This window comes from Monodelphis domestica, chromosome 3 (genome assembly GCF_027887165.1).
Source record: "Monodelphis domestica isolate mMonDom1 chromosome 3, mMonDom1.pri, whole genome shotgun sequence".
NCBI lineage: Eukaryota > Metazoa > Chordata > Mammalia > Didelphimorphia > Didelphidae > Monodelphis > Monodelphis domestica.
The window spans coordinates 312,282,459-312,406,478 of NC_077229.1; the positions used below are offsets into that span (position 1 = coordinate 312,282,459).

The 124,020-nt window shown below is 36.0% G+C and overlaps 1 protein-coding gene across 3 annotated transcripts; it reads left to right on the forward strand.

Annotated features, from left to right (window-relative positions):
- Positions 1-47,905: 47,905 nt before the first annotated feature.
- Positions 47,906-100,338, forward strand: YTHDF3 (YTH N6-methyladenosine RNA binding protein F3). Of its 3 annotated transcripts, none has more exons than XM_001368193.5 (5): positions 47,906-48,343; positions 48,832-48,856; positions 54,827-54,912; positions 59,979-61,580; positions 97,087-100,338. In XM_001368193.5, exons 1-5 carry the CDS (start codon positions 48,320-48,322, stop codon positions 97,108-97,110), a joined length of 1,761 nt encoding a protein of 586 aa, XP_001368230.3. In that variant the 5' UTR covers positions 47,906-48,319; the 3' UTR covers positions 97,111-100,338. The 3 variants fall into 3 exon arrangements, with proteins under 3 accessions (XP_001368230.3, XP_016286995.1, XP_056679955.1); XM_056823977.1 differs by lacking the exons at positions 47,906-48,343; positions 48,832-48,856 and adding exons at positions 50,887-50,973; positions 52,653-52,800; XM_016431509.2 differs by lacking the exon at positions 48,832-48,856 and having other exon boundaries at positions 47,991-48,343.
- The last annotated feature ends 23,682 nt before the right edge of the window (positions 100,339-124,020 follow it).

Sequence of the window (124,020 nt, forward strand, 5' to 3'; positions counted from 1 at the left end):
AAATGAATTACTAACGTCAGAATGGATCTTATGGTAGTTTATTTTACAATAAAGAGGGAAAATATTAAGGAAGAAAGAAAGAAGAAAATGAGAGAGATCCTCTTGAGCCAGGCAGAAGTTCAGAGGTACCTGCCAAGGGAGAGGTGTCTCAAGATGGTGGGTCTTTCCGGAGGTTGGTGCCTCCAGAAAGGTCAAGGGAAAGGGAGTCAGCCTTTTTACTCACCACATATCAGTCCAGTCAGCAGATCCTTCTGTCCCTCTTCACCAGTCTCAATTCAAAAGCATGAAGAATTGAATTCTCACAGGAAGTTCCATTCTAAGACTCCCATCTCCACTTCCAAAAACAAAGAACTCCCAGAAGAACTGAGTTCAGGCCCTTGTCTCTTTCTTTTAAAGACATTTTTTTCTTGAATCACTTCTCCTAATTCCATGTCTACCAATCACAGCTGATGCTCTGCTCTAGGACTGCCCAGAAGGCAGTTAGTCAATTTTGATTCATTACATAACACATGTGGGTCACAAACCTCCCATTTCATGATGAATTGGAATATTTGCACTTTTGGTGATTAGATCTGAATGTGCAAATCTTCATACTTAACTTTTAAGTAACGTGTTTGCACTTTTTGTGATTGAATCTAAAAATAGGCAGGTCTCTATACTTAACTTTTAAGTAGGGTGTTTAAAAATAGACATGAGTTATAATTTAAATCCTCACAATCAGGGAAGAGCTAAGTACCTTCATTGTTACAATCAGAGGAGAGCCAAATCCAATCTTCACAATCACCCCTGATGATCATTGGGAGACTAGTCTCTCCATTGATCATTTAACATAATCATCTTGTATCCCTAAACATTTTCTAACTACAGGTATATACAATATTTCACATTCTATGAGGAATCTACAATAGTTAGAGATAAGAGGGAAATAGAAAAGAGAGAAAGAAAAAGCAAAACCAATCTTTGCTAGGCACATTGACAAAAAGCCAGTTAGGCAGCAATCCCCTTTGGCATAAAAGTGTACATTTACAATGAATATTCAACCCCCATTAGTTCAATAAATTACACACAAAAGTTCATTCTGCATCTTCTTGATGCAGTGTAGGCTTCTGCAGGCATCTTTTCTTCAAACAGTTCATTCTCTGGATTCAAGGAGTTAGAAAGCTTCTTTTCTGAAAATGTTCTCAAACAAAATTTTAAATCTTGGATTTTTATGAAAATACAATACAATCCTCCCTGAAAAGGGTGTTCGCCAACACCTGGATCAACTCAATACATGGTTGAGTTATGGGGTGTATGAGTCAATTGTCAAAAGAAAACCCAAAACATAGAAAGAAAAATTAATAGAACAAAAATTAAACTTTTGGAGAACTAAAAAGTTCAAATTCAGAATCAAAATATCAAAAACTATGTATATAAAATTTTCTAAATAAAACAAGAATAAATTCATAACAGGCCCTTGTATTAGGATCCAATTAAAGTAAATTTCTGTGCTACAAATCTGTAGGGAAAAAATGCAGTAATATTTTATTTACCCATTATAAGCCAGGGCTACAGGAAGTCGCCATACTATAAGAGAGAAAAAAGGACTAGATTTTTGTGGAAAAGGGAAGTGTCATTCCTTGGTCTGATCTTTCGTCATTTCTCAAGGATAGGGGAGCCAGAACAGCCAATTGTTAGTTACTATGTTAGAAAGTAGTTCACAAGGAGTATGGTTCAAGGAGTCCTTCATCTTAATATATGTCAAGCACCACAACCTTGAGTCTCACACTAAGTTCAAGTCCTTTCATATTGGTGTAGAAGTTCATCAATCCCATGTGGATTGGTTTCTTTTTTGACCTGTGTGCTCTTTTTGGCCCTATTCAGGTTAAATTTGTGTTTTTATGGCACTGTGTATGTGAAGTCTGTGCTCCTTTTTTATCCCTTTCCTAGAATCAGACACAAACATTAATCATTGTTCCATAACATTTATCAATAAATGGCAGGTTTCCAAAGTCTAAAGGTCTTGGGTATGCATTTATATGCTAAGCTAATGGATATCTTAGCTTAAAAAATCAAAATTTGTTAAAAGAAAATCTCAGTACTGGTGACATATGCTTCAAATGCAAAAAATGAGAGAAAAAAATCAAATACTGTATGGCACAAATAAAATTCAACAAAATAGTACTGATCTATCAATAGGAAAGTCTTACAATCAATAGTTAAATATAATCAATATAATAAATTATTCATTATTAACAGAGGGTACTCATTTTACATGACTACAATGAATCCATGAGTCCCTCTCCCCAATTTTAATAGCTGTCAGTGTAGCTAATAGGACTTGGAATATGCCATCATAAGCAGGTTCAGTCAATCCAGTACATTTGAAATTCTTTATATAAACATTATCACTGGGGTTTAAATCATGAAGCAATAAGTTTATGGGGCCTGCTTGAACAGCAGATCCAGGGTTGTGGAGTTCTTGCAATTTAGTTTGTAATTGTCTGATATATGTAGCAATGGTTGTATCCCCTCCTAACAGTGAGGTATAGGCAGGGGTAAATGGTTGTGCCTCAATAGGTGGATGTCCAAATAGCATCTCAAATGGTGAGATGTGTAAATCACCTCTGGGTCTGCTTCTGAGATAAAATAGGGCCAGAGGTAGAATTTCAGGCCATTTCAAATGAGTCTCCATGCACAATTTTCCAATCATAGTTTTAAGTTCTTTATTCATTGAACTCTGGGGATGATATTATGGCGTATGAAATTTAGGAGTTATCCCCAAACATGAATAAATTTGTGATATGACTGAATTGATAAAATGAGTTCTTCTATCCGCCTCAATATATACTGGCAGTCCAAAACGGGGAATATTTCTTTTAAAAGGACTTTGGCAACAAAAGCAGATGTGGCCCCAGCAGTAGGGAATGCTTCAGTACACCTGGTCAGTACACATATGACCAGACAAAATTTATACTGTCCAGCTTTTGGCATAGAGATAAAATTGATTTGTAAATGTTCAAATGATGAGTAAGCGAGAGGACGTCCACCAAAGGCTTTGCTACGAAAGGCATGTTTATTAAAGGCCTGGCAGGTATGGCAGGCTGTACATACTTTAGAGGCTATAGTAGTTATACCACGGGCTATCCATACTCTTTTAACAGAGTCCATGATTCCCTGGGTGCCAAAGTGACCATTTTTATGAATAGATTGGCAAATTTGTTGATAAAAACTTCCAGGGAGCAGGGGCTTTCCTTCAGATGACACCCATACTCCATTAATCTGTTTTGTTTTAAAATTTTGCTTCCATTTTCCCACTTCCTTGTCATTATAGGAAAGGGATAGATCCAAATCATCAGTAATTGTTAGTGGCAAAATTAAATTCAAATTCAAATTCAAAATTAATTCAATGTACCTAGCAATCATTGGTTTTGTTCTTTTCCCTTTTATCCCCAAATTACTGTAATTTAAAAGTTGATTATGTTAAGTGATCAAATTGGGGAGATTAGCCCCCCCCAATTAATCACCGGGGGGGGGAATGTATAATTGAAAATCTGTTACCCTAAAAAAGAACTACATTTCCCAGGAGCCCTCTGACTTCCTGTCATTGCGTACTTCTTGCAGACAGGGAATAAATATTCAGTGGTCAGTCCTGCTCAGCCTTTTTTTTTTGGCATGATGCAGCGAACATGATGGCAGTGGTAAGCTAAGTGTGGGGATTTTGAAATGGCTAATCAGCCATGGCCACATGATCTTTATTTTGTATCTTCTTTATTCCTTGATTTCTAATGATCATTTAATAAATTTCCTAAAATATAACATTTTTATCATTGACATTCCTGCTGGTTCTATTTCTGAATCTGGTGAGCACTGACTTCTCTTGTCTCCTCCTTTTCCCATGGGAATGATATTCACAAATTCACAATGGCGGCTGATAGAGTCCCTGTGATGTGGGTGAGCCATTAGGTGCTAGGAGGCATTCTGTTATCTCGTGTCTATAGAGGGGGGTAGGGGAAAGGAAGTGACCAGATATCGTAATAACTAATGCAAAGCCTTCCATTATTTATGAAACAAAGAAGCCTTTATGTTCTTGCTGACTACCTGGCAGGGGAGTACTGTTGATCAGCATTCCTCCATTCCTAGCTGCTTGTAATACATACTATACACTCTACAGGCCAGGGACTTATCCTTTGAGATTCTGTCCATGCCATAGTCTAAGATCTTCCCCATTGAAATCCTAGCTGCTCTCCCAGAGCTGCTTCCTTCTTTGTGATGTGGATAGGCTGGTCTGTAATCTACTACAGAGAACAACAAACAGAAGAAAAATAGGAAAGATTTGTAAAAATCTTCATAACAAAGTTTTCTCCATGGAGGGTCACTGAAATAGTAAACAGTAATATTGCATTTGAAAATGTGTTTATAGAAGAGGAAGAGAGAGATACACAAAGAGAGACAGAGACAGAGATAGACCCACAGAGAGAGACAGCAGGCATTTATTAAATACCTACTATGTACTGGTGCCAGGTGCTGTGCTAAGTACTTTACAAATATCTGAGATAAAACTGAAAAGAACCAAGAAAATTAGCCAGACTGACCTGTGTATATATAGCAGAGTTAGATCTAGAGACAAAACAATTGTGAAGGCCTAAGTGACTGATATATAAGATAATCTGAAAGTGTGAAGACAGTGAAGGGTGGGAACAACAAACCAAAACACCGATATTAATGATCGAGGCAACAAAATTACACCAGCTATTAACTGCTGACCACTATGTGATAGATGACATCCAACACAGATGTTTTTGTGTACACATGAACACCACTGGGCATCACTACAGATGGCAGAGATGCTTTTGTTTGTTTGTTCCCTTCTGAAGCCCTACAGGATGGAAGCTTAGCTGAATCCTTTATAGGACTTTCTCATTTTTTTTAAATGAGGGGGGATGATAAGGGTGATTTAGGATGTGAGCTTGCCTCTTGTTAGTGCCCTCACTTCTCTATCCCCTGTTCTGATTAAAGTTCGCTGGAGACTGATCTTAATTTATGATCAGTAATTAAATGATAAAAAGTGGGCCAGAGAAAGGGCACCAGCCCACATGTGGCTGGCTGTTTCGTTAGCAGCCTTCTCCCCAAGCTGTCTATACCAGCTCCACCGCCAGACCCAGGGCACCCTGGTGCTCCCTTAGCCAGAGAACCTGACTGTTGTAAAGATCAAATTTTTGGGGAGCCTGAGGCAGGTAGAAATTAGTTTCTCTCTGCAAGGAGTATTATATTTTTATGAGGTTTATTAAAGGTTAAGGATTAAAGAAAATACAGAATAAGAAAGCACATGCCTAGGCCAGAGAGGCCTAGACAAGATAACCTCACATCACGAAAGGGATGCATCTGCTCCAAAATGGAAGTCCAAAAGAGGCCGAGCCTATTCACAACCAGGTTTAAATACCTCATCTCGCTCTTGGCCCAGGTGAGAATTCATTGAGATTAGAGGGCTTTTTGGGGAAGTGGAGCAAGGATTTCTGGAGATTGGAGTCCTGGATTCGAGTCTATTTTTACACTGTGTGTGGGGGCCAGTGCTTCCCCGGCTAGCTCCCCAGTGCTGGCACCCTTCTAGGCACCCCTCTTCCCCTGGCCTGCTGTACAGTCCCACCATGGGCAGGCTAATGCTCTCCTTAGCCACCTCCTCTGTCCCAGGTTCTGAGGCAAGAAGCCCTACTTCAATTTATGCTCCATGTGATCCCCCTATCCTAAGCCCCTCTGATCTGGCAGACTCCAACCTCAGCCTGGATAAGACCCCAAGAGTCACTCAGCACTGGTACTGGTGCCATGTCTCATTGCCTCAGAGAGATATGATTCAGAGGTTGGGAAGTAAGAGCCTTTGCTTTAAAATGCAATGGTTGTGTTGGAGTGCCAAAAAAGGCATACACGATAGTGTTAAATTTCCACACCTTTCTCGCTAGATATTTAGTCACTTAGACCCTATCAACAATTAGCTTACTTTTTACCAACATAACGATGGCAGGTCCACATCAACTCTTTTCTCTATTTCCTGGACTTTCTATCAAACAAAAAGTTATTAATACAATGACAGCAGTTCAGATGCTCCAGTTTGGAAAAATCCAACAGAGATTTGGTTCTCTGCCATAATTTAAATTTATGCATGTTTTTAGGTTACCCCTAATTAATTCCTTTTGTTTAGTGCAAAAATCAGGGTATGGGAAATAGAGAAAGGAAGGGAGCAGAATACTACACTGTCTTATTGGACAAGTATGAGGAGGTGAATTTGGGGATAAAGTAGAACTTTTGGGTGAACTTCTCTCAATTTTTGAATAGATGAGTGAATCTTCTATTCTGAAACACTAGAGGGCCTAACGGCTCACCTCAGTCTTTCCTTTGCCTGCCACAGTCCAGACTTCAGTTTCTCCTTTGGTTGACTGTCCTGTGCTACTAACTCCACACTTCTGCCCTTCATCTCTTTTTGCCTCCCCACTTCTTCCTCTCACTCTGTCTTATATGTACTGTGTGTCCCTTTAAGAATTCTTTGGCATGAATCAAGTCTGGCTCAAAGACCACACTGTTCCAAATCATTCTGGGGGCCGAGAAGAAATGTTTGTCCTTATGAACTACAAATCGCAGGATGCCAGCCAGTTCTCAAAATCCTATGACATTCATTCACACATAAACACATAATTTTGTTAAATCACAAATATACTCACATTCAAGAAACATGTACATAAAAAAAAGTTATGATGTAAATGTTAAAAAAGTGGTAGTTCCTGAATATTTTACTAATCTGATTTTTATCTCCTCATTATGGTTTGGGAAGTTTAACTGATAGTACTGCAATCCCTGCTCAGACGTGCCAATCTGCCTCTTAAGTACTTAGGAAACTTTATAGAGGACCTTCTTTTTAATCAACAAATCTAACATGTTAATGCAAATCCTTCTAACAGCATCTAGTTTTGTAATTCTTAAATGGTGTTGACATTATGAATTAAGAAACAGAAAGAACCACCCATATGGTCAGGAACCACATATACAGCCAGTTGATTTGTTAATTTTTAATTTTACATAGTCTCCTTACTGTGTGAGTTTCTGGATACTGGGTAGAATTATAGAATGTCAGAAGTAGAGGAGACCTTAGAAACCATATTTTTTTACAAGTGAGAGAACTAAGACACAAATCAAATGATTTGCTTAAGATCACACAACAAATTCATATGATCCAGAACTAAAACTACTAGTTTGGTGCCTTTTCTACTGGACAAGCTGACATGAACAAGGAAGAGAAGGAACAGACAAAAATGCTGGCAATATTTAAAGGGAAGACAATTTTATCTCCTAAAAGAGAAGATGATGGGCTCCAAGAATATCTCTTTAAGTTACCAAGAGAAAACGAAATGTTTCTTTCAAAGTAAAGACACAAAGAAGAAAGCAAGAAGAAAGGGCTACTGTATGTATTCATGGAACTAGGCAACAGGTATAGTGCTTTTCCTATAAAGAAAGGAGCAAGCCCCTCTGAGAAGGAAGTATGTGTCAGAAAGAACAATAATGTTATCCTGATAGACATCACGTAGTAATGGTGAGAGGAAGAAAGGTGATGTGGTGCTTGTGGTGGAAAGCATGAAGGCAACCATTTGTTGATCTGGCAATAACCGAACCGTCTGTCTTCTCAGAGTATGTATCCAAGACATAATGGAAAACCTCACAAAACTGGTCAAACCTGATGACTAGCAGCCACTTTCAGAGATTTATGTGAGGCACAAATGATACTACCAGGAGGAATAAACAAAAAAATTGCCAAGGATTATGAAGTTTTGCACAAGAAACTGAGTATCTTGTGTGTGTGGGAGTGTTTTTAACGTTTATGTTGATCAAGGCAGGGCTCCAGAAGAGAAAGGTGGATTTGAAAAGTGAATAATTTGTTAAAAAGAATGGGATTTGTAACTCTATTATGCCTTAACAAACCGAAATAGGCACAGATAAGTGGTTCAATGGATAAAGAGCCAGACTTGGAGACAGGAGATTGTGGGTCCAAATCTGGCCTCTTGATATTTTCAAGCTGTGTGGTCCTGGGCTAGTCACTTAATCTCAATTGCCTAGTCCTTATCTTTTCTGCCTTATCAATTCTAAAACAGAAGGTAATAGTTAAAAAGGAAAAAAAGAAACTAGAACTATTAATGCTGGGAAAAGGCAATGCAGGAGTATTACTTAATTCTTAACCTTAGGAGGAACTGTGTGGGCAATGGTCAGCAGCTGGTTCCCATGTCTTTTTTTTTTTTTAAATCCTTACCTTCCATCTTGGAATTAATACTGTGAATTGGTTCCAAGGCAGAAGAGTGGAAAGGGCTAGGCAATGGGGGTTAAGTGACTTGCTCAGGGTCACACAGTTGGGAAGTATCTGAGACCACATTTGAACCCAGGACCTCCTGTTTCCATGCCTGGCTCTCAATCTACTGAGCTACCCAGCTGCCCCCTGGTTCCCATATCTTGAAGATGGATATGAAATTTGTTTCAAATTGTAGTGATGAACATTTAATTGTAGTAATATTGGCTTATATATATATATAAATACACATAAAATATATGCTTATATATGTATATATGAATATTGTTTCTAAGTCAGAACAAGGCTTTTTTTAGGACAGAAATTTGTCATAGATGGAGTGAAACTAACATTTAATAAATTATTAAGCATCAAGTATGTGCCAGGCATTGTCCTAGGTTCTGGAGATCCAAAGCAAAAATGAAAGTCTTCGTGAGAGCACATATTCTATTAGGAATATAATCTACAGAAAATAAATACGGGGCAGCTCAGTGGCACAGTGGGTAGAATGTCCAACTTGGAGTTGAGAAGTCTTGGTAAGTCAAGCCCTTACTGCTTTTCTGCCTTGGAACCAATACACAGTATTGATTCTAGGATGGAAGGTAAGAGTCAAAATTGAAAAATAAAATGGAAGCAGGAAGGGGAAAGACTAGCTAAATTTATCTTTGATACTAGATTCTGTGGAGAGAAACTACAAATAGCAGTAAAGCCATTTGATGATTTACAGGATATAATAAAGGAGGCAGCAATAAAAATACAATAAAGGAGGCTGCAATAAAACACCGCTTCAGATGTCTACACAAATTCACTAAGTATAGATAACAAGCAAGATGAACTAGAAATCCTAACAGAAGGAGACAAGCTTGGGGAAGACTTCAAGGTTACCTAGTCCAATGCCCTCATTTTATATATAAGTAATTGATGCCCAAGAAGGTTAAGTGATTTGTCCAAGGTTGCAGGGTCAGGATTTGAATCCAGGCAGGATATCTCTAGAGCTATTCTTCTTTCTGTTTTAGTTCAAGCTGCCTCCTTGGAGGAAAAGGGCACTGGAAAGTGATAGAAATAACCCAGGCCATCAGACACTTCCTAGCCATGTGACTCTGGGCAAGTCTCTTAATCCACCATTACCTAGCCCTTACCAGTCTTCTGTCTGGGAATCAATTCATAATATTGCTTTAACATAGAAGGTAAAAATTTTAAAAGAAATGTCTAGATTCATTTAGATGGCTATCTTCCCTTCTGTTATTAAAATCTTCCTTGTATAATCTTAAAAAAAATAACCCAGGCTTTGTAGCTATTTCCCCAACTCTGACTCACATTGACAGGTTGGGTCCCCTCGGTTTGAAGGATTGTTGGGGTTTTCAAATAATAGGACTCATGAACCTCCACATGGTATGTCCCTCTATATCATTTAACCAGTTAATTGATCTTAGTATCAATTAACCAATTAACATCAATGAGCTTCTATGAAGGGATATTTATTTATTTTAAATCCTTACCTTCTGTCTTAGTAATAATTCTAAGACAAAAGGGCAAGGGATGGGCAAACAGGATTAAGTGACTTACCTAGGCTCACACAGCTAGAAAATGTCTGAGGACAGATTTGAACGCTGGTCCTCCTGACTCTAGGTTTAGTGCTCTGTCTACTTGCCAACTGGCTGCCCCAAAGGGATATTTATTTCCTAAAAACGTGTAACCAAGATTGAAGTACAAAAACATCTCCTCAAACTTAGGACACTTCCCTCCATCTACATACTGACTCATTCTATTTAACTTTATTTATTTATTTTTTGCTAGGAATTTATTTTTTTTTCTGGGTTATAGATTATCACACAAAACTCTACTTAACTTTAAATGATTGCTGTAAAACATTCCCACTTCTAGCCCTGGAAGTACATTTCTCCCTTCCCAGAGTCCTCTCCAAGCTCTGCCAATGGACTAGTTGTTTTCTGGCTGGGCTGAGTCAAGCAGGTCACTTAACTGCTTGGTCTCCTCAACAGACTGAGCTGCTCTGGCTATAAACAGACTTTTGTTACTAACTCTAGTTGCTTTACCTCTTCAACCTCTCAAAGCTTTTAGTCATTACCTACATTCACCTAGAATTAGGAGCGAATAAACAGAAAGAGACAAAATAGGGAATAGTGCCAAGGGTTCCTGGCCATTTGGCAATTAGGTGATGTGATGCTCCTCTCCCGCACACAGTCCCACAGTCCCACAGCAATTATTGCCTCATTTGCCATGGGGAAGGGATTGAGAGTTTACTGCTTCTTTTGCATGCACCTTCATTTCTTTTTGTTTTTAGTTTTTAGGTTTTTAAATTCCAAATTTGACAAAACCAAATAAAACAAGCATTTCCTTATTAAATGGAAATTTCAATATTTCCATCATGGAAATAAAGATTGTAATTTTTTACAACATACAAAGTATAACAATATTTACAAAACTGAAATCACAAGTTTCTTATGTGTTTGGCTTGCTTTACTTAATCAATCCCACATGGAACTTTCCTGCTTACCTGGGTTTCCTTCTAGATATCCAATTCTCTTCTCTTTTTTAAAAGAACAATTAAATTGTTCATGGAATTTAACCATAAGTATCCCAGTTCCTTCCCATCTTTTCTGCATCACAGAAGGGGGGATCATACATGGCACCTTTATTTCCAGTAGCCAAAAAAAATGTCACCTCCAAAAAAAAGCCAACAGTAGTGATGGGAAAGGAAATAGGAAGGGAAAGGGACCTCCATAATATTAACAGATATCTTTAAGTAAATCTCACAAAGACTCCACATAGGTAGATACATTGGCTTTAATGACTGAGCTCTCATTATTCAATTATACCATGGCATAGGGATAGGCTTAGAACTGTGATTTCATTGTGTAAGGGGTAGAAATGTAAGGGGTTAATACAAAAGGTTGGACTGGATTACTTAGGAATAGGGTTGCTAGGAATTTGGTCAAATTCCAAAGAGATTTATTTTAACAATTTATCTATAAAATAGAGAAAGAGTGAAGGAAAATTAGAGAGAGGATAGGGTACGATATCTAGCCTAAGCACTAAGTATTTTGCTTCAGCCCCTGGCTCAACCCAGGCAGGGCTAATTAGCCCTTAGCTGGAGGGGCTTCTGCCTTAAGCAGAGGACATGGGGATGCAGGAAGCCTCTCTCAAGAGGATAGGTCTCTCCTGAGGCTAGTCCCTCTAGAAAATACAGGAAACAAGTCAGCCTTTTTCACTCGCCTCATGTGGTAGTTTTAAGGAAATCAGAAGCAGTCTGAGGTCCTTAGTCAGAGCTCCTCCAAAGTCAAGACCTCCAAAAAACCTCTTCACAGGAAGCTCTTGGCATTTTTAAAGACAACCCCTTTTTGTCACTTCCTGTGACTTCCTTCCATTTTACGTGTACCAATTATAGCTAAAGATTTGCTTAGGACTGTCCAGGGGGAAGTCAATTGATTATGATTTGTCACCCACTATCGTATACATGGGTCACAAACCTCCCCCACTCAAGTGTGAGTGGGGTGTATGTACTTTTGGTGATTAAATCTAAAAAATGGGCAGAGGAGAGTTAATTTAATCTTCATAATTGATATCAAGAATTCTAATTTAATTTAATGTTTTATTTTCCCCCCAGTTACATGTAAAAACAATTTTTAATATAGTTCCAAATTCTCTTTCTCCTCCCCTCTCCTTGAGAAGGCAAGCAATTTGGGTATCATAACTTCTAAGTGAAGGAACTTCCTTTGCCAATATTGGTAAGCAGTTCTGGAAAGTGAGACTTTATTGGAAGAAATATTTTTACAATATTCTGTATCATAATGATATATTCATATATAGAAATCCAGTAATCATTAGGGGAAAAACAGAAATGGAAGCAATTTTTGTCAAGACCACCTGAATATAAAAAGGAAAGAGATGAGGAATTTAGAAAGCAAATAATGAACATGGTACAGAGGTATAATGAAGTAATAATGGGGGACTTTGATAATCAAGATATCTGCTGGAACTTTCTAGTAAAAAAAGAGTAGATAATCCTTTCTTGAGTTACCTGAATAGCAATTATATCCTCCAGAAATTATAGGGAATTCCATGCTGAACTGGATTCTTACCAACAAGAAAGAACTGGTTGCTGAGGTGGAAATGATGGGTACTTTAGAAGCAAGTGATCACTCTGTCCTACTTTGTGGCAGAGAAAAGAAAATGTCAGGACATGTAACATAAATTTGAAAGAGTATATTTCAAAGGGTTTAGAGTAAGGACAGGCAAGATCCTGTGGCCTAAAATTCTATGGCCCCATGTGTACAAACATTATATCTGTACATTTTGTTGTGGCAAGAACTGATCATATGATGATATGGTTCCTTCCTTTCAACTGATGATCTTTAGAACTGCTGGCTACAGGTCTCTTACTCTATTGCCAGGCACCAAAGTTGATGATTGTGGGGGGGGGGAAAAAAGAAAGAAAAAACCTCTTAATCCCCTCCAGCAGAAGTCTTTTCCACAAAGTGGTCCAAAACACGGATTTCCTCAGATTTCCAATGAAATGCCACCACTAGGGCTGTAAAGGTGTGTGGAATTTTTTGCTTTCTTGTGATAACCTTCCCTACTTCTAAATCTATGATTTTATTATTCATTCAAATACCACCATTGAAAAGTATGCCCACCCCATCAAGGGATCAAGATACAAAGACATCTTTAGAACTAGTTTAACACCTTGTTAACATTTTGTAATTGCATTCTGGGTTTTCTGGACTAAATGATTGGAACAATTTCACTACAGCTATAAATAATTCAATAAAACATTTGGCAAAGTCTTTTATACTATTTTTGTGTACCAAATAGTCTAGTGTGGGCTAAGGTTATGTGAATTTGGAACTCAATAAATGACTGAATTCAAAGAATTAAATGAAAGAATGTGCTATGTGTACATGTTATTGATGACTGATAAAGACACAGAGGACATGCTTTGGATGTCGTAATGATGAGAGGGATAGTTAACTGAGTTAGAAACTAAAAAGTACATTCAATAAGATGAACTATAACAAGGATAACTATGAAATCTTCTACTTGGGCTAAAAAAAATCAGCATCATCAAAATAGGATGCAGGAAGCCTGGCTAGATAGTTCAGTCTCCAAAAGATCCCAGTGTACTAGAAGCTCAATTAGATCTATCAGTATGAAATACCAGCCAAAAATGCTAATGTGATTTGGGGTTATATTAAGAGAGGCAAAACGTTTAGGAATAGGGAGGTGATAGTTCCACTTCAGGCTATATCTGGAGTATTATGTTCAATTTGTGGTGCTGATAATCTGGAGAGTTTTTAGGGCAATTAAGATGGTGAAAGATCTCAAATTCATGTTACTTGAGGATAAAGAGAAGAAACTGAGGGTGTTTAGATCAGGGAAAAAATTTTGGAGGAATGGAGGATTATAGCTGTTTTTGAGTGTCTGAAGGCCTGTAATATGGTAGAACAATCGTTCCTAATGTTTTTGTTCTGCAAACTCCTTTCAAAAACAAAAAAAATATATTGTGAACCCTCCTGGGTAATTTAATATACTACTCATAATATTCCTTAAATTTATTTATTATGTGCTTTTAATGATTATAATGATAACTTCTGCCCTAAAAACTTTCAAACTAAATTTTACATTATATAATAATATTGAAAAACATAAAATCTTATTCTAAAAATAATTTTAAAAACAATATAAAACTACAAACTTTAATTACAACATAATTATGAATATTTTATATAAGACATTCTAAAAGAATTTAAAGAACTAATCCAACAAGATCTCACATGAGTACTATTCTCTTCAAGACTTCATATATTTCTTTATTTTACAAATTTTGTTGAATATAAATAACATTTAATGAAATAAATGACAACTTGGAAGATATTTAACATCATGTAGTAATCATATAAACTCAATTTTTATGTTGGACTTTTTGAATAAAGGTTTGAAATATTTGATTCAACATCAGACAGTCTTACATCTGGTTCTGCATTGAGTTTATTTCTACATTTTGATTTAAAACAAGAATAAAGTGAAAATACTTGTTCCACACAAATATATGGTAGAAAAACAGTGAAAGAATTTTACAAGCTCTCTTGCTAAGACAATATATATACACATATGCATGTATGTATATACATATATGTGTTTTTGAAACCCTTACCACTTGGTTCTAAGGCAGAAGAGGCATAAGGGTTAGGCAGTCGGGACTGAGTGACTTGCTCAGGGTCAACAGCTAGGAAGTGTATGAGGCCAGATATGAACCCAGGACCTTCCATTACTAGATTTGGCTCTCTATCTACTAAATCACCTAGCTACCCCCTAGAATACATATTTTTAAAACTTTTAGTCACCTTTCCAACTGATAAAAATGAATAGCTATTTACAATATTAAATATACTTTTTTACTGGCTAATGACAAGTGCCACATTAAATTATATATGCACTTAGAATTCATTGCCTTGTTCTTAGCAATGTTTACTATAAACTAGCTTTTCTAAAGAAAAAAGAATCTTTCTTCTCTTCTACTACTGACACATTGGCTATACTTTGACAGAAACTCTGCTGAATGGCTGACCGGTATTGCCAAACAGTTTACTTGAAAATCTGCCAAATAAAAGAATAACAGCATAAGCAAAACAACTTGAAATCAGCATTAATACTGCAACAAGAGGCAAAAATGGCTTTGTTTCTGTAGAATATTTGTGATGGTTTCAAGATGGTTTACAATTCATATAACTAGGGTTCACAGTTTTCAAATAGTCTAAAATTTGCCCTACAATGAAGCAAACATCTTGGTCCCATGTTCACACAGCTGATGAGGTCCAATTATACAGTGCCTTGCTACTTCAAGGAAACCAAAGTTGTGTGAATTTTAGATTTCCTACACCCTGATTAGTCTTTAAAATCCTAGCAACCAGGAATGTATACACTCCTACTTAAGAATTAAGTGTTGAGAGGGATGGCCTATGACAGACATGTGCTAGCAAGTGACAAATAAGAAACAACTGACAGACCACCTGGGCAGTCCTAAGTCAAGCTTAAGCTACCACTGGTACATGTGAGATGCAGGAAGTGATGTATAGAACGTTCTATATATTTCACGTCACTTCCTCTCTCTGGGCTCTCTCACAGAGACGTGGCTCTCTTTCTGGCTCATGTGGCTCTTGGCAGCATGCTGGGCATCTTGGCAGTTTAGGGGTTGCAGCTTGCCAATGAGATGACTGGAGAAGCTCTGTAGCATGGGTTAGGTGAGGTATCTTTCCTAAGCGACCTGGGTGAGTGGTTAGGCTGAATCCTCCTTCCTTTACCAATGAGCACTATCCTCTTAGGATATCCTCATCTCAGAGTAGACCTTGTGGCTGGAAGCTGAGCTAGTTTTAATCTTCTGAGGAGGCCTCATGGCTGAGTTCTCTGAACTTCCCTTGGCTTAGGCTAGGCTGGAGAAATCTTATACCCTTTGCTCTCTCTCTTCTTAATTTCTTTCCTCTATTGTAATTAAACCACCATAAAAATCCCAAAATGACTTGACTATTTTATTGGGATTGAATTAATCCCTGGAGACCACTAGTATAATATATTCAGTCAATAGCCCCTAATTTTACCCCTTATAGTTGTGTATATGATTATAACTGCTTCAACTTGCTGCAGAAACACATTTATGGTGCTTCAAACACGAACATACTGTCAGAGGAGAAAAATGTATTTGTAACATGATTGGGCACCACTAACACATTTTTGAACCATTATCATGAACTTTGTAACATTAATAAATGGGATACATTATGGTAGGGAGATTATATTGCTCTGTCTGTCCCCTGTGGGCAAAACTAGGCATGGTGCATGGACTATGCAGAGGGGCAGATTTAGTTTTGGTAAAAAGAAAAATTCCCTAATAATTAGAGTTATTCCCTCCTGCCCCCCTCAAAAAAATTATTGGGTTGCTTTGGGAGGTATTGAGCTCACACTCAGTGGAGGTTTTTCAAGCAAAATGGATCTTTTTATTAGGTATATTGTAGAGAATATTGTTTTTAGATACGAATTGGGCCTTTCCAGTTCTGAAATTACATGATTCTGTGATTGATTGCAAGACAGAGATCTGTGAAGCCAAAATCAACTCAGCTCTTTCCTTCTATGCCTCCTACATGCATATTTGAAGGGGAGTATTACTACACAGAAACTAAACAAATTATTTATCTTAGAAAATTATTACCTGTATAGATGTGTTATACTCAGAACTATAAAGGGCCATTTTCAGGAAAAATGGCTTATTTTATACAAGAATGTTTTTAATGAGATTTTATCTATATCTGTGAGCAGAGAGGGGAAGAAGTGAGATGGAACAGAATTGCTAAGGAAATAAAAAAAGGGTAATGTTCGCTAAGTTTCAAAGGAGATCTTTAGTGGTCATCATTCACACACAAATAGTGAAAGCAATTAGAATTTTATAATCCTTGCTTCTTTCTTCCTTATTAATACTCCAATATCTTTTAAAGGGTCCATTAATCATTTTCTATTTATATTTTTATGTTAATTAAGTCAAATTGAAGTGATATTGTCATATCTAAAAAAGCAATGACCCAGAAAAGAAACTGCACTAGACCATAGGCCATTTTCCCAGGGATATTTCTCAGGGATAAGATTCCTTAAAGGCCTGGTCAAATAGGTCTTGTGGCCAGGGATTCATCTACTGTTATATAAACCTCATTATTCTCTTTACCCTTGCTTTATTACTGAGCTACAAAATATACTTCCATTTCCTCTCATAATTTGTGACACACACAAATTCACAGCTTTTATGGCCTGACCACCTGGCCAATTAGTCTGCTATTTAGATTAAGCATTCTGCTATGCCATTTTCCCAATTACTTGGTTCCTGTCTTCTCAGAAGAGAGAACTAGTCCATGTGGATATAATAGTTCAGCAGTTCACTTGAGTGGGTATTTATGAGTTCAACCAAATAGTCTCTGGTTGTCATATTTAACAACGCAAGTCTTTGAAATGAAATTTTTACCAATCATTAACTTGTGCTTTCATTAATGTGCTTTCCTTCCTCCCAATTAAGGGAAAGAAATGCATCATCTAGGTTAAGAGTTGTAACAATGGCCTTACCATAATTCCCCATAATTAACATGAAAAAAGCATAGAGAAATTGCATTCTTCATATGCAGAAGCAGAAAACATCCAAGGATCCTGAGAGCACCAAAACCAAAAATAAGTAAATATAACAAAGTGCAGAAAGAAGAAAAGAATGCAAAAGCAAGTATGACCTGGATTTGAAGCCAAGCCTGGAACCTCTTTCATGAGATTCTCCTAATTGCTGATGTGATGCTATGAGAAAGAAGAGTGAGCATCAGAGCTCTAGAGAAGGGAAACATCCTTCCTTATTTCTTTGTGTGACACGTGCACATTTCTAGCCTCTTTGGGGAGAGATAGTGAAAAGGGACAGATTCTGAAAATGGTCAGACATGTAGGGGAAGATGTCTCTGCAATATGGCTCTGATTTCTGGCTTGCCTCCCTAAAGACTTCAGGGAATTTCCCTACAGGTGAGATCACTCAGTTCGAGCTATAATATATTACTTCTAGGGTCAGCTGGGTGGCACAGTGGATAGAGTGATGACTTGACATGAAGACTTTTCTTGAATTAAAATCTGGTCTCAGACATGTGACCCTGGGCAATTTGCTTAACCTTATTAGTCTCAGTTTCTTCATCTGTAAAATAAGCTCTGGAGAAGGAAATGGCAAACTACTCCAGTATCTCTGCTGAGAAAACACCAAATGAAGTCACAAAGAGTTGGACACAAATGAAAACAACAATAATGTGCTACTTCTAGCAGAAGAGCTCATTAATCCTGTATAATTTCTGGTATATTCTAATACACAAAATTTTTTCCAAATTCTCTTGGCTATTATCTTGGACAAATGAGTTTACTTGATATAAACTATTTGTGAAGATCTTTTAAATAATTTAACACTTGGTAGGAAGGAATTAAATCTAAGAATTTAAACATTGTATAATCTCTATTATCTTCTCTTCTTTCCCTTCCAGTAGAATCATCAAGAAAGTGGTTTTGTTTTGAGCCTACTGTATCCCTAGACCAGCAATATTAATGAGGTAGAAAGATGTATGATTCATTCTCCTACTGTCATCAAAGTAATCACAATTTCACTTGGAGAAGAGTGGACAAGAATCTAGATGCCTCCTATAAGACATCTTTATATAGTATCTCTCTCTCTTTCTACAGAGAGAGAAAATCTATATCTATCTATCTATAGATATCTTACATGAACATCACACCTTTACATAAGAAAAAGTTGGAAGGTCGAAAAAAGAAAGGGAATCATTCAAATGTTGAATGCAGTTATCACAAGGGGCTACCTGACTTTGAACCTATGTATGGTTGGAGTAGGTTCAAAGCAGTTGGAGCTAGTGTGGTGAATTCTCCCTAAAATCCCCATTACTGTACCTGGAGCCCACTATTCTGTGTTGTGCAAGGAAGACTGTGACTTCCATGAAACTCTCTCCCACTGTAGCTGTTGTATATCTAAACCTTACCCTTTCTAGCCTTCCTGGAAACTCCACTATTTCAGTGCTGTGCAATTTCCTTGCCTTAATTAAAGACCCTTGTGGTTGCTACTTTGGTAGTCGTCTTTATTTCAAGTTGACGTTTCTGGTATCAGAAGTGTGATTTGAAGAATGCTGCCCAGCCTGTTACTGTTTTTGACCTTGGGTGCTTGGTACCAACACAATATTGTTGTCCAGTCTAGATTCAACTTGGCTATCTGGTTTGGGTAAATGATCTTTCAAATTTCCTGAACTCCTGTCTATAGGTTGATCCTGGCTCTTTAATCAAAGGTTTGTTAAGAGACCCATGGGCAATTTTAGGTCCATTCCAACAGGTCCCCCTAAGAGGACAGCTGCTGGGTACATGTTTATAATTATAGATTGCATATTTGCAAGTACTTGGATAAATAGCAAAATTTAACCCAGAATCCTAACACGACTGGCCACAATGAGGCTTGACAATACTATTGGCCATAGTGGGGCTTCTTCAGCTGCTAAATTAATTTTTGGGGGGCAGCTGGGTGGCTCGGTGGATTGAGAAGCCAAGCCTAAAGATGGGAGATCCTAGGTTCAAATCTGGCCTCAGACACTTCCTAGCTGTGTGACTCTGGGCAAGTCACTTAACCCCCATTGCCTAGCCCTTACCACTCTTCTGTCTTAGAACCAATACACAGTAATGATTCTAAGACAGAAAGTAAGGATTTAAAAAAAATAGTTTTTTGCAATTTGCTTTTGATTCCAATGGCCTCAAGATTGAGGGTCCTCAGTAGGTCACTTTTCCCAATGACTCCTTGAAACGATCAAGTGAAAACTCAAATCTACACTCTCCTCCCTTCAAAAGAATATCCCAACAATTGAATTAAAAAAAAAAAAGGCTGAGAATAAAGTCTGTTTCCTTCAGAAAGAGGTCTCCAAATGAAAAAACAAAGAACAAACCAAAAGTCAGGTTTTACACAAAGATGTAGAAGACCTTAAAGAGGCATTTAAAGATACTCTTAAAAAACAAACCTCTTGAAAAGGTCTCCTTTATTCTCCTCTTGGACATCTAGTCCCATTTTCCCTTCAAAGTTAAGGGAATAGGAAATCACAACTGGACTATTTTTCTTTAAAACTGATTTATTTGTTTGTTGCATTAAAGTTTCCAGGTACTTCTCTCCTTTCCCTCCCTGCACTAGTAGAGGCATCATTTGACAAAAAGATATAGGTACATATAAAACTACATCTCTCTTGTTTCTAATTATCAGGTGAACACATTATTCTTTAAACAGTATTTCTGTTGCTGTATATAATGTTCTTGGTTCTGCTTGTTTCACTTCATAATTTCATGTAGGTCTTTTCATTTTTTTAAAAAGAAATTAACCTGCTCATCATTTCTTAGGGTACAACAGTATTCCATCACAATCATATGCCATAAATCTGTTTGGCCATTTCTCAACTGATGGGCATCACCTCAATTTCCAGTTCATTGCCAACAGAAAAACAGAGCTGCTCTAAATGTTTTAGGCTATTTTTCTTTTTCCCTGATCATCTTAGGAAAGCACTCTGTAAACCTGATCTATTTTGTAGAGCAGTCTGGAATTATGTCCAAAGAGTAATAAAACTGTGTATACCCTTTGGCTCAACAATATCACTATTAGGTTTGTTTTCTAAAGTGATCAGGGAGCAACACCTAGACTACTGTAATAGTTTCCTGGTTGGTCGGCCTGTCCAGATCCTCAGGCCACTATAGTCTATGTACCACTCAGCTGTCAGAGTTCTTCTCTGAAAGAGCCTCTCTTCCCCCCAAACACACACACAGTGGGTCCCTTTCAAAAAAGATTAAATATAAAATCTTCTGTTTAGTATTCAAAGCTCTTCTTGATCTGTATCCCCTGTCCCTCACCTTCCCAGGTTTCTTATACACCTTTATAGCCCACATATTCTTTTACCCAGTGCCATTGGCCTTTCTGTTATTCCTTGAACAAGACATTCAATCTTCTGGTTCGGGCACCTTTACTAATTATGCCCTATGCACTGAATAGTCTCTCTTTCCTTATATTTCTTCTGTTTCTCTGGCTTTCCTTTAGTGCCAGCTAAACTCCTACCTTCTATAGGATGCCCTTCCTGATTGCTCTTAATTCTATTCTCTTCCCTCTGTTGATGATGTTCAATTATTTTCATCTATACCTTGCTTGTACAAAGTTATTGGCATACTGTCTCCCTTGTTTGACTGTGTGCTCCTCAAGATCAGGGACAGTCTTTAGTGGTTCTTTTTATCATCAGTGCTTAACATAGTGCCTGGCACATAGTAGGCACTTAATAAATGTTCGCTGACAGCAAATCCTTACTGGTTACTGTGAATCCCTTTATGTGTGAGCATGGGAGTTGTGCCAGAAATAATTGGATGCTGAAAGGATATTGCAAGTGAGTAGGATTAATTAAGTTATAGATAAGAAACAATTTTTTCTCCTCTTTTTGGGCACTTCTTTAAGTGACCATGCTTTCTTTTGGTCTTCCAGATTTCTCTATCCTTTCCTTTTGTAGCACCTCCCTCCCCAATATTAATGGTGGTTACAAATAGTTCCAACCACTTTTATCTGGCTCCTTCCTTAACATAAGTTATTAGTGATCCTGAGACATGGATATATCCAGCCTTGGCAACTAATTCATGGGTTGAATTACTGTGTTTTGAGATTTGGGTATCATACCACTCAGGGACAGGAGAGTTCCTAGGATGAGAAAATGGGTCTCACCAGAATTATCCTCTAGGAACTACTGAGTCTTAAGAAAGCCCAAGTTACCTTCTAGCCAGCCAGGAAGCCTGTAAGTTTCACACATAGTATATAGATCTGAATTTAAAATATCTGTTCCACAGATTCACAAAATTGTCTCTACCTCTGAGGAGAGTATAATGAACTATTCTGAGCGGTTTTGTTTTCCTATTTATTGTTCACATCATTGAATCCTTTCTTTTATGTATGTCCTAAGTATTTCTTTAATGGGAGAAATATTCTATGCTTGATATCTGGTACATAACTTATAGAGGGGATATTACTCACAGACGCTAGGCATCACATCTAAATTTTATTTTAGGAATTTCCTATACATATTACTCCAAGATCAGAACAACAAGGGAGAGAGAGATGAACCTGACCTGTCATCTTTTCCACCAAAGGGGGAAAGGCCTCTCAGGGATAAATCTTAGGTGTCTGAGTCTAAAACTATAGCCCCTTCTGGAAAGGAGCTTTCCCCCTTTCCCTGGGCTGTAGATCACATCTTGGATGTGAGAAGCTAATACTAACCAAATCCAAGTGTTTCATTCCTTTTTGGAAGCTTTACAGAAATTCAGGTCTCATCTAAGCTTGACTTTTCTTGAGTTAGCCTGTTGTCCTGGCATGGATGAATAGGAGAAACCAGACTTCCATTTGCATGACCCTATACACTGGTAAAGATCCTTTTGAGAAATTTGCAGTGTACTTTGAACTTTAACTTGAATTGCCCCAGGTATTGCAAAAATCCATTAGAAAAGAAGTTCTCAAACTTTTCCATAGTGGTAGAATCTTTCAATCCAAACAAAATTTTGAACCCTTGTAATAAAATACTCTTTGTTATTTTGTCTGTTAACAAACATAAGATTCATTTAAAAGAAAACAAATAAACCCTGCAAATTTAGGGTGTGTGAGTTCCCTGTAGTACACTTTGAGAAGTTAGAGAAATATATGAATATTTTCTAATGTACTGAAAGGATTAATTGGAGAAATTTTCATCTAGGACAGTTTGGTCTCACTTGCAGTGAGAAGCTGTGATTTCCTGTTCATTCCAGGTCTCCAATTCCATTTGGAAGAGGCCTATATGCTCTGGGAGTTAATTTAGAAATGTTATTCTGAGGAAAAGTTAATTTTCTTTTTTATTCTTTCATCATGTTAATTTGCTTTATTTTAGTTTTATTAATTCCTAATTGTTTTAGTTTGGAGCTGGATCTGGCATCCAGTAAGGTAAAATGGTAACCTATTAGAATTTATAAAACATTTTGCGTTTATTGAATTTGTAGATTTTTAAATTTGGGGGTAAATATCTAAGCTTAACAGCTTTGGTAGGTCCAGGTCCCCTCACATTAAAAAAAATGAAACAAATACCCCCCCTCCCCAAAACAGTATTAACTTAGATTGCCTATGGGTAGTGCTAAATGGGTTCTTGCCAGGATTCTTTGTATGGCCTCAGAAGGTCATTCAAAACTAAGCAACGTGGATTTTATGGATGTGAGACTTCAATTCAAGGCACTTGAGGGAGACAGAGTGTGGGAATAAGGAGCACTCAAACATACAAGTAGACAACGTTTGAGACCTCTCAACTTTCTGGAGAACCATTCAGATAGGGCGAGAGATTAATATAGTGGAAGCAAATCAGTCAATTTGTTTGCAACAACACATATTCAATTGGGAAGTACTGATTTGTTTGCCAGGAGCCCCTCCTATGTAGTTGTATAAATGCTGAGACACCTCAACAAGGCTAGGCTAACAGCCACCCAGTATGGTCCTCAATCCCTGCAATTGGCTGTATGGTAGATGATTGGTTAGAGTCAAAGAGATGGACTCCAGCTAAAAAACCTATACAAACCTCTCTTCTCTTTCTCTTTTTTGGGCCTTTTTCTTGGTGTATATATATATATATATATATATACACACACACACACACACACACATATATATATAGATGTCTTCTCTCTTGGATTTTCAGCAAGTGAGAGAGAATTTCTGTTCCAGTTCTCACTGCCAACTCTGGCTCATTGTATTAGAAAAATGTTCTTGGCTAGCAGCCAAACTTAGTAACTTTTGTATTCATGAACTGTTTGTCAGGGCTAGAGAAGTTGTAAGAAGGCTGGAAAGGTGGGAAAAAGCTGGGTTATAAAGGGCTTTAAAAGTCAAACAAAGAATTTTATATTTGATTATGGCAGTGATAAGGTCCCACTTGGGTTTATTGAGTAGGGGAGTGATGAGATAAGTCTTTTGCTTTAGGAAGATCACTTTGACAGCAGAGTGAAGGAGGGACTGAAGTGAGGAGAGAGTCCTTCCAGCTTTGAATCTGTGAGATAGCTTGAATTACAGGAAAGAAAAAAGGTTGAAAACTATTTTATACATAAAAGACAATAAACAATAGTTTCACTGTAGCACCACCTAGTGGTTCTGAAGAATGAAAACAAGCTTGTTTTTACATCTGTCATAGAAATAACCCTCAAACTCCTGAAAACTCTGAAAAATGACATATTCTGAATAAAAATTCATTTAAATTCAACTTTAATTTTATAGGCAAGTAAGTATCAATAGTAAGCATTTATTTGGTGCTTTAGGGTTTGACTTTATACAGGTTACCTCACATAATCTGAGGCAGAATCTGAATTCAAGTCTTCCGGACTCCAAGTTCAGCCTTCTATCCACTTCTATATCTAGCTGTCTTTGAATGAGAAAGCATTTATTGTGTACTTATGTGCTAGGTGCTGCTGATAAAATAATCAACAGTTGATACTATATTTTTCTCAATATAGGTAAAAAAGTCTATACTTTGAGGACACTCAGAACTCACATTTATATTAATAAAAACTTTGAGTGTCCAAATTCTTTCATCATATACCTTTCATTTGCTGTTCTTTTATTCAGCATTCTATCTCCCATTTCCATGTCTTTGCATATACTGTCTCCTTCCAACCCCCCAATTCCTGGAACTAGAACCGATTTCCCTTTTTATTTCCTACCTCTTACAAACTTTAGCTTTCTTCAAAGGTCAGCTCATATGCTACATCTTATGAGGCCTGTAATGATCTCTCCCAGTGTTATCCTTTTCACTCACAGGTTACTTTGCATATATTTGTACTGACTTATCTCGGTATATATTGCCTCTGATCTCTCACTTCTCAAGTTTCTTGAGGATAGAAACAACATCATTTTACCTTTCAGGACCCAGGTCGGTGGGTACTTGATTCTAATAAAAAAGAAAAATATAATCCTACTATACTAATGTTGCTAGAAACAAATGAATTATCAGCGTAGTTATGGCCTTCGGTTCTCTCACAATCCTGGATATCCCACTCTGAGTTGTTTGGATGAAAAGAAAAAGTATGTGAAAGTACTTTAATAGTGGTGAGAATTAATTGAATTAGTGAATCACTATCCCACATCAAGTAACTAAGTAGAACAGCTCAACTAAATCAATCAGAGGTAGGAAATAAATGTAAACAATGCCCATATATCTCCACTGAATCAATCAATCAATCAAAAGTATTTAAATTGGTAGAACAGGAATTGTGCTCATATTTGCTAGAGATTTGGTGAAGAACTGTAGATCTTCCAAAGACTAACAAGCCAGTACAGAACCTAGTTGAATGTAAGCAATCAGGAATGAATAGTTCCAGACAAATCCCTAAGAGTGAATTACTTGAGGGAGGGGCAGATCCCCACCATACCTTGATCAGGGATGCTTCTATGAACTCAAGAGTGTCAGAAGATTTGGACTTTCATCTGTTTTTCAGGACTATCCCCAGTACAGAGTTGGAAGCAATGTTTGTATAAGTCAACGACAAACTAAGGGAACTAAACTAAGCTTCAGGACTCTAAAAGAAACCCACAAAATGGAATCATAACAAAGGGGGAACATATTGAAGGTTCTAGAGAGAAGACTTCTAGGAATTTTGATTTATTCCCTACACTATATATATATATGGGAGAGTGTGTCATTGACCTTAAGGGGGTGGTTTTGTGCCAACTATTCTTATTCTATATAAATACCTCTTTCTAAAATCTAATTACTAGTAGTGGTAGTCTCTCGGTGACCGAGAATGATGATTGTCTTTGTGCATTATCATCTATTGATGTACCCTCATGTGGCTTTGGAGTCCAAAGGCTGAGGCGCAGAGTCTGTGGCACATGGGACATGGGATGCCAGTTGTTACGGGAGGTGCAGTTGTGGTCTGGTGTCGGCATTCACATACAGCGGCAAGACGTCGACGTCGCTCATCTTCAAAGGTGGTGGCGGCATGGTGAATGTGGGTTTGCCAGCTGCTTCTGTCAGAGGCAGCGAGTTCTAGCTGCTTTGGTGTCATGCCAGCCCACTTCAAGTTTGACTTTAGCTGATCCTTGAATCTTTTCTTTGGTCGGCCTTGTTTCCTGAGTCCAGCTGACAGTTCACCATAGAATGCCTGTCTTGGTATTCGCTGTGGGTCCATGCGGATGACGTGTCCAGACCATCGTAGCTGGGTTTTGAGGACCAGGACTTCGATGCTGGTGGAGTTGGCTCTGTCAAGGACTTCCTGATTGGTGATTTGGTCCTGCCGTCGGATCCTCATGATTGACCGGAGGGAGTGTTGGTGGAATTGCTCCAGCTGTTTCATGTGCTTCTGGTACAGTGTCCATGTCTCACAACCGTACAGGAGCGAGCTGAGGACCACTGCATTGTACACTTTGAGCTTCGTCGCAGTGCTTACACCGCTGTGTTGGAGGACTTTGGAGCGCAGCCGCCCGAGTGCCTGGCTGGCCTTTTGGATCCTGGCATTGATCTCATGGTCTAGGGACCCGTCGTTGGCGATGGTGCTGCCCAGGTACTTGAAAGTGTTGACATTGGAAAGCTGTGTGCCATCGATAGTTATGCACGGCTGGTTCGTTGGCCTCCCTGGTGCAGGTTGGAACAGCACCTCTGTTTTGCTGAGGCTGATAGTCAGGCCAAACAGTTTGTTGCAGTGGAGAACCTGTCCACAATGGTTTGGATATGATTTTCTTGGTGGTCCATGAGAGCACAGTCATCTGCGAAGAGAGCTTCCAGGATGAGTCTCTCTGTTGTCTTTGTTTTTGCAGTCAGGCAGTGAAGGTCGATTAATCTAATAATCAATGCGGGAAGAATAGTAATGTAGGATTTCTAGTCTTTTAAGATTCTCCAATAACCCTTAGAAGAGATATAGCAGTTATTCTCTGGGACCCCAACTTGCCATTGCCAATCTGTTTACACTTCAAAAAGGGCAAAGTATTATCTAAGTATAAGCTATTATTTTATTTTAATGGCCCTTTGGGAAATAAATTTTAGATAAGGAAGTGTAACTGTACAAAGAACATTAGTTTTAGAGTCTGGAGACATGGGATGAACTCTAACTCGAGTATTATGATTACTAGCAATTCATTTAAAGTTTAAGTCTCTCACTTTTCACATCTGAAAATGAATATAATATTTATACTCATCTCAGAGCCTTACTCTGAAGTATATTGTAAACCTTGAAACATTATACTAATGTAAAGGTTTTTAATAATATAATTGATAAACATCTAATGTCCTTTCTTTCAAGTTAACAGAATTGGCCTGAAATTGATTGATTCACTGTTCCCTGGAATAGCTTCCTAGACACCAAAGGGCATAAAAAGTCCAGGCTACATGGAGTCTATGCTACTTAGACTTACAGGAGAGAAAAAGGAGGGCCTGGGCCTACCCCAAGCTGAGGGGGAGGGGAGGAACTATGCTAGGGAGAAACAAGAAAATATTAATCCTCTTACTGGAAATTAGGACTAGAGATATAGATTTGAGACTTATCTACATAGAACTTATAGTTGACTCATTGTGTTCTTTAGTATTCTTGCATTTAAAAAAAAAAATTATATTTATCCTCCATTTGCGAACCTCCAGATATAGAGAGTGAAATAACCTTATTCTGCTAGCCACTACACATCTAATGATATTAAAACAAAGCCTAGGGTAAGTAGTAATGAGTACAAAATTTGAAAGTATGCAACAACCTGGGGGTGGGGGGCTAATTACTTATATTTATTTCCAGTAGGAGGCTATCCAGTGGTAAGAGAGGTGAATTCAATGGACATTTATTTCGATGGCTACTAGATATAAGACAGTATGATAGGTGTTGGGAAAACAAATGTATGATACCTATCCTGCCCCTCTAGCTCTAATTTACTCTTTTAATCACTTCAGAACTTTAATTAAGGAATCATTCCCTCTCTGTCATTCATCTTTGATGAACTCATCCTCAAACTCCTCAAACCATTTTAAAGCAAATTTCAAGGTTTTAAGTGTCCACCTTCTTTCAAAGGTTACCAATGATCCACTAGTCATAAAATCCAATAGGGTTTTCCCAATCCCTGCACTAATTTATTACCAACTTGGACCTGACACAGCATTCAATTTTACACCTTTCTAACAAGTTATCATGTTTTATTGCCTATTTTAGTTATCTGAATGATGTATCTTATCTTCTTACTATACCATAAACTCCATTAAGGTTGGGAAAATAGTACTGTAAATTTTTTCTTCTATGCCTGCAAAAGTATATGCTTGGAGTAGGCATTTAATAAATACCTAGTTCAAAATTGAAATTTAAAATCTTGTAGAGGAGACTAGTAGTTGGATAATAGCCAGCTTTAATCTGTGGAAGCAAACTAGAGCAGATCAATCCATGCAGAATTTGGGGAATAGTTGAATCAGCTTACAAGGATTTGGGGGCTTCCTGGATTCTAATTCTATTATATAAGTTCTTATAGATCTTTGGGGTTCATTTTGCTTATCATAATCAAGCAAATGGGTGTTGCGTGTTTGTATCTCTCTGAGTGGGATGAAAAGTTCCACTAGTTTTGTCTCTCTTGAGCTGTAGAAGCAGCAGAGAAAGGATATTCTATGTATCTCTGGAAAAAGTCAGTGAAGAACAAGGAAAGTTGCCCTCCAGGACAAACTATTTGCACAATACCCAAAAGGGTCCTGAGGCCTTTCCTTTACCTTGTGTTAGCAAATATAATAAAGGACAAATGTCAGAGTAGATAGTCAGTTTCTATTTCTAGAAGACCTTTCTGGAGCTCTTAGTTATCCATTTAGATATACTTATCCTACCATCCTCAGATGAAAAGCAGCTGGCTGGTGTAGTAGAGTGCTGGGTCTTAGATTCAGAAGACATGAGTTCAAATATGTCTTTAAAAAAAAGCCAAACAACCCTTACCTTCGGCATCAGAACCAATACTGTGTTCAAGGCAAGGGTTGGGCAATGGGGGTTAAGTGACTTGCCCAGGGTCACACAGCTAGGAAGCATCTGAGGTCAGATTTGAACCCAGGACCCTCTGTCTCTAGGCCTGGCTCTCAATCCACAGAGCTATCCAGCTGCTCCCTCCAAGTTCAAATCTGGCCCCAAACCCTAGCTGTGTGACATTGGACAAAGTTACTTTGCCTATCTACCTCCATTCCCTCACCTGTAAAATGGAGATAATAATAGCATCTACCTCTCAGGCTTTTTGTGAGGACTGAATGAGAGAATATTTTTCAGGTGCTTAGCATGGTGTATGGCACATAGGAGGTGATTATAAATTCTCCTATGATGATGATGATGATGATGATGACAAAGCAATCATAAGAAGTAACTCAGATGCTCCTTTGAGTACTAAAAGGATGAGCAGTTTTCTATCCAGGATGTTGATTCTATCAATGCCCTTCATGCCTTTTCCTTTGACATTTCTGGTTCCTCTAACCATGACTTTCTGCACTTAGGTCACTGCTGTATGTCTTCAATAGTTTCCTGCCACTGCCAAGGAGAGTGACAGAACTGGACAAAATGCTCAAAACTCTTATCTGATAGATCAGGAAGTGTGTACACAAGATGGAAAATTTTGACAAGAAATAGTGAAGGAGATGGCTAAGGAGAGGTAATGAGGCAAAAAGAAGAGAGAGATAAATGTGGGAAGAAGTACAAGGAGTGGGGATTTTCATTTCAGCAATGGCCAACTCTGAATTAAAGGGTTTGAGGGGTCAGGAAGTGGGAATTTGCTAGTTATTGTATTCATCTGATCACAGGAGAGAGCAGACAGACACAAAGTAATGGTTATAAGGAAGGTCATGTGGAAAAGGTTAAGTATGATCCTGGGGAAGCCACTTCATTTCTCACTCCAGACTTCCACTACCACTCTTCAGCTCTTCATTATGAAGCTCACTCCAACCTTCAAATCCACACAGTATATTTCCCCTGCCTCCCTATACCTTACCCTCATATTGGATGGTTCTCCCCAGAACCCCAACTTGTGGAGGATGTCTTAGGTCAGTTACATCTCATTCCTCTGCAGGCTCTACTCTGGGCTTCTGGACATGGTAGATTTTCATTTGCACCCACCCCAGCTTCCCATCTTTCAGTTTCCTTCTGCTGTATCCCCCTATGAGAATTAAGCTCCTTGAGGTCAAGGATTATATTTCTCCATGTATTTTTATTCCTGGCAATTAATAAAGTGCCTTGCACACAAGTGCTTAATACATGCTAGCTGATTTGTTTTCTTTCCTTTGTGCCCCTCCATTAACATCTCTCAGAGGTTGGTGTCAGGAAAGGGTAACATTGATGATGATGGACTAAAGGGTTGTGTGGTGAAGATTTCTGTTCAGCTAATACTTAAGTCATTTGATTTCACTCTAATTCTCTACAAATTCCCAGAGAGAGGTGGGTGCTGTAACCATGGCTAAAACTTTGGTGGGATTAAATGCCTCCTTGATCTTTGATAATGGTTGCCTTCACTGCAACTTTGATGAAAAATGAAAAGGTGTTCTTTTTATTAATAGCAGCTAGCATATGGTGACAGGATTCAGTGCATGTACTGTGTGAAAGGGAATTCTTTGTTCTCTTTTCTGAGTTTTACACTTGTAAAAGGGAATTCTTTATTCCCTGTGTCTATTTTAAGTTAACACTTTAGTTAACACTAACTTAAGTACCCCTACTTAAGATTGTAAATTCAGGATTAGCTCTCCATTGTCTACTTTTAAATTGAATCAACAAAAGACTGAACACCCTACTTAGTACTAGGTGAGAAGCTAGCAAGGTACTTAGAGAACTCTACCCTTTTAACTCAGTCCCAAACTTGTGAATCCTATGATCAGAGTTTACACCCTCAGAAACTCAATCAGCCAGGAATCTGTGAATCCTTTTGATGAGTATTCACCTCTCCAGAAGGTGAGAACTGGTTCCCACAAGCACTGCCTGGGCAGTGCTGGACAATTTGGAAACTGTGCTTGGCCCCTGTGAAGAAGGGAGGGTTCAAAAAGTCACCTTAAAAGCAATGAATCCTCGGGCTTGAGTCCATCTTGTGGAGATAGTCTCCTGATTGGAGAGAGTCTTCGAGGGATCTTTGCTGGCGACTGCAGTTTGGATTGTGGGCTTGGAGTTCAGCTTTAACTTGGACTCTTGACTACTGAAATACTTCGTGTGGTGAGTGAAAGGCTGACTCCTTTCCTAGTTTCTAGACAGACTAGCTTCCATCTCGGAGGAGGCCACATGGTTACTCACTACCAGCCTTCCTGGTTGAGAGCTAATTAATCTCTACCTGGATTAAGTTAAAATAGATAACTTTTCTAACCCCCTCACATTTCTCTTCTTTATTGTTTCTTCTCTTTTCGTAAATAAATTTCTGACTCAAGGTATAATATTGGTGACCACATAATTTCATAAAATTATTGTCCAACCATTAAAATTAACCCTTACAACTGATTTCATAGATGGGGCCAAGAGATTCATTCAAGGAGTATCTAATTCTAGTCTCTGGAATGAATCTGAGTGCAATTTCCACATTTTATAGTTGGGGAAAGTGACCCTGAGAGTTTAATTGTTTTTTTCTAAGGTATACAGGTAGTAAGTAGCACAGTTGGTATTCAAGTGAAGAACGAGAAGCTAGAGTTCCGGAGGGCATTAGGATGGTGAATATTTTGGAGATCATGCCTCATGAGAAATGGAGATGTTGAGGCTGGAGAACTGTTTTCAAGTACTAAAGGCTGCCAAATGGAAATGAGATTAGATTTGTTCTTCTTGGCCTCTGGCCAATTTAGCTGATGTAAAGATAAGTTTCATCAGCAGAATTATTCCATAATGGAATGGGTTGCCTCAGGAGCCAGTTGGTTCACTATCATTAGAGGTCTTAAAAAAATACATATTGTATGATAAATTGTCAAATATGTTGAAGATATGAATTGGACCACTAGTTGAAGTTCCTTTCTACTTTGATTCTAACTCCAAGACTAATGTTCTTTCATTATAATAAACAATTCTTATTCCTGATACAGTGCAGTCTCTTGGGATCATGAAATCAACATCTTATCAAATTACTACCAAGAAATTACAACCTTAGTATTTTTTGACTCCTCAGATTAATCCATAGTGGGCCATTTGCAGAATAGGGGTTGCTACAGCCCTTTGGCAGTGCTCAAAACTGATCTCATAACTCAGAATCCTTGATGTCATCAGGCAGCACAATGATATAGTGGATTGTGGGTCAAAGGACTTGGGTTCAAATCTCATTTGTAACACCTAATATATATATGACTTTGGGAAAGTCACTTAATCATCCTAGGCTTGTTTTCTAATCTGTAAAATGAGATTGGTCTTCTGAAATCTCTTCAAGGCCTTTATGATCCTATTCCTAACATACAGGCTTTTAAGATAAGTTGCCCAGAGACTTTGGCCTTAAGTAATAGGAAAAATGAAATTTTATGGATAGGCTCACTCTCCTTGTAAGTTATCAGTTAATCATTAGTAGGCAGCTAAATGTTTAGTGGAGAGAGTGCCAGACAGAGGCAGAAAGAGTTGAATCTGAATCCTACTTTTGACATTCATTGACTATGTGATCATGGGCAAATCACTGAGTTTATTTTCTTATCTGTAAAATGGAGATAATAATAGCACCTATTTCAGACCTGTTGTGAGGATAAAAATAAGATTAATATGTGTTAAGGGCTTTTCAGAACTATTCAAGTGCTATATAAATATTATATATTATTATTATATTGAGTGCCATGCATGTTTTTTCAGGTTTCTATATAGGGATTATTGGCTAAGAAAGTGAGAAAAGTGCATCTAGGCCCTTCTCTTTTTTGCCATGAATAAGTCTCTGCTCCTCCTCCTCCTCTTCCTCCTCTCTACAGAAGGTAAAGTATTTTCAGCATTCTCTTTTTACCAAATGATAGGTAACCAGCAACCACTGTGGCTGTTTTCTTGTTGGACTTTGTTGCCACAATATTCTCTAACACATTTCCCCGACAGAAACATTTTCTAAATGGTGTTTAAATTCCACAACTGACTCTAACTCTCAACTTAGCAAAAATTCTAAAAAGTGAGGAAAAGCAGGAGGATAACAAAGTTCCCAAAGTGATATGAAAAGGAGAAATACAAAGGTATTTTACCTGAGTCAAATTTGCTTTTACTGATATGTAAGTCTTATTTACCAGTATAAAAACTTAAAAAAAAAATAGAATCCCAATGGAGATGGTTTTAAAAATGTAACCTTTTTATACCTATAAAACGTTGTAAACTATAGTGACATGATTATGAAAGTCTTGAAAGCCTTAAAAATCAGCAAATATTTTTAGAAATAGGAACAATGTGAGAAGATTAGTAATTTTTATTTTTCAAGTATTAGTCATAGCAAGCTAATTTGGAACTTGATTCAGTTGGAATTCTTTCAATTAATAGGCAAGTCTATTTTCTATAAAATATTAAACATAAAAGATATGCTTCACTATACCTATATTCTAACACTCTCTAACCAGTTTACTAACAGTCTTACCTACTAAGACACTAACATTTTTAAGAGAGGGATTGCCTCAGATGGAATTGTTAAGGCAAAAGCTTAGGTAGCATTCTGAATTCCTGTCAAAAGCAAATTACCACTGTGATCTGTCAAGTGCTTTTCTTCTGCTATCCATGGACAGAAACCAGTGGAATCTATCCTCTGAGACCTCTACTTTGCCAGAGACACAATTGAACTAATTTATTGTCATTTAAATGAAAATGAACTAGTAAGCCACAAAATTCATAAAAGAGAAAGAAGAAAAAAAAGAATGGGAATTTGAAACCACAGTGTCTGGGAGAGCTACCCCAAGTCTTCAGCCCGAGTCTGAAACTTAGATAAATCTCCAGCAATATTGCAAAGTACTTTGTTTCTTCTAGAGCAATCTTTCATAGCTTTCAAAAACCACCCAAGGTTGTAATTAAAGAAAGTTGTTTTTTAAATTTCTGACAGCAACAGATACTATGGAGTTTAGTGGGGAGAGACTGGTACCCTGGCTCATCACTCCTGTTTTGAGAAGTATACTTCCACTTACCTAGTAAAAATAGCATGAAAAAAAAATTTCTGATATGTCATAAATATGTGACTTAAGGGGAAAATGTTAAGAGTCATTTGAATATATAGAGTAACAAATTTCTGCAAATTTTATCACACTTTAAGTCTGTTTTGAACAAAACTGAAGAATCAGGTTAGCTTCCTACAGCTGAGTTCATAAGAAATCTTTTTCAAATAAAGCCTCACAATTAACCAGTGTTACAGAGAATTCTGTAATCTATTCTTAGTATCCTCCAACAAAGTATTTTTATACTCATGATCTTTAATAAAATACTTTAATACATTAAGAATGAGGAGGGGACATTCTTGGAAAACTCTTCACAAGCCCACATGCAGCACAAACAACAGGTCTACTTTCTGTGTGTGTGGTAGGGAGAATTTAGGCTGTATGGGAGTGTTTATAGGATCCCTGGTAGAAGGGTAGGTGTGAATTCTCATCAGAAAGAGAGGATATGGAAGGTTCAAGCAAAGAAGTAGAAAACAAAGTGGATATAGAGCCAGGAAGATGCCTTGAAGCTGTAGTTAGCTCTTATTATTTCCTCCCTTTCACTTGGCAACTAGAGGTAGATGCTGTCTTAGCTTTGGTTCCCATTCTGAACAGATGTATGTGTTAAGCCTTTGGAACTTCATAGATCTGAGACCAATAGATAACGCTTTTCAAAAACAAATGCTTCCTGTTGTACTAATTTGCAGAGCCAGGATCTAATAAGGTGGTATAGGAAGCTTGTTTGACAATCCTGTTTATGAAACCCAGACAAGTAATTGAATAGCTAGTACACCGATTTTTATACAGTAGGCACCTAATATATAATAAATGAACATTTACTACATTTTGTAATTATTTTTTGGAAAAATAATATCACCCAGGATATCCAGATGGTCAGTGAGCCTGTGAGTTAATTCTATTAATGTTAACACTAATAGTACTTCTTGAATATAAATTCAACTTGTGGAAGAAAGATCTCTTTTATTTTTTTCTGGTGAGGGTATATACAGGAAAGTGAATAGCGAGATGGAATCTATGTAAACAATAGTTTTGTATTTTGAAACTGATGTGAAAAGTGAAAGCAATAATAGTATCTAATAGGGTTGTGAGACAGAGCTACATGTTAGGTATTATTATGAATTTAGTGAACAGAAAACAAAAACAGAGGGCTGAGGACAAAGTTAATAATAACAATAACAGCAACAGTAGTAACACCTAGCATTTGTAAGAGTTAAAATGGTTGAAGGCCTTAACTGTAGTGATTAAAATAGCGGGAGATTTAAATTGTGATAGATATAAGAGTGGGAGAGTAAATTGTGACTGCAGAAAATATGTTTTTACTACAGTGTCTTGTTTTAAATCAAATATAAGGTGGTCGCCAGGGAAATATTCTCAATTATGAATATACCAAGTCAACTGGGTTTTATAGAGACTTTAATTAATAATACAATGAGGAATTAAAGAAAGAGAGAAAGAGTAAGAAAAGAATAAGTATGAAGGGCCTTAAGCCAACATGGCCTAGACCTGAGTCTTAATAGAGAGATCAGTCAGTCTTTAATCACTCACCACAAGATCTGCAAAGCAAGGATTCTAGTGACACCAGGCCAGCATCATCTCAGCTGCTTTCACCAGCTCAATCTTCAATCTGAATGTTTCAGACTGTGTCCAATGTCCCCGAGAGAGTCCAGAGAGAGAGACCCTTCAAGGCAGCCTTGGCCAGCTGCCTCCTTCAATTCAGCCTTTCCCAGCTGACTGTTTCTTACTCAGATTTCTCATCTCCTTATATAGGGCATTTTCTCCTTTGTCACCTCCCCTAAATTCTTACATCCATCAATCACAGTAGACGTTTTCCAAAGGACTGGCCATTCTTAATTCACATTTTGTTATCACCTTATTAATTCACATCTTGCTCTCACCTTTTCTGAGTAGACTAAAACTTCTGAGTAATTCACATCAGGAAAGCTCTGAGTAAGTTTTCACCTCTTTGCTCCTTGCAAGTTTACAAGTTGCCTGACCTTTATAGGTACTTAGCACCCTATTGTATAAATTCTAAAAATAGGCATGGCTTAAAGAACTTTTTGCCTCATTATAAGTATGGGTTTAAGTACTTTCATTGTTTAGCAAGGAGTTTTCTCCCCTAAAGCAGTCTTAAGTATGGATTTCCCATTTCTGATCTAGGTAGAGTTCTCACTTTCCAAATGGAGAATGTTCCCAGTAGGGAATTGTTTCAATGGAGAATTCCCCAATGGGGAAATTTTTAACATTCACAAGTCTGAGAAATTTCAAGATTTACACATTTATACAGTACACATTAAGATTTGCAAAGATGTTCAACTCATTTAATTCTAGTAACACTGAGGTAGGTACTAATATTATTATCATTTTACAGATCAGGCAACTGAGGCTGAAAGTGGCTTCATAATGACTTCATCAGGAACACATAACTAGTTAAATATTTTTTTGTCTTTTTTTTAAATAATATTTTATTTGATCATTTCCAAGCATTATTCATTAAAGACAAAGATCATTTTCTTTTCCTCCCCCCCACCCCCCATAGCCGACATTCCACTGGGTGTTACATGTGTTCTTGATTCAAACCCATTTCTATGTTGTCAATATTTGCATTAGAGTTTCATTTAGAGTCTCTCCTCTGTCATGTCCCTTCAACCGCTGTAGTCAGGCAGTTGCTTTTCCTCGGTGTTTCCACTCCCATAGTTTATCCTTTGCTTATGCATAGTGTTTTTAGTTAAATATTTAAGGTAGGATTTGAAATCAGTTCTTCCTGACTCCAGGCCTAGTACTGTTTCCACTATTACACCTAGCTTAATCATTTATCAAATATGGAAAAGAAGGATGGCATGAATTTTCCCAGGCATATTATAGCTTCTCTCACCACCACTTTAATGTCCTCCCAATCAAGTCAGGAGTAATAAATTCCTCAGTTCCCCCAAACAGCTAATGTTAAGCAACAGAATTCACTCAGGAAGTAAGTCTAATGTACTAAAATGCCTATGAAAAGCACCAAAATGGAGAGACATTAGAGAAATAAGTGGAAGAGCAAGGAGGCTATCAAAGTAATCCAGGCAGCAAATGATAAAGTTATAAAATGGAAGGAAATAGTAGAATAAGAGGACCAAACAGGGAGAATGAGAAAGCTGATTATATATTAAATTAGGGTGGGAGAATGAAGGAGAGAAGAAAGTAAAAAAATAATCTTAGATTTAAGTTTTGAAAACCAAAGGGGTGAGACTTTGAAAAGGAAAATGAAGACAATTAGTCAGTAAATTTGACTTAGATGCCTCCAGTGTACAAAGGACTAATGCAGTTGCTGAGGAAGATAGAAAGATAAAGACCTAATGTTACTGACCTCAAGAAGCTTACAATTCAATAGGTAAAGGCCACAATACATAAATAACCATGATAAAAAACCAAAGAAAGTAAATGCATAAAAGTACAAAGTACTATTATAATTCTATCAAAGGAAATTCATTTGCAAAGGGAATGGAATGGAAGGGGTAGAGAATCAAGGAAGTTCTCATGGAGGTGGGTTTTGAAAGAAATCTACCTGGCTGCTTATTCTTTGTCTCCTTTGCTGGCTCATCTATGGTACCATCTCCCAAATGTTGGCCTTTCCCAAGGTTGTATCCAAGGTCCTCTTCCTTACACTCTCATCTCTTGGTGATTTCCTTACTTCCTTACTTCCCAGAGGTTTATCAACTCTATGCAGATGATTCACAAGAGTTCTCTTTCAAGTTGTGGTCTCTATAAGTCTTCTGGACATTTTAAACTGCATGCCCTGGAGGAATCTCAAACACAATATGTTTAAAACAGAACCCATTTTTTTTTCCTCCAATATACTCTACTTTCAAACTTTCCCATTCTGTCAAATGTCACCATTCTTCAAGGCATTCAAGTTTTTAACCCTGATATAATTCTTGATTCCTCACTCTCCTTCATCCCATCATTCTAACCCTTTGCAAACCTTTCAGTATCTACTTCTATAACACCATTTGTCTATCCCTTGCTTTCTACTCACTTGGGGCAAAACCTAAATTCAGGCCCTCATCATCTCTTATTTAGGATACTTTAATAGCTTCCAATTGACTCCTTGCCTCAATTCTTCCCATTCCAGCCTATTCTCCACATATATGCCTGCCCAAGTCATTTAACTATATTGCATATCTGAACATGTTACTTTTACTCAGTAAACTTTAGGGGCATCCTATTGTCTCTAGGAACAAATAAAAAATTTCCTGTTTATCTTTTAAAGCCCTTTTCCACAAATCAGTCCCAACTTCTCTTTCCATTCTTGTTACATATACGTTACGTTCCAGTCAAACTGGTCTTCTTACGATTGCTCACATGATAACTCTCTCCTATCTCTGTGCCATTCTTTATATCAGTCATTACTTATTCCTTCTGCCTAGAATGCAATCCTTCCAAGTAATACCTAATTTCTTTCAAGATATAGCTCAAGCTCTAATGTCTACATGAAGTCTTTCTTAATCCTAACTACTATAGTTTGTTCATTCTCTCTCTCCTTCATATTTATTTTTTATTTATTCTCCATATACTTATATAGTTATGCATTGTCTCCTCTAACATGTATTTCAAAATAGAGACTGTTACACTTTTTTCTTTGTATCTCCAGTGCTTAATATAATGCCAGGCACTTAGTGCCATAGTAGTACATAATTCATAAATGCTTGTTGATTTCAATGGGTAGAAACAGAACCAGGAACATGAGCCAAACAATAAACATTTATTAAGTACCTATTTTATTCCAGGCACTATGCTATGTGCTGGGGACACAAGGAAAAAAAAGACAAAAAGATAAATCCAGCCCTCAAGGAGGGCTACAATCTAATATGAGAGACCACATGCAAACACGTACATATACTAAAAATCAAGCCATATACAATATAAATAGGAAATAATCAACAGGGATGAAGACACTGGAATTAAGAGAGATTGAGGAAGGCTTTCTCTAGAAGGTAGGATTTTAGTTGGGACTTAAAGAAAAGTAGGAAAATTGGTAGTTACAGAGAAGGGAGAGCATTTTAGGAATGGGGGGACAGCAAGAAAAAAATGCCCAGAGCCAAGAGATGAAACAGGAAAGTAACAATAACACTATTAGGCCCTTCAGAGTTTACAAGGTCTTTACTCTTCATTTATTAAAGTATATTAAACACTTACTATGTTCTAGACCCTGGGAGTATAGAGGAAAAAGTGAAAATCTCTATTTTTTAAGAAGTTTATATTCTATTTAAGGAAAAAAATATATAAGATTAAATATATGAAAAGTAAATATAAAATTTTGGGGGGGAGGAGGGTGAGGAAGGTACTAGCAATGGAGGTCAGGAAAGATCTTGTGTAGGAGATGGCACTTAAGCTAAGATCTGAAGGAAGCCATGTATTCTAAGAATAGGACGCAAGGAGAAGCAAACTGGGCTTGGATACACATACAACCAATCCTGTGGCACCAGCCTGTAGAAATATCAGAAAAGCCTAGCAGGGCTGAGAAAAGAGTAACAGATTTGCCAGGGAGCTAAATAGGAGTTAAGTTTCTTAGAGGTGGAGAATGAGAACTGTGATGATAAGCACTTTAGAAATACTCTTTTAGGAATTACAAGCACAGTAGGTAGTCTTATAAGGCAAGGCAGAGTTAAGTCACCCAGAAGTGGAGTTAAATCAGGAAGTATTCTATCCATCTGCTATCTTCAAAAGAGTTACTAGGATATACTTCTACTCTGTCAAATATTACCCCTACAGCTAGCAAATGCCTATTATCTCCTATTCTCCCACATCTTTGTAATATTCAGTCTCTAGTTACCTAAGGTCTCTCTCCTACCCATCTGCCTCAGTACTACCTGAGTCTTCTAATATTCTCTCTTGAATTCTGGCTTCATAATTAACAAATTTCCCTTAATTTTAATTCTTTTTTTCTTACACTCCTATCTTCTGGTACTTACAGAAAGTTGTCTCTCTTCTTCTACCATTATAACATACTATTCCTGGCCATCTCTTGCAATAGTAGTTTATTGTGTTTTTTATAACTAAACCTCATTGTCATATCCAGACTCAATCATGCAATACAAAACTTGGAAGCAGTTACCTGCCAGCTTCCAGATCTTTCTCTTCTCTTCACAAGAGTCTATTATCAGGCTCAGAATTTCTTCTCCATCCAAACTCCTATCCCTATGCTAGCGTGATTCAATGTACATGTTGATATTCAGAAACCTTGGCCTCTCAGTTCCTCAACTCTTAAAATGTTAATGCACCACACTTCACCTATCACGTACCAAGATGGTCACATTTCTGATTTTAACATTTCCCACAAGTGTTCCACATCTGTGACCAAGACCCAACAAACATCTTTGTAAATTATAATTCTAACCTCTTATTATTCCAGCTGTTTTATATACTTTACCTCTTCCTACATCTTTTCCCAATCCCATGACCATTAATCCTTACACCTTGTTTTTTTTTATTCCCAAACTCCCAACCCTGTTCTTGTTTTATTTTCTTCATATCCTAACCAGTTCACTTTTAGACTGTTCTGGCTCCCTTGTCCTATCACTGCTCATGCCTTGCTACATCTCAACCTTGAATTACTCTATTACTTCTTCCCTTCCTATTCATATTCTGCTGAATGAATTGAGAAAAAAAATCACAATTATGGCAACAGAGTCCACCATGTATTTAGGTTATCTATCTTACTGGCAACAACACAATTCTTTTAATCTTCTAATTCTCTGTCCCATTCTCCACAACTCCTCTTCTAAGCCTCTTCTCACACTACTCCCAACTCTCATCACTGAAATGCTCACTTTATCCCTTACTAAGAAAACTGAGGCCATTTACTGAGTTCCTTCTCTCCTTTGCTCCATTTCAAATCCTTTCACAAATACTTGATTTTCTTGTCTATTCAAAACTTTGATGAACAGGATATTAAAATTATTATTTACTATTCAGTAGCATTTGATACTATTGACCAAATTCTCTTCTCAGACACCCTTTACTCTGTGGGTTCTCCTTCCTTGTCTAACCTTTCTTCTTAGGCTCCTTTGCTTGCTTATCAATCATATATGCTCCCTAACAATAGGAGTACCCCAAGGCTCTAAATGGGGCCCCATCTCTTCTCTCTCTCTAGCACACTCAGGGAACTCACCAACTCTTATTGTTTCAAATGTCATCTATATGCTGATGACTCCCAAATATATGTAGTCAGTCCTAGTATCTTATTACCAATTAATTACCTTTTGGACACATTAAATGGAATATTCTGGAAATATCTCAAACTCAGCTTGGAATTTATTATCCTTTCCCAAAAACCTGGGGGAGAAAGGTTAGGAGTTTTTTTTTTTTAATCTGAGTTCGCCACTGTTTTAGTTACTAGTGTTTTCAATCTTGGGATAAACCTCAACTCCAAACCCTCCCTAATCCCAACTATCCAATCAAAAGGCAGATCTTTTTGGTTCTTCCTTCATAGATATCTCTCTACCTAGTTTTGGCCTTCATCACCTATTATACTAGTGAAGTACCCTCCTAATTGGTCTTTGTGTCTCAGTTCTTTCTCTCCAATACAGGTCTAATAAAGGATTTTTCTAAAGTTTTTGCTACTCCCCTACTCAATAAAGTCCAGTGGTCCCCTAATCCCTCTGGAGTAAAACACAAAATCCTATATTTGCCAGTTCTAACCCATCTCAAGCTAACCTGGTCTATAGTTTAGCTTTATTCTCACCCATCTCCATGAAATTTATGGTATTGACAACCTGGTCTTTTCAATCAAATGGAATATTCCATTTTCAGTCTCCAAACTTTTTCAGTGCTTCTCATGCCTGATAAAAAAGCTCATTAGATAGGGATTATGTTCACAGAAAGTAACAAACTCTATAGAGATAGGCAGTGGAGTCACACTAAGACTGGGAGACAGAGGGGTTTATTAAACAAGAAAATACCAGAAAAAGCATTTAAATTCTAATCAAATGAAACAATAGACATAATTTGCTCTGGGAAACCTTAACATATTATATTAAATGTAGTTAGTATTATTTCTATGCTGCTATAAGTGGATATGATTGGCTAATTACCCTAAATTAAAGGCTGCTTATATTTCTAAGTATATAAATTTGAAATATTCTATGGAATTAATTGGTTTCTAAAATGACCTATTCTAAACATACTTAAATTTTTTTTTCATTAAGAGTTTGATATTAACTTTAAAGTAGTACACAATGTCCCAAAAGTCTCCCTGCAGTTTTATGCTTCAATAGCACTAAGACTTTTGGGATAACCTGTATATCTAGTCTATTTTTAATGATTTGGTTGATAATGGAGAAGGCAAGCAAATTTGAAAAAGGAAAACTAATACAAAAAATGATAGAATCAGAATTTAGAAAGATTTCAATAGGTTGGACCACCAAGTTGAAATCAGACAAAATTTACTTCAGTATTTCAAGTATCCATTATTTCATTATTTTGAGTAATTCCCCCTCTTGGGTACAGTTTGTAACCCTCCACAACTTGAGTGTTCAAGGAATGCTGTGGTTGAAAAATTCCTCATCCTATAGTCAACTTGGATGACAAACTCTCAGATGCAGACCAACAGTTCACTATTGGATTCATAAAAGAAGTTCTTTAGAATGGCAGGCCCTGTCAGAACTAATAATTTACTAACATAGCCTTTGGAAATGTAGTGTCCCCTGAGTTATCAGAGTAGTATTCCAATAAATTAACTTTAACAGGAATAAATGCAAGTATTACCTTAAAGTTAAGAACAACAAGAACAACAACAACAAAACCTCACATGTTCAGACATAGGATTAGGAAGAATTGGCATGAGTAGTTTGTGCTAACAGATTTGTATGTCTCTCTGATCATAAGCTTTTTATTGGGAGTTCTTTAACTTTACTAGTATAAGCAACTCCAGGTAGGAAAATACCTCTATTAGTGCAGACTATAATAGCAACTGTTCAGTAATGTATAATTTTAGGGCACTAGTGGCTAAATGACTTGTCCGGTGTCAACAGAACCATTGTCAGAAGTGGGATTTCAATATTAGGTTTTCTTAATTCCAAGGCCTCCTTCATTCTATTATACCACACTTCACTCAACAATAAGTTTAATATGAATCTAAAGCATAATGTACTTAAAAATTTTAGTTGCCTTGAGAAGTACAGTGTCTTAATTCATAAGTAATACTCCATTTTCAAAAATCTGCATTCGGCTTGCCATCCTATATATCATTCTTTCCTTGCTAGGCCTCAATGAAAAACGTTTTATATACAGTGCCTCTATTTCTTCTCCTCTTGACTCTTCAACCAGTTGTAATTTGGCTTTTAAGTTCTTCATTCAACTCAAACAACTTTCTTCTGGATCAGCAATAATATCAAATGACAAATTTAATCATCATTTCTCAGGTACAATATTGCTCTAACCTATCTATTGGATTTGATGCTAATGATAACTCCCTCCTCCTGGATATTCTACTTTCTCTGAGTTTTCATTATACTTCTGCTGCCAGGTTCACCTCCTACCTGCCTGATTGCTTCTTAGTCTACTTTGCTATCTCCTTACCTGTGTTATGTCACCTCTCCTTGGGTGCTGCCACTTCTATACTCACTTCTGTTATCTCATCAGCTTCCAAAGGTTAAACTATCATCTCTATGCTCCAACCTTTGTTGTTCCTGAGCCTCAGTCTTGCGCCATCAATTGCCTACTGGATTTTTAAACTTGGATTTCCCATAGACATCTTAAACTCAAATATGTCTAAAACTGAACTTATTCCCACCCCACTCCTTTTTCTTTAGACTATCCTTCCAGTGTCTTAGGTTAATAATCCTAAGGTTACAGTGGACTCTTCATTGTATCTTACCCCAGAAATATCTAATTAGTTAGCAAATCCTGCCATTTCTACATTATATCTTTCACATCTGACTCCTCTATTCACACAACAACTTACAGGCCTTCAACACCTCTGGCATAGATAATTACAAGTCTCCTAAGTGGTCTCCCTGCCTCCAATACCTCACGGCTCCAATTCATTCTACACATTGCTGCCAAATTAATTTTCCTTAAAAGCAGATCACCCTATATGGCCCCCCCCCCATCAACTAATTTCTGAGGTTTCCTGCTTCTACAATAAAAAACAAATTCCTGATTAGTTTTGAAACTTCTTCACAACCTGACTCCAAAGATGCCATTGAAACATAACACTATTTCCTATTTCTGCATCTTTGCAGTGGCTATCGGCCATGCTAGAAGTTATTCCTTACCTGTACCTTAGAGTGGGGTGTATGGGGTGCTCAGGGAGGAGTAGTATCTCTGGTATGGAGGGCTTGTCGTGCCCTCCTAGGGCAGCTCTCCCTGACCCCCACCTTACCCCCCAGCTCTCACTTGTGGCTCCTAGTAGCTGCTAGCATGCGGCAGCGGCCACACCCTGGGCAACGGCTTTAACAGACTGGCTAAACCTTGTGAGAGTAGCCATCGGGTCGTCGACCCCTGGTGAACTAAGGCTTTGCTCACCCAGCATGTGAAGACTGCTTCGGCTGAACAGATGGAAGAAACCAATAAGAAGGTTCAATGGCTGAGATGGTGATGCAGCAAAGCACTGTGGAGTGCTTAGGGCGTGTTGGAGCACAAAGGACAACATGGCCATCCAATGCAGCTGAGGAAGTCTCCAGGTGTAACGACTTCTCGTGCCACTGGACCCAGGCTTCCAACGCCGAGAGAGTGGGACTGTCTCTGTGCACCGACTTTTCCACTTAAATCTCCTTCATGCACAAGTGTTTTTGTGCACACTCATCTACATCATAGATGAAAGCACACAAAGACAATTGTCACCCTCAGTTACCAAGAGACTACTACTAACTAATACCATAGAGTCCCTCTCCTTTAAAATGTAGCTCTGACCCCATCAAGCCATTCCTGATCCCCCCCATATGCTAGTGGTTCCTAAAAGGATAACTTCTCATTTTACTCCCCAAAGAAGTATTCAATATGAAGCTGGCTGATCCTGCCAGAAATATTATAGCAGGGAATCTTTCTACTGAGTAGCAAGACTAGACTCAATAACCTTTAAGATCCCAATCTAAATTTCTGTGGGTCTTTTGTATTAAGTCAAAGAGCAGCAAAACAAAATTATTTAACTATGATTTTGTACTACTCAACAGTTTGTTTTTGGTCATCTTATTTTCATGTAATATTTAACAGTAAAGTTATTCCAAACACTTTTCATGTTTTGTAAGTAAGGTATTTACATCATTTTGCAATCAAGGAAAAAAGCACTGCTATTTACATTCATTAAGAGTTGGGTTCCACTATGCCCAAAGGGCAATAAAAGACTGTCTGCCCTTTGATCCAGCCATAGCATTGCTGGGTTTGTACCCCAAAAAGATAATAAGGAAAAAGACTTGTACAAGAATATTCATAGCTGCGCTCTTTGTGGTGGCAGAAAACTGGAAAATGAGGGGATGCCCCTCAATTGGGGAATGGCTGAACAAACTATGGTATATGTTGGTGATGGAATACTATTGTGCTCAAAGGAACAATAAAGTGGAGGAATTCCATGTGAACTGGAACAACCTCCAGGAAGTGATGCAGAGTGAAAGGAGCAGAACCAGGAGAACATTGTAACACAGAGACTGATACACTGTGGTTCAATCAAACGTAATGGACTTCTCCATTAATGGCTTTACAATGTCCCTGAACAACCTGCAGGGATCTATGAGAAGAAAAAAACTATCCTCAAGCAGAGGAAAAACTGTGGGAGTAAAAACACTGAGGAAAAACAACTGTTTGACTACAGGGGTGGAGGGAACATAATTGAGGAGAGATGCTAAATGAGCACCCTAATGCAAATACCAACAACAAGGAAATGGGTTAGGAGCAAGGACACATGTGATACCCGGTGGAATCAGGCGTTGGCTAGGGGAGGGGGGAAGGAAAAGAAAATGATCTATGTTTCCAATGAATAATGTATGAAAATGGCCAAATAAAATGTTTAAATAAAAAAAAAACCATTAACAACAACAACAAAAAAAGAGTTGGGTTCCAGTCCAGCTATATTTATTATCATGTTTGCTATCTATATGTAATCTGGGGCGTCGCTTCACTTCAACCACCCCAATGACTTTCATCTATTAAATGAAAGGTTTCAAATAGATTAGGATAGAAAGGATTCAAATAGATTCTTCTAAAAGTCTCACCATACAAGTGGAAATGTGTGCTCATGGCATGATTCTTATTACCATGGAATGATATACAACAGTAATATGCCTTTTTATCTGACTAAAGTCCCTTTTTACTAGATAATTAAACAATCTTTTTGCTAAAAATGGAGGGGGCAGTGTGCCACACCCAGAATCAAGAAGGCTGAAAATTAAAAGTTGGAAGTCAGAAAATAAAAATTATAGCAGCTCAAGGATTCAGTCATTCCACCTTCCTCTTGCCCACAACAAACAAATCAACCCCACCCCTCCCATAATCAATACTTTGGGGATTGACTGTTCCTTATCTAAACTTTGTATTTCCCTCCATTGAACAAGTTAATACAACAAAAGGGGGAGAAAAGTAATTTCAATCTGGGGGATAGGGCACAAGGGGAGGTGAAGTGGTTACCTCAGAATGAGTTAAAAACTCAGTGCACTATAAATACAGTTCAATGAGTAGTTTTCTCTAGGCAGCTTATATATATCTATATCTATATATATAGATACACACACACACACACACACACACACATAAATACAGTAATCCTCAAAAAGACCCTTGGGAGATAGGTGCTATTATCTGCATTTTACAGACAAGAAAACTCAGATTGAGAAAGGGAAGTGATTTGTTTAGAGTCACAGTGTCTGAGGGCAGATTTGAATTTAGGTCTTTCTGCCTCCATGTTCAATACTGGCTGTCTAAAACATACTGAGAAAAGCTGTCTAGGTTTCACAAGACAACTAATGACATACACAAAAAAGATTACAAATTATAAAAACTCTTGATATGTAGACATAGATTGATAATGAAGTCTCCCTTTTGCAGTCGCATTATTTCCAATTCACTCATATTTCCATTATGCTGGAATCAACCCTCATATTTTACATAATCATAATCTCGAATCCCTACATTCTCTCCAGGAGATTTTTTTTTTCACATTAATGGGGCCTAGCAGTAAAAGCAATGTTACAGAATTGTTGTATAGGTCAAATGAAGTAAAATTATAAGTGCATTAATTTACATGCCTATAAATGCTACACGAGTCCAAGTGATTGTTAGCATTAATTCAAACTGTTAGGGGAAAATTAAACAGGGTAAGTTTCATTCTTTAAGAGTTATAACATGCACAGTATTGGGGCCCAACAAAAAGGAAAATGAGCTTGAACAAGGTAGGTGATCTCAGGGTTAATTTCGGGGATTCGCTGAAGCATTCACCCACTCGGCCCCAGAGCCCCTTAGCACTGACCCCAGAACAATATTCTGAGTTGATAATAAAAATAACGGAGGGCGTCCGCTTCCCAGGCTACACCCACTTACCCAAGGAGCGGAGGGGTTTGGGGTGGAGAACCCAAGCCGCTCCTCCTAGTTTAGCTCCAGCAGCAGGGACCACGACCCTCGCCCAGTCCTGTCTAACAGGCCTAAACTAGTGACTAGGAGTCTCGTATTGCCCCGCATAGCCACACAATCCCCCGGGTGACAGCGGACTGAACATAGTACAGATTCAGCAGCCGCTTCCTCGCCCGCGCGTGCGCATCAGCACGTCTGGTGCCTCTCTCACAAGTCCTTCACGTGCCTCAATCTTCTCTCGGAGTCTCTTCTTTCCAGGCACGGAGGAACGAGTTAGTAAACCTAAGAGAATTCCGCTCCTTTCCCAACCTGTCAAGCCCGGCCTCTCGGAAGAGGGAAAAAAAAAATCTGTCTCTGCGCGTGCGTTCTGGCGGGGCCAGGTTCCGTTTCCGCTTCCGGAAATAAGGCCTTGCGGAGCCCCGTTCACGTGATGTGGAGGCAGAGAGGAGGAGCAAGGCTTGGTGGCGGGAGGGTGGAGGGAATAAGAGAGGTCAGCGCGGACGTCAGAGTGGGGAACGGAAGGTCAGGGTTCCTTGTAGCGGAAGTGAGACGGGGGAGTCTGTCCGCCATTGTGGACCCAAGGAGCGGAGTGCGAGAGAAGAGGAACGAGCAAGCAGAAAGCAGGGGCTCCCCTCCTCCGTCTCCCCAGTGCAAGCCTCCTTTCTTCCTGGCCTCGCAGCCAGCGGCGGCGATAGGGACAATCACTTGGCGGAGGGCGGCGGTCGACGGCTGGGAGTGCACGGGAGAGGCCCAGGCGGCGGCGGCGGCATCAGCAGCAGCAGCTCTAGGGTTGCGGTGAAGAATGTCAGCCACTAGCGTGGATCAGGTGAGGAAGCTGAGGCCTCCGTCCGGACGAGGCCCCAAACCACCCCCAGTGTTCTACTCTTGCGTGGAGATCCAGCTTTTCCTCCCGACTACTGCTGGCCTCATAACGGTGCTGCCCGCCCGCCGGGCTCCAGCAGCTGCCAGAAGTGCCGCTGCTTGAGGCTGGAGCCGGCCGTGGTGTAGGCGCTGGGCCACGGTCGCAGATCGAGGCAGTGATCGCGTGTTCGGTGCAGAAGTGGAGAGAACGTCTGGGCTCTAGGACTCGGCCTGGGGAACACCCTGTATAGACCAGGCGAGAGTTTAGGAGATTGGTCAAGAGTGGTTGGTAGCTGGCTTAAAGATGGTGGAAGGGTGGGGGATGGTGGGATATATTATTTCTACGCCAATTAGTTAAAAAATAACTTGGATTTGGTGATTTCTTTGATTAACACACTTTTCCCCCTCCTTCCTCTCTCCCTCACTACAACCGTTCTTCATCTTGTTACACAGAGACCTAAAGGGCAAGGAAATAAAGGTGAGCTTGAATTGTTTTTTACCTAAATATTGTTTCCTGTTGGGTGAATCTTGAGACTGGAGTGTTGGCTTATTTTTGTCTTCTTAAAAACATACACTTAAAATAGAAATGTACTTATCCGACTAAGGGCAACTTTGATGAGTTCAAATGCCATCCAGACTTTCAGCATTTTCCCGCCTTGTATTTCCTTTTTTGCAGAAGAGTGCAGAACAGTTTCCAAATCATATTCTTTTTCTTTTTAAGAGAAAAGGGTATTTATGGACCCTGATAATTCTTAGTTGGTCAGTTTTCTTATTGTAGTGAGTTATGTAACTATGCCACTTTGTATGTAGACAAGATTGTTCTTAAAGTTGAGGTCTTGTTTGATATCTCTAGACTAAATGGGACACAGTTTCCACTTAACATTCAGTGTGACATGTTAATGAAAATTGTTATGCTTTTAGCCGCAAAGTGTACTGAAAATCAGTTACTACAATTCAGCAACTCTTAAGAAATAAAAATTGAAGTTGTATGTCACCACTATATAATGGAATTTTTTTAGTGTGAATAAATCTTTGGTCTATGAGGAAGATTTGTTTAATTTAGAAATAATTTATGACCTCTTTGAAAAACTTAGGATATTGGTCATATGAAGCTAAGGGAATACTGAAAGTCTGACAATCAATATATATTACGGAATGTATTTTTTCCCCTCTTAAGGGAATGTTTTCTTTGCTTATTAAGGCCCTTTGCAGTCAGCTGACCAAAACATTATGATAAATCATGTGACATGAGTATGGAAAAAATAACACTTCAAGGGAAAGGATCAATTAAGTGATTTTTAAAAAAATGTGAACCAAAACAAGACTGATTTGGTTTTACTGTAGGATTTGAATTTATTCAAATTCAAGGTATTTTTCCTGTTGATTTTATGTTTTAGTAGCATGTTTTTATTCCTCTAATTAAACTATCATACAAGTTCATTATCTTCTTTCCAGTGTTCCTTATATTCATCTTGAAATATACTTTTCTTATCAGCCATTTCAAATCTGGTTAATTCTGAAATGTTGTAGACCTGCTTTTCTTTAGGTGATATTTTTTTTTACTTTTTATTTTATACATCTTTGGACTAAACTTTTGTTGGTATTTTAATAGTAATAATTCATTTATATGAAATTCTAAAATAGACTTTTTTTTTTTTAAGGAGAATCACCTATTACCTGAACTTGTGTATTGTGAACAATAAACTTGTCATTGATGTTTAACATAACTTTTACTCTTGGTCTGTTTTATATAAAAACATTAGCTCTACTACAGCTACTTGGAGAGTGTATAGATCACTCTCTCCTGCCCCCTCCTTTTCCTCTCTCCCCCCTCCCTGTTCCTCCTTCCTCTCCCTTCATTTTCTTTCCCACTCATCTACACACAGATTTTTGAGGTTTAAATTCCATTTTCCTTCACTTAAAACGTTTTTAGTGTAAAATACATAGTGCTTATCTTAATATAACATACCATTTTGCTGAAAACTGAGGGGATTTAAAATTTTTAAATAGGAGAATTTTAGAAAATGGAGAGAATGACTAATTCATTAATAACTTTATTAGTCTTCTTGCCTACTGGAAAATATACAGACTGAAATCTGTATTTTTTTTTTAAACTATTGGCATAAGTGGCTTGATAAATGGGGAAGGTGCTATTTGATTTGCTAAATATTTGTATGTATAGTGTTACAGTAAGTAAACAGGATTATAATGTTTATACAGTTGTTCCTAGCATGTTTTAAAAGGGATATCAACTGCATACAGTGAATTTGATTTTCAGTTTATATGGAAAAGATGTCAAAATAGTAGTTTTGGTATCTTAGATCAAAATTATTTTTCTTGTGGTTCTAAACTGCATTTTATTTTGACACTTGGAGTAAATATTTTTAATTGCACTTGATTTTAATCCTTGAATGACACCTTTGTTCTATTGTCTTTAAAAACACAGAGAGCTTACTTGGGTAGTTCTTTATCCAAGAATTTTTCTTTCTTTCCCCCTTACTGTTCAGTTCATAGTCTCATCCATGGATAGAACCTTGGACTGGGAGTCCCAGGAGACCTGAGTTCTAATACTGGCTGTTGCTACTGACTTGCCAAGTGAGCTTGAACACATTTCACCTTTTGGTCATAATTTCCCCTCCACCTGTAAAATGAAAATAGTAATACTAGTTATAAATTCCCCTGGTATGTTATGAGGATTACTGTATTTACAGCAGATTTAGTCTGATCTCTGGATTCTGCTGTATAAATTGGGAGGTACAACATGTCTATCAGAAAAACATGTTTCATGTCATATATAAGAAAACATAGCTTTTTATGTTTTGTTGATTTCCTCTTCACTACCTCTATAATGCAAAAATGATTAACAGTGAGAGGAAAAATTGGATTGCCTACAAAATGTTGAAAATTTAATTTTGAAAACTGCTTTAAAGTTGATATGTAAGTGGTATATGTGCACCTAACACATTTGTTATGCTTAAGAGGGAAGGAACCTGTAAACCTAGTTTGATACATACAAAAAAGCAGCCATTAGTTATATACATGCAATAATTAAATAATGTTGGTAAAGTGCTTTGAGCTCCTCTGGTGATACTTAAAGGTTTAGAATTTTTCCTTATTAACAAAATAATCATTTATGGTGGTGGGAAAAATCACCAGTGGATCTTTTTAAGTGAGGTTAAATTCAAGAAATCATTCTTCCCTAACTGATTTTAAAAATTATTAAACTAATTTTATATACTTGAATTAAAAAGTGAAACTTCAAATTCTTTAGAATATAACAATAGGAACAGATTAAAACAATTGATGGAAATTTTCCTGTGTTCATTACAGATGTATCCTGCTCTGTGTAATAGATGTGCTCCTGACAAGTTTGTGTAAATTGAATTTTTAAAAATAGAATCATTTTCCAAGTCACTACAGAGATGCTTTGTTTTAATTTTTGATTAATCCTCAGTTGTCAGTGACTCCTTATATTTTTAGCATTGGGTTTCTCTAAATTACTGTGTCAAGTGATGCTCTGAATCGAATTTAGGAATAATTTATAGGGAAACACTTGTGCTATGGATACTATTTGAAAGGAATTTCACATAATTCCTTTTGTAAAGCAAGTCTTTGCTAATACAATATATCACCTCTAATTTGTTGTATGTTTCAATTTTGGTTTAGGATTTTCTTTAAACATATTTTTTGCCTGTGTTAGCTAAGCTAGGGCCTACCCTTGATTATCCTTGGTAAGATGAGAATACAGATGTTTAAATGAAATTCAAGGATAAATATCAAGTGTTTGCTAATAATTTGAACCTACTTCGTTGAATTTTCTTGTAACAAGTAATAAAATTGTATGATGGAGCAATGATTTGTTGTCACTTTCCCTTAAAGGCAGTCTGATGATGATGGTGATGATGCAAAAAATAGGGGAAGGACCAAGTGTCAAATTACTTATTGGAGTTTCAGGATATTCTAATTTTTTTTCTACTACAACTCTCCCTTTGGTTTTATTGTTTTTCAATTAGGCAAATATATACAGTATATTCCTTCCCCCAATAAGATGTGTACATGAGCATTTGTATAATTGTTGTCCTTAGAAAATTAACTTGAATTCAGAAAGGAGGTAAGCCTTGTATTTGAATGGTTCCCCCTCCCTTCCCCTCTCCAAAAAAAAAAATTCAAAGCACTTTACTGTCATTATTTTTATTAATATTTCATTTGTATTAATCCTCAGAACATTCCTATGAGGAGATAGAGGGTATATGGTATTATCCCTGTTTTTGTAGGTGGGAAAACTTGATGCACAGATGTGTTGACTTTCCTAACTTCTTGGTGTAGTCAGGACCAGAACAAAGATCACCTGGCTCCTAAGGCCCATGTTCTATCTTGATTTGACTCTGCTTCATAGAGCAGAGTAAGCAGGCGAAGGATCATGTAAGTCATCTGTTCTCTTTTCATTGAAGAAGGTTTTCGGCACTACGGGACTGTTTTGGATTTCATGACTATTTTATGGTCTGAAGCTTTCAGTCTCAAAATACTGTAGTTAAATAATATTCAAAAACTAAACCAAAAGATTTAAGATTATTCCAGAAATGTATTCGTGTTAAGGGTTTTGATTTAAACTTAAATGACTCTGAGAATCAGTGAAGAGTATAATTCATATTTTAATTTTATGTAAATTGCTTGTCAGTGTGAGTAAATTACTTTTGATAAAACCTTGTTCTTCAGGCTGACATTCTTTGAATAGTACTTTCAGTAATTTGTAGATACTGTGTTTATCATTCTAAAATCTTCATTGATTGTATTCAAATAAATTGGAGAGAGAACTTTACAGATTTGAAGATTGTTATTGTATGTAGAATGGGTAATATTTTCAAAATCTACTGAGGAAAATGAAGAAATTGGTCAAAATAATGGGATAGAAAATATTTAGGTTAATTTTAAGAAAAAACTTCTTTACATTGATGTGCAAGTTCTAAATCCGGTTTACAAGAGTTATTGGAATCTTATTTCCTGGACGCTGAAAATTATAGGAATGTATAATTATTTGCTTAAAATTATTAGATTTTTGAAATGACTTATTGATTTTTGGTAGTAGCAGAATAGATTCTTTCTGGATCACTATACAATATGTCTAGAATAAAGGATCTATATTTTGGTGATCTAATAAAAATTTCAAATAAAAAATGACTAAACCTCTGGAGAGGTACAATCTCGTATAGATCTGACACAAGGAAAACCTTTTCATCTTTGAACAATTATGCTATATGTAGCATGGATTAGATTCTATTGCTAATCGAGGTACAGTTAGAACTACCTTGGTGTAAAGCCAAGATTGTGTCAACTTTTATGTAAAATCCTTCCGTATAGCTGTCCCTCAAGAACACGAAGCAGTTAACATTGCAGGCATTCTTATTTTTTGGTCCTCAGTTACCCAAACTTTATTATTTATTTATTATTATTATGCTACCTGTTGAACACTTGAGAAACCCTTCCATGTGACATTGATTATGAGTCACCTTATACTTTCATTTAAACAAGATTCAGGGTGAAAGGTGATCACCAGTTGGACTAATATGGCAATAGTGTTGGGACATATTGTACCAACCTTCTTGTTCTTAGTTTAGAGGAAATGTTTGTGCCATGATATATTCAATAAATAATGTTTTCATTTTTACCTAGTAACTCGATTAGTGTCCTAATTTTTTATGATTTTAAAGATTTGACTTCATAAGCCAGACATTAAAATCATCGTGACTAGTGTACAAAAGTAACCGGCTTAGTAAGCATTTGGTATAGGAACAATTATTACAAGCAGTTTTTGATATCTTCTATTTTATTGTGAAATCCTTTTTGACTATGCTAAACCTCTTTGGGATTTTCAGATTATTTTTTTTCTAAAATGTAGGAAAAATTTCTTTAGTCCATTGTATTTTTTAAATATGGATTGGGTGTAACCAAGTAATTTTGGAAAGAAATGTTACTTTATTTTTAGAAAGTTCTATTTTATCTTGCTTCAAGTTCTACATGAAGTTTACTCTAGTGTCTGCTTCCCCTGCAAACAAGACAAAATAGGTTTTTAGGGATAACTTCAGTTCAAATATAATAATGTGATTGGGATATTAATTTTTTATTTTATTTATGATTCCATTTAGTATTTTATATCATTTGAAGGAAGGCAGAACGTTTTAGTTATATCATGTATGCATTTAATATCTTTCATCCTTGAGGAGGGCAGGGGGCTAGATTTCAGATTAAAAGCTACTTTTTGGGTGTTTCTGGCACTTAAAATTAAATTTCTAGCACTTGTGTTTCAAATCCTAAATATGGATGCAACATAGATTTTTTTTTCTGAATTGAACTGGATAAGAGTGAATACATTTGATTGTATGAATATTTTAAGATATTGATTAGTACTCTTTGAGAGCTGTCAGTAGCTTATCAATCTTACTTTTTTTAGTTTCAGTACAAAATGGTTCGATTCATCAGAAAGATGCTGTGAATGATGATGATTTTGAGCCATACCTAAGTAGCCAGACAAATCAGGTAAGTGTATACTCATTTCTATAATAATAATGTGGAAGTCTTCTGACATTATTTTTCTTTTATATAGAAAATAAACTTTTATATGTTAGTTTTTTTAACCTTTACTTTCCCTCTTTGAATTAATACTTTGTAATGGTGTCAAGGCAGAAGAGCAGTAAAGGGCTAGGCAATTAGAGTTAAGTAACTTGCCCAGAGTCGCACACAAAGAAAGTATCTAAGGCCAGATTTAAAACCATGACTTCTTCTTTCTAGGCCTGGCTCTCAATCCACTGAGTTACCTATCCTTATATGTAAACTTTCTGAAATAATTTTTATTAACATAGATAGGAATTGATTAATAAGTGAAAAATCTATAGCATGAATTTAAAATTTGAGTTGCTGTTACATTGTATAATTAGATGTTTTATTACCTTTGTTATGTTCTAGAAAATACACTATTAGATATACCTCAAATTCTGAGAACCATTTTGGAGAAAAGTGGAAGATGGGTTTTCTACATCCTAGATTTTTTAGGAGACAGGCTGAAATACAAGATTTGATATTTTTTTAATACCACTTTGACCTCACCATACAGAAAAGTAGAATAGAAAATTACAAAACAGTGGATACTACAAATGAAAAAAATTTGGATTTTCTGAATGATTACTTTGCTTTATTATTTTGTTCTGGCTATAGAAATCCAACCCTTATCTAGAAATTTTAAAAATACCATGTTTTTATTGATTATAGTGGTACTTTTTTTGTCTGTTAGTTTTGGGAAAGTATTTTTTCTTTAAATAATTTTAGTGATGTTTTTAGAGTCACGAGTTTGATTTGTTCCCAAATGAAATATTTCTGTTAATCTAGTATAGTTCTTTTTTTTTTAAACTCTCATCTTCTAATTTAGAATCTACTAAGTTTTGGTTCAAGGGATAGGCAAATGGGATTAAATGACTTCTGGAGGATCAGACAGCTAGGAAGTGTCTGAGGCCATATCTGAACCTAGCACCTCCAGATTCTATAGGTTTGGCTCTATATACTGAACCACCCATCTGCTTCCAAAATGTAGTTCTTAATTTCATTGCTAGAAAATTGGTATGTTCCTAGAATCTTCAGAAATTTATCTTTATCTTAATAGAATATTTTAATGTTTTTACTTATTAAGACAAACACTGTCTAGAGTAAGAACATTTTGGAAGATGGTATGAATGTGAAATTAGTTGCCCAAATAAATTGGTATCTAGTTTTTCATAGTGAGCTGTTTTTAACTTTTTTTTTTTAAACCCTTCCCTTCTGTCTTGGAACCAACATTGGTTCCAAGGCAGAAGAGTGGTAAGGGTAGGCAATGGGGGTTAAGTGACTTGGCCAGGGTCACACAGCTGGGAAGTGTCTGAGGCCATATTTGAACCTAGGACCTCCCATCTCTAGGCCTGGCTCTCAATCCACTGAGCTACCCAGCTGCCCCCCCCGTTTTAAACTTTTATAAATGTCTATTACTTCTTACTCATTATTTAGTGTATACTTTTAAAAAAGGAAATCTATTTTATTTATTATAATTTATAGCAAACAACAACAATATACCTGTGATTAAAGAAAGACAAACTAGTAGTTTACTTGGTTAATAATTTTAATTATGCTAAAAATAATTTAAATACATTTTATTTAATTAGAACCAATCTATTTCACAAGTGTTTAAAATAGTTTGGGTTTAATGTTTAGATAACACTTTACATTGTTTTTTAAACTTTAACTTTATCTTAAAATTTGGTTTCTGTGAATTTAGATGAAATGCCTTTTTCTTAAGTTGATTCAGACATTGAAATTATATTTAAGTAGGACAGACAGATGTCACTTGATGTAATAGAATAATTTTGTGGAGCAATTTTACTGGACAAGGTAGGATAGCAGTTTTTTCTGCTTTCTTGTAGACTTCTGAAAATTTGTCAAAATTTCTTACCTTTTTCTTAGGTAATATTTCTCACAGAAAAATTCTCATAATAAAATAAGCTTATTTATCTAGAGCACTGTTAATAAAATGCTGATTAGTAGAAAATATACTATATATATTATATATATTAGGAGAAAATTATATATATGGATATGTCCAAGAAAGTAATGACTTCTGTTAATTTGCTTTCTGGCCAGAGCATGTTTTCTGTAACACTAAAATCACATTAATAATAACTCTTCCATCTTTAGTTCAAAGGGCACTTCAGTGTCTCAGGGAAATCATATTTGAAATTTTATAATATTTTAAATTGTTTATTAAATTTTTTTCCATTTCCCTAGCACTTCTCAATTACTCTTCTTTCATGGAGCTTTCCTTTTAAGAGAAGTAGGCAAAAACAGACCAACCAGGTCTGACAGGGTGTGCATCATAATGCTTGTACAGTTTACTGCCTCTGTTGCAAAGAAAAAAATGTTTAATTAGCCATTTGGATTCAATATTATTCAAATATAATTTCCAAAAAAAATTTTTAATTGTTAAAATACTGGATTAAAAAGCTCTTATTGTCAACTGGCACTTATGCATAAATATAACATGTTAGAGATTTATGAAATAAAACTATATACAAAGTGTTTTATTGGATAACTTGTATGAAAAGGTTTCACATTTTAACATTTTCATGGAATTAAGAAGTTCTAATTACTAGTTTATATTAATTGCTTCTCTCAAGTAAACATAATACCCACATGAGATTTACCTCTATTTATATTAGTGTGAAAAAAAGTGCAAAATAATATTTCATATTATTTTCTTTAATCACTAATGAATGGAAATGTATTTGTATATATACATATAAACATCAGCATTAAACTGTGATTCTCCAGTTTGTGTTCCATTCATGTTTATTTGTACATAGCTTGATAGAATGTGAATTACATATCCTGATTAGATGGGACCTGGATTGTAGTTCTAATTTTGTTTTCATGTAGGTAATCTCTAAGACTTTTGAAAATTTTGTTAATTAAACTATCATTTCACTGGGAGATTTTTCTCAAAATCTTTACTTTTAAGGTGAGGAATTTAAATTAGCTCCCCCAATTTTGCTTATCTAAAAGTAATTATTTCAGTAATGACACTATATTTTAAAATGTACTCACCTAGTTATGCAGGCTTTGCTTTGACTTTGAAAGGTAGGAATCCAGTCCTAGATTTTGGAAACATGGGAAATATTCCTGTACTACTTCAGCATCTAGAGTATTGTAGAATTAGGATTTTCCACCTTTTTTTTTTTAGAGCACCCCTAATGAGAATAAAAAGTTAACATTGCTACTTTTCTAGAAATCTGAACTGAATGAAATTTCTCTCCGAAACCCATGAATTTATCCTTTACTGTTTCATTCAGAGCTGTTGCTTTTAAATTTTTTTTTAACTATGCCAACTGTTTTGTTCCCTGGCCTTCAGATTTCAGTTTAACTAAGATTGTTGGTTATTTCATTTATGCCTAGTTCTGTTCTGAACCACTGAAATATTTGTATTGCTATAATCATAAGAGCAACCCTATGTCAAGTCCTTAACTTTATTCCTGCTTTTAGAATATTTGTCTTTGAGGTTGTGAGGTACCAAACTTTTCTATGCTCATTAGTTTTTATCATATTCAATTTTGCCTTTGTCACAAAAATTTTTCTCACATGCCAAATATCAAACTTTGAATTTAAATTCAAAATATCTCAAATGACCAACTCTAATTAAATTTATTGAAATTTAGCATGATGGGTTAGGGCACTGAATATTTCTTTTCAATTTGATATTCCTGAGTTGTTTCTAAGTTTTTCTTTAAAACCCTCCCATTGTTTTCTTTAGCCATTTCTGAATGAAAGTGTCAGTTCTTGTTTTATATGTTGATCAGTAAGAAATTATAGTTTTTTTGTAGTCATTTTTGAGTCCTGGATATTAGGTAGTCATGAAAGATCTTACTATTTACTTCATTAAATAAAAAATGACTAACAAGTATTTGTGAATCTTTGGAGCTTTTAATCACAGTGCCTCATTTTATTCATAGAACACAGACCAGAAATCAGGAGACTTGAGTTTGAGTCCTAGTTCTACTTCTTATATCTCTGACTTTGGGATAAACCACTTAATCTTTCTGGCTCTCAGTTTCGTCATCTCCAAAATGAAGAGTGTTGTTAGATGATCTATCTCCAGGGACCCTTTAAACTTTCTCATCTGTCTGATTTTTAAAGCAACATTACATAATAGGAGATAGAAGGAACCTGCAAGGTCATCTGGTTCAATCTTTCATTTTTTGGTGTGGAACTGAAGCACAAAAAGAGGTTAATTGGTTTGCTCAAAGTCACTAAATGACAAGAGTCAGAATTTGAACCTAGCTCCTATCAAAATTCAGAATTATTTCCTGTATACTATCAGACTGACCCCCTTATTTTAGGATTTTATAGACTAAGAAATCTGAGACTTAGACACTTTAAGTGACTTGATCCCAGCTTATAGAGCAAAGTCATGATTATAATACTGGTTTTTTGACTTCATTGAATGTGTTTTCTACACATTCTACACAATTCTACACAATTTCTATACATTCTACACAATTTCTACACATTGATGCCATTTAAGTCATCATTTTGTAAATCAAATGATTTTAAATGCCCTGGGAGAATTTCCTATTTGAAGGATCATTGTAAGAAATACTTTGGTAAAGAAGTTTTTCAAAATATAAATAATTCCTAATTTGGGGAAGAGTTTTGTTTTTTACTATAGACAATTCTTGCTTCCTATAATGTATATTTCTCAAATTTGACTCTCCTGTGGCTATAGCAATAAAAGCAGAACTGCCCACATGTAGCCCAGAGTCAGGGGTCCTCTGTTCTTTCTGTGGGGACATTTCAGGACCTGAAGCTACTTGAGCTGTAGGGCATAGAGTCTTGGAGGGGATGGCCCATTTGGAGCTCCACAAGGGAAGGAAAGGTCTGCAGAAAGGTCCACTTAAGCAAGAACTCTCTACTAGGTTTCTCCAAAGGGAGCTTAGCCATATGTATTTTTTGAAACAACTTGGATTATTGGCATTTGTAAGCCTATAAATGAAGGGACATTTCACTACTGATTTGTGAATTTTCTTTTTCAGAGTAACAGCTATCCACCAATGTCAGATCCATACATGCCTAGTTACTATGCTCCATCCATTGGATTTCCGTATTCTCTTGGTGAAGCAGCATGGTCCACAGCTGGAGACCCACCTATGCCATATTTGACAACCTATGGACAAATGAGCAATGGTGAACATCATTATATACCTGATGGTGTGTTTAGTCAACCTGGGGCTTTAGGAAATACTCCCCCATTCCTTGGTCAGCATGGATTTAACTTTTTTCCTGGGAATGCAGATTTCTCTACCTGGGGGACAAGTGGATCTCAGGGACAATCAACACAAAGTTCTGCTTATAGTAGCAGCTATGGTTATCCACCTAGCTCTCTTGGGAGAGCCATTACTGATGGACAGGCTGGATTTGGCAATGATACTTTAAGTAAGGTGCCTGGCATTAATAGTATTGAGCAAGGCATGACTGGACTGAAAATTGGTGGTGATATGACAGCTGCTGTGACAAAAACTGTAGGTTCCGCTTTGAGCAGCACAGGTATGACAAGCATTGCAGCAAATAGCGTACCCCCAGTTAGCAGTTCAGCACCAAAACCAACCTCTTGGGCTGCCATTGCCAGAAAGCCTGCCAAACCTCAACCGAAACTTAAACCTAAGGGCAATGTGGGAATTGGGGGACCTGCTGTACCACCACCTCCTATAAAACATAACATGAATATTGGAACTTGGGATGACAAAGGGTCAGTGGTAAAAGCTCCACCCACCCAACCAGTTCTGCCTCCTCAGACTATAATCCAGCAGCCTCAGCCATTAATTCAACCACCACCATTGGTGCAAAGCCAACTGCCTCAACAGCAGCCTCAGCCACCACAACCACAGCAGCAACAAGGACCTCAGCCACAGGCCCAGCCTCACCAAGTGCAGCAGCAGCAACCGCAGCAGCTGCAAAATCGTTGGGTAGCTCCTCGTAATAGAGGAGTAGGTTTCAACCAGAACAATGGAGCAGGCAGTGAAAACTTTGGTTTAGGTGTTGTTCCTGTCAGCTCTTCACCATCTGGAGTAGAGGTACACCCAGTACTGGAAAAACTAAAGGCCATAAATAACTATAATCCCAAAGACTTTGATTGGAACCTGAAGAATGGGCGTGTGTTTATAATCAAAAGCTATTCTGAGGACGATATCCATCGTTCCATTAAGTATTCTATCTGGTGTAGTACTGAACATGGTAATAAGCGTTTGGATGCAGCTTACCGTTCTCTGAATGGTAAAGGCCCACTCTATTTACTCTTCAGTGTGAATGGGAGCGGACACTTTTGTGGAGTGGCTGAGATGAAGTCTGTTGTGGACTACAATGCATATGCTGGAGTCTGGTCTCAGGATAAGTGGAAGGGCAAGTTTGATGTTAAATGGATCTTTGTCAAAGATGTTCCCAATAACCAGTTGCGGCACATTCGTTTGGAAAATAATGACAACAAACCAGTTACCAATTCAAGGGACACTCAAGAAGTACCCCTAGAAAAAGCTAAGCAAGTGCTTAAAATAATTGCTACTTTCAAGCATACCACCTCAATCTTTGATGACTTTGCACATTATGAAAAGCGTCAAGAGGAGGAGGAAGCCATGCGTAGGGTAAGATGATAAATGTGGTATTTAAAAATAGATTTTAAAAATTCAGGATTTTATATTAAAATAGTTTTAACAATGTGAAATTATTGGTGACTGATGGTTAGAATATGTAGCTTTTGCTCCAAAATTCATAGATTTTTGTGTTAAAGTGTTTGCAATTTATGAAATAAAAGCTCTATATTTAATGCAGTGATTTAAATTCGCATGCATGTATCCCACTAAAAGACAGTACAAACCCAACATTTAATGACTTTATTTTCTGAAAGAACATTGGAGATGTGGCAATTGGTTAATGTTTACAAAATAATTACTTGCTTTACAAGTAATGAGAAGATAGGGAGGGAAGCATGGCAAGAAAGTGTTTGGGTAAAGGCTAAAGAAGAGAGAGAAGTGGTTTTACTTTTAAGAGTATGCCACAGACCTCCTAAACAGAAGAAACAGACAAAAAGTTTGTGAAATAGATCACGTCTGGCACAAACACATGTATATAGTAGTAGGAATGGGAGACTTCAATTATTCACACTTCTGAATTCAATTTTTCACACAAGCTTTTTTCTTGTGTCTTTCCCCCTCCCCTCAGTGACTTTATCGATAGTCCACAACATAGAATTCTACTTCTATGACTATGGCTATACCCTTATTTATTGTTATCCTAGGAAATGGTCACTGAAAACATTATAGATTTCCTTGACAAATAGGCAATTATTAAAATATTTGGTGGATAACAGTATATTTTATTTTCAGTGTTCTAAAGAATGGTTGTCTTTTCTTTTTTCTTAACTATTGGCCATCATACTTGATGGCATCAGTGTTCATCCTTTGACATCATGATTTAGTTTCATCATGTTAGTTTCATCAACCCTCAACTTTTATGGCCTCTGATTTAATTTTACTTCAGCCATACACAAGAGTGCTCACTTGTTAGGCTTTACTATCACTTGAAACCATCTACCTCCAAAATCCTAAACTCTGAAACTCTGGTTTCCTATCCTTTTACCATTCTCACTATCACTTCTGAATCTGATCTTTGTGTACTTTTCCCTATTTTCTCATTCTATCACCCTTCTCTTGATTTCACTTCCTTCCTTTCTTTCATTCACACCATAACTATTGTTAGAAAAAAGTCTCACTGCTAAATCTTTTGTCCTTACTCTCTTCTTGCCCTCTTAATTCTCCACTCCATAACATTCCAGCCATATAATATATGAAAAGTATACTTGATGTACTACTGAATAGAACTCAAAATAGTATTGAATAGGATACTTGCAAATTCTTGTTACCTAACTTCATTTGAGGCCCTTGCTTACTGAACAACCTTCTGTTTATTTCATGAGTTGATCACATTCACAGTCCCAACTGTTCTAAACCACATCACTATTCATTTTCCATTACCTCCCATTCTCCGACATCTCTCCACCCCATGTCCCCCAAAAAAGATCTCATCTGACTGAAAAGGTTGAAACTATCCCAAGATATAATGAAAATATTGAGTTGGGAATCAGGAGAGACCTAGGTTTAAATCTCACCTTTGACACACACTAGCTATGTGACCTTTAGCAAATCACATAATTTCACTGTGTCCCAGTTTCCTCATCTCTAATTACCTTTCATACCTATCTTAGAAGTTTTTGTGACCATCAAATGAAATAATATAAATGACTTTGCTAACCTTAAAGTGTTATATATAAATGGCAGGTGTCATCATTAGCATGTCTTCTTAGCATCTATGAAGGCCTTTGTCCTCATCCTTTTCTCTTTTTTCATTCAAATCTCAAAACATGAGGTGATCTTTCCTTCTTGCTATGTTGGTGCCCCCGATCTGATCTCCTCTAATGTACAGGAATTTGTTTCCTTTTGATCATACTTGAGCTTACATGCATGCACTGTGTCCCTCCCATAAGTAGTTCCTTCCTACAAACTTGCTCAGATCTTCCTGTTCTTTTTTTTTAATAACTCAAAAGTATGTAAATATTTTAGTACTTTTTTGTACCAATATAAAGTTATAAAGCCTATATACATAAAATGAACAAGAATTCTCTTTGAATATTTATCAGAGAACCTTGTCTAAAGAGCCCATGGCTTAAAAACCATCTTACCCCAAAACAGATATGTTTCTACACAACCTGACTTAGCACCCATTTGGCATTAATATGTTTTTTCCCCACCATAGTGACTTTTTTTGGGGTGAGATCTTCCTGTTCTTAAACATACAGAACCTTTCCTTAAATTCATTCTCCCTTTAGACCAGAGCTTCTTAACTTTTTGTGTGCCTTGGACTCCTTTGGCAGTATGAAGAATCTAATGGACCTCTATATATTTTTGCATACATTCATAATTGAATAAAATGCTAAATTTCAGTGAGTGAAAATGATATAATTTTTTCCCCCATCTAAGCCTAGATTAAGACTTTCTGATGATTCTCCAGTGTCATATTTCTAGAATAATAGGTAGTTGTTTCTGCTCCTCCCTTTGCTTTAAGTCAGTCAACAAACATTTGATTAAGGCCATACTATATGTGTTGACACTGTGTATTAGTGAGGGATCTGGAGATACAAAAAACGAAATAGCCACTGCCTTTAGGTAATTTACATTAAATCAGAGAAGACAGTCTGTATATGTGCACATACATACATATATGTGTATTCACAAATATGTACAAGTTAATTTTGCGGAGTGAAGACAAGAAGTAGGAGCTGTGGGTTAGAATCAGAAAAACTACATTTAAAAAGTGGCCCTTGAGGAGGCAACTTGGATGGCTTAGTGGATTGAGAGCCAGGCCCAGAGATGGAAGGTCCTGGGTTCAAATATGGCTTCAGATACTTCCTAGCTATGTGACCCTGGGCAAGTCACTCCCCCCCCCCCCCCAATTGCCTAGCTCTTACCTGCCTTGGAACCAATACACAGTATTGATTCTAAGATGGAACTTAAGGTTTTAAGAAAAAATAGATAAAATAAAAAAAATTAAAAGTGGCCCTTGAGCTGAGTTTTGAAGAAAACACTTTCATGGCTTTGTTCTCTATACAGTTAAAGTTCCAATCTCTCCCTTTTTTTCACCTCCTGTAGGTTCAACTGCATGTTAGCTCAGACTCTCCTAAACAGAACAGTAACATACTGCTCATCCCTCCTTGCAATTCCTCTTTAGATCATTTTAGGTGCCACCTCCACTAAGAGGCCATACCAGATCATCCCTCTGACAACTCTGTGAACTCTCCCTCCATGAATTTCTTGAGGCCTTTTTGTGTTCCTTTTTTACTATTATGTTTTACCTCATGTGATACTTTGTATTTGTGACTTCAGTGATGTAAATAGCTTCTTCATTGAGGGCAAAGATTATCATGTTTGTCATTTCTCCAGCTCTTTGCATAATGCCTTATATATAGTATCAAGGTGTCATTTGTTAAGTCAGAAGATCATAGATTTAGAGCTAGGAGGTCTTAAAGTTCATTGTAGCCCAACCTCTTGCTACAGATGAGGAAACTGAGACCCAGAGAAGTGACTTGGTCACACAGGTAGCAATTAGTAACATAAAATTCAGTCTTTTATTCTAAAGATAGCATATCTTACATTTGTGCCCATTAGCACAGTGAAGGCATGCTTATATTTTAATTGAATTTAATTCAGTGAGGGATTAGTGAAAATAATTTATAGAGTATCAAGTAGAATCAAATTTACACGTAGTTAGTGGTTTTTATTGAAAGTATGCTATGTTGAATACTTACCTTTCTACTTTAGTATTATTATATCCTTAATTTTAAGGACGCGCTAATTTTAAAATGACAATTTTTATTTAAATTATAGCTTCTGTAAAAATTGTTGAGAATAGAGGGACTTAAGGCCAAACTGCAGTGTTGGTGATAAGTAGCATTAATTACAGGTGGTCTTACAGCTGACATTTACATAACGCTTTTATTGTTTACAAAGCACTTTCCTCATAACTGTGAAATGTGTAGTCCAAGTATCATCTCCATGAGGAAATTGAGGTCTAGGAAAATTATATGATTCACCTAAGGTAAAAAAAAGATAATATCTGAGCTGGAATTTGAGATCTTAGAACAAACAGTGCTTTTCCCACTTTTAATTCCTTGCTTTTGGTTTACAAAGAGTTTGTACATTTGCATGGCTCCTATCACTCTGAACCCTCTGCTTGACAGACAAATTTCTTGGAACCATTTTCAGCTTTTTCTCCTAATACAATACTTTCCTCTTGTGAGAACCTCCACTCAACCTTGTCCACTTATTCAAGATTTATTGAGGCTATAGAAGCTCAAGCAGAAGGGGTTTGTTTGGTACAGATTAATACTGTCTTACTAGTAACATTTAAAGGTTCCATTGGCATTTTTGCCTAAAGATCCTGGCCTAATGATTTATTATTATGCTACTTAGGAGGAGAAAATGTATTTGACTTCTAAAGGAGTAATTTACAAGTAAACTTTCAGAACATAACCTGTTCTTAAAAGACTTAAAAGGCTTATATGCATTTTATGTTTCTAAGAAACATTTGTGTTCTTACTAAATTATACTAAATTCTAAAATAAACAGCTTTTTAATACATTTTGCATTTATTTTATCATTTTTCCAAATTAAATCTAACACTTGGAGTTGTTATTTTCATCCTCAGCACTTCTTTTTTTTTTTAACCCTTACCTTCCATCTTAGAATCAATGCTATGTATTGGTTCTAAGGCAGAAAAGTGGTAAGGGGTAGGCAATGGGGGTTAAGTGACTTGCCCGGGGTCACCCAGCTGGGAAGTGTTAGAGACAGATTTGAACCTAGAACCTCCCATCTCTAGACCTGGCTCTCAATCCACTGAGCCACCCAGCTGCCCCACTTCTTTTAAATATATTTCTTCATACAAGGCAAAGCCTTTATTCTGTAGTCTGTAAGAGTAATTCAACCCTATCATGATTTAAAAAGGAGAAGTCAGATGACTTAATAGATGACAGCCTTATTTATGTAGACTTTTCACCTTGCAAAATGGATAAAGCATAAAAGTTAATTTTGTATCTGAAAAAGCATTTTCAAAACATTCAGTTTTCCCTTGGGGTTTTGCTTATAGGCATTTGTTGTTTTTTTCCCCTGTCTTACAAAGTCTAAAATTTTGTTTAAGAAAAACCAAAACTTAATCTGAAAACCTTCCTTGACATAATTAGCAAATAGAGAAAGAAGAAAAAAAGAAATTTATTTAAGGACATTAGGTTAGGAAAAGGAAAGATTTTCTAAGAGATTGGGCCTCCTGATAAAGCACAGCTTTTAATGCCCTTATGCCCCAAGAATATAGTAATAATTAGTTTCATATGTACAAATTCCTCATGATTAATGATGACTTTGCATTTAGGTAGCCCATATAGCAATGATAATCCATTAGCTGTTCTGTGTGCTTCATACCAACAGTGGGCTTCGCAGCTTCAAGTCTTTTTAATAAAGGCAAATTCTCTCTCAATCCTTTGCTGCTCCTTCTGTCTGTTGAGAGCACTTAAAAAATTTATAGTCATGCAAAACACACTTCCAAATTGGTCATTGTAAGAGCAGTCATTCATAACCAAAACCTCAAAACAAAACTATAAATACACTGATGTGAAAGATGACTCTTAAGAGTTCTTCCTTTAAAAAAAAATAATGTAGTTAATTAATTAATTTAGAATATTTTTCCGTGGTTACATGATTCATATTTCCCTTGCCTCCTTACTCCCCCCCTCCCAGAGTCAACAAGCAGTTCCACTAGGTTTTACATGTATCACTGTTCAGAATATTTCCATGTCATTAATATTTGTAATAGAGTGATCATTTAAAATCAACATCCTCAATCCTATCCCCATCAAACCATGTGATTACATGTTTTATTTCTGTTTTCTACTCCTACAGTTCTTTCTCTGGATGTGGATAATGTTCTTTCTCATAAGTCCCTCAGAATTGTCCTGGGTCATTGCATTGCTGCTAGTAGAGAAGTCCATTGTTGTACCACAGTGTATCAGTTCTAAGACTTATTTCTCTGGAGGTGGATAGCATCCGTCACAAGTCTTTCAGGATTGTCCTAGATTAGCTCATTGCTGAAAGTAGCCAAGTTTTCACAGATAATCATCGTCCAATATTAATAGTGGTGATAATGGGCATCCTTGCTTAACTACTGATCAACTTATCCCCATTGCAGATGATACTTAGTGAAGGTTTTATGTAGATACCACTTATCATTTTAAGTGGTGACCCATTTTATTCCTATGCTTTCTAGTGTTTTTTTGTTTTTGTTTTTTTTTAAGAGTGGTATGGGGTAGTCAAGTGTCTTGCCCAGAATCACACAGCTAGGAAGTGTCTGAGGCCAGATTTGAACCTTGGACCTCCCATCTCTAGGCCTGGCTCTCTATTTACCGAGTTACCCAGCTGCCCCCCCTCCCCCCCCCCCCCCCCCCCCGTCTAGTGTTTTTAATAGGAATGGATGTTGCATTTTGTTGAAGACTTTTTCTCCATTGATTTAGATAATCATATGATTTCTATTATTGATATGGTCAATTTAGCCTATCATTTTCCTAATATTAAACCAGTTCTATATTCCTGGTATATCGTAGTATAAATGATCCTTCTAACATCATGTTGTCATCTTGCACTAGTATCTTATTTAAAATTTTTGCATTTATATTCATTAATGAAATTGCCCTGTAATTTTCTCTGTTTTTGCTTTTTGTGGCTTTGGTAAAAGTGCCATTTTTGTTTCATAGAAAGAATTTGGTAGGATTCCTTCTCTGCCTATTTTTCCAAATAGTTTATGTAGTATTGGGATTAATTATTCTTTAAATGTTTGATAGAATTCACTTGTGAATCTTTCTGACCCATGGGATTTTTTCTTAAGGAGTTCATTGATGTCTTGTTCGATTTATTTTTCTGAGATGGGATTATTTAAGGATTCTATTTTCTCTTTTGTTTATCGGGGCAATTTGTATTTTTGTAAATATTCACCCATTTCACTTAGATTTTCAGATTTATTGGCACGTAATTGGGCAAAATAGCTCCTAATGATTGCTTTTTTCCTCTTCATTGCTCATGAGTTTACCTTTTTCATTTTTCATACTGATTGGTTTTTTTTCCTCTTTTTAATCAAACTAACCAATACTCTATTGTTTTTTCATAAAACGAACTCCTACTCTTATTTATTAGTTCAGTGGCTCTTTTTCAATTTTATTAATTTTTCCTTTAATTCTTAGGATTTCTAATTTAGTCCTCAAATGAGGATTTTTAATTTGTTCTTTTTCTAGTTTTTTTTTAGTTACAAACCCATTTCATTGATTTGCATTTTCTCTGTTTTATTAATTTACAGAAAGAAATTTCCCTCTAAGTACTGCTTTGGCTCCATCCAATAAATTTTGATATTTTGTCTCCTCATTAGCATTTTCATTACTTAAATTATTGATTTTTTTCTATGTCTCCATTTAGTTTTTAATTTATCTTTCCATGAATTTTTATTGATTATAATTTTTATTGCATTATGATCTTAAAAGTTTGCATTTATTCTGCTTTTTTGCATTTGTTTGTCAAGTTTTTATGCCCAAATACATTGGTCAATTTTTGTGTGTATGAGTTATGTACTCCTGAAAAGAAGATATATTCCTTTCTATTTCCATTCAGTTCTCTCCAGAGATCTATTAGTTCTAACTTTTTAAAGATTTCATTCACTTCCTTTACTTGGGGTTTTTTTTTTTTTGTTTGATTTAAGTTGAGGTCCTCCATTTGCATAATTTTATTGTAAATACTTCTGAAGTTAAGTTTCTCCTTAAAATTTAGACACTATATTATTTGGGGCATATATGTTTAGCATTAATATTCCTCCATTATTTGTAGTACCTTTTATCAAGATGTAATTTCTTTCATTATCTATCTCTTTTAGTCAAATCTATCTTCATTTGAAGTCATGATGGCGAGTCCTGCCTTTTTTACTTTAGATGATGCACAATAAATCCTGCTCCATCCCTTTACCTCTGTTCTGTATGTGTCTAACTGCCTCAAATGTGTTTCTCATAAACAATATATAGTAGGATTCTGGTTTTTAATCCACTCTACTAGCCTCTTCCATTTAATGGGTGAGTTAATCCCATTCACTAAGTATCCCCCCTTTTGATCTTGCTCTTTTTCCTTTCACTCTGCCCCTCCCCCCAACAAGTGTTTTGTGTTTTTTATCACCCCCTCCCATTTTCTATTACTACTGCTTTCCATTGTCTTACTCCCTCTCTGATCCAGTTATAATGAGAGTAATAAACTTTAAGAATTGCCCATCATCACCTTTATCCCCCCACCATTGTAATAGTTTTTCATGCCTTTTTAGGTAAGGAAATTTACCCCATTCCATCTCCCCCTTCCCTTTTCTCTCAGTATAGTCCTCTTTTTCACATCTTGATTTTTTTTTCCTTTTTCCATATCAGATCTGAATTAGCTTACTTCTACACTCTCTGTCTTAGTCTACATCTTTTAACTATTTTACTACTGATAAATTTTAAGAATTTCATATATCCTTATTGCATGTAGGAATACATAGAGTTTGACCTTATTCAGTCCCTTAAATTTTTTCTTTCTTGTTTACCTTTTTTAAGCTTCTTGGGTCTGTATTTGGGCAATTGTTTTTCTGTTTAGGTCTGGTCTTTTCATCAAGAATGCTTGGAAATGTTTTATTTTATTGAATGACCATTTTTTCTCCTGAAAGAATATACTCATTTTTGCTGGATAGGTGACTATGTGTTGTCTTTCAGAACATCATATTCTGTGCCTTCCAATCCTTTTTGAAGGTGACCTGTGGATTCTTTTGGTTTCTATTTTACTCTTATACAAGAATATCTGGGTAGTTTTCTTTAATAATTTCTTATATTATGATGTCGCTTTTTTTTTTTTTGGATCTTGGGTTTCAGATAGTTCAATAATTTTTTAAATTATCTCTCCTGGATCTATTTCCAGGTCAGTTATTTTTTCAGTGAGATATTTCACATTTTCTTCTGGTTGGCGGGGAGGGGGTTCTGTTCCTCTGAGTTTATCTTATTTTTTCTTGATGTCTTATGAAGTGATTAGTTTCCAGTTGCCCAATTTTAATTTTAAAGAATTTTTTTTTGAGCTTTTGCTTTCATTTGGCCCTATTTTCTTGTATCACTTTCATTTCTTATCCCCATTTTTCCTCTGCCTCTCTTAATTGATTTTTGAAATCTTTTTTGAGGTCTTCCACAATCTGAGTCCAATTCTTATTTTTCTTTGGAGCTTTTCAAAGTGTGTTTGCTTTGTTTTCACTTTCCCCTTTGTCTGTGCCTTGTTCTTTGTTTTCATAAAATTTTTCTATGGTTTGGTGGAGGGTTTTTTTTTTTAATGTTTGCTCATTTTTCCAGTCTTTTTCTTGACTTTTATTTTAAAGGTAGACTTTATTCTCAGGGAATATAGGACACTCTCTTAAACTTCAGTTCTTCCTTGATGCCACCCTTAGCCTTATTTCTGGGTTTCTGCGAGTTTTAGTTCTTCAAGGTGGTATGATGATCTGTGGGCTAGGAGCTCTGAGAGCTACCTCCCACTTCTGATTTGGTCAGCCCTTGAGACTGCTGATGGCTTAAATTCTAACCTTAGGCTTGGGCAGTGACTTTTGGTCTTACTTTGGGCTTGATCAGATCAGACACAGGGAACACTGCAGACTGCTCTATCTACCCTGGGATTTCCATAAGCCCCGCACCCTGGGGATTGGGGGCCAGCTCCAGTTCTGGGATGCAGGTGCTCACCACCAGCTCTTGACCTTGCTCTAGGCCCATACAGATGCAGTACAGACTGCCCCAGACTGGCATTCCCTTCCTCACCACAGGTTTGTTTTGAACTTTAAGAGTTGTGTGTTGGGTTGGAATGCTATTGAACCAGGCAGGGATTCAGGGTCTAGATGTTGGTTTGGGTCAGTGTTCAGAACCTGGAACAGTAGATTGTGGGTAGGAAAACACTTACCGTTGGCTTGCTCCTTACTTCTTGCTGTAGCCCCTTACTGGCTGTGCTCCTCTCTCACCTCAGCGACCCAGATGCATTCTGGCTACCTTTCAGGTTGTTCTTTCCCCTTACCTTCCATCTTAGAATCAATAATTTCTAAAGCTTCCAAGGCAAAAGCTAAAGACTAGGCAGTGGAGGTTAAGTGACTTGCCCTCAGTCACACAGCTAGGAAATGTCTGCGGCCAGATTTGAACCCAGGACCTCCTATCCCATTCCCAGGCCTGGCCTTTAATCCACGAGCTGCCTTGCTATACCCTCCCCCCCTCCCCCCCATTTCCTTAAATTGCAGTAATGTTTTGTTACATCCTTATATATTACCTATTTAGCAATTTCAGACTTGATGAGCATCTACCTTTTTCCTCCCTCATTTTTGTTTAAAAAAAAAAGATGTTTTAAGCATTTAACCCCTTTTCCTATTGTTTTGGTTATTGATCTCCTTAGTGTATATATATATATATATACAGAGTATAATATTTATAAGGAAAGATAGGGAATTGAAAAAATGGGATATGGAAGGTTTGTAGCAGGGAATGGAGGAGTTGAAGGGAGAGGAGGAATATGGCTGCCGGTGAGGCAAAGGAGAGAGATGCCCCCTGCCGAGGCTATTTGTGAACAAAATAGGGTGTCCAAGAAATGAGCCACTTATGATAGCCTGTGGGGATGTCTTCTCTCTTGATTGCTGCCAAAGTTGCCTCAGAGCAGGTAAACATAGACCCTCCTGAGGGCCTTTCCCCAAAATTCGGTTGCCCAGCAGGGGTCCGATAAGGAATGTTTGTAATTGGATGACTGAACTGAGGTTCAGCTCCCTCTATGCCCCGGAAAAAATAGTCCACTTATCTGACTGCAATATTCAAATAAGATAAATTTTAATGACCAGTTTGGATTGGAGAGGTTTCAGAGAAAAGGGAAGAGGGATGTCCTTACAAATACAGTTGGGGTCTTTCTCAGCTTTGGAGCTGAGGCCAGACCTCACAGGCTGTTGGAGGGTTTCTCTTATTCCTGTCTACACTATCTCTGTGCTAGTTTTCTTAATTTCAAAATCATAGCAGTAGACAGCAAACAACAAGAACTGTTCTGACCTTCAGAGCTGGTTGGGCCTTTCTCTTTGGACTGAAGATGATAGTAGAGGCACTTCCATCCAGACTGGGAAGGACAAGAAGTGCTCAACTCACAAGAACCACTGCCACTCCCAGTTGCCCCTTCCCCCACCAACTGTCAATCTTGACAATTTCTACTCTCTAATATTTCCATTGTTGCTTGTTCCAACACAGTGGCGGAAAGTCCAGAACTTGTTCTAGTTTCCTTTCCACAAGAGAACTCTGTAGGATACATGGTTAGTCACTATTCTTACATAATTCCACCTTATTTTAGAATGGTTGATCATTTCATAATTTTCTGTTACATTAGTGTTTTTGTCATAACAACATTATAGAATTTCTGTCTTTCACCCTATTTGCCAATTTGCTTGAAATGAGGTAATAATAATATTAGCTATAACATTTATGTAGTGCTTTCTATGTGCCATGCACTGTGCTAAGTGTCTTACAAATATTCTTTCATTTGATCTTAACAATAGTCCTGGGAGGTAGGTGCTATCATTGTTCCTATTTAACAGTTGGGAAAACTAAGTCAGTGACCAAATTTGAACTTGAATGTTTCTGATTCTAGGTCTAGCACTTTAAGAAGTATAACATTTACTTATCTCTAAGGTAAAGTCTTAGGGTTTTGATTTGTATTTCTCTTCTTTTTAGTTGATTTGGAACATTCTTACATATAGTTGTTAATAGTTTGTAATTCTTTAAAAGAATTGTTCTTACCCATTAACTACTCCACTCCTAGAGAATAATTTTTGCTCTTCCATATTTCTGCCTGTATATTCCTTGCATATTATAGAGACTAGTTAAAAACATTCCCCCCCCCCCAGTTAGCCACTTCTCTTATATGCATTAAATTTCTTTATATAAAAGCGTTTTTTTTAATGTCATGTAAGTGAAGCAAGGACTCACTGCTAATAATAGAAAGGTACATGATATGCTTCTCATCTAATTATTAATGACATAATCTTTAATATTCAGGCAACTTAGGATGCATTTGTTAAATACCTACTATGTGCCAGGCATTGGAGATGCAAAAAGGCAAAATACAGTCCTTACCTTCAAGGACCTCACAATCAAATGGGGATGACAACAAGCAAACAAATGTATAAAAAGGTATTTACAGAATAAACAAGAAATAATTAATAGGGAAGGCACTAGAATTAAGAGGGGTGGGAAAGGCTTCCTGTAGAAAGTGGGATTTTAATTGGGACTTGAAGGAAGGCAAGAAGTAGGAAAGAGTAAGAAAAGAATTTCAAACATGGAGGACATCCAGAAAAAAAAATTCTCAAAGCCAGGAGATTGTGATTTGTTTATAGAATAGCTAGGTCAGTGTTGCTGGATTAAAGAAGAGTATATGATACACAGAATAAGCAGTAAGTAGATTGGAGGAGAGGGGTCTGGGATAGGCTAAGAAAGCTTTGAATGCCAGAGGATTTGTATTTGAGCCAGGGGGAGCACCCAGACTTGCACTTTATTTTTTAAAACCCTTACCTTCTCAGAATTGATAACACTGCATCTGTTCTGTCAGAAGATTGATAAGAGTTAGGCAGTTGGGGTTTAATGACTTGCCCAGGATCACACATAACTAGGAAATGTTTGAGGCCTGATTTGTATTCAGGTCTTCTGACTCCAGACTGCCTCTGGACCTGCATTTTAGAAAAGTCACTTTAGTGGCTGAATATAGAGTAGATTAAGAATGGGAAGAAACTTGAAGCTGGCAGACCACTAGCAGCTATTACAGTAATCCAAGCATGAGGTAAAGTAGGCCAACACCAGAGTTGTGGCTGTATAAAGTGGAGAGAGATGGCTTATTTGAGAGATGTTATAAAAGTGAAAGACATTGACAAAAACATTCTGTAGAGGGGTTGGAGGTATGAGTGAAGGAGTCCAGGAGGACTACTAGGTTGTGAGCGGAGGGACTGGAAAAATAGTATTGCTTTCTATAGTAATGGGGATGGGGACAGGGAAAGTTTAGAATGAAAGATAATGTGGTTTATTTTGGACATGTTGAATTAAAAATATCTACTGGACATCCAGTTTGAACCCTGAAAGTTACGTGGAGATGTGAGATTAGAGGTCATCAGAGAGTTTAGGGCAGTATAGATAGGTTTGAGAATTGTTAGCATAGAGGTGGTCATTAAAATCATGGGAATTGAGATCACCAAGTAGTATATTAGAGGGAGAAGAAGAAGGTCTAAGACAGACCCCTATGGTTAGAGGATGTGGTCTAGATTAGGATCTTGCAAAGAAGTCAAATAGGTGGGAAAATCAGGAGAAAGGGGCATTCCTAAAGGGTATCAGGAATATCAATGAGAAGGGTATGTGTAAAGTAGAGAGATCTAGGAGAATGAGGAATGAGAAAAGGCCAGTAGATTTGGAAGTTAGATATTTGTAACTTTAAAAGTATTGCAGATTATCTCTGAAAATAAAAATTTGTTGCCAAAAATCAATTCCAAAAACCAAAGATAAAATCAAAATGATATATTTTTGCAATGAAATTTACTATGTATTCAAAAAATGTAAATCCAAACAAGGAAGCATCTCAGTTTTTATCAGGTGAAGCAAAAATAAAAACTCATAACTTCAATACATAAGAAAACTACATTGTAACCAAAAATAATGAAACTTTAATGACCTTAAATAATGAACCACCAACAATATTAAATATATTCACCAAATGGCATAGCATCTAAATTAATATAGGAAAAAGTAACTGGATTGTCCCCTCTCCCCCAAAGTAATATAATAATAGGCAATTTTAATGTTTCTTCTCAGAGAAGGGTAATTTTTAACCAAGATAAAGACAAGGGAAAATGTAGAACTAAACTGTTGGAGACTGTAGTGCTAAAAAAATTATAGCATCTTCTGAAATTAATCCCCTACTAAGAATTATGATTGCATCTCAAAACTTTTACACATATAGGCTATATGTTAGGGCATAGCAAAATAGCAGGTAAATGTTTAAAAGTAGTTAATAATCAATGCCAAGAGCATAAGCAAATGGTATGGACCTAACTGGAGAGTTGATGAAATTCTAATGAACAATTATCACAAATCAATTATAAATTATAAAATTTTAAATAAATTATAAATGATTTATTATATAAATTATAAATGACAACTAATTTATGATTATAAAATGTATTTATAAATTATAAAATACATTAATTATATATATAAAACTATAAATTATATTAAATGACTTATAAATTATAAATAAATTATTGCCGGGAGCCATCAAAGACCACCCTGTTTGACATGGTCACATGTGGAAACCAGGGACTGCAGAGTAGCCCCCAGGAGGGATGGAAACATCCACAGAAATCCCCTAAGTGACTTTCCTTATTAACATCCTCTTATTATTGGAATTGCTATGATTATTATTCTTACTTGGTCCCAGGAAAAATAGATGAGAGATTCCACTTACAAAATTAAACCTAAGGATTCTTATATATCCACTTAGATAAGACCCTCTTTTCTAGGCATAAAAGCTTCTGGCAAATTTGTGCTCTGAAAATTATATATTTTATAATTGATTTGGTGATAATTGTTCATTAGAATTTCATCAATATCTGGGTCCCTCTGACCCTGCACGTAGCAGCAATGTTTTGTTGACTATCTCCTTAGGCTTCGTGTCTGTTGTTAAGGTTCTATGGAAACATGTATGTTGAAAAATGATTTTGTGCCAGAAAAGCATATATTCACTGAAGTTATAAAATAAACAAATCCCATGCAATGGCAGAACACTGAGTGGCGCCTAAACAGAAGTTTGAGCACTCAGTCTTCTCTCGTCTCTTACTCGCCTGACCGCTTCACCTACTCAGAGGGATCCTCCTCTTTGAGAGACCACAGGTTTGGCTCTCAAAAAATTATAAAATAAATTATAAAAACAACTATCAGAAAAATTATGTCCCTAAATAAGCTTAACAGGATAGAAAAGGAGAAAGGCATTAAATTATTTAAAGATTGCAAAAAGAATTGAATTTAGAGGAGAAATAGGTAAATTGGAAATCAAAAACTAGCTTTGACACACAAAATGTTTAACTGATCCGATTACAAAGAAAGGAATGGGGAGAATCAAATGAACACATTTAACAGTGAACAGGGAGAGATCACAACAGTGTAAGTTTTTAAAAAATTATCTGCACTTTACAGTTATGTGCTAGAAAAACAGAATTCAAATGAAACATTAATAATTTCTATAGAGAAGGAAAATGAGTTTAATAGAACACTAGAGATTTCTCTAGTTTCTGCATTGGTTTTCTGCTAAGCCTGGAATGTATTCTAATTGGCCACCTCATAAGACTTCTTTGTACCTTTAGGACATTGCTCTAGTAGCCTCCTCTTCATAAAGCTGTTCCTAATCCTTTCAATTGCTAGTGCCCTCTCTCCAAAATTACTTAATACTTTGTACATAGTTGTATTTATTAACTTTATATAAGCTCTTGTCTTCTCCATTAATATATGATCTGATTATGAATAGATTGTTTAATTCTTTGTTTTTATTTTTCAATTAGCACAAGACCTGATGCACAGTAGTTGCTTAGTTAATGTTGTTGATTGAAATAGTTTTAAAAAAATACTTTTGTTCAAATGGATAAATAAGAATTCTATCAAATTTTTAAAGAATAATCAATACTTTTATACTATACAAATTATTTTTGAAAATGAGAATGGCAGTGATATGTGTTTCAAAAATTACAAAAAAGAGTTGAGTACTTCAAACAGTTAAGGTAGAGAGAAGGAGTAGGTACAACATATTTTGTGGCTATAGAATCTGCAAGATTTGGTAACTGCACTTAAAGATCAAAGATACTTACATGATTAGAAAGATAGTGATATACTCAACAGAAATAGGAGAGTTATTAGTAAGAAGGGTAAATATTTTGGGAAAAGATAGAACTCTTTTGAAATGTTGAAAAATTCAAGTTAGAAACATCTCAATAAAAAATTTGACAAACAGGGCTCTGATTTTTCCTGGGCATTTCCAACTTGATGTCCTGTTGTGGTGTGTGAAATCTGAAATAATTGAGGAACAAAGGTTTGAGAGTCTAAGCATGTGATTGCACAATGAATTGGAACTGGACCCTCAGTTGGCATTAAAATCAGGATTCGAATTTTGTACAGATTTTATACATTATAAGAAAACAGTCGGTGCAGCTAGGTAGCTCAGTGGATTGAGAGCCAGGCCTAGAGACGGGAGGTCCTAGGTTCAAATCTGGCCTCAGCCACTTCCTAGCTGTGTGACCCTGGGCAAGTCACTTGACCCCCATTGCCTAGCCCTTACCACTCTTCTGCCTTGGAACCAATACACAGTATTGACTCCAAGACGGAAGGTAAGAGTTTAAAAAAAAAGAAAAGAAAACAGTCAATAGGATATAAACCAGAATATGATTAGCTAATCTGATTTCTAATTGGAGGAAAGATAAAGAATTTTATGAGTTGGGAGGAGGAATAGAGAGTTTCAGGACTTTTCCCAGTATAAAACAGGGAAGGGGAGAGCAATATCTAAAAGGAAATCAGTTTTACAGAATGGAGTCAGTTAGGTTCACACAGTTGTCCTCTTTAATCCTTGGATGAACTCTCATTCACACATGGATCATTTATGTATAGGCCAAATTGTGTTTTTTTTAATATGTTCATTATTGAATGTTACATACCAAGAAAAGAATACTGAGGATCATGCTCTTGCATAGCCTAATAAAATAGCTACAATAATAATTAGTATTAAATAATATTGCCTCGTTATCTTGTAGTTTACTTCTAGTACTCATTTAATCAGCACATTTCATTCTGAGTCCCAGATGTTCTGTGTAGTTGCCTGTTCTTTAGAAATGTTTTCTCTTGACATTCTGGAATAGGTCTCATTTTTGGGATAGCTCTGAAAGGGGCTCTGCTTCTTTGTAAAGATGCTTGAGTATTTCTGCTACAGCCTGCAAGTTATAAGACTCAATATGATTTAGTACAGTCTTCTAAATTTAGTGAAAACTAGCTCAAGCCTTATGGTTCTGATCCTACCAACAAAAAGTATAAGACCATCAAGTTAGGAACCTTTGATTTACCTGAAAGAGAAGTTTAGTTTTTATATCTCATTTGCTATTTTTTTTTTAACCCTTACCTTCCGTCTTGGAGTCAATACTGTATATTGGCTCCAAGGCAGAAGAGTGGTAAGAGCTAGGCAATGGAGGTCAAGTGACTTGCCCAGGGTCACACAGCTGGGAAGTGTCTGAGGCCAGATTTGAACCTAGGACCTCCCATCTCTAGGCCTGACTCTCAATCCACTGAGCTACCCAGCTGCCCCCTCATTTGCTATTTTTAACTTGATTTAAGGCCCAAATCTGATAAGGACTATAGGGTGAAGGAAGACTCGAAAAAAGTCCATGAGGCCCTAACTTGGAAAATTATTCCTTGTCTCTTAAAACACATTCTTCAAAATAGAGAGAAATGATTTAACTTTCTTTACAATTATCAAGCCAATTTAGTTTATAAATATATGTATATGTATTCCACAATCCAATTTCAAGAATATACTCAAAAGTCTGAGTTTCCCATTAGAAATATCTAAAGCGGGGCAACTGGGTATCTCAGTGGATTGAGAGTCATGCCTAGAGATGGAAGGTCCTAGGTTCAAATCAGACCTCAAGACACTTCCTAGCTTTGTGACTCAGGGCGAGTCACTAAACCTCCCTTGCCTAGCCCTTACCACTCTTCTGCCTTAGAACCAATACACAGTGTTGATTCTAAGATGGAAGGTAAGGATTTAGGAAGGGAAGAAAAAGAAAGAAAAGAATTGTTTAGAATCAATCATGCATATCTATGTCTTAATTTTCTTAGAAAATAGTCTGATTCTGTTGCTCTCTCAAAATGGTACTATTCTATTTAATTAAAAAAAAGTTTACATTATATCTTATTACTTTAATTCCCTTTTAGAATATCGTCCCTATGTTATGATTGAACTCAAATGTTACAGTATTTATTTAATTAATAGATTGATTACTGGAACAACAAAAACTTCTATAAAAACAAATTCCTATAATTCACCTGCCCAATTATAAAAATCTACTTGAAAAGAAAAAGGAGAGATGTGGTTATGACAATATTCAATCAAAACTTGTCTCTGCGAGAGCACAAACTGACCTGACATAAGCCATTATGGGAAAAATTCCCTTAGCTCTTTTTAAATCCAGGCAAGAGACATATTTAACAGATGTTCTGGTAGCAAAAGTTCCACATTATGCAGAGTGTCAGAGGCGAGGCTGGATATTAAGTACGTGGGAAATTTCCTTTTCAAAAAGGCAATGGCACCATGGAGCAACTTGAGTAAAGAGTATCCTACCTTAGACTGTACCAGGGTCTTCCCCTCAAGTTTTCCCATGGACAGACATTTCTGTAGCAGTTCTCGGATCACAGCACATGTTATTTTCTGCTTGAATGGTGGCTTCTTGGCTTAATGAATAGTCAGACAATCAGATCTTAAACTCAGAACAATATTAAATTATAGTCTCAAGAGATTTTACCTAATTATCTACAGAATTTAATCCCAGATTAGAGCAAGGTTATATTTATCTCATTTATCAATAATTCAAATAATAGTTAACAAAACAAAAATATAAGACATTTCATTTATCTTTTACTTAAAAGTTAATAATAATCACAATTTAGAGTAGCACACGTTCAGCAAATATGTGGTAGTCATTTAAAAATCTCCCAGAAGATTGTTGGTTACTGTAATGCCTTCAATCTGTATTTCCTATTCACCCTAAAGGCAAGATTGAAATCTTTAAATCTGAGAGCTGTCCTTGCGTTTATTCAAAGATGCAACCTCAGCACATACTTTTTTGTAACATATTGTTGAAGTATTTTTGAAACCACTCTATAGATTTTCATAATTTTTTATTATAAGAATACACAGATATTTTCAGATAAAAAACTCACTCATTATGTTATAATAAACTTGTAAATTCATCCTTTTTGGCAAGGAATGAGAGAAGATCCCATTTTCTCAGTCCCCCATATCTCAACCTTCTGTACTTGAGAATTTCATAAGAGATAGTCAAGCAGGGCTGATAAGATCTAATGATTCTGCCTGAATACAAAGTATCTAGGGACTTCACAGAAAGGTGTCATAAAAGATCTTTAAAACTTTTCCCTCAGTCAATTACCATATTCATCATCATCATCATTATTATTAATTTTAAAACTATACCTTATTAAATATTGAACAGTTTTTAAATGTTTTTTATTTTCTTTAAAAATTTTTTAATTAGCATATTTGTTGGTTACATTGAAATATCCAGGTATTTTCCTTCCTCCCTTCCCACTCTAGAAGAGATTGCTTGACAAAATATAGGTATATATTAATGTCTTTTGTGTTTCTATTTATCAGTTCTTTCTTAGAAGGTAGGCATTCATAAATTATTCTTCAAACATCGGTTCTGTAATGCTCTGGTTCTACTAGTTCAACCTTTTCATAATTTAATGTAGGTCTTTCTGTGTTTATTTTAAAATTAACCTCATCTTTTTTTAAAGATACAGTAGTATTCCATCACAATCATATGTCATAACTTCATACAGAATCCAGACCAAAAACTAGGTTTCACACAGTATAATTTAATGCTCTCTGATCCTACTAATTAAATTAAATTAATCCATTAATTTGCTTTTAGCTGGCTTAGCAACACACACACACACACACACACACACACACACACACACACACACACACACATATATATATATATATATATATATATATATATATATATATATATATATATATATATAGAAAACTGGTAGCAGGAGGAAAAAAGCATGAATCTGTTATTTGTTACGTGTATTTGTATATGAAATATATGCTAGAGAACAAATAAGCTAATAATAAATAGGTAACTGAAGGATCATATTCATCCATTTGAGTTTTACTTAGTACTTTTTATAAGGAAGAATAACCTAAATAAGAACATATACCTTCCATTTTCCCAACAGTAATGAGAGGTCTTAATCTTTAGAAATATTTGTTTGAATATTTTAAATTTATGCCATTAAATCCATGTAGGAGAAATGCCTTGTTATATAAAGTTTCTTCCAAAAATTGTGACTACCAATAAAAAAACACTGTCTAAATGTTTTAACATTAAAAATAAAATTTGCTTATATCCTTAAAAACAAAAAATCCTGATCCCTGTGCAAAAAATTTTTTTTCCAGATCCCATAATTTCCCATGGGAACTTCTCTTATTATGTGGGGAACTTATTTTCCCAAGGGTACTCCTTCAACTAAGCAGAGGTTTGCCATAATTTAACTTCGTTAAAGGGGTCTTTCTGGATTTTATCATTTCCTATAATGTGGCATTTTACCTTCTCTCACAAAGTGAGGGCTTACCTTAGTTTAGAAGAATATGAGATATAGAAGGAGGCTGACCTCCAGAGCAGTCTTCCTTGAAGAAGTCCCTTGTTAAAAAAATTGACCAGAGTATACTCTAAGGCTATTTGGGGGGACTTGTTAGACTTCTCAACTTTTAGCTGGCTTGTCAATAACTAAGGCATATGAAAACTGCAGTAACTGAGGAAACAAAGGTTCAAGCTTTGGAGAATATCAATTTATTGGCATGATGCACATTTGCACAATAAATTGGAACTGAATCCCTTAGTAGGCACTATATCTTGAATACAGATTTGCAAAAATTCTATACACTATAAAAAACAATCTATAGGATATAAATTAGGTATTTGATTTCTTATTGAAAGAAAGATTAAGAACTTTCCAAGTTAGGAGAGGAAAAATGAATTTTCCACAGTTGGGAAGGAGAGAGCAGAAAATGAAATGAGATTACATGGACTAGACAGCTAGGAGGAAAACCTAGAAAAACCATCAGGAAGAAAACTTGGAGAATAAAAAAATTTTGGGGGGGAGGGGTAGCAAAGGCAGCAGAATGGTCAAGAAGGAAAGGTCCTAATGGACATCACTCAAGCTTAACAGCTGAAATAATCTCTGGCTGAGCAGTTTCAAAAATAAAATAATAATAGAAATAGATAGCATTGATATAGCCCTTTAAAGTGTTTTTGTTTTTTGTTTTTTACAAATATTATCTTCTTGTATTTACCCAGCAATCCTGGGGAATAGATGCTATTTTTATTTTGTAGATGAGGGAACTGAGGCAAATAGAGGTTAACTGACTTATTTCAAGGTTATACAGCTAGTAAATATCCAAAGCCAAATTTTACCTTCAATCTTCCAGACTCCCAGTCTAGTGCTTTCTTATCCACTGTGCCTGTCTTCTCTCTCCTAGTTACTATAGGCTTGACTACTATTTCTATCTGGATCTTTCTAGGAGCTATATATTAAGGTCCATTTGAATTTCAGTCCCTTATCAGCTATTAGCTCCTGGACATTTTAAATGAAATTAATCCAGAAGCATATTATACCTAAATTGGATGTGTTCCAATCCCAAATCAGATTTTCCTTCTTAACTTGCCCATTTCTTTGAAAGTACTTCTGCGCCCCCCAGCCATAATCTTGGCATTATTCTGGACTTCCTTACCCTACATATTCAGTCATTGAGCTGACACAGGTTGCTTTACTTCACAGCAACTCTTCTCTCTACTCCGGTAGCTATCACCATAACTTGTCACTTCACACCTAGATTATTACAACAGCCTCATCACTACATTCCATTCTATATGCCACTGCAAAAGTAATTTTTCTTAGGTTCAGGTCTGACCATGTGACTCCTCTACTGGGCCAATTCCAATAGTTCCTTTTTCTTGAAGAATAATAGATAAACTTAGCTTTTAAAAGCCCTCTGTATCTTGACTTCAGTCTGTCTCTCTTTCCTTGTTTGACATTACTCTTTTTCCTACACTCTGTAATCCAGACAAACTGGCATTCTTTGTATTCTTCACACCAAACACTATCTCTTGAGCTTTTGGACCCATATGACTGGAATGTGCTTCCCTTCTTGCTTTTCTTTGACTTTCTTCCTTTAACTTGTAGCTCAAATATTATCTTCTGCAAGAAAAGCTTTTCTATCCCTCTACTTGTTGTTGCCCTCTTCAAAACTACTTTGTATTTACCAACTTAGTATATGCATGCATTTTTTAACTTGATATTTATGCTATTCATAGTTTTATATGTGCTTGTTATTTTTTCCATATGTTCCTTAAGAATAGGGATTGCTTCATTCTTTGAACTGGTATCTACTATTTAGCATAATTCCTGGGATGTAGAAGACCTTTAATAAATATTTGTTGATCAACATAATGGGATGTTGGTAAACTCATGGAACTGACTGAGCTTGATTGGAGAATCATTTTGAGATTTGTGATAGAGAATTAAAGACAATTCGAGTTTTATTTTCACCTATGAAATTCTGAGTTTATATATACTTTAATATATATTAATACTATTTTAATTGTCATTATGTAAAATATATTAAATATGTACTTTAATACTAATGTGTGTTTTTTTTTAAACCCTTACCTTCCATATTCGAATCAATACTGTGTATTGGTTCTAAGGCAGAAGAGTGGTAAGGGGTAGGCAATGAAGTTAAGTGCCCAGGGTCACACAGTTAGAAAATGTCTGAGGCCAGATTTGAATGAGGACCTCCTGTTGCTAGGCCTGGCTCTCAATCCACTGAGCCACCCAGCTGGCCTCCTAAAGTATTTTTTTTTAAATAATTTTTCACATTTGCTATTTTAAGAGAGATTTAGTATCCAAGATCCTCTCTAGCCACTTAAAAAGTTTTAAAAAATTGTTTTTTCAAAATATCTCTCCAATTTTCTTAGAATAAAAAAAATATAAGATAATTTACCAAAGTAAGTATTTCTAGGCTATTTTTCACTGAAGTAAATAAAAAACACATACTATATTTTCATTTCAAGTTCTTTTTCTCTTTGAAGTAAACTTTCAAAAAATAATTCCACCTTAGTAGTAAATAGTAATAACTCAGCTATTTAAAGTTTATAACACACTTTTCTCATAACCTCGAGATGTAAGTAGTTCAAATCTTTCTATTCCTGTTTTACAGATGAAATGGATTCTGAAGGTTTAGAGACTTGCCCTGGTTTCACAAGTCCAAGTCCAATATGTTATCTATTATACCAAGTTCTTAAGATCATTGTATTTCAGTCTTCTTTCCTACCCTAATTATTTCCTCATTAACTAGTCAAAATTTCTCCTTTTTCAGTCTTTCCTTTCCTCAGATATCACAGGAAAAAGGTGTGACTCCTCTATCTTTAATCATTGTCTTCTGATTCTCCTACCAAAACTTAAGGGTTCCTTGTTATTGACTTCTTCCCTGTCATCTTATACAGTACAGACCTCCTCAGGTCATTATCCTAAAGTAAAAAACTCCTGCTATTCTCATGCATGACCTTTCTCTCCATCTCTTCCAACCTGTAATTTTCTCTCTCCTGCCAAACTGACTTATTTGTACCACCTCCACTTCTCCCATTCACTCCCCATCCCCTTGCAGTTTGGCTTGATCCCAACTTTTCTCTTCCTGTTTGTTAATGACTTCTTTATAACAGGATCAGACTGTACTTTTTTTAGTACTCATACTCCTTAACCTCTCAAGCATTTCTTAGCTAATGTCCATTCCTTCAAGGCTCATAACCATTCTCTTCAGTGAAGCTTTCTCTAACTTTGCATAAATTACTCTCTCACTCTTTAGATTTCTCACAGGACATTATGATCTCATTTTTACATTTATCACATTTTTGTTGGTCAAGCTCTTCAGTCATGTCTGACTCTTCATGACCTCATGGATCATAGCCATCAATGAAGTTTTCCTGGCAAAGATTCTAGAGTGTTTTACTGTTTCCTTTTCCTGTGAATCCTTTTGTCAGGCAATCAGAGGTTAAGTAACTTGCCTAGTGTCTTATCTCTGTATTTGTAGCCTAGCACAAGTCTATACATAATAGGTGTTTAATGAATGTCTATTGAAAGTACCTGAAATTAATCTAATGTGCAAATTGACATACTAAAGTTTCAAAATTTAGGAAGGCTGTTCATTTTTCTCTGCTACTTATTTCCAAATCACTACTTAGGATTATAGAATTTTGTTCTTGTGTAGGACTCTAGAAATCATCTAGTGCATGAGTTCTTAAAAGAAAACACCTTTTGTCTTAAAAACAGAACAAAGTATTAGTTCTGAGGCAGAAGAAGGTAAGGGTTAGGCAGTTGGGGTTGTGAATTGTCCAGTCACACAGACAGAGGAAGTATCTTGAGGCCAAATTTGATCCTAGGACCTCTTGTCTCTAGGGCTGGCTTTCTATTCACTGAGCCCTCTAACTGCCCCATGTTTGTTTTTTAATTCTTTGATAGCTCTTTCAGTATTGTTGGTTTTCATTGTAATCCTTTATTTTTTGAGGATCAAATGAGATAATATTTGTAAAGTACTTAGCTCAGTGCCTTACAATAGTAAGTGCTATATAACTGCTTATCTCCTCTCCTCTTATTCTGAAAAGGGGGTCCATTTGTTCACCATATTGCCAGAGGGGACTGTGTGATACAAAACAGATGAAGAATCTTTAAATGTAGCACATTATTCTCACTTTTATAGTGAGGAAGATAATAAATCCAGAAAGGTTTTAGAACTTGGGAAATTTCATAAAGGTCAGGTCCTCTTACTTCTAGTGGTGGTGTTCTCTTTCATTCTACCTGAAATAAGTCCACAACATGTATATTAATATAAAACTACTCATGTATTCCTTTTCCACCTATTCTTCCTTTCAATCTTTGTAATTTTGAAAATGATAAAAATAATAGGGGGAAAATTTCTTAGTGTCTTTATCATTTAAATTTTTAAACATTTGCTATATAGTTAGCTTTAAGATAACAATGTTAGTACCTTAAAACAAATTTGTCAGATAGACATTCCTCATTATTTTCCAGAAAAAGAATAAAATACTAGATATCTGTTTGATTTTAAAATGAAATGAAAAAATCCTTACTTAATACCATAGAATCAATACTGTGTATTGGTTCCAAGACAGAAGAGTAGTAAGGGCTAGGCAATGAGGGTTAAGTGACTTGCCCAAGGTCATATAACTAAGCAGAAGACAGATTCTAGGCCAGGACCGCTCATCTCTTAAGCCTAGTTCTCAATTTACTGAGCCACTTCGTTGCCACCAATATTGTATTCAGCTTAAAGCTTGCTGAAAGACAGTACTTTGTGTCTCTGTCGGTCAGATAATACTTCAAAAAATTTTGGGCCTGGTCCTGGAATTTGAATTGAAAATCCTTCAACTTCCTCTGCAGTTCTGTTGCTTAGTCTTTAAAAAAAAAAAATTGCCTAAACTTGACTTATGGCTACACAGTTATTATGCACCAGAGATAATAAGACTTGAAATAGGGCCTCACTGACTTCCAGAGCTGGCTTTCTATCCCTTTTACTAGCCAAGCTCATTTACAGCCAAATTATTTTTTATTAAGCTGTTAACAAATTCAAGTTTACTAAAATAATACGGGACTTTGGAGTCCATACTCAGCCATGGTATAATTGTGCGACAACTAGAAAGAAACTGTGGCACAAAAAGTTCAAATACCAGTTTCTTTTTTAGTTGTAAAAGATTGGGATAGAGAAGATTCTTTCCAGTTCAGCTTTTATAAATGATATATGATATCTATGAGGACTATTTTTTAGAATTCATAGAAGTTTTTCTCCAATTGTATATTTGCTTTTGTAAGCAATTGTGGATTATGAACTAAAGATGAATTTTTTTTTTTAAACCCTTACCTTCTTCCGTCTTGGAGTCAATACTGTGTATTGGCTCCAAGGCAGAAAGTGGTAAGGGCTAGGCAATGGGGGTCAAGTGACTTGCCCAGGGTCACACAGCTGGGAAGTGTCTGAGGCCAGATTTGAAGATGAATTCTTTATTAGGACTATTAGGTGGCTCTTTATTCATCCCCAAATCTTATAGTTTTATTTGTTTTATTTATTTATTTTTTATTTGTCCCATGTCAACTTTTGGTTATTGAATAAAATAAATACTATTATAAATTGAATAACGAGACCTGTGCACTTATCTAAAAGCAGATGATAAAGTACAAATAAGAGGTAATGCTGGGTTTATATTTTATTTTTAATTGAGTGGAAATTTTTAAAATAAAAGATTAGAGGTGTGATTATAGCAATTTTCTTAATTTGATAGGATGAAAATTTTTTTTTGTCAAAAGTATATATTTTTTAATTCTAGAAGTAAAAATTATAGTGGATGTTTAGGACTCTTAATAACAAATGTTCCTCAAGTGGCAACATCTACTCCTTATTCCTCCCAATTTTAAATATAGAGGTTTCCTAGGATTGATCAGACTTATTTCTTGTAAAGACTTTAAGGATTAAGTGGAGTGTTAAAGAATGGCTAAGTAGAATATGAGGGATTTTGGATATAAAATTGGAAGGAGACCTTTGAGGCCAGGTGTTCAATACCTCTTCTTTTCCCTTATTCACCCTAACCCCAATAGTTCTGCAGATGTTAATCTAAGGCCCAGAAACTGGAATGACTGCCTCAGGCCATAGAGAGAAAGATCTTAGGGTCATTAAAAATTCTAGAACTGGATGAAGTTACTGATGAGTGACATAAATTCTCCTACATAGCAACAGCTCCCTAAATTTTAATTAGAGGTAAGACTTGAGATACAAGTGGTGATCTGAAATCCGACCTTGTTTTTTATGGTGTAAAATTGAAAGAAAGTAGGAGGGCATTTGTTTGGACTTTAAAATTAGGAAGAGATTGTAAGATGAAGGGAAAGAGTAAAGAAAAAGGAGGCAGGAATTTACCCAGAGTTGGGCATATCCTCAACTAGGTAGAAACAAATAGAATATTTAAATGGCGATATTTTTAAAATATAGCCACAAATATGTGTCACACTTCTTTAATGCCTTATGAATTTTTGTCCCGTTCCCCCGAACAAAACCCATTTCCTTTCTTTACAGCTTTATCACTATATTTAAACTTCTAGATTAAAAATAATACAAACCAAAATCCCTTTTAAAATAATACTAACAACTTTCTTGGTTTAGCATTGTGATTTTTATCGATAAAAGGAAACATAATGACAGTTCTGTAACTTAATTTTTAAGAATTTCCTGTGACATTGAGAAGTTGTTACTTGATCATATTATGTGCCAGAGGCAGTACATGAACTCCAAAGTCAATCTTATCAATTATGTCATGGAAACAGCATGGAATGACAGAAAATGTTTGAACTTAGGGGTCAGAAAACCCAAGTTCCAATCCCAGGTTTTTTTTTAAATTTCTATGTACTTTTGAGAAAGTCACTTAATAGTCTGTTTCCTTAATAAATTGTAAGTGATGGACAACTGTAAATTATTATACCAAATTTTTTACTGTTCTAGAATTATTAATTATGCTCAGAAATAGCTCATGCTCATCTCCTAATATTCATTGCATCATAAACTTGACCCCAGCTTCTATAAGGGTAGATCATTTGGAAGATTTCACCATGAAGTAAGTAAAGGCTTTGAATAAGACAATTTTATGTGACCAGTTCTTCTATGACCAGTTTTCCAAGGGTCAAATAAATCAGGGACACCCATTATTATAAAACAAAAAATAAAAATTTTATTTGCCTCTGATTTTGTAAAATGACATGCTGACTCTAGAAAGTATTAAAACTTTTTAACTTGTGCCAAAAATAAATGTGACATAATTATAATGGTTACTGTGAAAGTTACAAGTTTGCCTACTTTATCCATTCTTCCAAAGTTGTCCTGTATTTAAATTGCTAATCTATTCAGTTACTTAACATTGCCAAAATGTGTTACTGTGTTTTAGTAACTCGTGGAACATTGTCTTCCAGGAACTTTGGCATTTTTAATTTTTTTTATGGGCTTTGGTAAGGCTAATAATTAGATATTCAGATTTACTGTGACAACAGAAAGCTTCTAAGTAACATTTTTCTTTGATGTATACCAAAACTTACTTCCATTATAAAATGTGGACTATTTCCCTAGAAGACACTGTAATAGCTGCACTTATTGATAGCCACACTTGTAAAACATCCCCAAAACTTTAAAATTATAAATTCAAAGTATTTTCAGTAGCTTTACTGGAAAATTTAAATGAATTGCCTTCTTGAAAAATATTTTTATTGATATTTTTTGTTTATATATCACCAACCTTCTCCTCTACCCACCAAGGAAAAATGTTTCCTCCCCTCCCCCATATCCCCATATTTCCATGCACATAATCTCAAATAGTACATTAATGTTTTGAACAGATTTGTCTTTTTTTTTTTGCAATCCCCCCTCCCTATTTGTAGTATAGGACACAGGTTAAAGTAGTAAGGATTTATTTTGTTTACCAAGACTGTCTTGCTTTTTTTTTTCTTTTCCTATATTAGGAGCACAGTAGTAAAAAAACAAAATATCTTTAGGTTTAATTTAAGTAGTAAACTTGTTTTAGGTATTTTTTTTAATGTTTTCTAAACTGACTTAAAGTATTTTCAAATGTATCTTAAAATTTGGATTCCTGCAACTGTCAGTTAACACAAGAAAGAAAAATATTTTGTTATGTAGTCAGTTAATCTTTGTCTAGGCAATAAAAAAGAAGATGCACTGTCCTGTTGTTTTGGTTTTTCATTTGGAATGAATTTAGAATTGTATGTAAAAATAAAAATATTTTAGGGCTAGAACTATTTTCCTTTGTTTTTGTATTCCCGGGGTCTCAAACACTGCTTAAACTATTTAGTAGACACCTAAGTTCTTTTGATTGAGCTGCAGTGCAAAATGAAGAAAATTTTTCATGTTCAGAAGAAATTTCGGCTATAAAATTCAATAAGTATAAATCCAAGAATACAGTAACTGTCAATAATTAGCATTTAATCTTATTTGGTTAATTGCATTTCCCTTGGATTTGATTTAGTATTTTTAATTAAACAGACTTAACTCAAATAGATTTATTAGTAAGAAATTGAGTTGTAGATGTCCTCAGACTGTTTTCATATAACATTTTTGGGGAAAGAGTTATATGAACATATTATATTATGTAATAAGAAGACTAGTAATGACTTCTGTAATTTTTATCCATATTGCTAGAAATAATCAAAATTTATTATAGAATCACATGCTTAAACTCAAATATGCCCCTGTCTTTCCTCTGACAACTGCCACTACTTGCTGGTGGGTCTGGCAGCTTCAAGTCTGTTCCACCAAAGTAGTTTTTCTAGTGCATATTCAATCATGTTACCCCCTTCTTATCCCCTTCTCAGATAAACTCCCTATCATGTGCAGGGTCAAAAACAAATCCCATTTGGCATTCAAAGCCCTTTATAACCTAGCCTGGAGACTTTATTCTCCACCATTTACTCTTTGATCCAGTGAAATGGACCCCCTGGTTGTTCCACAAACTAGATTGCTCTGGGCATTTTCTTTGCCTGGTCTGGAATGAGGATCTCAACCTTCTGGTTTCCTGGATTTCCCAGCTAAAATCCCATCTTCTATTAATTTTACTGCTTTCCCTGGGCTACTTATTTCTTATTTATTCTCTATGTAATTTGTTTGTAAATATTTCTTTCCTTTTTTTCTTCCCCCATTAGAGTTCCTTGATGGCAGCGCTGTATTTTGCCTCTTTTTGTATTCCTAAGGTTCTAGAACATGATAACAAATGTTTATTAACTGACTAACCTTACAGTATCTTCCTTGAAAGTTTCATTCTGATGTGATCTATAAAAGAGAAATAGATTCTGTGAATTATCTATTGGTTTAAATTCTCTTTAAGTTGACTTTTTGGTCATTGACCTTAATTGAGAGTGGAAATAAGATCATAAGTATAGCTCTGAATAGAAACCTAAAAGCTTATTCTTTCAGATTCCCTCGTTTTACAGGTGAGGAAACTGAAGTCCAGAGAGATGAATGATAAAAACTATTTATATAGGACTTTAAAGTTTCCAGAGTACTTTCCTTATACCATCTTTGAGCCTCACAACAACCCTGTGAAGTAGGTGATATTATTTTTACAGATATTTAAATTGAGGCAGCATTAAATCTTGACACCCACCTCTAGTGCTCTATTCTCTATATTGCTTAGCTGACCTCAAGGTGAAATAAATGACTTAGCCAAGGTCACACTACATTTGAATCCATGGGGTTGTTCCAAATCTCTTTCTATTGTACCACATTGTCTTTTTCTAAGTGGAAGAAATCAAAATCCTTAAAAGAATTAGGTAGATAATTGTGAGTCTAGAATGCACATAGGAAGAATACAGGATACCCAAATCCTGTTATATTTCACATGTTATTCAGTTCTGTGTGAACTGTGTGAACTTATAGATGCTATAATTTTTTATTGCTTCTAATTAATTTTTTAAATTTATGTAACAAATTAATTTTGCATATAGTGAAGAATCCATTTGCCATGTAGTCTATAGCTAGCAGTTATCATTACCCAGCTGTTGAATTCTCCTGTACTTTTCATTCAAATGCTAATTAATCTCATTCTTTGTAGAAAACCCCCACCCTAAGCTTAATAATATCATTGGCTCATATCATAATAAATTTCAAAGTGAAACAGACTGCACTCTCCCTTGGCAGAAAATCTGAATTGACTGAAGAGAAATATTGAATTTTGTTAGACTGTTGCATTGGGAATAACAACATTTTAAAGATGACTATAAGAATTTGGATAGCATGCTTAATGTAATAAATGATATATGAGTTAAAAGATGAATTGTTTCAATTGTATAACATTGTTTGAATAAAAACATTCTGTTGTTTTTATTTTGGTGATAACATGAAAAATCAGCCTCCAAATGGAAACTGTTCTTCCATCTCACCTTCAGGGCTTTCCATCATCCTACTCTTCAAAGGACAATACCTTATTTTTTATTTCTGCCCAGTGTATGCATTCATTTTGCTTCCTTCAGACTGTTTCAACTCTTTCTTGTTGATGTGATATGTTCATTCTTAGAGACTTTCCCCTATATATCTAAATTCTGACACTTGTAATACCTATTCTTCAAAGCATTGTTATGAAGATCAGTGAGACAATTACAACAATTTATAAACCAAATTATTCTTTAGGGGTTAACTGCTAATGTTATTGTGTTGATGATATCATCATTTACCCTTTAAGGACTAGTTGGTTCATCACCATGAATCAGTCCTTTTTCTGGGTACTTTATTGATTTCCCTCTTCTCAAACACAACCAAATCTTAAATTACATGGGCTAGCAGTTTAATGCAGTCATCATTTATCAAACATTTTCTTTGTTCCAGACATTTTGCAAAGCACTGGAGATATGAGACTTGCATTCTAATGATAGGGGGAGACAGTTTGTAAATAGGTACACATGATCTATTGATCTATCTATAGCTATCTATCTATCTGATGGGAGAGACAAGAGAGGGAGAAGATCAAAGGTAATTAATTAGTTTGGGGGAGTGGGAAAGGCCCACAGAAAATGAGAATTGGTACTTTCTTTAAGGAAGCCAGAAAAACTTAAGGTTAGTGGAAGGAATCCTGCGCTAATTCAAAGGCTTTTGCTGTCATAGACCTGTTGAATTCAAAGCAGATTTACAGGCTGTGTAGTGATGATTGTGGGACTTCTGTCTAAGATGTTTTGTAGGGCTCTTTATTATAAAATAATCCTTTTACTTTGAGCAGTTGTAATTCATAAGGATCATAAACGTAGAGGTGAAAGGGATGGAAATTAATAAGTGCTACACACTTTTAACAAATATCATCTCACTTGATTCTCATAATAGTCCTGGAGTTAGGTACTATGATTAACTCCTATTTTATAGTTATCAAGGTCACATAGTCTGATCAGTGCATAGTACCATAGGACTATTATTTCTTTCATTCATAAAAATGATTTTATTGAAGAAGTAAGGTAAAATGGAAAGAGCCCTGGACCTGGAGTCAAGACTTGTCTTTGAATCCTGACATACTTTTTAGTTCTTCTCCCATAGTTCTCTTTTTTCTCTTTGGGGTTTTCCTCTTGGATTTTTTTTTTAAATCTGTTCCCTTAGACTCTTACCTGATTCAACTTTATTTTAATCATTTTTAAAATTTACATTATAGTGATATGAATATGTATGTATACACATTAGTTCTTTTGGTTCTACTTGTTTCTCTGTATCAATTCATATAGGATTTGTAATGGTTCTCTGAATTCTTATTTGCCATTTCTTGTATCTATTATCATCTTTCACATTCATTAGCCAGTTATTCAGTCATTCCCCAATAATATGGCTACCTATTTTATTCCTATTTATTTGTAACAAAAAAATGCTGTTATGAATAGTTTGGTATATGTTGCACTTCTGTTTTTCTTTCTTATCTCTGACTTAGGCCTACTGACAGAATTGCTGAGTCAACACATGAATATTTTTTTTTACCTTTTTTTCATAACTTCAAATTTATATACAGAATGGTTGAATGAATTCCTAGAACCAGCAATAGTATATATTAGTATATCTGCCTCATGATCCTTCCAATTTGACTTTTTCTGATTTTCTTTTGTTTACTTCTATCAGTTTATATAAGATAAATTCTCAATTTGATTTTTCATTTTACATTTCTCTTTTATTTTAAAATATATTTCATGGTTTTTTTTGTTGTTGTTTGTTTTTTACAATTTAGAGGATTTTTTTTTTAACTATTAAACTTTGTCTTAGAATCAGTACTAAATATCAGTTCCAAGGCAGACAGAGCTGTGAAGACTAGACCCGTGGCAAACCTAAGACGTGTGCCAGAGGGGGCACTCAGAGCCCTCTCTGTGGACATGCATGCCACCACCCCAATCACCCCAACACAAAGTTTGTTACTAGAAAGCTAGAGGAAGGCAGGGTCTGGCTGCTCCCTCCCCCCCCCCCCCCCAGCCCCATGGGCGCCTAAGGACATTTTTCACTTCACCCACCCTTTTAAAAAGTTCACCATCACTGGGCTACACAATTGGGTTTAGGTCACTTTGCTCAGGATCACAGTCAGAAAGTGTCAGAGGCTAGATATGAACACGGGCCTCTTGTCTCTCTGCCTGACTCTCAATCAACTGAGCTACCTAGCAGCCCCTTAGAATTCTTTTAAAACTTAATATTTTTGATCATTTCTGAGTTTATTGCAGAATGATTTTTGTTATATATTTCCTGCCAACCAATCAAAAATTTTCACACAACTTATACATACCTAATGTAAAAGTCTCTCTCTTTTTTTTTTTATTTATTTTTGAAGGACACTAAGATCTCATATTCACTTGGACTTCCACTTCTGACAAACTGATTCCTTATCCTTACAGTGTATTATATCTAGAAAAGTAAGCATCGGGCACTTAATAGTTATCTGCCACAGTGTTAAATGCTGTGATTATAAAGAAAGGCAAAAACAGCCCCTCTCCTGAGGTAGCTCACATTTCCAGTGAAGGAGACAATATCTAGGTAACAAGGCACAATAAAAAGATCTACAGAGTATAGGAAGTCTCAGGGTAAAACATTAACCAGTAATGAAGAGACAGAAAAGGCCTCCTGCAGAGGTAGGTGGCTTTGATCATGAAAGAAGTGAGTTAATAATGATAACAACAACAACTAGCACTTTTATATAGCCTCTTAAGATTTACAAAACACTTTACAAATATTTCGTGTGACTCTTTCAAACTCTGGAGGTAAGAGGCATGCTGGTGGCATGGTGTTTAGTGTTGGGCCTAGAATCAGGCAGATTCAATTTCAAATATGACTTCAGATACTTCCTAGCTTTGTGATCCTGGAGAAGTTACATTCTGTCACAGCTTCCTCAACTCTAAAATAGGGTAATTGTACCTACCTCACAGAGTTATTGTTAGGATCAAATGAGATAATATTTGTAAAAAGTTCTAAGCACAGTGCCTAGCATGTAGACACTATATAAATGCCTATTCCCTCCCCCTCTCTGTAGGTGCTGTTATTAATCTTATTTGAACAGATGAGGAAACTGAAGCTGACAGGCAGTTTAAACCACTACTGCTAGAGTCACACAGCTCATAGTGTCTTAAGGCCGCATTTTTGAATTTGAATTTAGGTCTTCCCAACTCCAGATCTGTATTACACAGTCTACTGTGCCACCTAGCTGCCTGGTTAAGAGACAGGTGAAGAAGAGTATTTTAGGTATGGTAGAAACTAGTACAGAAACTGCATTTACAATGTGATATGGGAGGAGCAGCAGACAGATGATTGCAACTTGCTGTTACGGAAGCTTACAAATGACATTCCCCCCCTTCCCCCAACTTCCCTTCCTCCCCATGGGGCCTTTTAAAATAACCTGATAGCTCATGGTTTCTCCTCATGATAGAGGTGTCTTGCTTGAAACACCGGAAAGACCTTGTTTGTAACATGTTTATTACAGGATCCCAAGGGAGAACAGAGTATAGTGGAAATCCTACCACATTGCCTTTCTACTTGTTTCATTCACCTTTTGCCCATTTTATTGGTTTCTCAAAAAATACATGTTTGTTTAAACAATTAGAATTGTCTTTGGAGTGTGTTTTATATCTTTTATTATTTTTTCTCACAGTGCACTGAATAGAGAAATAAATCTCCATTATGAAATGCAAATATAATGGTGGCATGTTTTCTGTTCTCTAATAATTGTTATTCAAAGAACTCTGTTACAAGATAATTTATTATTTTTTTCCTTTATGAACACCTCCTTCACTCCCTCCTCCTCGTATATTTTGGTTCTTAAAAGTACGTTAGCGAAACATTGCTATATAAACATTTAGTTTTTTAGGAATTGTATTATAATTGTAACATTAAAGACTTTTGATTTTGTTTTTTATTGGATTTGTGAATTCATCATTGTTGGGAGATCCTAGATGAGAGGCAGATCAGTACCTTTTCTGCATCTTAGTATCAGAGTGTTACTTGAGGCTCACATTAAGTGCCTTGGTCACAGAAATACATCACATTAGTGATGGGGTCACACAAATAATCAGGGCTGGACTTGAACCCACCTTTTTTTTCCCCCTAATTCCAAATTTGGTTTTTTATGTACTATTTTTTTAAAATAAGGGGTTTTGTTTTGATGTTTTTGGGTATAGTTACCAAAAATCCGTAATCTCTTGTTATCAATATCTACTCTTTTAATTAAACAGATGCACTTAAATATTATTGCATAGCAATTATATCTTTGGAATTTGGTTATGTTTGTTTTTTAATCCAGAGATATGATACTAAATATTGGTTCCAAGGCTGATAAGGACTAGGCAATTGGGGTTAAGTGACTTGCCCAGGGTCACATAGCTAGAAAGTGTCTAAGGCCACATTTGAACCCAGAACATCCCATCTTAAGGCTTGGCTCTCACACTGAGTCACCTAGCTGCCCTGGTTTTAATGTGTTAATTATTGAATTGGGGGAAAAAAAAGTGACAATTACTACACATACTGAAATGGAAAGCATTTATTATAACTTGATTTGTGTTTTTCTTTTCAGGAGAGAAATAGAAACAAACAGTAACTGTGGAGATGCCCTGCTAGAATTACAACACTAATGATGTAGACTCTGGAAATGCCTCCTTTGTCTAAGAAGACGTTATTAAAGCTTTTTTTTCTGCTTAAGGTGACATCTTTGAACACTTTAACACAAAATTGACTCTTCTTGTATTGGTTCTCATCAGCGCATCTGCCCTTATACTCTCTCACCAAACACACTTGAGAACTGTTAACTTTGTCAAGCACTTTCTGTCCTGAAGCTTTTACCAGTATCTGCTGTCTTTTGTAATTATGCATCCTAGCTAAGGCACAGGAGACTGAATGAATGCAAGGATTCATTAACTCTTTGAATTTGTTAAATACTAACAACCATTAGAAGTGGTTCAATGATGTAAGATTCACACTGCTTCAACTTTTTCTTTGTCGTAGTTTTTTAATTGTCAATTTTTAGCTATTTGACAGATTAAAAGCAAAATCATGCCATATTTAGTCCTGGAGTAAAACTCAAGTCTAAATGTTCATGTGAAAATTATTGTAGTAAACTTTCAATATGGCAACGCAACTTTAAGCTATATTTTAGCCAAACAAAATATAATCTAAAATTATATTAGAATATTTCCCTTGTCTCAAATTGTTTGGTGTAACAGAATATTGATATGCAGCTTGGTGGATGTCACCAATCAATGCACATTCTTCTTCTTCCCTTCTCCCCCCCAACTTAAAACATGTATACTGAAAAATGTGCATTTGTCTGAGGAATTATTTTGTTTGCTACCACTTGATGAATCTCAAAGTTTTGAGTAAATGTACCTCAGTCTAATCAGACTTTTTATGACCTTTCTAACTACATTTAAAATAATCCTTAATTCTTATTTCTGGGTCTTTGCGAGCCTGACAGATTGCTATCATGAAGTAAAAAATTTACTCCTAGATGATTCACTAGCTAAATAAACATAGTTCTTGTTTAGCAAGCATATACCGTTTCTCACCTTTTTTCCTCCAGCTTTTGCAATGTCCTAGCATCCTCGAAATACTTTGAAATATGGCCTTGATCCATGAATTAAATCAGTATATAAGTGAATGTGTTGATGTTTTATTGATCAGAGCTATATAAGTGGGGAATATAGCATATCTGGGTATTCTTGTAGTTATCTTTTTTTAACATCTTATCTTTTCTATAATTTTAGCTACGTATCAGCATTAATTTTATATCTTGGAAGAAATTGATTTAAACAATTTAAAACATCGAGCATTTATTAATTAATTTGACTGCATAACATGATGATAATGAACATATACTGGCACCAGAGATTATTGTCCTAAAAGAAGAAAGCTGTGTAAAAAGAAAATATGTTAAGGCTGACAATAGCAATACAGTAGATCTGAATACCTTGATGTTTCTCATTACTCCACATATGTTTACATCATGTTTGGAAATGTTTTTATTTGCTGTGATCTAAAGTGATCACTTCAATTCTGAACCTTAATGATAAATATAGCATTGGTTTCTCTTAGGCTTTCATTTAAATATTTTTATGTTGCACAATTCTCCTTTTGCAAATACTGTATCCAAGTGAAATGATACAGTACTTGCAAGTAACTAGTTATTTCATAGCTACTTAGTAGTCAGTCTAGTTATTTCAGTGTGTTGAGAACATTCAAATCTCAGTAGCATATAACAAAAAAAAACACTTTTCTTAAAGGGAAATTGCACCTATTTTACCCATTTTAAGTGTTTAAAAAAAGTAAGCCATGAAACCTTTTCTAATGTGTCTACTATAGTTGTTTATAATTGCAATTGGCATTTGGGCATAGGTACCAAACTTTTTTTTTTTTAAGCAGTAATACTATAGGGCATACCATATCATCAGGATGTTGATGCTATTCTGTATGGTCTGAGGAACTGATCTTTCAGAGCTTCAGAGACAGCCTGAGCCCTTCTCTAGCCCCAGAGGGCCTCTTTTTGGCACTTTAATACAAATTTTTTTCAAAATACATCTAGTTCAAATTTGTTTAATTTACATCGACTTCTATGGGACAAATCAGCATGGGAGCACTTTTCAGCAAGCCAGCTGATTGCAATAGCAGACTCAAATGTCATATGTAATTAAATAGTTTGAAATAAGATTTATTCACAGTGAGAAATACATTGCAGTGCCTTCAACCTGGATTGCTAATGTTAAGTGAAATAGGTGCAATAGTCCTTTGGAATAAGAATTTTCTATTTTATAATGTAGGGTTTTCTCCCAATTGGTAATTGTTTTTCTCCATTAAATTTTCTTCTAAGCACCGGTCTTCTCTTCCTTCTTGGTCTATCAACATAGTACTTATAAGATTTATTTTCCTTCAGTGAAACTAATGGATTGTCTCAGCAGCACAACTGAATGTTCTTTAATTGTAGGACCAAATGGGAGAGAACCTGGGTACTGAGATCGGAGTGCACTTACCAAATATTTGAAGTAATAGAGCATACAGAAAAATTATTGGCCCAGTAAATTTCTTGTTTAATGTTTTGCCTAGTTCTGGTTTGAATGTTTCTTATTAAAATTACCTTCTGTGGGTATTTTTTTTTTGGAAGGTGTTCTAGTTTGTATATTTAAAAGTAAAGAAATAACTAACCAAAATTAGTATTCTTTCTCTATACATACTGGTACTTGCAGATTCTTTCCAAAAGAAGCCCCAGCCCTTTTTTTTTTTTTTAGTTTTGGTATTTGTTTCCACATTTTTTTTTTAACTTATGGTCATTCTAATTCCAGAACTATGTTCTTTTTGAATACCATGCATGGGGGTGGGGCTGATGTTAAACGGTTTGCAATAAAAAGAATCAGCTTAAATAATTTAATACTTTCAAATGAATTTTGCATCCTTTAAAATAAGTTTAAGAAATTTAAGAGATTTGTGTTTTCATTAAGTTTTGCATATCTTTTGTTATGCCATGTAAATTCCCTTCTCTTTCTTATTATTAAAGAAAAGGTTATGATAAAATGATTAGTTCATTTACATTCTCTTGTAGAAAAACATGGGACTTTGAATTTTGTCGTGTTTGAGTTTGTTCATTCATGTGAATGATGGTACAGTTGGGTGAGGATTTCTGTTATGGTACCAAAACTCACCATTTGGTCCTCTTTAATCTTTGAGGGTTTCAATAAAAACTGTTCACTTACATCTGCCTTTTTCTTCCCTATATTCTCTTCTGTTAATATATAAGATACTGCCCAATGAATAAATTTTGCAACATTTTTTGCTTATGGAATTATGACTTTTTTGATTTATGCATTTCTCTCTGAGTACAAATAGTTTATATGCAACCTAGCATGAACTTTAGTTTTAAACCAATGTTTTTAGGTGATATTAATCTGAGAATGTTACTAGAATAATTTTTTTCATATTACTTGAACAGAGAGTACAAGCTCAATTCTTTAGCATCATATAACTGCTTCCTTTTAAAGAAAGTATCTGGAAAAGGAAAGCTGATATGATTAGCTTATAAGTTTTTTCTGGTCTTAACATGCTTGTGAAATGTACCCATTTTTCTCATTTCAACCTCTTTTTTTCTTCCACATAATACCAAAATTAAATATTACAATCCTATCTCAGACTTACTCCTATGCCTTGATAACAAAATACTGATAAGAGTATACATGTAAATAGCAGTTATGTTGTGCTGGATAGGTATTTTAAGAAAGCATTGTGGGGAGGAGGAGGTTGTGCTGTTGACATAAAGTAGCCTCTTTCCAATCTAACACATCCTTTCATTTATTGGAAGTATTTTAATTCCATGGAATGCTTTTCAATAAATTATACTTGATATATTTCCATCTGTTCACAAATATGGAATATTTTTATATTCAGTGCAACTTGTACCTTTATTATTAAGGGCAGTCACTAATACTGATTTCCAGTTGATGTAACTAGTTACATGTCATTCACATAGCAAGAATAGTTACTACCCAAAGAATAGTATTTAAATTCACCATTGATTTTGCTTCATTTGGTTTTCTTTCTTTCACTTTTACTGACTAATATTGTTGCTCAGTAAAATGACTTTCCAGTTTATGATATGGTAGCAAATGACACAAATAAGCTAATTTTCTTCTCTACTACAAATTCAATCAGATGACATATATCATTTGAATATATTATTAATTTTAATGCTTTCATTTATAATTAAAAGCATTCAAAAAACCATTATTAATAATCATATTAATCATATTAGCCTAAATTTTATTACTAATCATATTAGCCTATCTCAGTTTTGATAGCCTTGAAAAGGTAAAATTTTTTGTTAAAACTTCATAGGGGGGCAGCTGGGTAGCTCAGTGGATTGAGAGCCAGCCCTAGAGATGGGAGGTCCTAGGTTCAAATCTGGCCTCAGCCACTTCCTAGCTGTGTGACCCTGGGCAAGTCACTTGACCCCCATTGCCTAGCCCTTACCACTCTTCTGCCTTGGAGCCAATACACAGTATTGACTCCAAGATGGAAGGTAAGGGTTTAAAAAAAAACAAAACTTCATAGAATAAGTTTTACTAAAATGATGCCCATTAAGGGTATTTTCTTAAGGCCATTTTTTCTTAAGGCACTTTGAGAAGCTAAATTTGCACACAAAGGTATAAAATCTTGTTTTCTAATGAAATTCTTTAATCTTAATAACTGAAGACAAAATTTTCCCCAATCTTAATCTTTATATAATTTTTTTCCCCTTTCTGATCATGATGCTTAATTTGAAAACTCTTGGCATTTATAAGTAATAATGTTCTACCTCTTTAAGCTATGCAACATGTTTTATTTATTTGGGGGATAGAAAAATTAGTATTTGAGTAGCTTAGAACTGTTAAGTCTTCATGTCTTTCCCCACATCCCCCAGATTCTGACAGCAGTCAGAATCTATCTCACTGCCAAAACTAATATACTGAATTCTTTAAGTGGCTATGCATAGTGCAATTTATTAGTCTGCAGATTTCCACAGCAAAATTTGGCAAAATTCAAGATAATGAACCTCTGGAATCATGGGAAGGTAAGTAAAAATTAATGCAAATACTTCAGGATTTCAGAGTCTTGTTGCTACCTGAATATGATCTTGACTATAGGCAAGACAGTTAAGAAAGACTTTGAGATTATCTTAAAAAAAACATAAATGAAGAAATTTCAATTATCTGAAAATTTGTGATCTCTAAGAAAGGAAAATTTAAGTGAAGTCAATAGTAAGAAACTTCAGGAGATAGTCTTATTTCTTTCCTTCTATTTCAGAAAGAGATGTCGTCTGAGTACTTATAAGCAGTATTATTCCAGTTGGATTGTTATTGGTTAAATAGCCGCACACTTATTTCTTTCTCCATCCCCATGTCTAGCACACTATCATGTACATAGATACTCATTAAATGTCTCTTAAAAATGTGTTTAGAACATTATTCAAAGTCTTTTTTTCTCACCTTGGAGCCATAGTATTTATTAATAATAAAAAAAGAGTTGTATCTGGAATTAAATTCTCTTCTCCCTGCCCCCATGACTTTTGAAACAATTCCATGAAGAATGTGTGCATGTTTGAACTGGAATTTGGGAATCCACTGATACAGGGAACTCCCAATGAGGAAACTTTGCCAGTGCATGTCAGCACTTGCTCAGCAACATCTTTGGTTTTGGAGTAACTTGGTTATGTGGAAAGGTAAGTGATGTACCCAGTGTCCCTTCTGAAGAGAGAGACAAATGGACAGAGAGAGAGGCAGACAAGGGGAGAAGGAGACAGTGTTGTAGACATAGGTATGCATATAATGTAAATCTGGTTTCAGGACCCTAAAATGATCCTTATTTTCAAGTTAAGAACTCTATGGAGTATCGTGTATTTAGAGTTGGAAGAGAATTTTGTGATTATCTAATCCAAACTCTAAAGATAAGGCTTGTCATAAATATAAGCATTAATTGGCAAATTAGTTAATTAAAGTTAATTGGGAAAGCTGGAATTTGAACCCATCTTCTAACTTTAAATCCAGCATTCTCTTTCCCCTCTTTTTTTTTCTTTTTCTGAAGAATGGCACATAGCAAAACTAGATATACTATTTTTAGATTCTCTTGTTATTAAATGATCTTAGCATAGTATGATTCTTAGCCCTCTTTTCTGCCACTGCTATTGTCACTGCATCAGTGGAAAGGTGACCCACATAATCATGATGATCATTCTGCATTTTTACCAATTTCATTAGTTTCCATGGCTAGAAAAATTTGTCATTCAAATTTCTGGTTTTGAGAGCCTGACGTCCTCAGATGATTGCAACAAACCAATATTGAACCTCGTCTTGAAGCTTTTCCAAGCAGAGAAGAGCATAGCAGAGGTTGTATACCAATTTTATAACATTTTAAGAACCTAGAGTCACTTTTGCTACAATGCAATAGCAGTTAATTCTATCACAGATACATTGCAAAAAATTGGTGTAGTGGAAACTGTCACAAGACTTGGATTCAAGACTCTTTACCTCTAAGGACTTAGTTTTCTGGTCTGTAAAAATGAGGAAATTGGAATAGATGCTGCCATTTTAGACTCTTAACATTGTAAACATTCAAGCTTGGGATATTTTAAAATTACAGTGTCCCCAAATCCTTTTTGCAGTTTTATGTCATTAAGGCTTTGCACAAGGTAAAATTCTCATTTTGTGTTCAACACGAACAGTTAAATGTCATTACTTCTTTTCCATCCACTATAATATGGTTTGTAGTTTTTAAAAGAACAAAATCCCTCATTCAAATACATAATATTTGTGTGCATTCCATTTAAAAAAGACATAAGTGAAGAGAACCCCAGTCTCCTAAGCAATTAAAGCTTATAATTGTATGAGGATTTTTGGGACACATATATTCTTTGTCCTCAGATTCTTTTTCTCAACTGTCAATTGGCACATTGAACCAGTTTCTGTGTAGTGAAATGTGTGCTTAGTTTTTATTATCACTTGTCCTACCTACTCTGGTGCTTAACTGGAGGAGAGAGTGACCCTAAGATTGCCAATATTGTGTAAGCTGTGACAGGTCATATGAAGCTGCAAAGTTTTGAATGTGGACTTGACAGTGTAATGTATATCTTATATGAGCATTAATTTAGCCAGATTTGGAAAAGTTTATCAAGATGAATCACAACTACCTTTATAATTGTGTTTTTTATTGTCCCAAGCCCAATTCGTTGTTGTTAGTGTTTCAGATGAACACAATACTCATTCATGACAAGCTTTATAGGTTGCTCATAATTTTATATCAGTCTGGATATGACCCATCTAGATTTTTTCCTGTTTGAATAGGTTTAGGAGGTTTTACAGTGTTGTATGTATAATGTAATTAATGCAGTGCCATCTGCAAACAGGAGAATCTGGAGGTCCTTATCATCTATAATGAATCCTTCTCAACTTGGGCTGTGTGCTATATATCCTCCATGATAGTTTTGAACACATCAATCTGTTTAATGGTTAGAATTGATTAATTTTTATGCATATATGGGAGACCACTTATTGGATGAGAATCTAAAGTGGTATTTTATTCTACTGAAGCAAATGGGTGTGTGCTTATGTTTAAACAAACAAAATGGGATTTTGCATTCTCTATATTTTTCAGCCTTTTTAAAGGTAAAGATGCAGCCTTGTGTGAATTGTCACTTGTCAGAGCCTTTCTAATTCCTCATCAAGGATATGCATACCACTGTAAGATTATTAATATCTAGCACTCCAAGAATTATATTTTATAGTTTATTAATAATCACTTGAAGTAATGGAATAAAAAGGTAATTATCTAACAAAATGTAAGGCCACATGAGTAGATTCTCCTGTCTCTTCCCTCACCTCACCTCCACAGCACTGAAAAAGAGAGGTAGAATGACACCAAATTTATATCCTCCCTATGTCAGCACAAAACATGAGAAGGAACATGAGATACTGGGAATTGGAGTTCTCAGGTACAGAAATTTATTATACACCACTTATAATAAAAAAAAATTTTAAACTAAAGTAGAAAATAAGTGTTTAGGTTGTGAAGATATTCTAGGTCTTTTTTTTTTTTGGTAATGTCAGAAATTTTTTCTAATCATTTTCTACTCATCTTTCCTCATAGAACATAAATACGAATGCCTCAGAGTCTCCTAAATCTCAAGTTGGAAGGGAACTCAGAGGTCATTTAATTCAACCACCCCCACCTCCACCCCATATTTAAACAAATTGAGACCTAGAGTAAGATTAAATGATTTGCCTGATGTAATACCTATTATAAGTGGCAGTTTTGAACTCGTGTACTTTAACTTTCTATTAGACCACACTTGATTGCATTCAGTGCCCTTAATTCATTTTGCCTCCAGCATGGATCTCCTTTATACTTAGTTTAAACCAATTGCTTTTTCTCTATTCTCTTCACTATGATTTCTACCTTATTAAAGTCACCTGGGACTAATGTTGGGTCCTAATTGTGGTGGCAATCTTTCCTTGAGGAAAAGTTTGATGGAAAACAAGATTAAGGGTCTTTTATTTGGTTTTCTCCTGGTGTGATCATTAAATAACCTCATCAATCAGGTGAAAATATTAAAAAGTTACCAATAATTTCTTGATTGCTGAATCTGATGACATTTTCTCTATACTCACTTTACTTTTGATGCATAATATTATTGACTACCTCTCCTCAATATTTTCTATTTGGATTTTCATGACAACTCTTTCCATTTTCTCTTTGTTTGATTCTCATTGGCCTTTAGTGGTTTATCATACATGACATACTCCTAAACTATAATTATACCAAAAGACTTTGCCCTAAGTCCTTATATCATTTGGTGACTTCATCAGCTTCAACTAGTTTAAAATGTCATCTATGCAGGTGACTCCTAAATCTATACTGATCTAGTTTCCCTGCTGAGTTAGAGTAACACCTTTCAGACCACTTATTTATCCTATCCTATATGTCCCATAGATATCTCAAACTCAATATACCCCAAACTGAACTCATGATCTTTCCCCCCAATCCAATTTTACCTATTTCTGTTAAAGGGCACCACCAACCTTAAGTCATAGAGTTTCATAACTTGGGTGTGATCCTCAAGTCTCCATCACCCCCTCATATCTCCCATCTTTTAAAATGGTTTTTTTTTTAATTTTAAAGTTCTTTGATATCTTTCTTCCTTCTCTCCTTGCACTAGAAAAGTCATCACTTGACAAAACATGCATTTATAAAACTATGTCTTGTTTATATTTGTCAGTTTTTTCTCGAGGTAAACATACAGAAGTTAATTTTATTTTCTTCAGAGTTGGTAAAAGGGAATAGTACAGATAGAAAGTAAGAATCTTAAGGGAAATGGTAAGGGATAAATATGAGAGGGATTCAGAAGGGTATATAGATTAAAAGAAAAGAGGGTAAAGGGAGGAACATTAGTGGATGCTATATTAAGAAATAGTGTAAGGTGAGGGGATGAGGGAGGACCAGAGGACTCTTGGAATAAATAGATTAAGAATAATAAGTATGAGGAAGAGACTAGGGAGGGAACCTTAGGAGGGTAAGTTGATTTAGAACTAGACGGGGGAAGCAAATAAGTTGAGGCTCTTAGAAGGGGTATAGATTAGGGAGCAAGTGGTTAGAAGAAAGTTATGAACACTGTAAGATGAAGTGATTATTTGCATAGATATCCAACATTACAGGTTTTTAATATACTTAGTACCCATGTTATATTGCTCTGTTGCATTTGAACATTTGGTTTGACTAGTGAGAGAAATTCTATCCTGGTATTTCTCCTTTTCCATCTACCATTCTACCCCTCTACTCGATTCTCTAGTGCCTACCACCATTTCCACAGTTGACCAAATAGCACTGCCCTAATTGGAATTGCTACAAATTTAAAATAAATTGTTTCAATAAATGAGTAAAATGAAATATTTGAAGGGTACAGTTGGAGATCATCCTGATCTCAAGGACAGTTTTAAAATTCAGGTCCAAAGCTTCCCAGGAATGTCATTCATTAAGCAGTCATTGTTGTTGTTTTTTTTTTTTTGGTGATGTTTGGCTTTCAATCCTGACATAGACAAAAATTAGCCTGACTGAAGTCTGGGATAACTAAACAGTTTTTGAAAAGAAGAATTTCCAAGAGCCAAGACCATTAGCCCAAATGTGAGAGCATTGGCTTTCAATTAAAAAAAATCTTTTAAAATAATTTGTTCTTATTCTATTGAAACACATCTTGGCAGTTACTAGTAATTTGTAATGCCATCTTTAATACCGTATGGGTAGAATATTCATTGTTTTACATGAAGCCTAACAATATATTTTAGAATTCAAAGACAAATGGACTCTTACTTTGTTTTCTGCTATTACAACCAAGTCAGCCAAGATAATTGCTTCTAAAACTGGTGTTTTGTTTTCTTTAAACCACTCCCTTTTGTAGAATCAGACATAATTCCAAGTTCTAAGACATAATAATGATAAGGACTGGGTAATTAAGATAGTGACTTATCCAGGGTCACATATCTAGGAAGTGTCTAAGGTCACATTTGAACCCAAGACCTCTTGTCTCTATGCCTGACTATCTACTGAGCCACTTAGCTACTCCCCTAAAATGGTATTTCCCACATTAAAAATAACTAGGGATATTTAGAATAAGATTAATTTGAGTGGAATAAAGGCTTCTAGTTTCCTAATTCCAAATTGAAAAACTTTTCATCCATTGCTCACAGCAGGGTTCTGTCTTGTCCACCTATACTCTGTGTCCCAGAATTTGTTTCTTTCCATTCCATTCCATACCTAAAAGAAATTAGTACTCTCACATTCTTGACAAGTGGTGATCTAGCTTCTACTTGGAAAATTATAAAGGGGAGGAATCCACCATCTCTCAAAAATAGCCACTACAATTTTGGACAGACCTAATTGTTCACAGCTTATTACTGGGAAAACTGTCATCGTACAGGATACCATCAGCCTTGGTACCCCACCTCATGACCATGTACCTCTGACTAGACAGTGAAATCATGAGTTCTAAAACATTCATTTAAGGTGAGACCTCAGTTCAGAGAATTTCTTTTATTTCTCCTTGACCTTTATGACTTCCACCATATTCCAGCACTGTGTATTTTCTTTGACCTCTCCCTTGCTTTGTTCTTTTTAGCTTCCTTTTGTGTGTTGTCTTCCCCCATTAGATTGTAAGCTCCTTGAGGATAGAGGCTGTCTTTTTTTTTAATAAGTGTTCCCTCCACTCAGCACAGTTGGAGTTGCTAAATAAACATTTAATTTACTAATAAAATGATTTTTTATGACACCAGTCTATAAACAGGCCTCTTTTCAACTTTTACCTATTCTACCACTGGGCCAAACATTTTATAATCCCTCTTTCACAGGACAGCTTGTTTAAATACTTGACAGAAATTGCATTTCCTCCAAATCTTTTCTATGCTTAACATCCAGACCTGAGTCTGGAAGACCTGCAATCAAATGTGACCTCAGAAACTAGCTGTGTGACCTTGAGCAAGTGACTCAGTTTGCCTCACCTGCAAAATGGAGATAACAGTATCTTCCTTGCAAGATTGTTGTGAGAATTAAAGGGAAAATATTTGTAAAAATAATTTCATACAGTGCCTGGTACAGAGTAGGTGCTATATGAATGCTTTTTCCTTCCCTTACCCCCATCCAATCAAGTACTGCTGTGTAGGAAATGAAGAGATGGCTGACCTAAGGATCCTCTTTAAATGGAGGCTTTTAGCAGAGTTCCTTGCTCTGTCCTTCAGTTGACCAATCAGAAGAGCAGAGGATTTTGATGAGGTGTGATTACTAAGGTTGTTGTAATCTAAAAGGATTTCGAATTTCCTGATAATGAAATTCCTGGGGGTTTATAATAGAGTCCAGTCCAAAGGAGTTAAACTAGTCAAAAATGGAGTCACTCCATTGATCTAAATTCTGAAATATTAAAAAGTTATTTCTCTATAATTATTATAATCATAAATTTTTCCTTGTTTCCCTTTATTTCATGTGTTATCGATTTTTGCAAGTTTTTCCAAGTTTCTCTGGAGTCCTTCATGTTTATCAGTTATGGGGCAATAATATTTCTTTTCATTCACTGACCATAATTTTTGATGGATACCCATGTTTCCAGTTATTTTCTATAATAAAGTTATCCTATAAATATTTTTGTACTTCTCCCTCTACTTCTTTGGAATATATGCATAGCTGGGCCAAAGACTAGGTACAATTTGTGATTTTTGGGGAACAATTCCAAGGTAGATTCCAGAATACTTGGCCCAATTCCCAGTTCCACCAGTAGTGCATTAGTGTCCCTATTCTGTAGCTCAGTCATGTCAAAATCAAATAGAAACCAGGACAAGTAATCTATACACTACGGATCTCTGTGTACTACATATTTACTTAGATTTAAAATGTAATGTTACCTATGTTTTAATGTATTTTTATTATATTACATATTTCTCAATTACATTTTAATTTGGCTCAGGCTATACTCAGGAATGGGCCACATGCTTGGTACCTCTTTTGTATCTCATCCAACAGTTACCATTTTCATCTTTTCCAAACTGTATATAAAGTAGCTAAAAGTTATTTTAAATTACATTCTCTTACCAGTAATTTGGATAATTTTTATATAGTTGCATTTATTCATTTGAAAACTGCCTCTTTATTTTAAAAACTTCATTTGAAAACATCACCCAAAAGGATGCTGAAAAGCACAAAGCAAGGGAGAGATCAAACAAGGTATCTAGTGTTGGAACATGGTGGAAAAAATCTGAGGAATCAGGGAGAAATAACTTCTTTGAACTGAGCTTAAATGAATGTTTTAGAGTTCATGATTTCACTTTCTAATCAGAGGGACAGAGTGATCTTGAGGTGGAGTACCAAGGTTGATGGGATCTTGCAGGATGACAAGATTTTGTTTTTGTTTTTTTCCCAGTAATGAACTCTGAACAATTAGTTCTGTCCAAAATTGTAGTGGATATTTTTGAAAGATGGTGGATTCCTCCTCTTTATAGTTTTCCAAGTAGAGGCTTGATCACCACTTGTCAAGAATGTGACCATACTGATTTTTTAAGGTATGGAATAGATTAAGTGGTTGTTGAAGCTCCTTTATATTAGTGGACAAGATAGAACCTGCTGTGATAATCAACATCAAAGCATTTGATCACCTATCTATTTGGAAATGACTTATTCTGATGTTTTCTTCATCAATTAACTACATATTGGCATCAAATTTTTATAGAGAAAATTCCTTAAAAATAAGTGATTTCCCTTGTAATTCTAACTGAATTGATTTTGATTTTGTGTAAAAGCTCATCAATTTTATGTGATTACAATTAGTCATTTTATCTTCTATGACCTCTGTTCCTTATTTAAACATCCCCATTCCCAGGCATTGTGAAAATTATCTTCTTTTCTCTTTCATCTTTTATATTTAGGTCATTTATACATTAGGAGTTTATTGTGATATATATATGTATATCACAATATTTATATGTATATATGTATATAAACCCTTACCTTCTGTCTCAGAATCTATACTGTGTATTAGTTCCAAGGCAGAAGAGTAGTAAAGGTTAGGCAGTGGGAGTTTAGTGACTTGCCCAGGGTCACACAGCTAGGAACTGTCTTCCATGTTCAGGCCTGGTTCTCAGTCCACTATGCCAATTAGCAGTCCCCGTGATATATGTTTTAAGATGTTAGATTAAGTCTAATTTTTACCAGACTGTTTTCAAATTTTTTCGTCAGTTTTTGCTGGTTATTTTATCTTTTCTTAACTTAGTAGTTGATGTCCTTGTATTTATTAAATGCTATTAGTATATTCAATTGTTTTTGAATATTACTTAATCAATTTCACTGAACAACTTTTCTGTTGTTGTTTTTTTTTTAAACTAATTTTTATGGTTACTACTTTATAGTATAGTTTGAGATCTTTGCACTGAGATTCTTGGCCTTCCTATCCCCCTTCTCCCTTGCCCCCCCAATCCCCCACCAGATAAGGGAGGGAATATAAAAGCAGTTCTGTAATGTAGACTGAGTTCCAGCTCTATGCTAAGCACTTTTCAAATATTAGATCATTTGATCCACACAACAACCCTATGAAATAAGTGCTGTTATTATTCCCATTTTTTCATTGAGGAAACTGATACAGTACAAATGATTTGCCCAGGGTCACACAACTGGTAAGTGAGGCTAAGTCTGAACTCTGGTCTTCCTGAGTCTGGTCATATGCTATGTCACCTACTGAGGAAGATACTGGAGTTGGGTTGGGGTTAGGGATTGGTTATATGGCCAGATGTATGTGTTAGGAAGATCACCTTGGGAGCTATGTGGAAGTCAAATAAGAATAGGGAGAAGCTCAATGCAAAGCAACTAAGTAGGAGTCTACTGGAATAATCTAAGCAAGAGGTAATGGGGGGCTTGAATTAGGGTGGTGATTGTGTGAGCTGAGAGAAGGAAATGGCTGTGAGAGATGTTTTGGAAGTAAAAACAAGATGTGGCAATTGATTGAAACAATGGGATAAATGAGAGATTGAGAATGATGCTAAAGTTGTAAACCTGGGTGGGAGACTACAAGAATCATGAAAAATGAGGACTTAATTAAGAAGATGGAATTACAAACTTTGAAAGTGGAAAGGAATGTTATCAACCATCTTTAAACTATACTTGAAAGGAAAATTCATCATAACACACCTGACAAGTATTTGTCCAACCTGTCCTTGAAGACCTCCAGAGAAGGGAGCCCATTATTTCTCGAGGTAGCCTATTCTAATTGTTAAGAATCTTTTCCTGATATCAAACCTAAATTGTTCTCTTTTTATCTTCCACAAATTGCTCCTCCTGCCTTCTGGGGGGAAAACCCCCCCAAAATAAAACAAACCTAATCCTTATTTCATATGGCAGCTTTTCAGATTGTTATTCAGTTGTGTCTGACTTAATTACCCCATTTACGGTTTTCTTGGCAAAGGCACTAGAATTGTTTGTCATTTTCTTCTTCAGCTCATTTTACAAATGAAGAAATTGAGGCAAGCAGGGTTAAGTGACTTGTAAAGGATCACTCAGCTAGTAAATGTCCAACGTTAATTGATCTCAAGAAAATGAGTCTAATTCTATGCCCAGCACTGAATTCACTGCACCACTTAGCTGTCAGTCTTTCAAATACTTAAAGATAACTATCATGTTCCTCCTGAGTCTTTTCTAGCTTAAATATCCTTAGTCCTTTCAACCAACCAATCCTGAAATGACAGGCTCAAGGCCCTTGACCTTCCTGGTTGTTTTCCTCTGGATAACCTTCAATTTATCAATGTCCTTCTTACACTGACACTAGAAACTGAATATATTACTCCATCTGATGTCTGAGAAGGTAGAGGACAGTGGAACAAATACTTCTATATTCCTGGAAGCTATGCTCCTAATAATGCAGCCAGATATTCCATTAGCTTTTTTTGGCTCCTTCATCATACCACTGACTGAACTTTCAGATCACTAAAACACCGAAAACCTTTTTATTTATTTATTTTTTAGAACAACTGCTGTCTATGCTTTTCTTTCCTATGGTTGTGAAGTTGATTTTTTTTTTTGCAAGTGCTAAACTTCTTATTTATCCCAATTGAGTTTCTTCTTGATTTGTTCCAATGCTCTACCATGTCAAGATCCTTTGGAATTTTGACTGTCATCCAGAACATTAGCTTTCTCTCCCATTTTGGTGTCATGTGTAAATATTCTCAGATCAGAACTTATTGAATGAAATAAATTAAAAATCACTTTTCAAATAATAATGAATTACTGTTTGTGAGCTTAGATTTTCATATCAATACATGTTTTAAAAATTAACCAGTTAAAAAAGGGCATACCATCTCTGCCTTTATCCAAATCATTGATAAAAATGTTAAACAGCAAGGGTAGATCTCTAGGGGTACTCCACTGGAGACTTTCTCTCAAGCTGACATTCAAACCATTAATAAATACTCTTTGAATCTAGCCAACCCACCAATTTTGAAACAATCTGAATATATTATCATCTACTCTTATCTCTCTCCATCTTCTCTACAAGGAAAATATGAGACATTTCTTCAAAAACTTTACTAAAGTCTAGACTGACAAAACTATAGAATTCCCTTCATCAACTAGTTTAGTAATCTTGTTAAAAAATAAAATGAATTTAGTCTGACATGACCCATTCATGATAAATTCATGCTGGCTCTTTATAATACTAATTCCTTATAGAGATGTTTGTTAACCATCTCTTTAATGATCTGTTCTAGAATTTCCTAAGGAATCAAAGTCCTGCTTACTGGACTCCTAGGTTCTCTTTTTTTTAACTAGGACAAAACTTGTGTGTGTGTGTGTGTGTGTGTGTGTGTGTGTGTGTGTGTGTGTGTTTGAGCAAAAAAATGAGATCTATTTTGGGTATATCTACAAGACATTTAGTTTGAAAAATTTCAATAGGCAGTTGGAAATGCATGACTAGAAAACAAAAGAGTGACAGCCAAATGTTTCTGGACTTGGGACTTCTGAGGACAATAAAATTAAAACTCAGATCAGAACTTATTGAATGAAATAAATTAAAAATCACTTTTCAAATAATAATGAATTACTGTTTGTGAGCTTAGATTTTCATATCAATACATGTTTTAAAAATTAACCAGTTAAAAAAACCTTTTGCTGCATTTGAGTAAGATTCATCCCCTTACAGCAATATTTCGAAAAGAGGTACTATCCCTTTCTATTTGGACTTTGGAAGAGATTATAAAATCATTGTTTCTTTGACCCCTCTGTAGAGATGTTTGATTTCAAGTCAACAGATATTTATAGTAATGTCTACTATGCTCAAGACACTATAGGGAAATGAAGGTAAATCTATTGTTCATAGTGCTTAGTAGAATTACCCTGTATACTAACAACAATAATTGATAGTATAATCTCACAGTACAACAAGATTTACAAAGCACTAAACCACCTTGAAAAACATAGTGCAGCTGGATGGCTCAGTGTATTGAGAGCCAGGCCTAGAGACAGGAGGTCCTATGTTCAAATGTGGCCTCAGATACTTCCTAGCTGTGTGACCCTGGGCAAGTCACTTAACTCCATTGCCTAGCCCTTACCACTCTTCTGCCTTGGAATGAAATACACAGTATTGATTCTAAGACAGAAGGGAAGAGTTAAAAAAAGTGCTCAAATAATTTCTTATGTTAATTATTGTAATGAGATTTTCACAGGCATTTGAGACTTCCATAATAAAATTGTAACAATCTAAATACACACATATGCTTTGCTAAAGTTTCATCTTCCCATTTGCTTCTGTTGGCAATGTCTTTTAAGGGAATGATTTTTCTTCAGTTTGGGAGTATGACAACCTAGATTCTCTTTAATTTTAGAAACCTGGTCCCTACTTCCATTTCTCTATTGTCTCTGCTGATTAAAAGGAAAAAAAAATTTTGAGACTAGAGGGAATTTTATAATTTATCAAAAGCATTTAAAGATTTTAACCAATTATATTGTATTTTCTTAATGTGCATTTTTATTATAAAAGAAGAGAAATTCAAAAGTAATAAAAGTAACAGCAGAGGGAGCTATTGGGATTTGATCTAATTAAATTTTCCATTGCATTTCACCAGTTGGAGCTTTAAGAAGAATACTATAATATTCTCAAAATCTTGTTCTTTTCAGTTATTATTGTACAATAAAAGCTTTATCTATTTTAAGGGGGGGTTTGGTTTTTAAACCACTGGTAACGAGATAGGGGTTTTCCAAGTCTAGTGCTGCCCATTTCACAGAGAAAGCATTTTGTAACCTTAAAACACTATGTAAATGCAACTTATTTCCTTATTTCCAGATTTTAAAGTCTCATTTCACATAGCCAGCAACATAAAAGTATATTTAATGACCTCCCCAATAAAATTTGTAAAGTAAGAGTAATAACTTGGCATATGAATGATGATAAAAGATTTGCTAAGCACTTACTAAATGCTAAGTAAACACTGCTAAATACTGGGGATACAAATAGAAAATCAAGATGTCTATGCTCATACGGAGCTTGTATTCTATTTGGAGTAGGCAACAACTCTAATGGAATTTAGTTAAAGAGCAAATGGCTAGTCCAGAAACACTGATTATAGGCATGATACATGCAGGGTAGGTGGTAAAGTCCAGTGGTCTTCCATTTAACCAGGATTGTAATGGGTGTTCTTTGCTCACCCAAGCAGTGTGAATGGCTATCTTTTAGGCCAGTGTTGGTCATGGTTTCCAAGTTCACATGCCCAAAATGCAACTTCAGGGTGCCCATGAGTTTCCCCCTCTCCCCACCCCCTTGATCTGAGAGTAAGAGTGGAATTGGCATTCTTCTCCCTGGGTAGAAGAAGTGTTAGTAGGAAGGTAGGGAGGGAAAGTACATATTTTCCCTTTGGCTTTCCTGCTTTAATAGCTTAAAATTGCAGTACTAGACTTGGGACTTTCTGAATACTCTGTGTTGTAAAACAAAAACTTGGGTTTTTTTGATGAGAAATTTGATGGTCAAAATTTTCATCATTAATGATTACAAAATGAAAGCTCAGATTTCCTGAATGCTGCCACTAACTAGCAAGTTACTTCAGAAACCCCTCACCCCACCTCCCAGTTTACCACCTTTTAATGTAAAATGAATATTGAAGTGAAGAAGAGGCAAGTGTGATGTAAGTGGATAGGATGGTAGACTTAAGGTCAGAACGGAGAGAACAATACTTGCAGAGCTGCCTCAAGTTTATGAGAATCAAATGAGGTAATATATGCAAAACCTTAAAGGGTTATATAGATGGTCAATTGTTACTGTTCTTGTTGTCTTCTTTAGTCACTGTATGCTTTGACCAAAGGGACAATTAATTCTCTGCCCACCACCTCCTCTCCCCTCTCTCGCCCCACCCCCAGGTATGTCCTGCTCTTTCAGGCTTCTATGTGTTTGCTCAGATTGTTCTCTGCCAGCATAAAAGTTTTGCTACATCTCCTTCCCATGTGTGTATCCAAGGAGCCGCCTATGTTGGGAAAAATCCAGTATTGACATTTTCTCCGAAAGTGGCCATCAGCACACTCATCTTAAGTTGGATTGCCTGCCCCTTACAAGCACTCAGACTCAAAAGGCATCAAATATTGAACAGGTTTAGTGGGTAAATTTGTGGATAAATAATGGAGCCCAAAGACAGCCAAGTTCCTGTGCATAGTAAGTATGCAGAGTCAGTAAACAAATGTTTGATTTTTGAATGGCCTGCCACCTTTCCCTCCACAGGCTCCTACAAAGCCCCCTCAATTTGTAGTATCACTGTAGTCGGGGACTCTAGTAAGAGAAAAACACCCTGCATTTGCTAGTGAGTTAAACACGTCCACCTTTACCTCTCTCTCTCTCTCTCTTTTTTTTTTTAGTTTTCTAATCCTCCAAAAAGTATTGCCCTGGCTGGGCTATCAGTAAAAAGCAAGTTGAGGGTAGCTTACTTATAGGGTTCTCCGGTCACTGTCCTTTGTTTCATTAATGACTTTTTTCCTATTTGTGTTCCATCTTTCCAGATCTACTGTCATATATTCTAAGTATGTGTTGTGGGCCCATTAAGCTACAGTTACTGTCCTTTGTTCCATGCCAGTATCATGCTCTTTCTTGTCTCTATTCTCCATTTAGCATTTCTGTTTCATTCCCCCACTGACCCCCTCACATGCAGTTACAATTTCTTTGCAATGAAATAACTACGGCCAACATACCCCTTGGGTATGCGAAACTTTCTAGCTCTTTGAGGTAAGACCAAGGCTGGAATGGAGCTAGACCGCTTAAGCCTTTCATGTTCTTTTACCAAGCCCTGCTTTTTGCACAAAACGTCCTCAGGTGGCAATGGGAACCACTTTACTACCCAAACAAGTCAACCGAAAAACAGCTCTACTTTTCCTGCCTGACTGAACTGGAACAAACGGATCCCATCCAGGCCTTCCTTTAAAAAGCTCTTGGGTGTTGTGCCTCCCACTGAGTCCTCCTCGTACCACTATTTCAGAAAAGGAAGGTTAAGAAATCGCCAGAGACGCTGGGGGCACAGCGGTCCCCAAACTTTTTACACAGGGGGCCGGTTCACTGTCCCCCAGACCACTGGAGGGTTGGACTATAAAACAAAACAAAACTATGAACAAATCTGTATGCCACTGTCTGGGATAGCAGAGGCCGCAGCGCTGGCTGTGATGGGCCTGTCACACCTTGCACAAGCCCATCACCACCACCACTATATGGGGCAGCAGTATACACAGTGTATCCCCTCCCCCAGATCACCTCTTACCATGCTGAGAAAGAAAAAATTTCAGGCATAGGGGATAGCCAGTGAACTCGTATGATTTTGGGAGATGGAGTATAATAAGTGAGGAATAGTAAGGAGGACGGTGCAACTGGTTTGTAGAATTTATGGTCCAGGGGGCAGCTGGGTGGCTCAGTGTATTCAGAGCCAGGCTTAGATTCTTGGTTCAATCTGTCTTGGGTTCAATCTGGCCTCAGATATTTATTAGCTGTGTGACCCTGGGCAAGTCACTTAACCCCCATGGCCTAGCCCTTACTGCTCTTCTGCCTTGGAACCAATACACAGTACTGATTCTAAGATGGAAGGGGAGGGTTAAAAAAAGAAAAGAAATTTATGGTCAAGAGTGAAGTAAAAGAATACTAAAGTAGGCTATGAAGGACTTTAAAAAGTGAAGCAGAATTTTGTATTTAATAATGGAAGTAAAGGGGGGAACCACTGGGGTTTGTTGAATAATGACAAGGTAAGACCTATACTTAAACAAACAAGCCCAACACTTTGATAACTGAGTAGTGGATTGATTGGAAGAGACTTGAGACAAGGAGACCAACCAGATGGCTATGACAATATTCCAGGTATGAGATGTTTTTGTTCAGTTGTCTTGGGCATGTCTGACACTTTATGTCTCCATTTGGGATTTTCTTTGCAAAGATACTGGAGTGGTTTGCCATTTCCTTCTCCAATGAGGTGATGAGGGTGTGCAAAGATTGAGGCAGTGCCACAGGTGTGTCAGAAATGTATACCAGAGGTGTTTAAAAGTAGAATCAACAAAAATTGGCAACAGATGAGATATAATATGGGGCTGGGAGAGGTAAAAGAGTGAGGGATCAAGAATGTCAAGAGGTAGAAATGAGGAAGGAGAGCAGATCAGCCTTAGAATATAGTCTTTGCAAAGGCATGGAAGAAACTGGTGAAATGATATATATAGAGAGAGAGTAGCAGGTAAAACAGTTTGGCAGGAAAGTTGAGTGTTTAAAAAGAATAACATTTTAAGTCTGGATCCAGATTGTGGAGGGCTTTAAATGCTCATAAATCAATAATAAAAAAAATTCAGATCTGTGCAGGTTGGAGAACAGAGTCTGGAAGTAGACTAATTAGGAGGCTATGGCAATAGTCTAGGCAAGAGGAGAAACTCTTCTCTACCAGAATGTTGGCTGTGTAACTGAGTTGAATGTGTAGATTAAGAATGAATGGAAGAATTGTGGTAGAGATAGAGAACTGACAAAACTTAACAACAGATCATACATACCTGAAGGATGACCAGTAATAAAGGATAATTTGCAAGAATAGAAACCTGAGTGAAAGGAAAGATTACAAAGCCCTCAACAGGTTTGGGGAAGTTAGGAATGGTGATATGGGCTGGGAGCAGAAGAGGGAGAGTCTTATGAGTAGTCTTCTGAGAAAAAACACCTTTTTTTTTTTAATAGCTAGGAAATAATAAACAGAATAGGACCTTATATTTTCTGCCCTTTTAAGATAATTATATAATAGTAGAGATGTGGTTATTTATATAGGCCCACTTCTTTTTTTCCCATTATTTCATAGGTGTGCAGCTTTTTGATACATATGTAAATGTTGAAAGTGTTCCCCAGAGATGAGAAATTAAGTACATATGTCAGTAGTTATTGATATTTCTTTTTTCACTTGCTTTCAGGTGAAAACCACATCTGTGATTCCCCTCCCCCCCCAAACATTTGGTAGCCTCTCCTTTTTCAGTATTTTGGGAATAATTTCCTAACCACCCTTAAAATAGTTACCTCCAACAAGATATTAGACCGTAAGTCAGAATTTGAATCAAATGTGTAATTATTACTAGTTATATAACTCTAGAAGTCATTTAACATCTCTCAACTCATATTTTCTCATCTATAAAATGCAGATAATAGCAGGATTGTTGTGAGGCCCAAATTGAATTTTATATATGCATTTGGATATCAATTTATATTTATAAGCAATAAGGTTATACAGTGGATAGAAAGTTAGCCCTGTGGACAGGAGATCCTGTGTTAAAATTGGTGTCAGACACTTCCTACCTGTGTGATCCTAGGCAAGTCCCTTAATCCCATTTGTTTAGCCCTTGCCCTTCTGTCTTAGAGTTGTTACTAGGACAGATGGTAAGAATTAAAAAAAAAAAATTCAATGGAGTGCCAGTCAAGAGGACCTGAGTTCTAATTTAGCCTCAGATACTTACTGTGTGATCCTGGGCAAATCACTTAAAGCTATTTGCCTCAGTTCCTCATCTGTAAAATGAACACAAGAAAAAGGAAAAGGTAAATCACTTCACTATTTTGCTAAGAAAAGCCCAAATAAGGTGAAGAAGAGTCATAAAATGACTGAATATCATCACCACCACTATTAGCAGCAGCATCATTATTCAGAAATATATTTATGGATTTTATATATACACAAACATATAGATAGATAAAGATAGAGAAATAGATAGCATTTAAAAAAAAAAAAAACCTCCTTACCTTCCATCTTAAGTGATGGTTCCAAGTTAAGAGAATGGTAAGGGCTAAGCAATGGGAACTAAGTGGCTTACTCAAGGTCATGCAACTAGGAAGTGTCTGAGGTCAAAATTGAATCCAGGTCTCATCTCTAGGCTTGGCTTTCAATGCAGTGAATCAACTAGCTGCCCCTTAGAAATAGCACTTTTAAAACTTTAAAGAGCTATGTAAATGTTAACTGTTATATATGATCCTGACGGGTTGTCATTTTCATCTTTATTTTCTTTAGTACCATTTCTATTTGCTCTTACAGCTCTCTAACATTGATGTTGGTATTCAAATTCATAGCCTCAACAGTCAGTTTTGGAGAAAACAATTTGCTTTAAAAATTATTGCCTATCTTTTTCTCCCCCTACTCTCAAAATCCTTATCTTTTGTCTCAGAATCAAGGCAGAGGGGCGGTAAGGGCTAAGCAATGGGGGTTAAATTGACTTGTCCAGGGTATCACCTAGGAAGTGTTTGAGGTCACATTTGAACCCAGGATCTCCTGTCTCTGGGACTGGCTCTCAATCCACTGAGCCATCTAACTGCCCCCCTCAGAATAATCTATCTTATTTGGGCCTCCAGCCACATTTGGGTTGTTTTTATTTCTATGGCTTTATGCTGCTTTGTAAGATGACATCATGCATAACCATATACTATTTCTCTAAGATTTTACAATCCAGTTGATATTTGAAAATAGTGTTGCCTTTGACTACCATATCATTCCCCTTAGGTAGGAAAAAGAGCGTTTGCTGGCTAAGGTAGTACCTAGGATCCTAAATCAGGATGGTGATTTATTTGTCACAGAAACTACATTGTGAAATAGTGATAGGGAAATAGGAGAATAGAATGTGTTGCAATGCAAATTGGCCTCAGTCTAGAGGATTTTGGTTCAATTCTCACCTTTGCCACATATTGGTTATGTAACCCTGGACAAATCACTTATTCTGTAAGACTTAATTCCAGAGAGGGTACTAACCTTCCTAACTAGAGGATGTTTCCTTATCTAGGAATTCCTTTTCCCAATCAAATTATAGACCTACTTCCCTGATCTTCACAAAATTATGAATGTCTCTGTCTTTGTCATATGTATTTCCTTTTCTTTTTGTCACCAATAGCTAGTTGAAGTTATATTGGAATTCTTTTAATTGTGCACAATCTGATTTTTTTTTTATATAACTTAGGATGGACTTAGGATGGATACTAATTTTTTTATTGAGTTGATAGTCTATATACAGAAAGCTGATTAAAATTACTCCCAGAGGGGAAGCTAGGTAGATAGATACTAGGTCTGGAGTGTAGTAAGGGGTTTGCAAAAATGCAAGAAGAAGTTGCAGGGCCAACATTCCACTTGGAACCCCTAAGACCTGGGACGAGAGAGAGAGAGGAGAGAGAGAGAGAGAGAGAGAGAGAGAGAGAGAGAGAGAGAGAGAGAGAGACAGAGAGAGAGACAGAGACAGAGACAGAGAGACAGAGAGAGAGAGAGAGAGAGAGAGAGAGAGAGAGAGAGAGAGAGAGAGAATGAATGGGGTTGTTGGACCTCATTGTTCTTGATTATCAGTTCTTGAAATCAGTTAGCAGTTGTTTGCTGGACTCCACAGGAGAAAGAAGCTGGGTCCTGCTTGCTCTCAGGCTACTCAGAGGGTAGATGTTTGGTATTCCTTGGATGGACCTAGGAAAACCATTTAGTTCCCTCTCTATGATTGTCTTGAGATTCCTGCCTGCTTCCTGCTGATTATACTACACAGAGAAAATGGATTTCTATTGGAGGTGCTGACATCTCTCTCTGGAGCAAAGGAGGACTCTTGTGAGATTCCTTTTGGGCCCTGGTTGTCTTTCTCTTACAAAATCTCTCTCCAATTTAATTACCCCTTTTATTAGGTTAAGTTTAGATTAGAAAACTTGGTGTGTTAATATCTGGGTGGGGTAGTAGTAAATTGTTTCCTGATCCCCTTCCATTTCCTTGTCCCTTTAGCTAACAAACCTGTTTATCTGCTACTATGCAGGTATGTAGGGGCTCTTCAGATATCTTATTTACCTTATCTAAGGTTCTTTTCATCATCTTAACTTAATCCTTTCTTTCTTTTTTGGTTAGATTTATGTAGTTCTAAGGGGAAAAAAATCAAAGCCTCCCACTATTATTTTGTTATCTATTTTCATCTGTATCTCATTGAGTTTTTCCTTTAAGAATCTAGGTGCTATAATACTTGGTGCATACAGATCCAATATTGATAATGTTTCATTATCCATATTAAATCCTACCTTCCCCAACATGATGTAGTTATCCTATTAATTCCTTCCAAACATACCCATTTTAGTCCTCTCTTTGTCAGAGATCATGATTGCTACCCTTGCCTTCTCTGAATCAACTGAGGCATAGTATATTTTGCTCCAGCCCCCTCACCTTCACTCTATGTTTGTCTTTCGTTTTCAGCGTGTTTCTTGTAAATTGTCAGTTTCTGGCTTTTGGTTCTTTCTGTTATCCATTTTCTTCCCATGTATGAATTCATCTCATTACACTCAATATCATAGTTACTAGTTATGTATTTTCATCTACCCCATTCCTCTTCACTGTTTGCCCTCCTCCTTCTTTCAATTGTATCCTTCAGATGTCCAATTTCCTTTGACCATTACCTCTCCTATTCAGATCTCTTCCTCAAAATTATCCCTGCTAGTTCCAAACTGGCCAACCTTTCCAAAGATCACTCAGTTATCCCTCACCCTTACCTTTTAATTTTTATTCTATCTACCCCTCCCCAAATCCCTTCCTTATCTCCCAACTGTGGCCTCTTCTTAATTCCCTTATCCCCTTACCTTACTCCCTATTTTTTGATTTGTACTCCTCTCTAAATATCCCTCCCTTTTCTTATCCCCTTGTTTTCCGTTCTTATAACCCACCCTTGCTACTCTATTCCCTCAGCCCCACAAGGAGATTTCTAGTCCCTCACTTATCCTTTCTCCCTTCTTTTTCTATGTACATTAAGACAATTTTTGCCCCTCTAATTGTGAGCATTGCTCTCTCTTTATCCCAGGTCTGATAAAAATTGGGTTATAGTACTACCAGTCTTCCACTTCCTGCTCCCCTTCTCCTCTGTAGTTCTTCCATTCATTCCTCCCCCTCATGAAATAACCATTCTACCCTGCCTCCTCCTAGTCTACTGCACTACCATTTAGGCTAATTCCTATCACATTCACCTTGACTTCAAGTCTTCCATCTATAACTGCCCCTTCAAATTCTCAGATGATGGTGCCAATCCCAGGAACCATAGATGATATTTTTTCACACCAGAATTAAACAATTTGACATTTTGGGTTGCCTATGATTAGTTTTTCATTACTTTTGCATGTTTCTTATAGATCAAATTTTCCACTGAGTTCTGAATTTTTCTTCAAGAATATTTGAAATTCTTTAGTTTTTTATTGTCCATTTTTTCCTTTTAAAATTATGCTTATCTTTGCTGGATATGTTATCTTCGTTATAAACCCAGTTTTTTTTGCTCTTCGAAATTATATGTTCCAGGTCTTCTGTTCTTTTAATGTTGCAGCTGCTAAGTTTTGTGTTTTTCTAACTGCAGTTCCACAGTATTTAATTTTTTTTTCTTGTTGAGTGTAGTATTTTCTCTTTAAGCTGGGGAGGTGGAGAGACTATGGAACTTAACAATGATTATCCTGGGTATTTTCATCTTTTGTAACAGTTAAAATTTAGGGGAGACTGAGGCAAGTAGAAATTAGTTTCTCTCTGCAAGGAGTATTATATTTTTATGAAGTTTATTAAAGGTTAAGGATTAAAGAAAATACAGAATAAGAAAGCACATGCCTGGGCCAGAGAGGCCCAGACAGGATAGCCTCACATTATGGAAGAGACTCGTCTGCTCCAAAACAGAAGTCCAAAAGAGGGCCGAGCCTATTCACAACCAGGTTTAAATACCCCCATCTCACTCTCAGCCCAGGTGAGAATTCAGTGAGATTAGAGGGCATTCTGGGGAAGTGGAGCAAGGATTTCTGGGGATTGAAGTCCTGGATTTGAGTCTATTTTTACATTCCCTCATTTGATCATTATTGGGGAAAGAAGTTTCCCCAAAAAGGATCATGAAAACATAATCAACTTAAATACTACAACAATTTGAGGATAAGAGAAAAAAAGAGAACAAAACCAATAACTGCTAGACGCATTGACAAAAAGCCAGTTAGGGGGCA

Bases quoted from the DNA above. Each gene is read 5' to 3' on its own strand.
- YTHDF3 (XM_001368193.5), top strand. From the start codon at position 48,320: ATGTCAGCCACTAGCGTGGATCAG. The intron at 48,857-54,826 runs GTGAGCTTGAAT...TACTTTTTTTAG, and splicing joins TAAAGGGCAAGGAAATAAAG to TTTCAGTACAAAATGGTTCG. The intron at 54,913-59,978 runs GTAAGTGTATAC...TTTCTTTTTCAG, and splicing joins TAAGTAGCCAGACAAATCAG to AGTAACAGCTATCCACCAAT.